The sequence below is a fragment of the Carcharodon carcharias genome, chromosome 1, assembly GCF_017639515.1.
Source record: "Carcharodon carcharias isolate sCarCar2 chromosome 1, sCarCar2.pri, whole genome shotgun sequence".
Lineage (NCBI taxonomy): Eukaryota > Metazoa > Chordata > Chondrichthyes > Lamniformes > Lamnidae > Carcharodon > Carcharodon carcharias.
This window is the reverse complement of record NC_054467.1, coordinates 37,968,202-38,112,380: the sequence shown is the minus strand read 5'-3', so window position 1 is coordinate 38,112,380 and position 144,179 is coordinate 37,968,202.

The following is a 144,179-nucleotide window of genomic DNA, read 5'->3' as shown; positions in this document are numbered from 1 at the left end:
CCATAGGCAGGGAGATATTCTTGAGAGTTTATTGACAATAGTAAAAGTTTGTACAATTGGTTAACACCCTTGGCTGCACTGCTGTGTGACTAATTCTTCTTGACTTCCCTAACCCTGATGCCACGTCTTGGTGCTCCCCGGACATCTACAGCGGAGGTGGAGGCAGCCTGCCCTGTCTGTGATAACCTTGGTGGGCCTCCTTTGGAAGGCCGAAACTTGGAGGGCCCCAGCCTGCTTTAGGGGCCTTGCCATATGGCAGTGGCACCCTCCTCGGTCTGTGAAGCTGGAGCTGCTGAAGTCACAGGAAGAGGGGAGTCGGATGGGCCTGACACTCCCAGAGACATCTGGATGGATGACCTCATGGTACGGACCTGCTGATCCTCCTCCCTATTGGTGCCTGAGGGCACCTAGCGAACTCCTTGAGGAAATGGGGTAGCTAGAGTGAGATTGAGCTGCCTGACACCCCACTGTTGGAGACCAACTATGGCATCAGCGATTGAGTTGAGCCCACACAGCAGAGCAGGACCAACGTCCTGGACTAAGGTCTCCGTGGTGGCCGATACTCTACCAGTGTTGACCTCGGTACATTGGCATGCCGGCACTATCACCTCAGAGTGAAGGTGGACAGACTCCTCCATCGTGCCATGCAATCTGAGTGCAGCGGACATCCCTTCCTGAAGTCCCAAGGTTGCCTTTGCAGCTCCAGCAACTGTGAAATGATCAAGTCCAGAGGCTTGTCATCTGACTTGGGCTCAGCAAATTTCTGGTCTCTAGCAATCCTTTGAGTGCTGGGGACCTGGGAAGGCCCTGGCACCACCTGCTGTGGATCAGACAGTGTGATGTGCTCATCTGATTGTGACCCCGAGGCTACCCTAAAGCTAGATCGAATCGAAGTGTATTTCTCTGCGCTGGTGGAGGGTGTAGGTGTGGGTCTTCAGGGAGGGTGCCTTAAGATTCTTCTTCAGAGGTTTCTTCAGGGCCTGATGGGAAGCCCTCGGTGATAGATTCTGTCAGCTGTTTCCCAGATGTGTCTGCGGTAGCAAGGAGAGATAATTAATGCATGGCAGTGGCCTGTGAAACAGGACACATCACTCATGGCATGGTCGTCTGATGGATGTTGCACTGCTGGACCATCACTTGGTACAGCACCCCTGATCTTACCGTCAGAACAGGCCTGGTCCAGATTGTCTCTGGCTAGGCATTCCTCCACCGGTCTGCAACCTCTCCCTGTTGTGAATCAGCTTGCCCTGCATGAATGGAGATGGGAAGAGTGTATCAGGATGCCTGCCAGGCCAGATGATAAGTATGCCTGGCATGTGTGGATAGTGAGTGGTCCCATGGATGGGATGAGGACAATAATGATGTATATGAGAGAGTGAATGGTGATGTCCCTTGAATCAACAGTGAGTGAGGGCCCTGTGGATGTGTGCTGGGTTTGTGAGATGAGAATGATGAGAAGAGTGACTTACCCTGGTGGAATGGAGGAGATCATTCATCCTCTTGCGTCACTCTGGGTGGCTGTCCTCTTTTGAAGGACGTTGTCACTGACTACCACTGCCACTGCCTCCCAAGCCTGGTTGGTCATGCTGCTGCCCATCCTGTGGCCAAAGCGGGGGTGGAGGACATCCCAGCAGGTCTCCACGGCATCCAAAAGCCATTCCAGTGACGCATCACTAAACCTGGGGGCTGCAGTCTTTTTCCCTTTTGTAGACATCTTCCCTGCAGCAGTCCTGGGCTGGAAGCACTGAGATGTGTGCGAGCGGCTGGACGCCCGGCTTGATGAAGCAGCAAGGTGATGGCAGGCGGCCGAATGAGAGCCCACCTCCCATGAAACTGACATGTTTCCCAGGAATGCATAAATAATAGGGTGGGTTTGGGATGATGAGGTATGATAAATCACCATTGCGGCTGGCGGGTAAAGTGTTGTTTTACCCACCTGACCTTTTTGCCCACTATCTCTGTGCTGGATTTTTAAACTGTAAGAGACAAGGGGCAGGAATTCCTCCTGTGGGGAATGGGGGATTGGTTTCTCCCACCAACCCAGCACATATCACAGCTCTATCACGTCATCAAATCCTGACATTCACAGTGAAACACATAAAGTCTTATATAGCTCATGCTCATTAGTTGTAATTTTATTTTCTATTTTCTAGGCACCAGCAGATTGAGGCCCAAGTCAGTCCTGCACCAACAGTCTGAGCCCCCAGACTTCATCTGAAGAGGAAGCTCTGGAAGAACCATCACAGCGCTCACATGCAGCCTCCTCCAGCTCAGTGACATGCATGTCGGTGGAGTACAGATGTAGATGAGGCTCAGGCTCACTTTCTGGGGAACATCTCATTGATACGTCCCTGCAGCAGTCGGAGGCAGGGGCAGCCCAGGTCTCTGGCACTCAGAGGGCTGTTGGAGACCAGCCACCCATTTGGTCATTACAACTAATGAGCATGAGCTATATAAGACTTTATATGTTTCACTGTGAATGTCAGGATTTGATGATGTGATAGAGCTGTGATATGTGCTGGGTTGGTGGGAGAAGCCAATCCCCCCTTCCCCACAGGAGCAATTCCTGCCCCTTATCTCTTACAGTTTAAAAATCCAGCACAGAGATAGTGGGCAAAAAGGTCCTATATGAGTCTCTGGGAGCAGTTGCCAACTCAATGCTGGAGATACAACAACAGGCATGGAACATCAGGCAGAGATTTGGCTGTCACTCAGCAGACTAGAGTGAATGATGGAGGAGCCCTTCACGTTCTGTCTGATGTTGTGGCTCTGAAATGCGAGCGCCTTGAGGTCACCATGGGGAAGGCTGGCGATCACCATGGAGACCTTGATCCAGTAGGTCTTTCTGGGTTTGTGCTTGGCCCTGCACTCCATGGCCACACACCCTGGTGGGCATCGACAGGATGGAGGCGACATGGGGCTGAGGCACCTTGACCCCCTCCAGGTGCACCATCTCCTGCAGGAGTCAGGGTGGGGCCCTCAGGAACCCACAGGGAGGATCAGCATCAGCCGGACACCTCAGGGCACTCCAAGGGTGTGTAGCAGCTCACAGCCCCCTCTGCCTATGACCCCATCCACTCCAGCTTCTCAGGCCGCCGAGGGCGCTTCTGTCCTTGAGCAGGTGACCCTTATCAGGCCGGGGCCCTCCAGGCCTTGGGCCACCAGAGGACATCTGCCAAGGTCATCGCAGACATCAGGGCGTAGCAGTCAGCAGGCTACCTCCACCTCTGCTGCAGATGTTGGGGCTGCACCCAGGCATAGCGCTAGAGTTAGGATAGTTAAGAAAAATTGATGTCACTTTTGGGTCATGAGTGTGTTAGACGTGTAAATAAATTACACTTTTGTTGATACATTGCTGGTTATGTGAATCTTCCTGTCAACTGAAGGCATTGTGATTTTGTACATTGGAATCCTCTTATGTCGAGGTTTAGCCTTCCTCCCACTCAGTGAGATTAACATTCCTATGATGGCAACCTCAGCTGAACTACTCTCCGCACTCCTTGTTCAAATCTTTATTTGAAGTGTGTGATGTAAGCATTTCTAGCCCTTCTTTCTCAAGGAACACCAATGAGCGAGGGCAGCTCATCAGAATTGATAATCTAGCAGCATTTGTGTCTCCTCAGTGGCAGAAGATAAGGCACGGGAGGAGGAGATCCCTAGGCATGTCCACATCTCAGTCGCAGCAGCGTTTGCATCATTAGATGGCAGCAAAGTCTTCAAGTCTTCTCTCACATTGCTCTTATTCCTAAAAGGGGTCTCAGTTCCCAGAGTAGCTCACTCACAGGGCCCCACGGACCAAAGCAAAGATCAAAGTGAAGCAAGTGTGAATGTGAGACTGGTTCTCGCTTCAAGTGGGTGGACATCCCCTGAGTTGAAAGAAAATGGCATTGAGGGCTAGGAGAGCTGTTCTGTCACTAACTTTACTCTTCCTGGAACCTGTCAGTGATTAACGTATCATGGGCACATCTCCCACGTCTTCCTTCCTCAATGCCGTGATCATGCTCATGCTGACCCTCAGCAGCCTCCTGAGGTTCCTGGACCTCTGGATCTTCATCCCCCGAAGAGCTGTCATCCTCCTCCAGATCATCCTCTGGCAGGGGGTCATCTCTTTGCATAGCCAGATTGTGTAGGGTGTAAAACACTGCGGTGATGCAGGAAACCCTGTCAGCAGTGTATTGTAGTGAGTCACCTGAGTGTTCAAACATCTGAAACCCATCTTCAGAAGCTGTATGGTCTGCCCTATAAGAGAGGCAGCGTTGTACCTCTCTTCAGAATGACTCTGAGGGGGACGCCCTGGTGTCATCAGCCAGCATTTCAGCGGGTAGCCCTTATCCCCAAGCAGCCATCCCTGCATAGGTAATGGCCCCTTGAAAATCTCAGGCACCTGAGAGTGACTCAGGATGGAGGAGTCATGGCAACTCCAAGGATACCATGCACAAACATGCACTATGCTTCCGCTGATCGCACACCAGTTGTACATTGATGGAATGGCAGGACTTGTGGTTTATAAACAGTAGGGGCTGCTGCCATGGAGCCCGTATAGCCACTATTGCACCCTGCACTCTTGGGAAGCCTAAAATGGCAGCAAATCCAATGAATCTCGCAGCTTGGCTATCTTTGTCCAGAGCAAACCTGATGTAATGATGGGCCTTCCTGTAAAGGGCATCTGTGGCTTCTCTTATGCATCGATGTGTTGCAGACTGAGATGCCACACAGGTGGCCTGATGATCCTTGAAAAGAGCCAGAGGCCAAGAAATTGAGTGCAGCAGTCACCTTCAAAGCCAGGAGCAGGAGATACCCTCCAACTTCACATGGCATCAGGTCTTCACGAAGAATTTGGCCTATGTGATGTACCAGACCTCTGGACAAGTGCAAACATACATGGCATTGCATCTCAATCATTTGTAAATAGGAGACTCTTGGACAAAAAACCCTAGGTCTGGCAAGCCACGCCCATTGTCTGGCTGAGTATCTCCTGCTCCTGGCTTTGAAGGTGACCGCTGCACTCAATTCCTTGGCCTCTAGTTCTTTTCATGGATCACCAAGCCACCTGTGTGGCATCTCAGTCTACAACACATCAATGCATAAGAGAGGCCACAGATGCTCTTTACAGGAAGGCCCATCATTACATCAGGTTTGCTCTGGACAAAGATAGCTAAGCTGCGAGATTCATTGGATTTGCTGCCATCTCAGGCTTCTGACACTCCTGTTCATGCTGTGGCTCCACTTGACCATGTCCCGCCTGATGGAGCTGTGCACAGAGTCGCCTCTCCCTCCTTCGCCTCCTCCATTGCATTAGGACCCTGACAAAGGCAGCATTGAGCCCTGAATCATAATATGTTTTTGCCTTCTCTCTGAAAGGAAAAAAGGGGCAAGAAAGTGAGGCTCAGAAGATGACACATTTGGAGACTCTAAAGGTCCATAGTTTTTCCTGCCATAGTTGCATGGTGGCTGATGCTGCCTTGTCCCTGAGACACTAGCACACACATTGAGGTAACCAAGATGGTATCGCAGATATGTAACATCTTGCGCCCTGAGTGGGATGCTAAAGTTTAATTGAGATGAGTGACCCAACCTAGCTCTCTGCTCCAATCTCTGATGTGGCATATTAATGACCAATCAGTTGCTCATGGTCAATGAGTGGATGCCCTTTGGCCCATTAGGAGTGTCACATCTGGTGAACATGTGGCAGGCCTTCATTGGTAGAATTCCATATATGATACAGCTGTGCCTCCTTCAATATTGCCTGCATTCCCAAATTCTACATTCCTATATGTTACTCTTGAGATGCAGTAACTGTGATGTTTGGCCAGTGAGTTCCGAGTAGCCCTTTAACAGTGCTAATGAAGCCTTTGGCTTTAATTGCAAGGAGGTCTTCCTCCTTTCTTTCTAAGCAGACACCTGTTCACTCCTGCAGCAACAAGAGGTTAGAGGGCGACCCCAGAAAGGCCCCCACAGTGTTCGCCCTTCCCTCTCACTGCCATTCCATTGCCTTCCCTCCTCTTTGCCCCCAACACATTTGCCCTTCCCTCTCACTGCCATTCCACCACCTTCCCTCCCTGTTGCCCCCATTATGTTCATCAACCTGACCCTCGCCTCACAGCCCACCCTGGCTGAAGTGCTAGTCTCTGAAAGTGGAGGCCTGCATGAGTACCACAGCACAGTGGTGTTCCTCGGGACAAGGAAAGCAGTGAGAAGGAGCAGTCCAATCCTTCAACCCCAACAGAGTGGTGTTCATCGTAACGGGACTAGCACAGCGCTATGGCGGGTATGTTCCACTCACCTCAAAGTTACCAGCGATCTGAGGTCTGACTTGTGCATGCCACCCCTTTTCAAATGGATTTGTGTCCGACATAATTTCCCGCTGGTGTGACGGAAGATTGGAAGGTGTGGCAAGATTTTGGCGAGCAGCTCTTTTAATGAGCTTTCATGACATGCTAATGATGCAATTGGCATTCACGCCACTAGTTGGATAACCGGCCCACTATGAGCACACTGTGGGGAGAATTGCGGCTATTTTTATGGTGGCGGATTTGTGACTTTTTGCCTGATGTTGGATTCGCTGCTCCACCCACCATGAAACCCGCCGCGAGTGGGATAGGAGAATTCTGGCCAAGGGAAAGAGAGAAGGGAGCTCCTGATAACTTCATTGGCAGCTTTTCTAGATTACTCTTCTTCTGTGTTTAGCAACCGTATTAAAGAGATTGCAAAATGGATACTTCAATCACATGACCTCTCACTCACCATAATGATTTCAGAAGGAGTTTGTTTATCTGATGTCTGAACCAACAGTTGCTTTTGTTCATTGGCTGGGATGTGTAGACTCTGTAATGTCCTAGCCATTAACTCCTGAATGAGTCATTATCCATCATGATGAGATAGGAAGATTTATCTCCAGAAAAGCAATGATCTAGCAGCCTCTCTGTATCTGCTGACGAGGTAGTCTTATAGAAATGTAAATGCTACGTACAGTACATTGAAGTTAACCCCCTTGATGTGGTTCTTTACATGCTCAGGTGTGAAGTTCCAGAGAAGGATGTTGTGGCATGCCTGTATTGCAATTCGCATTGGAACTTCCAGAAGCTGGTCAACTTGCAATACCAGATGTCAGGTGACTTGTGGTCACTATCTTTAGTCAGTGTCTTTTCTTGTCTTTAAAAAGTCCTTTTAAAACAACTCAGCATATGTTTGGTCAGTCAGTGAAACAACAGATTAATATCACTCATGTACAAGTCACATCATCGTGACAAAAGGAAACGTTCTTAGGCAATTCATGAAACTGAAGGCTGACAAATCCCTAAGACCTGATAGCCGACATTCTAGAGTTCTAAATGAGGTGGTGATAAAGTTGATGGATACACTGGTTGTGATCTTCCAAAATTCCCTAGTTTCTGAAATGGCCTATTTGGTTTGGAAGGTAGCAAATGTACATTCTCTTCAAGAGAGAAAGAAAATAGGGAAATGCAGGACAATTAATTTCATATCAATCTTTGGAAAAATGCTGTAATCCATTATTGAGGATCTGGCAACAGAGCACTTAGAAAATCATGATATGATCAGGTAGAGTCAACATGGTTTATTAGAGGCAAAGTAGTATTTGACAAATCTATTAAAAAATTTGAGGATAAACTAGTAGGGTAAATAAATGGGAACCAGTGGATGGAATATATTCAAACAAATCTCCAGAAAAAAAACGCTTTCTGTTTAAACAATTCAAAAATAATGGCTCTCCTTAATATGTTGACTTCTCCTGAGTGCAGAATGTGCCTGCCTCCAAGGCTGGTTTTCATAAGAGAAAGAAATGCAAATCAGATTCCTATTGAGATTTTCCAGGGAATTGCATCTGCATGAAAAGTAATATGATTTTAATGCATTAAGTATATGGTAATGAATTCCTGGCTTCTGAAGATAACCTTAAAAACTTGCTGGTTGTATGCACACTGCAAATTAAGCCTAGGACAGGATTTTTACCTCGTCGGGTAGGCGCGGTGGGTGGGTCTGGGAGCAGCCGCGAAGCCAAATGTCGCTTGCAATCGGGCCCCAACCGCGATTTCATGCTGGCTGGCCAATTAACGGCTTCAGAGCTGCCAGGGTGGGGGTGGGAAGGCACAGAGCTACCTCAGGGAGCTGAGATTTTTAACATTACAAATAAAGAATTGAAAAATAGGGAAAACATGTCCCCTCGTGTGACTCTGTCACATGAGTAGGGACATGTTAAAAATGAGTGTTAAAAGTTTTTTTTTTAAAAATCACTGGTCAAAACCTCATCCCGCCCGGGGACGAGCTTTCACAAAAAACTGCAGAGGCTGCTTGGCCTATTCACCTGCCCACCAACTGTTAGGGCAGGGAAAAGTTCAAATGAATTAATCAATTGACGGGCTTAACAGCACCCCCCCTTAATTGCCAGAGGGCACGCTGCCGACTTCAGCACGTGCCCGCTGACCAAAATATCGGGCGAGTGCACGATGACACTGGGATGCTCACCCGACGTCGTTGTGCTCGATTTCGCGCTCATGCGTGTCTGGCGTGTGCCCGCGTGCCAAGCTGAAAATCTGGCCCCAGTGTTCTCAGCCTCAATATTTGGCCCATTTGGGGTTGGGGCCACCAGGGTTTGGAATCAGAAATTTGGGGCATGATTTTCAGTGGTCGTGTGGGTATGGTGGGCGGGCCTGTGAGTGGGCGGGAAATGGTCCACCATCCATGATTGGCCCCCAACCGCGATTTCACGCTGGTTGGCCAATTAACGGCAAACCAGTGTGAAAGGCGCGCTGAGAAGGCTCAGCGCTGCCGGGGTGGGGGTGGGAGGAGGGCAAGCACAATAGCCTGCGCATGCGTGGGGGATTGCGCATGGCAAGCTCCCTGAAGGCAGGGAGCTGCCCCAGGGCACGGAGCAATTTTAAAATCAACAATAAAGATTTTTAAAATCTGAAAATAATGTCCCGGCATGGGACTCAAAATAACATCAGCAGAATAAAAATTCTGCCCAAAAATTCATATTTATTCTTTATTTAAATGTGGAAACCTCATCCCGCTCATGGATGAGGTTTACTAAAAAAACCAAAAGGTCGCCTGGCCAATTCGCCCATCTGCCAACCATAGGGTTTTGGGCGGCCAGTGAAAAATAGCTTTTAACTAATTGATTAATAGGCTTTAATAGGCTAGTTAATTATCGGCGGGCACGCTGCCAACTGTCATGTGCACCTGCCAACCGGAATATTGCACGAGTGCGTGATGACCTCGTGACGCTTGCCCACGTCATTGTGCACTATTTTACACCCGGTCGGGTCGGGCACACACCTGTCGATGGGATATTAAATCCTGCCCCTGGTGCTGTTATGGCCAGTTAATTTATATGGCCCTTACCTTAATGAAACTATCACTACTAATTCAGCATAATCCCCGAATGAATGGACTACCTGTTTATTTTTTCTATTTAATGAAGGGATGTGAACCAGCTGAGGTGCCTTTTTGAACTGCTGCAGTCCATGTGGTGTGGGAAAATGCACAGTGCTGTTGGGGAGGGTCGTTCCATGGCTTTGACCCAGTGATAGTGAAGGAACAGTGATATAATTCCAACTCAGGATGGCAAATGGCTTGGAGGGGAGCTTGCAAGTGGTGGTGTTCCCATGAGCCTGCCGCTCTTTTTCTACAAGGTAGTAGAAGTCATGGGCGTGGAAGGTGCTGTTGAAGGAGCCTTGGTGAATTGATACAGTGCATCTTGTAGTATAGACTGCTGCCACAATGCACTGGTGGTGGAAGGAGTGAATGTTTAAGGTGGTACAGAATGGGCTGCCAATCAAGCAGGCTGCTTTATGCTGTGATATAATGGCCATTGGGATAACAGGATGCAACAGAGATAGCAGGAAGGAGATCAGCAATTCAGTTGTCAATCATATTACAATTGTTTGACTGTAAAATGAGTAGCCTCGGTTGACAAAACAGATGTAATCTAATCACGGAGTATATAAACACAGGCAAGAAACTGTGCTGTACATCACCTTAGTTAATCAGTGATGCTTTTTTTAATGTAAGTGGTGACAGATGGAAGTTTTATTAAAGGGGGCAGAAGAAAAAGAATTCATTTAATCAAGTCAATGCAGCTTCAGTCAAAACTATGTTACACAGGTTACTGCTTCTGTTAGCCGCAGAGTGGTAGAATAAAGATTTAAGCTCCACCGATGCCTCTATGATAAATGTCTAGTCTAGATTCTAGTTGTGGATCAGACTGGGCACATGTGGAATGTTTCACTCGAGAGGACAGACAACATAAATTGCTTGGACACCTCATATCTGCCTGTCGTGTCACCACAATTTAAAAGGCGTCTCCTCAAAGTGGTCCGTGAGTTAAGAATGAGTCATACGGACACGAAACGTTAACTCTGTCTTTCTCTCCACAAATGCTGTCAGACCTGTTGAGTTTTTCCAGCAATTTTTGTTTTTGTTTCAGATTTCCAGCATCCGCAGTATGTTGCTTTTATCTAAGAATTTGAGTGTTTTTGTATGTAGCCCCCTTTTAACTTGTGAATGGTTCAATTTAAAAATAACCAGCAGCAAAGGTTTAGTCTTAAACAAAATAAAAGTTATTTTATTACAAAACTACTGCTGAAAGGTACTTAAGTAAAAGTAATAAAATTATTAACTAAAATAGGCTCAAAGATTAAAATGCAGGTGAAGGAAAATAGATACTTAAAGATGAGATTTCAATCCAGTCCCTGGGAGATATCGTTGCGGGCTCGTTGTTTGAATTCCTTCTTTCCGAAGTAAAGGGGTTGAAACTTGAGGTTTGTTTTGCAGCTGCGATGGCTTGTGAAGTTGAAGAGTCGGAGTTTCCCTTTGTAGGTGGACTTGGTATGTAGAACAGATGCTGGGAAAGAGTAAAGGCTCCATTCCTTACAGGAGACTGCAGGTACCGACACGCAAAGATTGCCTGTTTTTTTTCTGAGCAGACCAGGGATGATTCTCTGGCTGTCTTACTCTGCAACTCCCACTACCAGGGAACCTTGGCTCTCACATATAGTTTCTGGCTGTTTCAGTTGGGAGCTGTGTGCTGCTATTGTCTCTCACACTGCCATACAAAAAATGCTTCTTACAACCTCCTTTATACAATCCAAAAAAAAAGGCTTATCCCAAACTGTTGAATCATGCTTCCATATTAGGTATTGGGTTAGCCCCAGTTTGGGGGCACAGTCCCATCCATTGTCTTTTTAGTCAAGGTAATTAACCTTTTAAATGTCTCAGCCATTAACTTGAATGGTTCCCATTCTCCTAGGTTTGGGGAGATAGGAAAGAGCTATTCACATCTCCAGGGAAGCCATTGTCAATGAGTTTCTGTTTACCCTTGTGTTAATGCGCATTGAATTTCAAATGTCTTCGCATGCCTGGATATGTCTATTTACAATCCACTTGGAGTCTTCTAGAAGATTGATCACATCGTAGTTGTAAAAGGCCAGGCGACTTTGGCAGCCATCTTCAAGGCTTTTAGTGTTCATTTAAAAGGAAAATTAACATTTTTACAAAATCTATAACATCACAACTACACATTTGTGACAGTAGGCAAAGGCTGAGATTGAGTTGGCTGCTTCCCAACAAAACAGAAGTAAAGGCTGGTGGTACTTTGATTTTCTGACATTTGGGCTTTTACCCAACATCCTCTGCTCATGGCAAAAAAATGGGATCAGCTGCACAATTTCTATGTATGTCTGTAATTTTCCTACCACATTTTAATTGTTCAAAAACGTCACAAAATCAGACCTATGTGTCCAACTTCAAATGAATGATTTATTTGCAGTTTAAATTGCAGCCAGAGGACAGAGCAAAATACAGCAAGTAGAACGTGCAATATTTAAAAGTGAAGTCACAAACAGTCCACAAATGGTTAAAATATTTTCCACAACATATATTTTGCAATTTAATAAGCAACAGGACTTTTGGATGAAATGGAATTTAGATTTCTAGGCAGAATTGAAGACATGAGATAATTATCCTACACTGCAGACAGAACTGTCAATCACCCCGATCAAAGGCACAATAGTAGGGGATAATGCATATCACGCTAATAAGTAGTTATTCACACCTCATCCCGGCTGCACATTCTTACAAAAGCCCTGGGCATAAGTAATTTAATTAGTACCTAGAAGAAGATCTTATATTCTGACAAATTTTCAGATCAATCAACATCCTATCTGTTGGCCTCCATTTTTCTCCTAGCCACATTAACCCCTTTTTAGTGAACATTTACCACTTCATCTTTACTAATATTGAAATCCATCTGCAGCATTTTTGTAAAATCTACCAGATTATTAATATGCTCATTGTCCTCAGAATTATGCACTCTGCTTCTTATTTTATTATCATCTGCAAGTACGTATACCGGTGCCCACAGCCCTAATATTCAAATATTCATGTACATTAACAAAATTAGGAGCTAATTATTAATCTTGGGCATAGTGTACCATTAGGGTTTCCAACTCTCCAGAATCACCTTGAAGCATAAGGGTTTAAAGATGGATCCCCAGGACACTGTTGTGAGTAATCCAGGAGAAAAGTCATATGGGGCAATAAGAAATTGCGTCTTTTAAAAAAATTCTTGGAGCTCTTTAGTTATTGGTTATTAAAATTACCTGGGATGGAACAGTCAAAAATCAACCAATTGAGTAATGAAGAGTTTATTTGTTCTTGGTTTTGCATGGTGGTGCGCAACATGTATGGATCTGCTGAGCAACCAATGGCAGGAGTATGGAAGCAGAACAATTGGAGGCAGGAGGCCATGTGCTGACATCTCCTGGAATACATCTATCCAGAGTTTGTAAGCTTATCTACACTCATGCCCCTTATAATAAATAGTCCAGGGTTTTGTTTCGTGGGGGGCATGACTGCTTAAGGAAACACCTTTTTATCATGAGCACAGGAGAAAACCCAAACATGTCAATTTAAAAATTTGCTAAGAAACAATTTGAAACAATCATCATCGGATTGCTACTCCGCTCCTATTGTCCTATCTTATATACTCAAGTACCGCATTTCTCACCCGAACTTCCGACAGAGGCATGCTGAGAAATGTGTAGTGCTCCTGCTCCTGGAGTCCTTCAGTGTAGTGCAGGAGCACTGGGTGCAACAAAGTCACACCCTCTTTTTACTGCGCTTGCTGCCTTATTCTGGTAAATTTAAATGTCCCTTCATTTAAAAGCCGCTTTGACAAGCCAGGAGAGAAGGTAAGAGTGTAAGGTGAATGAGTGAGGTGGGAAGATGGTTTCAGGGTCAGGTAGTCAGGGGGGTACTCAGAGGGAGTCGGGTTGACAGCTGGTACTTGGGGGGGCTTAGTCTGTGGGTGTGGTGAGGTAGTTGGGGTGGGTGTTGGGGTAGTTGGGGGCTTGGGAAGTGTAATCGGGTGTTTGAGAGCGTAGTTGGGGGTGGGAGATGGTTGGGGTGTGTGGCGGGGGGTAGTCAAGGATTCTAACATTTCCTGGGTAAATATCCTTGTCAGTCGGAACCATCGGAAGTCTCCAACTTTAAATCGGAGTTTCGGAGGGTTCCAGAAGGAGGGTAACTGCCCAACAGAAGTTGAAACTTCCCAGGCAATTCCTGCGGAGTCCTTGGATGGAGATTTCTAAGGAGCCTCCCAGCACATCTTCTGGATTACCTCTAGGGTATGACCTCTGGAGGATGGAAGATCTGGACCAATGTATACAACAGCAACAAAAATCACTTTACCTCTTTATGGTGACAAAGATTTACTTTACGGAGGTCCAATGAAGTGATATATTTTAAGAGAATTTTTGTAGCACAGAACTATTTAAAAATGAGTTTTTATTAATCATCTTCCTGTTGAAAGAGAAAGACAGAACTTACATTTCTATTGCAATCTCAGCACATTCCAAGGTGCTTCACAGTGAATTAGTGCTTTGTTATAAAGTGTACTTGTCAATGTAATGACAGAAAATACAGCACAGAAGCAGGCCTTTCAGCCCACCAAGGCCCAACAGTCATACTCCAGCCAAGTATCCTTCCAATCTTCCTCATCTGCTAGGAAATTCCTCTATTCTCTTCTCACTCATTTGATTACCTAGCTTCCCTTGAATGCATCCATACTAATCACCTCAACTATTCGCTGTGGTAGCAAGAACCAAATTCTCACCACCCTCTGGGTAAAGAAGTTTTTTACAAGGTCGCTAATTAATTTCATGGTGATTACTTTGTTGATATCTTTAGCTTCAGTTTTAGCTTTAGTTTTGTGCTCCCTGGAAGTGAAAACACTCTCTTTGTGTTTATCAAAGACTTTCATAATTTTACAGATCAATTTTGATCACCGCCTCAGCCTTGTCTTTTTAAGAGGAAAGAGTCCCAGCCTGTGCATCCCTTCTCGATTGGGTCACCTCACAGTTCTGGTGTCTTCCTTGTAAATCTTTGTTGCACCATCTAGAGTGGCGACCAAAGGTGCACACAGTATTCCCAGGGCAGGAATTTTCGCTGAGCGGGCGGGTGCGCAGCCAACACGCTCGAGTGTAAAATGACGCGCGATGATGTTGGGCGAGCATCCTGACATCATCGCGCATTCACGTGATATATCGCTCGGCAGGCGCGTGCGGGAGTTGGAGCTGCACCCGCCATTAATTAACAGGCCAGTCAAGACCCTTGCCAACCCAACTGACAGCAATTTAATGTTGCCCGTGCAATTCTTGTTCATCGCAGGGGCAAAATGGGCAGGCGGGCAGGCCACAATTTGCTAACCCTCATCCACAGGCAGGAGAAGAAGGGTTAGCAGCATTGTTAATGTGAGTAGTGAGGAGATTTGGAGATAACTTGCGGCTGGTGGCTTATTGGTGCTTGTCAGCTTAATTTCTAATCAGAGCTTCATTCTTAGCATTTCCAGGCTTCATTCCTAGACTCATTGGTGTCTTCCAGGCCCCCTGACGATTCAGACCGTGTGGACCCTTCCACCTGTCAGATAGCCTTCCCTTACCCTGGTAATGGGGATTGGAGTCTCCGCTGGAGGCACCTCCTCTGAGGAAGAACATAGGGGCAAAAGGGAGAGGAGGCCGTGTGTCCCAATGCTGCTTCCAGGGGAGGACTTGTGGGAGGAGAAGTGCAAGCACAAAGGGCGCAGGACCAGCAGGAAGTCCAAGGCGAAAGGGCCACCGAAGACGCCACTATCCTGCTGCCAGGGTTTACAGGCGGTGATGCAGCTACCTCAATATTCCTGAGGTGCAATGCCAAAGGAGGCTCTGCCTTTCAAGGGAGAGCATGACCTCCATTTGTCAGCTAATTGGGCCTGAGATCAGCTCTGACTGTGTGGGTGGACACCCCATGCCAATAGCTCTGAAGGGCACAGTGGCCCTCGACCTCTACGCCTCCGGCTCTTTCCGGGGCTCAGTGGAGGATCTTTGTGGAATGTCCCAATCAGCTGTCCACAGCTGGGTCAAGCTGGTGACAGAAGCTCTGTTAAGGTGGGTATTGACTTTCCTTCATTTCCATATGGATGAGGCCAGCCAGGCTGAGCGAGCCAGAGGCTTTGCAGTGACTGTTGGGCTCCCCCTTGTCCAGGGTGCCATCGACTCCACACATGTGGCCATTAAGGCGCCAGCAGGTGGGTCTGGTGCCTTCGTCAACAGGAAGGGCTTTCACTCCATGAACATGCAGATAGTTTGTGACCACAGGATGCTGATTCTTCAAATCTGTGCAAGGTACCCTGGTAGCTCCCAAGATGTTTACGTCCTGAGGCACTCCCAGATGCCGAGGCTGTTCAGTGCTCCAGCCCGACTGGATAGATGGCTGCTGGATGACAAGGGCTATCCCTTGAAAAGGTGGCTCATGATGCCTCTCTGCCACCCAAGAACAGAGGTCACCGCAGTGCTCACACTCCAAAGGGACTCATCCACAACAGAGGCCATGGCATGCATACTCTCTTGGATCTCCACCAGACCCTCCCACACACCCCGCTGGATGTACAACATCTGCTGCCTAATGGCCGACTCCAGAGGCCCATCATTAGCCTTTGACTGAGCATTGTCCTGGTCCCCAGGAGTCTCCAAGTGGAGCAGTGGTACAACAGGAGCCATGTATCCACAAGGGTAGTGGTAGAGAGAACCATCAGTCTTCTCAAGATGCGCTTCCAATGCCTGGACCATTGAGTGGGCGCACTACAATACCCCCCAGAGTGGGTGTCACTGACAGTGGTTGCATGGTGTGCTCTCTATAACCTGGCACTGGCAAGAGGGGACCCACTGGAGGAAGAGGATCTTCATGCAATGCCACAGGCCACAGAGGACAAATCCAGTAGTGAGGCAGAAGAGGAGCACGGTGAGGAGAATGCTGAGGGTGTGGAGGCAAACCTCGGTATCCGCCAGGGAGGCAGGCTCACCAGGGACGCCTTGATCCAACGCTCCTTTAGCTGGACTGCCAAATAAAAAGTACCACCTTATGTCAGGGCTGCCGCCTCCATCCTGGATTGCAGAAATGACCCTTTCCTTGGCCCCCAAGATACATTCAGTGCCTGTGCAATAAATTTTCGAGCCACCTATGTCCAGCATTACATACTGGCCGACGCTGCACCTACAAAATGAATGAAGCATACTCAGGCCAGTATCACTAAAGCAAATGTAATTTTATTTTGGAACTCACATAGTCTTGAACGGAAAAAAACGGTGTTGGTATCACACCATTAAAAAAAAACAAAATGAGGGAACAAAAGATCGCCCGTGACCAGTCCCTCTTCTGCTTAATGTGCTTTAAACTTAAGTTTACTGGTGCTAAGTCGAGGTGCTTCCCCCTTGGCACTGGCATTGGAGACAGCCTGCTGACTCTGCTGTCCTGTTGGCCTTGATGACCTTGGCGGTCATCCTCTGGCCAGTGGAGTCCGTGCTGACCCTGCCTGGGCGGGAGCAGTCAGTGCCACGGCTGGCATCTCCCTACTCATTAAGTCTCATCAAATGCCACAGTCACTGAGAGAGGGACAGGGGAGCTGCTGCTGTCATCCAGAGCGCCCTGAGAGGAACCCACAGAGATGACCAGCAGCTCGTGCGCCAATGTGAGGTCGTCCTGAACCTCCCTGCTCACCATCGATGGATGTGCATCTAGCTGGGATACTGGTACCCCATCCATCTCACACACGGACACTGAGCAGCTGAGGTCAGTGCCTGTGTGAGGGTTTGCAGGTCCGAACGCATCCATAGAAACCCCTGATTCTGTCCCTGGAGCAGCTGCTCCATGAGAGTTGACACTCTCTCCATGGAAGATGCATTGTGGTCGGCCATGAAGGTCAATGCAGTGCTCATGCTCCAAAAGGGACTCATCCACAGTGGCGACCACAGCATGCATACCCTCTTGGATCTCTGCCAGATCCCCTTGCTGGAGGTCCAGCATTTGGTTCTTACTGCATGTCTCCAGAGGCTCAACATCAGCCTTCGACTGAGCATTATCCTGGTCTCCAGGTGTCCTCTAAGTGCCAGCGCCTTGGGCAGTCTCTGCCTCCACTTGCACATCTAGCAAGTGTGAAGTGCCCTCACCAATGTGCACCGAGATACTAGGCACTGAATTAATGCCCACCAAGGTGCCTGCTTCAGAAAGTGAGCATGACACAGCTGCTTGGGGAACATGGTGGTCCTTACAGCTCGGGGTAGCCCTTCAGGGTCCGGAGAGTGAATGCCCGCTGGAGAACCTAAAAGAGAGAAGAATGACGTGTCATTAGTTTAAGTCATCACACTGTCACTGTGTATGCCAGGCACCCTGGTGAGACAATGGGGAGCTGCATCATGGTGCCATCGTCTTTCAATAATCAATGGGGACTCTGGGTTTGAGGCTCATACCAATGAAGAGACTACACTAGAATGGTTGCACTAGCCAAAATTCTCACCTCAGTACACTGCACTCTTACCATCGTCTGACACCCCATTCTCATCTCGGCCAGCTGACTGATGTTCATGGCGCCTCTTGAGCTCCAAGGCGTCCTGCTCACACTGGGAGAGGATGAGGAGGTGTGGGGGTTCTCCATCAGTCTGCGACCTCTCAAAATTGTTATGGGATATCTTGTCCTGAAAGGATAGAGGAGCATTGATTAGTCCACTCTCTACCTGCAGCACCATTGCAGCCTGGCCAACACCAGCTGAGGAGCACCTTGCAGGGCAGACTGATGTTGAGGCCCTCGAGACGCAAGGCGCTCAGTCAAGGCAGCCAGGGCTCAGCCCCTTAGCCAGCTCCAGCGTGATTGACATTTGGCACTCGGAGTCTAACACCCCTGCGCTCCATGGTGGGGACGGCCAGCCCAAAACAATTCAACACACTGACCCACGCCAAACCCTTCCTGAGCACAGCAGGTCATTGAAGTGCTACTGGCACTGCCCAGGTGTGCCACATCATGTTGTGGCTGCTCACCTGGGCTGCCACCTCCTCCCATGCCCTCTTTGTGAGCTGTGGTGGCCTCCTCCTCCCATCTCTGGGGACAAGCCTGTCCATTTTGGCAGCCACCGCCTCCAGGAGGGCAGCAACGCACTTGTTGGAAATGCGGGGGGGAGGCCGAGTGCTGCCCCACTCGAGTCCATCCTTGCAACGGCAGACAGACATCCTTCCCTGGCAGCCTTTCTGGGGCTGCCTGAGCGGTTTTTAAACAGGCCGCCGGGTCACCATTGGACCTAGCGGCCGACAGGCCCCCGCTCCCGCTTGGCCCTTCCTGGCCAGTGACGAGCCTCGTTTCACGCTGGGCGAGCCTTAATTAGCTCGCAAGCATGAAATTGCGATTGGGCCCCAATCACGGTTGGAGGTCGGATTTCCGACCCCTGCCATCCGAGCCTGCCCTACGATGGCAAAACTCTACCCCAAGTGCGGCGTAAACAAGCGACGTAATTTTACAGCCCCTCCTGCCATCAGGATTCTCCGGTCCCGTCAACATCAATGGCTCACTTCATTTTCCGGCCTCTGACCCTAATTCAACGGAGATGTAAAGTTCTGCCCAAGGTAAAATAAAAATTTAGCATAACTTCTTTACTTCTACCCCTCAAGCAATAAACCTTATGTTCTGCTTGTATTATGGCCTCATTGACCTGCGTCACACCTTTTGGTGATTTGTGTATCTTCGCTCCCAAATTGCCTTGCTCATCTGCCCCATTAAGATTCTTAGGAGGTAATTTCAACCAAAGCCAGTGGGTGGAAAACACACAGAATCAGAAATTATACCGATTTTACATCCCACCCCAATATTACTCATTGGGGAATAAAATCTGGTGATTGTGACCAACATTGTACCCAACCCCATTAGTTTCCCAACAGGCAGGTTGTTTAAAGTTGACCCCATTGAGAGGGGTATAAAATGATGGGCCTCAATTTCATGCTTGGCATGTGCACCAAATCAGTGGAATCCACTCCGGAAGGGGATGTGCAATCCGACCCCAGCCATGGTCACGTTGCAAACGCATTTTCACGCTGGATGGTCAATTAAGGTCCACGCGATGTGAAACGCTCCCTCTCAATGGTAGGGAAGGACTGGGCGGAGGTGGGAACCTGTTGGGTGCCGAGTCCAGTGGCAACCTGGGGGGTGCTTTAAAACCAGCAGAGGCAGCTCACTGCAGGCTGCCAGGGGAGAATCTTTGGAGTCTGTCCGGGAAACCATTTCATTCAAACAATGGCCTCACCAGCGGCTGGAGATGTAAGTTTCTCAGACGAGTGCCTCATGGTCCTTGTGGAGGGGGCCGGTGTCAGGCAAGACACTCTAGTACCCAGGGATGGCAGGAGGAGGCCACTACTCCTGACCAAAAAAGCCTGGGAGTAGGTGGCAGCTGAGATCAGTGGCCACGACATTGTGAGACGCACGTGGGTGCATTGCTGCAAAAGGTTCAACGACCTGCTGCATTCGGCAAGAGTGAGTACCGAGTTGGCATGGATCAGTATGGAAAAGTGTTAAGGGCTGAACCATCCCCCCCAGAGGTCAGGGGTGTTAGGGTCTGAGTGCCATCTGTCACTGACACTGGAGCCGGCCAAGAGGCTGAGCCCTGGCTGCTTGGCCTGAGTGCCTTGCGGGTTGAGGGTCATGATTCAGATGTGCCTGTAAGGTGTCTGGGGGGCGGGGGGCGGGGATATTGGCCGGGCTGCAATGGGGCTGCAGGTAGAGAGTGGACAAATCAATGCTCCTTTGTCATTTCAGGAGGGGAAGCCACAACACCAACGAAAAAACTAAGGCAGGCGGAGGCCTCCCCAAACCTCCTCATTCTGACAAGGTGCAAGATAGATGTCTTGGAGCTGGTGTGTCGCTACCCACCTGGGTCAGCCAGTCGTGAAGAGGCAAGGGTCTCTGACGTAGGTAAGAGCGCAGTGCACAGAGGTGAGAGTATCGGATTGTGCATTCTTAGGTAGTCTCATCATTGATGGGAGCCTCAAACCTGGAATCCTCATTGATCATTGAAAGACGATGGCACCATGATGCAGATCTCCATTGTTTCACCAGTGTGTCTGGCATGCACAGTGACAGTGTGATGACTTAAACTAATGACATGTCATCGTTCTCCCATAGAATCCCCAGCTTGCCCACAAACACAGGACCCCGAAGAGCCACTCTTGATGCCAGAGGACCACTGGGCTTTAGATGCACCTGCATCACACCCCTCTTTGAACCAAGCGCCAGCGCAGATACCTGCACCTCAATGGGCATTAGGTCATCAGCTGGACTGTCGGTGCATAGCGGTGAGGGCACTTCACACTCACTTGAGGAGCAGGTGGAGGCAGAGTGTACCCAGGGCGCCGGCAGTCAGAGAATTGCTGGGGACCAGGACGATGCTGATTTGAAGTCAGATGATGAGCCTCTGCAGTCGTCCATTATGCATGTCCAGCAAGATGTGTGGGAGAATCTGGAAGAGATTCAAGAGGGTATGCGTGTCATGGTTTCTGTTGTGGAGGAGTCCATACAGAGCGTGAGCACTGTGTTGACCCTCATGGCTGAGCACACTGCCTCCTCCATTGAGAGAGTGGCAACTCTCATGGAGAGGCAGCTCCAGGGACAGAATCAGGGGTATCTGGGGTTGCGCTCAGTACTGTAAGCCCTCACACAGGCAGTTACCTCAGGAAGTCAGTATCAGTGTGGGAGATGGATGGGGCACCCAGTATTCCAGTTAGGTGCCCATTCATCAATGGTAAGCAGGGAGGTCTGGAGTGACCTCATGTTGGCGCATGAGTTGCTTGTTGTCTCTGCGAGCTCCTCTCAGGACGCTCTGGATGTCAGCTCCTCCGCCCTCTGCCAGTGACCGTGGCATTTGATGAGACTGTGTTGACTGGGGAGATGCCAGCCGTGGCACTGGCTGCTCCCTCCCAGGCAGGGTCAGCACAGGGTCCACTGGCCAGAGGACGACCGCCAAGGTCATTAAGGCCAACAAGACAGCAGAATCAGCAGGCTGCCTCCAATGCCGGTACCAGCGATGGGAGGGGAGGGGGGCACCAAGATATAACACTCACAAACGTAAGTTTAAGGCACCATGAGCACAAGAGGGACTGGTAACAGGTGATCTTTTATTCTGCCATGGTTTGTTGATATATTTCCTGGTGTGGCCATTAACACCACATATTCTTCTGTTCATTTGATGTGAGTGCTAACATGATATGAATCTTGCTTTTGTTTTAATGCCCTGAGTGTGCTTCACTTGTTTTGCTGGTGCAGGGTACACCAGTATCTAATGCTGGATGTGAGTGGCTCTAAACTTTATTACACAGGCACTGATTGGACTTTGGGTTCAAAGGAAAGGGTCATTTCAAACACCCGGGATGGAGGCGGCAGCCCTGGCATGAGGTGGAAGCAGATTTTTAGCGGCCTAGCTGAAGGAACATTGAATCCAGGAGTCCCTGGTGTCCCTGCCTCCCTGGAGGTTGTAGAGGGATGGCTCCATGCCCTTAGCTTTCTCCTCACTGGGCTCATCTTCTGACTCACCTCTTGATTCATCATCTGTGGCCTGAGGAGCTGCCTCAAGATCCTCTTCCCCCAGTGGGTCCTCTCTTGCCAGTGCCAGATTGTGGAGAGCGCAGCATGCAACAACTATCAGTGACACCCGCTCTGGGGGGTATTGTAGTGCTCCCCCTGAATGGTCCAGGCACTGGAAGCGCATCTTTAGAAGACCTATAGTCCTCTCCACCACCACCCTTGTGGAGGCATGACTCGTATTATAATGCTGCTCAGCCCCTGTTCTTGGGTGGCAGAGAGGCGTCATAAGCCACTTTTTTAATGGATAACCCCTTGTTACCCAGCAGCCACCCATCCAGTCGGGCTGGAGCACTGAAGAGCCTTGGCACCTGGGATTGTCTCAAGGTATAAGCATCATGGGAGCTGCCTGGGTACCTAGAACAGACTTGCAGAATCAGCATCCTGTGGTCACACGCTATCTGGATGTTCGTCGAGTGGAAGCCCTTCCTGTGACAAAGGCACCCAGCTGATCTGCTGGCGCCTTGATGACCACAGGCCACATGTGCGCAGTCGATTGCACCCTGGATGCGGGACAACCCAGCAATCGCTGCAAAGTCTCTGTTTCGCTCAGTTTGGCTGGCCTCATCCATATGGAAATGAATAAAGGTGAGTACCCACCTGAGCAGAGCTTCTGTCACCAGCTTGATGCAACTGTGGACAGCTGACTGGGGGACTCCACGCAGATCCCCCATTGAGTCCTGGAAAGAGCAGGAGGCATAGAAGTTGAGGGCCACTATGACATTTAGAGCCACTGGCATGGGGTGTCCAGCCACACAGTTGGAGGTGATCTCAGGCCCAATCATCTGACAAATGGAGGTCACGCTCTCCCTGTAGAGGCGGAGCCTCCTTTGGCATTTCATGTTTGGACATGTTGAGGCAGCTGCATTGCTGCCTGTAAACTCTGGCAGCAGGATAATGGTATCTTCTGTGGCCCCTTCTTCCTTGGACTTCCTGCTGGCCCAGCTCCCCTTGTGCCTGCGCCTCTCCTCTCAGAGGTCTCTCCCTAGAAGCTGCATAGGAACACCTGATCTCCTCTCCCTTCTTCCCCTCTCTTCCTCCACAAAGTCAAAAAACATTCGAGGGTCTTGGAGGCAGCAATGTGTCCTGAAATGAACCCTAGAAATAGTAAGGGTGGAATTTTCCCAGAATTGCACTAAGTGCAGTAGCAGGCAGATAAAATGGAGTCCAACCTGCTCACGAAAATGGTGGGTTTTCACGCCTCATTATTTATTTATTCCCTTGCAACACACCATTTCCATGACGGGCAGGCTCTCATTTGCCCACTCCCCATCACCCCGCTGTTGCATCACGCTGGCTGCCATCTTTAAAAGGCAGCCACCAGCAAAGGGCTCATCGCCACCAGCTCACCACCGCAGTCTGGGAGACATGGCCAGCAAAGGAAAGAAGACTGAAGCCATCTACTTCAAAGACGGGTCCCTTGAGTGGCTATTGGATGCCGTGGAGGCCCGCTGGGATGCGCTGTTCCCTTGCTTTGGCCGCAGAATGGGCAGCAGAGTCACCAAGATAAAAGCAAAATACTGCAGATGCTGGAAATCTGAAACAATAACAAAAATTGGTGGAAAAACTCAGCAGGCCTGACAGCATCAGCGGAGAGAATGACAGAGTTAATGTTTTGAGTCTGTATGACTCTTCAGAAAAGTTACCAACCCAGCTTGGGAGGTGGGGCAGCGGTGGTCAGCACAAATGCCCCGCAGAGGAGGACAGCCACCTAGTGCCGCAAAAGGATGAATGATCTCTTCCGCTCCAACAGGGCCTGAAGGTGGAAAGTCACCACCTGGGTGTGTAGCACCTGACTGCCCTCCCTAAGCGGGAGACTCAGAACCTCAGCAGTGACCCAGTGCAGTCTTTTGTCCCAGAAGAAGTCGATGAGCATTCTCTGGGCTTTTGTGACAAAGTCCGGGGGAGGGGTCAAAGTGACCAGCCGATACCACAACATGGCGGCAATCAGCTGGATTATGACCAGCTCTCGACCCCAGTAAGACAGCACTTGGAGCAGTCCTGTCCAGCGCCGCAGGTGAGTGGTGACTTTGGCCTCCAGCTCCTGCCAGTTCATCGACCAGGATTCCTCAGCAGGGCAGAGGTGGATTTCCAGGTAGAGGAGGCTGGTCCTGCTCCAGGTGAAAGGCCTGAGCTCCTCGGGTAGGGGATCTATCTGCCAATGACCGACCAGGAGTCCAGAACACTTGTCCCAGTTGATCCTGGCAGAGGACGTGGCAGAGTAGACCCCCTGGCACTCGCACATCCTCTGCAGGTTGGCCGGGTCGGTGAACATAAGGAGCACGTTATCAGTGTAAGCCGAGAGGACCACCCGGATGACCGGCCCACGCAGAACCAATCCCAACAACCTCCTCCGCAAGAGATGCAGGAAAGTCTCCACCCAAACGGAATACTATTGGCCGGACAGGGGGCAGCCCTGATGCACCCCTATCCCAAAGCAAAGGGGCACCGTCAGGGACCCGTTAACCTGCGGCAGTGTGCAGAAGTCAGGCCCGAGCGACTAAATGCATCCCGAACCCGAATGCTCGCAGAGTCCTGAATAAATATTGAAAAAATGTCGAACTCCTTCACCTGGTCAAGAGACAGGAAGGCACTTGACAGACCAGCCCCCTGGGAAAAGCGGATATTGTCCCAGACCAGATGGACGTTATCAAACATGGTGTGGCCTGGAATCATGTAGGACTGGTCAGGGTGGATCACGTGGTCCAGCACGGTGCCAAGGAGAGAAGACATTGCCTTGGTAAAGATCTTGTAATCCGTGCTGAGGAGGGAGACCGGGCACCAGTTCTTAAGGTGGCAGAGATCCCCCTTCTTAGACAGCAGGGCAATTACAGGCCTTCGCCACAAGAGGGGCACATGGGCCTGGGAGCACTCGTGTTCATGTCGCTGGGGCTGGATGATTTTTGTCCCCCCGAACCGGTGTCTTCAGGTGTCTGGAGTTCAGGGTGGGTTTGGGGGTTCTGGGGGGGCCGCCTCCGGGTGGAGGGTCTTCCTCCGTGCCTTCTTACGGTCTCTCCCCCAGCCTCGCCAGCAGCCGAGATGGTGGTGGCTGCGGGTGGCACCTCCCCTTGCGAGGGGGAAGATGGAGCGGTGGCGTGGGGAGAAGTGGCGGTGCCAGCCGCGGCCACCTGAATGGTATTGGCGGCCTTGGACGTGGGGCAGTCCTCCCGCCCCCTTGCAGGCACGGCAGCGCACGCCATCCGCTGACCATAAAATGCGGTAGGCAGCCCCCTCAAAGGCAACATCAAAACCCCCCTCGGTGCACTCCTCCCGGGCCAGGCGAACAAAAACCTGGCGCTGGACGGAGTACACGTGATGGAGGCTGGCCTCCTTCAGGCCGAGCAGCATCGTTGCCACCCCCGACCTCACCTCCCCCACATGACAGAGGTGGGCGAGGAGGAGCCCCTCGGGTACGAAGGGCAGGAAGTTTGATAATCTGAGCTTCTGGGCAGTGGCCCCCTGATGGTCCACAGCCAGGAATGTCCCGCCCACCCTGAGCCCCTTTTCGAGGGCGAGGTGCACCGCCTGCTCGGCCTTTAGAAAGAATACGGCCTTTCTGCACATTTTTGAGGCTGCGACTATGGCCGAGGGGCCGACAATTCCAGCCAGGGCCTTTACGTAGGCCTCGATGGTCATTGTGGGGTGGGTGTAGCACTTCGCCCCAAACTGACATGATGGCAATTTAAATGGTGACGGGGCCACAGGAGATGCAAGAGCCGAAGAGGCCACTGCCCCCGCAGAGGAGGCCTGGGTGGGTCCCGCCACCAGCGAAGATGGTGCCACCATTAGAGAGTGCTATACCCACCCCGATACAGGTAAAGCAGAAGAGTATGGAGCAAAGGGGAGTAGGAGTAGGGGAGACCGAGAGGGAGAGGGCGAGGGAGAGAGGGCAGATAGGCAAACGCCTCGATGTTTCCAGAAGTTGGGGGCAGTGGGATGGTGGGTGATGGTGTAGTCCGATCTTCTGCTGCAGGGGAGGGGTATTTCCCTGGGCAGCTAACACTGCCCAGGCACAGTTTAGGATCAGACCTGAAAGTCTTCGGACGCAGCTGGCTCCGGGCAGCACTAGCTAACCCAGGCAGGGCAAAGGAGGGTAGAGTGGGGCATAGGTTTCTTTTCCCCTTTTTTTCAGCCCTCCCTCCTGAGATCATCCTTCCTCCCCCTGCAAACAACCAAGCAGTGGAATCAGAGTCTTTACTTTCCTCCAGGCAACCAGCTCGGGCGCAGGAGCAATCCTCCCTCTCTGGCTGTAGTGGAGCCCTCTCCCCTCGGCTCTCTTCGAACTCCCACTCCCAGGCTCTTTAGGCTTTACTAGGCCTTACAAGGCCCCACACTGCAGTGGCAGGTTGTAACAGCAGAAGCAACAGCAGCCTCATTGGCAACTGTCTTCTTGCTGAGGACTAGAAGGAAATCCCACAGCAGGAGGAACAGCCACAGGAAATCCCACAGAAGCAGGAACAGCCACAGGAAATCTCACAGCAGCAGGAACAGCCACAGGAAATCTCACAGCAGCAGGAACAGCCACAGAGAATCCCACAGCAGCAGGAACAGCCACAGGGAATCCCACAGCAGCAGGAACAGCCACAGGGAATCCCACAGCAGCAGGAACAGCCACAGGAAAACAACAGCAGCAGGAACAGCCATTGGAAATCCCACAGCATCAGGAGCAGCCACAGGAAAACAGCAAAAACAGGAACAGCCACAGCCAACACCAAGCACAGCCACAGCAGCAGCACACAGATCAGCAGTAACAAGCTGCAGCTGAGACCATTCAGGAAGTACAGTCTGAGCACTGGTGTTAATCACTTGTATATAATGTTCACTCTCGTCAATAAACTCCTAAGAAGGTCTCCCTGCCTGTGGCTCCTTGTCCTGATGAGTAGTGTTCTTGCCACTCAGATGTGAGATCCTCCTGCACAAGATAAAAGGCAGGTGTCTCAGTCCAGCCTTCAGACCACAGTGATGGTCCAGCCTCACTCTCCCTGGACACATTACTGATGCCTGCACCTTGGCGGTACTGGTCATTGCTGCCAGAATGTAGTGGGCAGGCACCACAGTGTTCTCTCATACTCTCTGTGCGCTCTCAGCACATTTAAAGTGGGGCTGGCCCCCATCACACCAGTATCTGTAACCAGTGATGCTGTGCACCAGCTCCTGAAGGGCTGAGGTGCTGGAGACAGACACAGCTTCAGATACGTCTAAAGTTTCATGGCTGCATCTCTGAGATGGCCCTGATCATGGAGCACAAGCAAGCTGCCCTTGACCAGACAGGAGTCCGACATTCTCAGAGGTTATGTGAAGATTTATGGAGTGTCCTCACTGCATGTCGTCATCATCCTCCTGCGATCGAGCAACTATTAGGCCCTCCACTGCATCTCCATGACAGAAATATTCTCACAGAGGGTATTGCCGTTGCTATAAGCCAGACTGGAGTCAAACATTGACAAGTGCTATGGGGACACCTCTCTGCGTGTTGTCATCATCCTTCGCAAATCTGGCAGACATGAGGGCCTCCTGAGCACGCCTGCCTTGTCTAGCCAGTGCAAGAGCCTCATCCCAGTCATCATCACGACTGAGGACACTCTCACCCTCATCCCCATTGGCATCCTCCTCACCCAAGGAGACCTCCAGCTCCTCCCCAGCCAGCTCCTCTCCCTGTTGCAGTGCCAGGTTGTAAAGGGCGCAGCAGACGATGACGATATGTGCCACCCTCTGTGAACTATATTGCAGGGCTCCACCAGACCAGTCCAGGCACCTGAACCTCATCTTCAGCATCCCGATGGTCTGCTCCACCAAGTTGTGAGTTGCAGCATGAGTCTCATTATACCGTCGCTCTGCTGCATCAGCCAAGGCCTCTGCAGGTAGCCCCTGTCCCCGAGGAGCCATCCCTGCAGACTCTGTGGACCCTGGAAGACTGCAGGGATCTGCCATTGACTCAGGATGTAGGCGTCATGGACACTCCATGGAAACCATGCGCAGACCTGCAGGATGCACTGAGTGGAAGCCCTTGCAGTTGATGAAGTCCACTGAGTGTAGCAACAGAGACCTGAGTGCCACATGAGTGCAGTCAATCGCACCCTGCACCTGTGAGAATCCCGAGATCCGGGTGAATCCAATGGCCCTTGTATCCTGGCTGTCCCAGTTCTGGGCAAAATGCACAAAGTTGTGTGACATGGAGAAGATGGCATCTGTGACCTTATGGATGCATTTATGGGTGACAGATTGTGAAATTTCACATAGATCATCTGTGGAGCCCTGAAAGGAGCCACCAGCATAGAAATTGAGCGCCGCAGTCACTTTCACAGCCATTGGCAGTGGATGTCCTCCATGTTCCTTGGCACCAAGTCCTGCAGTAAGTGGCAGATGTGAGCCACAAGGGCCCTAGACATGCCCAGTCATCGGCAACACAGAGTCTCAGTCATCTGCAGGAATAGCAGGCAGCATCTGTATACCCTGAATGTCTCTAGGTGCTGACCAGCCAGGCTCCCTGTTGCTCCTGGGCAGCGTGTGCGGGAGCCCCTGCTGCCCCTTCTTCTTGAGGTTGATGCTCCTGCCTTTGTGCAGCCAGGAGCCTCAGTCGCTCTCTCCTCAGTCTACTACAGTCTCTGTAGGCCATCAGGCATACAGCTAGGTCACCAGGATCCTGCTGTGGTCCTCCTGTAGCATGAAAGAGAGAGAGAGAAAGAGACGTGGTTATCATGGCTGTACATAGCACCTTTTCTGGCCCTGTGTGACCACCCCTTAACACTTCCCAGAGAGTGCTGGTCACCCCTCTAATGGCCGGTGATGAGTGTGCGGCATGGCTGCCCTGTCAACCTGTGACATGGAGGGCACTGGTCCAAACTGGGATGCTGAGATTGCAAGGAGCTGTGAGCGCCTCCAGCAGTGGCTGTTACACGGCCAGCGTTGGCGAGAAGATTGTATAACGTGTGCAGTCCAACTGCTCCACGGTCCATTTAAGCAGTGACAGACTCGAAGTCTGTGCCGGGGGTTTGGGGGGTAATGGGGATAAGGTATGGAGCGCTTGATGGCCCTTTGGTGCCACCGTGTTGCTTGCATGATGGGGCAGGCTGGGAGCTCGATCCCAATCATATCACAGTGGCTGCGCCTAATCTGTCTCAGTTACAGAGGCATGGTCAGTTTATACAGGTGTCCCTAATGCATGGCCACTTCCCTCACTTACCCTAACCCCCAGCTCAATTGCCTGTGCACGGGATGCAACGCCAGGGCAGCACTTGACCTCCCCCCACCTCAGCAGTCACCTCTGAGGCTGGCCAGCACTTGCCCCTGCCCGCCGGTGCCCCGGAGGGTTGTGAACAACAGCCAAGCTGTGGAGAACACTGCTGCTCACTCACCTCATTACCCTCAAAGTGCAGGCCGCCAAGGGCATGTCACCTGTGTGCTGTTGTGAAACACGTCAGCGTGTTTCCCGCCAATGTGGACGGACGATACAGTGGGGTTCTGAAAGCCTGGTGGGATGGCCTTTTAATTATATGCTAATTTATTACAATTAGCTCCCCGCCGACTGATGCCAGGAAACGCGGCCTGCCTTCAGCGGGCTGAGCAGACGATCACGCCCCGCCTTCCGCCGTCGTGAAGTGGGTCCCACCATGTTTTCTGCACATGCCACCTATCACGCCTGCCGCCAGCAGGCTGGGAAAATCCCGTGCTAAGACTGAAGCTCGGAACAGAGATGACGCTGTCAAGTTCAAAAAAGCAACCAGCAGCAAACTCTCTCCTAAACTCCTCACTACTCACAATGGCAATGCTGCTGAGTCTTCTCATCGCACCCTTGGATGAGGTTTCGTTAAAAGTAGGATGAGTGCAAAACCAGACAGGCAACGTAAAATTGGGATGCTTTTTAATGGCCTTGAGCAGCCCTTTAATTGTTGGCGGGCGTGGCCCTGATGCCCACATGCACCCACCGACCTGAAGATTGCTTGTGTTTGGGATGACGTCGGGGACCCTCGCCTGCTGCCATCTTGTGCTACTTCATGTCCATTCGGGTCGGGCGTGTGCCCACCCATGTAACATAAAATTCTAGCCATTACTCCAACAGATACAGTGGAATTCCCACCTGGCAAGTTAGGTTAAAATTTCTCCCTTAGTTTCCGAGAATTTGTGACGTCCTTATTTTCTTTTTTTTAAATTAATTCCTGGGATGTGGCCTTCGCTGGCTGGGCCAGCATTTATTGCCCATCCCTAGTTGCCCTTGAGAAGGTGGTGGTGAGCTGCCTTGTTGAACTGCTGCAGTCCTTGTGGTGTAGGTACACCCACAGTGCTGTTAGGAAGGGAGTTCCAGGATTTTGACCCAGCGACAGTGAAGGAACGGCGATACATTTCCAAGTCAGAATAGTGAGCGACTTGGAGAGGAATCTCCACGTGGTGGTGTTCCCATATATCTGCTGTCCTTGTACTTCTAGATGGTAGTGGTCATGGGTTTGGAAGGTGCTGTCTAAGGAACGTCTCTTATCAAGGTATAATACCTCACGCTTATCTACACTGAAATTCATTTGGCAATGATATGCCTGTTCTATTAGTTTATTCATGTCTTCTTGTAACTTGTTGCAGTGCTCCTAAATGTTAACTATCCCTCCCCTATTTGATGCCATCCACTGTGTTTTTGATTCAAAAGTCTAATTCATTAATGTAATTTGTGAATACCAGTGATCCCAGCACTGATCCTTGTGGGACACCACTTCCTGCATTCTGCTCCTCTGAATAGTGACCCTTTGTCCCAACTCAATGCTTTCTGGTTTTCAGCCAGCTCGCCATCCATTCTGCTACTTGTCCCCTGACTCTGCATGCTCTGATCATAGTCATTGGCCTCTTGTGTGCTATGACATAAAAGGCCTTTGGAAATCTATATATATATATATTGCATACAACATAAGGAAACTACTGAAGTTGCCCTATAGCATGGTTTTCCAACAGACGGTAAAAGTAGGAGCAAAAGCTTGGCTGCTACTGTTTTGATTAGCTGAGGCACCTAAATCAAGATAACAAAACCACTTACTTATATGTAGCTTACCTTTCTAGATCTCTATCTGTTATCTACTGGGCAATGGAAAGGATGTGGAATTCAGATTCAGTAGCAACTTTCAGAAGAGAATTAGATATATACTTGAAAAGGAGAAAAAGTGTAGTAATAGGGAAGAGTAAGGGAATGGAACAAATTGAATAGCCTTCAAAGAGCTGGTGACACAAAGGCTCAGTGACCTTCTTCCATGCTTCACAATTCTAAAATTTTGTGAATTCTTAAAATGCTAAGTGGAATTGGTACAAAATAAATTCTGAGTCATTTAGGTTTATTTTGACACACTTCAGCTCCCTTTCTGTCAGAATTCATTAATTCCTAATAAATAAGAGAAAAGTTATTGGAAATGATTTGGATTGGGGACTTGTTTAGAGGCATTGGGATAAACCTTTGTCTTCACCGTAAAGACTGGGATTTGGTAGAATGGATTGCCTGTCTGTTCTGGAGCCTGTTGGAATGAAAATCAGATTGATTCTATTTTGGGGAGCAATCCACTTAACCAGATCACTGTTTACAGGGTGAAGACAAAAATTTACCCTATCATTTCTTTTACTTTCAACAAATGTTTTACTAAAGCACATTTTCCCAATTCGATCAGTTCTTGTTTATACAGTTAACTCGTCAATTACTATTCTGAGGAAAAAAAATATAGCAGCACTAAGAATTTTAGCAGCTATTGATGCAGACCTTGGAATCAAAAGGACAGAGAACAGACATTGCCAATTTAAGGTTTTTTTTAAGTCTTTCTTGGGATGTGAGCATCACTGGTAAGGCCTGCATTTGTTGGCCATCCCTAAATGCCCTCGAGTTGATTTGTTTCAGTGCCAATGATTTGGCAGAAGGTCAATATGGTTAGGAGGAAAATTAGGCAGGATTATTCAGTTCCAGGTACTTTATCGTTATGCCTGGACTCTTTCCAAGTTTTAACAGCCTTTAGTGAATAATGGTCCCAGTTGCTGGCAGTGTAAATTGAACTGAACTGTCTTTTTTTATATTTTAGAAGAATGTGCCAACAGAAAGAATCCGTGTAAGGGAGTTCATCCATCATTTTAAATGCTAACATAATGCATAACCCTGGGTCCTTGTCTTGCTCAATTAGATAATTTTCAACAGGGGTTACAGATTCTGAAACAGCAGTGGAAAGCAGCTCAAATAAATGAACATGCATTGTTTGATTTTTGGCTCCTTGCATAGCAATGGATTCATTTTATCGACTGTGGTTCACCCTTTTACAAGATTACAGAAGATGATGAATACAATGCTAGATCTAGGACATTAGTCGAGTGCCAAATAATACAATCCATTGTACTATGTCTTACATACATAACGTGAGTGGGAATGCCTAATGCTCTTAACACTATAATGTTCACATTTTAGTATGTATCTTCACTCTTAATTTCCAATCCTATAAAGTAGCCTTTTATCATTAATTTATTAATGGAGTATGTGTGTTGCTGACAAGGCCAACATTTATTGTCCTTATTGTCCATCCGTAATTGCCTTGGAAACGATTGTGGTGAGCCTGCACCTTCCTGAGCTGCTCCAATCTGGATGGTGAAGGAACTCCCTCAGTGCTGTTACGCAAGGAGTTCCAAGGTTTTGACCCAGTGACAGTAAAGTAACAATGGTATAGGTTCAAATCAAGACTTGGATGATTTGGAGAGGAACTTGGAGTTGGTGATGTTTCCATACTCCTGTTGCCCTCACTCTCCAGGTGGTAGAGATCACTGGTTTGGAAGGCCCTGTTGAAGAAGCCTTGGTGAGTTGCTCCAGTGGAATTTTGTAGATGGTACACACTGCAGCCGTTATGTACTGGTGGGAAGGGAATGAATACATTATAAATTGAGTTATATTTCTTCTTAAAGCCGCATTAGAATTACATTCAACCTGGATCAAGAAGACCTAAAGGAGACCTCCTATTTTTACTTTAAATCACTCGAGTTAATTAATACCCTAGCCCTGGGCAGTATAAAATTAAAATACAAGCAAAGGCATTGCGTATTTTTTTAAATCTAGAAACCCAGGGTAGAATTTAATCCATGGTCATCATTCCTGACAGCTGAACCGGAAGTGGGTGCTACTTCTGTTTTTGTGTCAGGAGCCAGCGCCCATCGAATTCATATGAAAATTTAAAGGGCTAGCAGCAGGCGTGTGAAACATATGCAAAGACATGATGGGAGTGAGTTTCCAATGGAGGACCCTACCATAAACGAACTGCCTGAACAGGCAGAGAGGCTCTGCATCAAGGCCAACTTTCTTGTCCACCTCATTTTTGTCAGAAATCTAAGCCATTTATTCTGTGCTTCCCTTCAACTCCCTCAGCCCCATCAAAACTTTTCCCCCTTTATTCCAAACCCTTTGTAATCTTTATTGTCCTGGGACATCCCCTCCCCCCACCCCAAGGCCCTTCACATCGTTTTGGAGATACCAGAGCATGGTTCAGCAATGCCTTCCTGAAGATTCTCCTCTAGGCTGCCTGGGAATGGCGGGAGGTCCTTTTCCCAAGCAATGACAACAGGAGACTCCCACTCCTCCTCTCCATCTGATCAACACAGCCTGCATGGAGATCACAGAGGAGTATAGCAACCATTGCGTCCACCGAAGGTCAATGCAGGAAAAAGGTCAATAATCTCATTCGACCTACCTAGCTAAGTGTCATGGTGCTTGAGATTGTCTCTCATGTGGGCATCAGGCTATGTTTTTGTGCGAGTGTGGAAGCTAGGCTAGGTGGGCGAATGCATGGTGAGCCTCAGGACCACATGGCTCTTGAAGCCAACGTGTGTGTGATCTGCAAAGGATTACAAAAGGAAACACATTAAGGTTTCACACAGCCTGTGAGTGCACTACAATTCCTTGTGCGGTCCTGAGCGCCCATTGTGGCAGAATCAGGTTGGATGCATTCTCACCCTGAGGCCTCACCAATCCAGCCTCACTGTCATTTGCGGCCATTGGCTTGAGTGAGCAACTGGATGCCTGTATGCGTGATGGGAATGTGTGCAGACAAGGGGGGTCAGTTGGCATTTATCAAGTCATTAAATCTCCACTTTCTCCTGCAGGATAAGCAGATATAACCTAAAGGAAAGATGGACAGAGGACTGCCCAATCTTAAGGTCCTTATCCCTGCTGAGGAAGAAGCCATCCAGTGGGGCCGATCCATAGCTGATGGCGAGGTTGGGTTATCAAGACCACAGAGTGAGAATGCATCCAATCTGATACTGCCATAATGGACACTCAGGACCACACGAGGAAGTGTGTTGTGCTCACAGACCCAGCGAAGCCTTCATGTATTTCTTTCTGATTTCCTTTACAGATCCCCACAATCCAGATCTCAAGCCTCAGGCACTCCATGAGACTGAGGACTCCACTTTTGGAAATATTGACACCAGTGACCTAGAGGATGCACTATCACCTGCCTCTGCCACACCCTATACCAACACAGGAACAGCCACCCGGGTCACGGCGGGGTTACATCTAGAATTGTCTCCACATTCTTGTGAGCACAGCACAGACACATCCTAGCAGCTGAGGGAGTCTGTGATAGCCGAGTTCCCAGGCAATCAGAGGACTGTTGAGGAACAGGTCCCTGCTGAGCCTCATGTTGATGATGGGCCTCTGGCTGTAGCCACAAGAAGCCTGCTGGAAATGCAGCAGAGGTTAAGAAAACATATGGCAGAGATGCCAGGGGTTATGTGCAACTTTTTGTGGACTATGATGGAGTCCATGTATGCCATGAGTTCTGGGATGTCTCAGCAAGTGACCTTCCTCCATGAAGAGTTGGTAATCACTGTGGGGAGCCAGGTCGAGCAAGCGATCCATATACACTCTGACCTGCATTCCGTACCTCTAGCCATTGGCTCCATTCAGCAGTGATCAGGAAGAGGGGACTGAAACATCTGGACCTCCCTCCAGGTGCCCTTTCTCCTCAGGGAGACAGGGAGGTGCCATTACACCTGGAGGAGGAGGAGCACCTGCCAGATGCCCCGGGACTTTCTTCTCAGGGTACTCCTAAGGTGAGCCACCTCTCTGGAGATCCCATGGCCCACCCTACAAGACCATTGACTATCCCTAGCTCAGAATTTGACCATCCCTCCCCCACTCTCTCTCTCTCTCCCCTCCCCCACTCTCTCTTTCTCTCCCCTCCTCCCTCTCTTTCTCTCCCCTCCTCCCTCTCTCTCTCCCCTCCTCCTCCCTCTCTCTCTCCCCTCCTCCTTCGCTCTCTCTCTCCCCTCCCCCACTCTCTCTTTCTCTCCCCTCCTCCCTCTCTTTCTCTCCCCTCCTCCCACTCTCTCTCCCCTCCTCCTCCCTCTCTCTCTCCCTCCTCCTTCGCTCTCTCTCTCCCCTCCTCCTTCGCTCTCTCTCTCCCCTCCCCCACTCTCTCTTTCTCTCCCCTCCTCCCTCTCTCTTTTTCTCCCCTCCCCCCTCTCTCTTTTTCTCCCCTCCCCTCTCTCTCTCTCTCCCCACCCCCCTCTCTCTCTCTTTCTTTCCCCTCCCCCCCTCTCTCTCTTTCTCTCCCCTCCCCCCTCTCTCTCTTTCTCTCCCCTCCCCCCCTCTCTCTTTCTCTCCCCTCCCCCCTCTCTCTTTCTCTCCCCTCCCCCCTCTCTCTCTTTTTCTTCCCTCCCCCCTCTCTCTCTCTTTCTCTCCCCTCCCCCCCCTCTCTCTTTCTCTCCCCTCACCCTCTCTCTCCCCTCCCCCATGCCCGAACTCCATCCCCCCATATACAAATGACTTGGATCTTGGAATACAGAGCAAAACTTCAAAATTTGCTGACGATACCAAACTTGGAGGAATGGCAAGATCTAGATAGGCTAGCAGAATGACCAGGCAAGTGGCAGATGGAATTTAATACAGAGAATTGTGAGGTGATACATTTGACAAAAGAGGTGGGGAGAGGCAATTTTGACTTAATGGCACAATTCTAAACTGTGTGCTGGGACAGAGGGATCTTTGAAGGTGGAAGGTCACATTAAGAGAGTGGTTAGCAAACCATATGGCATCCTGGGCTTCATAAATAGAGGCATTGAGTACAAAAGCAGGGAAGTTGTGCTGAACCTATTTAAGCTCTGGTTAGGCCCCAACTGAAGTATTGCATCCAGTTCTGGCCACCACACTTAAGGACAGATGTGAAGTCCTTGAGAGGGTGCAGAGGAGATTTACTAGAATGGTTCCAGGGATTTGGTTACAGGGTTAGTTTGGAAAGGCTCGGGTTGTTCTCCTTGGAGCAAAGGAGATTGAGGGGAGATATGATACAGGTGTGTATGATTATGACAGGTTTAGATAAGGTGGACAACAAAAATCTCTTCCCATGAGTTGATTGTACAAGAACTCAGGGACAGGGATTTAAGATTTTAGAGAAGAGATGCAGCGGGAATGTAGGAAGAATTTTTTTACACAGTGAGTGTAATGACCTTAAACTTGCTGCCCATGAGGGCGGTGGATGTGAAAACAATCAATGACTTCAAAAGGAAATTGGAAGGGTACTTGAAGGAAATAAATTTGCAAGGCTATGGCAACCGAGTGGTGGAGTGAGACTGACTGGATTCCAAGGGCTGGATGGCCTCTTTCTGTGCCATAAATGACTCTCGGATTTTATAATTCTATGACTGCAAACATTCCTCTACCAGCCATCACCCTGAGTTTGACTCACAGAACCCAACTTTTGACAGTACTGACCCTGCCCTTTAGTCTGTTTATTCAGTTTATTTTCACCCCCCAATAATCACACCCAAGACACCAGGCCCTTCCCACTGCATACTTCCACACCCCAACTCCACTCACTCTCGTCCCTTGAAGCCCTCGTTCACACTTCCATGCTCTGGCCCCACCCACTGTCCTCCCTCAGAGAACTCTTCCACATCTCCATGCCCCCATCTGAATTGCCCACCCCTTCATCCCTGACTGGACCTTGTCATTCCTGAGCCCCAATTCAAGCTACCATCATCCTGCTTCTGTCCCTTGTATTGTGGAGTTCATCAAAGACAAGCACTCACCTCAGACACAATTGCACAAAGCCAACTGCTGCACTTCACCTTTAACAGAACGTGAACCCGGTGCCACAAGGTTCCCTTGCGCCACTGACTTAATCCTGAAGTTGGACTTAACTTCAAAATGTTTTCAGATAATGAGTAATCATGACATGACAATATATTGCAAATAGGATCCTGCCACAGGACAGCGTGAGGCCCAGCCCCCCACTGCCACACCGCCGATTTAAATTTTTAGTATGAACCCGCCATAGTAAGTTTGAAATTTCAGCTCGCACATACTTAACTCACCCCACCCAGCACACTTCCTGGTCCTGGAGTCATGATTAAATTCAGTCTCAGCAGTCCAGTCACAGAAGTCATTTATACTAAACTAGTGTGACTAACTTACTTTATAACTCAGCCAAATTCAAGCTCAGGTAGATACTTTACACTTGCGACAACTATGTTCTATATGCTACATTTTTTTATCGTGGCTTCACCATGGCATCATTCACAGCGAGTCTGAGGATGTGGGAAGTGTGGATTCTCCTCTTCTGGGACTGTGACATTTCCCCTCAAACTTCTGCCTACTGCATCCTCGATCAATTTTCCTGTGTCACGGCTAATAAACATGTAGCATTCCCAGTGCAATGTTACAATATCGGGTATCTGGCATTCAATCTTAAATCTTGGGTCGCTAAAGTGTACATTGGTCCCATAGAAGCAGAGACAGGGGATGGAGAATGAGGAAATGGCGGAGACATTGAACAAATATTTTGTGTCTGTCTCCACAGTGGAAGACACAAGTTGCATTCCAGAAACAGAGGGTAACCTAGGGGCTAACAAGAGTGAGGAAATTAATGTAATTATTAGCAGCAGAGAAAATAATACTGGAGAAATTCAAGGGACTAAAATGCAACAAATCCCCATGACCTGATGGCCCTATATCCTAGGGTTCTAAAAGTGATAGCTGCAGAGATAATGGATGTGCTAGCTGCGATTTTCCAAAATTCCCTCGATTCTGGAAGGACCCCAGCAGATTGGAAGTTAGCAAATGGAGCACAGCTATTCAAGAAAGGAGGGAAGGAGAGAAAACAGGGAACTATAGGCCAGTTACCCTGAGATCGGTCATCAGCAAAGCATTGGAATCTTTTATTGTAGTCTTAACGATGCACTTAGCATAGTATGATTAGAACAAGTCATTGTTTTGCAAAAGGGAAAGTTTATTCAAGTTTTTGAAGGTGTAACAAGTAGGGTAGATCAAGAAAAACAAGTAGATGTGGTGTACTTGAATTTTGAAAAGGCATTTGATAAGGTGCCACACAAAAAGCTAATACACAAGATAAGGGCTCATGAACAATATATTAGCATGGATAGAGAATTGGTTAATCGACAGGAAGGGCATTTTCAAGTTGACTGCTCCGACTTGTGGAATGCTGCAAGGATCAGTACTGGGGCATCAGCCATTTATAATCTATATTAATGACCTAGATAAAGAGACAAAGAATAATGTACCTAAGCTTGCTGATGATATAAAGCTAGGTGGGAATGCAAGCTGTGAGAAGGGTGCAGACTGCAAAGAGACAGATTAAATGAGTGGGCAATAATTGGCCGATAGAGTATAATGTGAGGCAGTGTGTGGTTGTTCATTTTTGTTGTAAGAATTGAAAAGCAGAATATCTTTAAAAGGCGTGAAACTTGTAAATGTTGATATTCAGAGAGACTTGGGCGCACTGGTAAAAGAAACACAAAAAGTTAGCCTGCAGGTACAGCAAGCAGTTAGGAAAGCAAATTGCATGTTGGCCTTTATTGCAAGCGGATTGGGGTACAAGAAGGAAGAAGTCTTGTCACAATTGGCTTTGGTGAGACTACACCTGGAATACTGTGTGCAATTTTGTTTCCATATTCAGAAGGATACACTTGCATTGGAAGCAGTACAGTGAAAGTTCATCAGATTGGTCCCTTGGTTGAAAGGGCTGTCTTATGTTGAGAGGCTGTAAATTGGGTCTATATTCTTTGGAGTTTCAATGAGTAAGTGGTGAACTTATTGAAACATTCAAGATTATGAAGGGCTTGACGGGGTAGACACTGAAGCGTTGTTTCCCTTGGCTGGGGAATCCAGAACAAAGGGGGCACCGTTTTAGGATTACAGGCCAATCATTTAGGCTGAGGAGAAATTTCCTCACTCAGAAGGTTGTTAATCTTTTGAAATCTCTACCCTAAGCGTTGTGGATGTGCCACCATTGAATATATTTAAGACTGAGATAGATTTTTGGTGTCTCAGGGAAGCAAGTGATATGGGTAGTGTGCAGGAAAGTGGAGTTGAAGCCCAGGATCAGCCATGACCATGTTGAATGGCGGAGCAGGCTTGATGGGACATATGGTCTACTCCCGCTCCTACTCCTCATGTTCTTATGTTCTTAAAGGGACAGAAGCATATCAAAGTACAGAAGCAAGATCCCACTAAAAGCCTTAGCCAAACAGTTAAGACTCTGGGCTGGCTAGAAGGTGAGAAGACTGATACAAAACCCTGTTTCTCATTGGGAGGAGTCTGAGCCATTCCAACAGCTTCCTGGGACCTACTGCCAGCTTCCACATGACAACCTACAGTCGTGATCATAATGTGAAACAAGAAGGAAAATTTTCAGGGAACCCAATCTCCCTTCTTCAACATTTGCATGCAGCAAGTGGCGAAGGTGTGTGTAATGTTGACCATGGGGGTGCAAGATGAGGGAAACCCCAGTCAGAGCAGTGAGGTGGTGGCAGGCTTCATAAGCTGAAACCTCTGACATTTTCTGCCACCCAGGATCATGGGGAATTCCTTCAAGTTTTAAAAAGGGAACCTTGTGTAAAAGTAATTAAAATGCCAATGCAAGTTGTTTTCTCCAATGTATAAAAAAACCAATGTTTTGGTAAGTCATTGATCCCTTTCAGACAGGAGAGGGACAGGCAAACTGCACTGATTTCTTATTACCACATGTCTGTCAGCAGAAGGTGTCTTGAATTGTGTTTCTGAGTTTGAATGAAGGTGTTTTTAGATATGCAGTAGCGTGTTTTCTCAATCCTTTGTTTTTGTGATCCAATTTACTAATAATCCACATCAATTGAGTTAGGGTTAACTCAGACATTTAAGTTTAGCTCATATTCAAAAACCCAGGGAAGGAGTGTCTGCAACATCCCACTCCAAACACACACACTCACACACAGCAAAGGGAATGTAGATAAAAAGGAGCTTTACAGTACAAGAATCCCAGAAATGAATATTAGTTCACATGATTTCCAGACTCCCAAGTCATAGTCCAATGAGGAATTCTTTCATGTAAGAGTTTGAGTTCAGCTGGCTGAGCCAGAGTTGTCGCATTCACTTTTCAGTTGCTACTGACCACAAGATGAAGTAGATACACAGCAACTGGGTCGGTTCTGGGAAATCTTGCAGCAGAGACAGGTTACAAGGTACAGGCTGTTGTTCTGCCTGGAGGAGTCTGTTCTCGGTGGTTGCCCAGCTGGATGTTACAGCAGACTGACTCATTCTCAGTTCTCAAATGCATATAGGGATTTCAAAAATGGTCACCAGAGTCATGTGACCTTCCTTCTCCACAATGACTTCAAAGGGGATGTTTATCCAGTGACTGGAATTGTCTTTGATTTCAGGACTGATAACGTTTGAAGAGCTACCATCTATGTTGAGGGTCTGGTGTTTGGAAAGTCGTTGTCTAGGTAGACCCATTGACTCCACTAGGTAAGCTTATCAGGTGCAAATTACATCCCTTTTGAACTGGGCCTTGTCAGTCCTGGGTGTGATATGAGTCTGTTAGCAGCTCTGCAGGTATAATGAGTTCTGATGTGCAAATCTCCTGGCCTCCTTCTGATTACAAGGGGTCTTTACAATGAGGTGAGTGATTCCAGAAGCAGAGCAAAAAATTATTTTGTTCTTGAAACTCCTGGTGATGGTTCTCAAAGGGTCAACCCTGTGGTCAGGTGTCTTGTAGCTGTCATCTTTTGGTTTGGCAAAAAGTCAATTTTTAAAAAATATCAATAAGGATAAAGTTTTGAACATATGGTGTTGGAATTCTTCTTATGTTGTCGGAACCCAACACTATCTATGAATAGAGGAAAATAAAATACAGGCACAGAGACGCAAAGAAGCAGTCAGGTTTTTAAAAGAGGATTTTTTTTCTGTTCATGGGATGTGGGCGTCACTGGTTAGGCCAGCATTTATTGGCCTATCCCTAATTGCCCTTGTTCAGAGCGCATATAAGAGTTAACCACATTGCTGCGTGTCTGGACTCACATGTAGGCCAGGCCAGGTAAGGACAGCAGATTTCCTTCCCTAAAGGGCATTAGTGAACCAGATGGGTTTTTACAACAACCAGCCATGGATGTAATAAAGGCACTCACCAAAATGAAGAGATTAGAAAGAGGTTAAGTAAAATGTATGGAATGTGAGGAGGTGTGTGTTCTTCTTAATTTTGCCTTATTATGTAAAGATAAATTGTACTGTTTGAATTAAGAGAGTCCAACTACAACTGTTATTCTGTTTTTCAACTTTAATTATTAATAGCTTATTGATTCACATTGAGCCTCATCTCAACAAGTGTTTACATGGACTGCATTCAAGAAGATTTAAGAAGCTCATTTGTGAAGGAGGCAAAAATTTAGTTCGGATAACAAGTGAGTGCTATTATTCAGCCCATTGTTTATGCAATTTCACAGGCAGATAAAAGGCATATTAAGCCAACTTCCATAAAAGCAAAACATTCAGACACATCAGGGTGTGACTCATATCATTGAATCCAAGGAGGTATCTGCGACAGACCTGAATTTGAAGCAATTCTCCTAGTAAAAACCACAATTGTTTCAAATTTCTGTTAAGTCAATGCAAAGAGCAGTTCACAGTTTCTGAGCGCATCTCATGAATCTGTTCTCAAGCTCTTCAGTGGCCAAATTCACCACTCCCACAGCTTACCACCTCTCTTGCATCAGTGTGATCTTCAGCTAATGTCACAGGAAATTCACCAGCTGGATTTTAATATTATTGTTGACAACTCAAACATGCAAATGACATTCCATTTATTTTGTAAGCTTATTCGCTTATCTTTTCTGAACTATGGTGGAACGAAATAAGGGCAAGATCTATCGGCATTTAAATATTTTCTTCTGTCAGCTTCAAATTCGCAACAATTTGAATGTGCAGCTGCAGACTGAACAACGTATCATATTTTCAGTCTACTCAGAAATGTGATATCCAGATGTCAGCTATAGCAACCAGACAACAGTTAAAATACAGAAATGGCCAAAACAGTCAATCTAATATGTGTTCCTAAGACAACTGCACAAAATTATGTTGTGTACTAGACCATTAAAAAACAAGAAAACACTTTATTTGGAGTCAGCTCTGTTAATGCATTTGATTTTATTAATCGTTTAATTGTAATTTACTGTAATTCTGTTTGATAAATGATTTTGTAAGAAACACTGACCAAGCCTGGCTCTTTGCCTGTGGCATTGTTGTATGCATTCCTGACTGAAGACCATTTCAACTTGGATAAAATTTCATATCTTTCTACGGTCAGGCTCGAAATTCCCATGTGTGCTATTAACCCCATAGTAATTCGCAGTTTCACAGCTTTTTCACTTCTGCCCTAATCAGAACCATTTCCTTGTAAGATTAAGGGAGACTCAATGGGAGTAATTTTATATTCACAGTGAAGACAGCCTGGGAGGCAGCAGGAGTGGCAAAGTAGTGGTGGTGGATGGTGTCAGGAAGGAAGCCTGATGTGCTCATTCTAGCGGATATTTCTAGAGGCAGCCAAGCTGGTGGTTGGAGGCCATGTTTAAGGATGGTGGGAAGGTAATCAACCCTGTTGAACAGGCAACTAACAGCAATTATACCATCGCTTTACTATTTTGCATGAGATATGTCATGCCCAGTAAAGCGTGTCATATTCATAACTTTAAACTTGGACTGCATTCAATATACACATTTCTGGAACCATCTTTCCTTTTAAAAAGGACATCAAAAGGCTGCTAAGATGGCCGCCAAGGATCAGATGACTTTGCAATTTCTGCACAGACTCAGAATGATCTCAGGTCTCTGGGAGGTTCCTGATTGAATGGCCATGGGTAGAGTGCCCCTTTGAATGGACATACCAATATGAAAACTATCTATGGAATTCATACCTATGGACTTATCCAAAACTCAAAATGAACAGACTTCCAGACCAACTCTGTCCATGCTCAGTACTTAAAAGAGAGCTGCAGAAATCAGTTAATCATGAGTAGGTATGAATGACTGTCATTCATTTCTCATTGTGTGGCTATGGCTTCAAACTTAAACTCATTCTAGGTGGACAAGAGAAGTATTGGTCATATGATTGAAACTGTCTTCAGATGCTAACACCTTTACTCCAAGCACAGGGGGAAATCAGGTCAGTCTGGAAACCATCAGGAAAAGAGGGACCAGCCTCTAGCCAACAGAACAGAACCCTGCATAACAACAGTCAACTCAGGCAGTGCATGAGAGACTAATTTGTTTTTGCCTGCAAAGATTCATCTCTACAGAAACTTGGCCACAACCTCATCTGGAAATCCAAAGATTTCCAATTTTCATTCATCTCCAAAGAAACAGAGGAGAGAACCCATCCAGGCTTGCACCATGTACACCTTAAAGGACTTAATCTGAACATGATTTGCTTCTTGTACTCTGCTAATATTCTAGCTTCATGCATTGTTCGCTAGAATCCACCTTTACTTGTGTGTGTTTGCCTTCATGAAAGAGTGAGTGTTTTTTGCTGTGTTTACATTTTGGGGTGTTGTGTTAATTAACATTATCTTTTCTTCTGATTTAAACATGCCCGAAAGATTGCTTCTTATCTATGATGAAATGTCACAACACCAAAAAGGTAAAACACTCCCTCTAAACACACATCATGTTGTGGACACCCAAAAAATGAGGAAAAAGAGGAAAAGTTATTCCACCATCACTCTTCCTGTCCGTAACAGGTGCATGAGATCAATGGACTTTCAGAGGCTCACCAGCTGTAAGGAGCTGAAATCTCAGCCAAAGGTCAGTCTTGGCTGCAGTCAACAGCCATTGAGAGAGGTAATTTGACAGCGTAGGAAGGGAGATCATGAGTAAACAGCGGAAGTAGCAGTTTGGAGGCTAGCCAAACTTGGTGAGCTTTGGGCAGGCATTCTGGTTGAATTTCCTTTCTGACTTGGCTCTTGCGTGTGTACAGAGTAATGGTGTGGGGGGTCTTGAGAACTGAATGTAGCAACTTGCAAGGTCACTCATTCGCTCAGACTTTTGAGACCTCTAGTGAGGAGGTGCATCAGGGGGAGAGAGTTGCAGTCACAGGGAGCAGGGCTGCAACATCCAGAGGGGCATCAGGATCATGAGGCTATACTAAAGCATAGATGAGGAGGGCACAGAGGAGCACACAACCAACCTCTTGTGTGCAGATGTTGCTGCCCACCAAAGAGAGTTTACTGTCAGGCTCTGCTTCCTGCAAATGTCAGAGCAACAGTGTCACTGAAGACTATGTCTCTCCAAGGAGGCAGTCACTGAGCTGTGTGCCATGCTGGAAGAACTAAGCCCAACAGCATCCATTGCCTGTGGCAGTGAAGATCACCGCAGCACTGAATTTATTTGCCTCAGGATCATTCCAGGGATCTTCTAGAGAAACCTGTGAAATCTCCCAGTCTGTGGCTCTTCACTGCATCAAGATGGTCATCAATGGTAAGTTAGCCATAGTCCACAAAGGATCATAGGCATCTGTCTTCATTAGAGAGACACAATTGGTTGCAAATAGCTTCAGGGGCACCACTCTGTACACAAGGCACAGAGGCATCCTCCATGAACTATGATAGCCAGTATGGGGATTGAGCCCACTTTGTTGGTATCGTTCTTCATCACACTCTAGCCATCTAGCCAACTGAGCTAACTGACCCCCAAGATGGCCACCAATGCAATGTCTAAGGGGGCCAGTCAGTAGGTGCATTTTTGTACCAATCCAGAAAGTCAAGCCGAGAGAACTCTAGGATTTGAGGTCATTACTGGATAGCCAGGATCAGGGCATCATTGACCTCATCCATGTGGCCATCAAGATTCCCACAGAACAGACATCTGCTTCTATCAGCAGGAAGTGGTTCCATTCGTTTAGTGTACAACTGGTGTACAACCACCACAAACCATCAGTCAAGTGTGTGTAAGATATCTAGGAAGCTGCCAAGACCCCTATGTAGCAAGGAAGTCACTACATACTAAAGTGCTCAACATTTTCAGGCCCTTTGTGTACCTTCAAGGATGGAAGATGGGTGACAAGAGCTACCCATTGAAGACATGGTTCCTTATATTTGTGGAGAACCTCAAGACAGATGCAGATACAACAGCTCAATGGGACAACTTGAGCAACCATTGAGCAGGCCACAAGCCTGAAGATGTAGTTCAAATGCCTTGTTAAATCTCATGGAGCTATTCAATATGCCTCAGCAAGAGCCTTACATATCATTGTGATGTGCGGTGCTTTGCACAACCTGGCACTATAGAGGGGAGAATCTCTGAACAATAAGGACATCCTGGAATGCAATGCCTCCTCTGAGGATGACGACCTGGAGGGGACCGATGACCAGGTGGATTATGATGAAGATCCTGAGATGCAATGAGATATGCTCCAGGGAATGTCATGACTGGCTAATACAAGCAAACTTCTCATGAGCTTTTCTGATACACTTATGCAAGAAAATAAATCTTCAACCTTCTATAGCCCTGTTGCTCTTTCCTAGCATGCCCTTACCAGCTCACTAGACACCGCAGCACATTAGGCCATGGAATGGGAATTGCACTGACCTCATATGGTCTCGTCTTTCCATCACATCCTTTGGAAGAACCACTGAATTTTTAATAGCTCAGGGGTGGATGCATGATGTTGCAATATCTGCTTCATGGTTCATGTGTATTAGAATATACCTTTTAATTTTAAAATATAACTTGTAATTTTAAGAATTAAAGTACAATTAAAGTACATTTGGAGTCTATTACACTTAAAAGGTTGGGGCCATGTTGACTTGAGAAGTTAGAAACTGAAATGATAGAGCTATAAACCAGCACTTTGGCTTCCTTAGCAAAAAAATTGGAGATATGAATCCAAAACTTCTGATCAAAGATAGAACCCTTGGGGGGGATTTTCCGGCCCTGCCCACTGCTGGGATTGTCCAGTCCCACCGAAAGTCGGTGGACCTTTGCCTGGGCCACCCAATCGACGACAGTGGGTCCCCCCCACGACGGGGCTGGAAAATCTCAGCCCTTGTGTTTGGTTCTGTTCAGACAGAAAACTACCCACTTACCTTCATCTGTCAAAAAGGCTCCAACTTCCGATGGAGGATCCTACAGAACTCCCAGCACAGGAATACTCACAGAGAGCAGCAGAGAGAATCTGCGCAGAAGCCATGCCCCCTTTTTACTGCACTAGTTGCCGTATTCTTCTAAGTGTTTAGAGGTCCCCTAGATTCTCAATGTGAGTGAATGGATGAGTGAGTGGGTGAGCGTATAAGTGGGTAGGTGGGTGAGGTAAATGGGTAACAAAAACAAAGATACTTGGAAAAACTCAGCAGGTCTGGCAGCATCTGTGGAGAGGGACATAGTTAATGTTTTGAGTCCGAATGACCCTTCAACAGAACTAAGTAAAAATAGAAGAGAGGTGAAATATAAGCTGGTTTAAGGGGGGTGGTGCAAGTAGAGCTGGATAGAGGGCCAGTGATAGGTGGAGATAACCAAAAGATGTCACAGACAAAAGGACAAAGAGGTGTTGAAGGCGGTGAAACTATCTAAGGAATCTGCTAACTAAGGGTAGAAAGCAGGACAAGCAAGGCACAGATAGCCCTAGTGGGGGTGGGGTGGGGTGAAAGAATCGAAAAAGGCTAAAAGGTAGAGATAAAACAATGGATGGAAATACAAAATAATGGAAATAGGTGGGAAAAGAAAAATTTATATAAATTATTGGAAAAAAAGGGGGGGATTGGAAAGGGGTTGGGGATGGAGGAGAGAATTCATAATCTAAAACTGTTGACCTCAGTATTCAGTCCGGAAGGCTGTAAAGTGCCTAGTCAGAAGATGAGGTGCTGTTCCTCCAGTTTGCGTTGAGCTTCACTGGAACAATGCAGCAAGCCAAGGATGGACATGTGGGCATGACAGCAGGGTGGAGTGTTGAAATGGCCAGCGACAGGGAGGTCTGGGTCATGCTTGCGGACAGACTGAAGGTGTTCTGCAAAGCGGTCACCCAGTCTGCGTTTGGTCTCTCCAATGTAGAGGAAACCGCATTGGGAGCAACAAATGCAGTAGACTAAATTGAGGTAAGTGCAAGTGAAATGCTGCTTCACTTGAAAGGAGTCTTTGGGCCCTTGGATGGTGAGGAGAGGGGAAGTAAAGGGGCAGGTGTTGCACCTTCTGCGGTTGCATGGGAAGGTGCCGTGGGAGGGGGTTGAGGTGTAGGGAATGATGGAGGAGTGGACCAGGATGTCCCAGAGGGAATGATCCCTGCAGAATGCCACCAAGGGGGGGTGAAGGGAAGATGTGTTTGGTGGTGGCATCATGCTGGAGTTGGTGGAAATGGCGGAGGATGATCCTTTGAATGCGGAGGCTGGTGGGGTGATAAGTGAGGACAAGGGGGACCCTAAAATGTTTCTGGGAGGAAGAGGAAGTTGTGAGGACGGATGCGCAGGAGATGGGCCGGACACGGTTGAGGGCCCTGTCAACCACCGTGGGTGGAAAACCTCAGTTAAGGAAGAAGGAAGACATGTCAGAGGAACTGATTTTGAAAGTGGCATCATCAGAACAGATGTGACAGAGGCGAAGGAACTGAGAGAATGGGATGGAGTCCTTACAGGAAGTGGAGTATGAGGAGCTGTAGTTGAGGTAGCTGTGGGAGCTGGAAGGCTTGTAATGGATATTGGTGGACTCCCATAGTTGATCTCCGCAATCTTTGCAAGAAGCGCATTCCACGGAAATATTTTTGTTTAGGGACTTAGAACTAAATTAGTTTAAAGGCATTCAGTAAACCCTGAAAGGTTGTAAAATCAGATCAAAGAAGAAAAGGCAAAGGAGAGGCGATTAATCTGGAGGTTAGTTTGAGGACAGCACAGAGTAGGCCATGTCATTATGGAGATGGGTGGAGCTAAGGAAGGTTCACTGGTTTCAAATTATCTGGGTGTTTGCTGGGAGAGTTATTTGCAGTTTGCACCTGAGGCAGGCACACGCCCCACCCAATCGGGCATAAAATCGTGCGAGATGACGTCAGGTGTGCGTCCCGACCTCATTGCACACTCGCGCGATATTTCACTAGGCAGGCGTGTGCTAAAGTTGGAAGAGTGCCCGCTGACAATTAAGGAGGCACTTAACCCCAACGGCGCAATTGTCTGTGAATTTTCATGGCCCGTCCAACTTTATGGTTAGCGGATGGGCGAAACGGCCAGGTGGCCTTTACATTTTTCATGAATCCTAATCCAAGGGTGGGATGAAATCTTCGTTAGGAAACAAAATAAACAATAAATATCTGGGACAGCATTTTTATGAGGTATGCTTTCAAGTTCTTGATTGTGATGCATGGGCATTTTTTTTGCAGCTTTTTAAACCTTTATTTCATCATTTGAATGTTTGCAGTTCCCTGATGCAGCTGTCTGCCTTCAGGGAGCTCTCTCACAGTGCATTCAGCATATCCATAAACATATGCGATTATTTGGGCTTTAGTGGGATGAGGTAGGCATCTCCCAGGAAGTCATTTTTAAAGGTGGGCAGGTCATCATACCAGATCTTTTGCAACCAGATATTCTTCAACAACTTCATCACTCACAGATGGGTATAGATCAGATGAGTAGACTCGCAAGAGAGACAATTTACTGGGTGAGTATGAACAATGATATTCAAGTCATTGTTAAGAGGTGCGAGACATGTCAAGGGGATATGCCAGGTCAGCGCAAAGAACCACTGATTCCATATGAAGTTCCTATCCATCCTTGGTCCAAGGTTTTTTGCATCCATGGCACTGACTTCATCGTCATTGTCGACTACTTTATCAAGCACCCCATTGTTCAACAATTGCGCAATATGTCAAGCATAACTGTCACACACATTCAACGTGCTGTTTTCAGTTCAGTTGGTGTGCTTAGAGCGATCATTATAGATAACAGTGTGCAATGTATTTGGAAGCCATTTCAGAATATGTGCGCGAAGTGGAATGTCATCCACACTACTTCTTCTCCTCATTACCCTAGATCTATTGGCTTAACTGAACTGATGATTCGCACAGCGAAACCCCTAATTCTCAAATGTAGACAGACGAAGCAAAATCTGCACATTACAATGATACGTCTGAGACAGACACCTCTAAGTGTAATTATTCCATCACCACCAGAGCTCATATTTGGCTGACAAATACATACCCAATTTACCCACTCTTACCCATTCTACTCAGTCAGAAACTAGAGAGGAACTTCTAAAACTGCAAGATAAGATGGCCAACATGCACGATAAAAATGCAGGTACAAAATTGCCAAGCTTACAGTTGGGACAACCAATTCACATCCAGGATCCCACTGAAGGAACATGACAATCAACCGAGGTGACAAGATTTGTTCAGAACCAAGGTCCTATGAAGTCATTACGCACAAAGGCACCATGGTGAGGCACAACCGAGGACAAATCAGGTCCATTCCAGCTCCCCAATCATCGTGCAATCACTAATTACATTGAGAACTAGATCCCAGATACAACCAGGAACAACATTCAAGAATGACAATCCCACAGATTGCAGTGAGCAACTAAAGAAACCTCCAGACAAGGTTACTGTTATAATTTCTGGGTGTGCCATCAGATGACATCTATGCTTTATAGACTCATAGATTCACTAGTCCTATGCACTTATGTAATGGTAACTAAACATGGACATGTATTGTAAATAGTTACATTTCTTTGGAAGAGGCAAAGTATTTTCAAAAAGAAAGGGGGACGTTGTAATATGCCTTAAAGGGATCATAGCATGACATCACTAGAAAGGCAATGTGTCATGCGATCCAGTTTTAGTTTCATTTTTGCTTTTAAAGAGACCACACAGCTTTGCTGCTTCTGTCTCCAAGCTTTATACCTTTCTATATATGCTCCCATGTGCCTAGTCTCAATAAATTGACCCACAATGTGTTTACCCAATCCCTTATGAATGATTGGTGCTTCATGTTATAAAAATAGGGCAGCTGCCTTTTAAACATGGCACCATCCTTGCCTGACTTGGCAGTTCCTCCCTCACATGCCTCTTAACTGTTTGGCTCACATGTTTGCCAGATAATTAATTGGACAGTCCCAACAATATTGTTTTCTCACTTTCGTGTGGCCAAGCTCTCACTTTAAGTCCCGATGTTGGGATTTTGTTGCTATCAGTAAAATCCCATGCAACACTTTCAATTACTGGCATAATTTACCATTGAAGCATGAATAAGGTTTAATATTCAATATTTTTATTTCTCTTTTTCACAATATGGCTGAAAATGTCAATAAATAGGCCGTAACTTCCAATGGAGTGTCAATTGACTCAGATTGCTACTCCACCCGAAAGTTCTTACCTGAAAATCTAGCCAATCCTATCTCAGGTCAGGCTGGGTCTGGTCAGGCCTTGTTGTAGGGAGAGAGGTGGCCCCATCGCATTGAGTTCGGTTGGCTCGGGCCTGGGAGGTGTCCAGTCATGGCAGGTCGTGTCAGGCCTCAGGGGGTGGGGGTGGGCTATCTGGTCAGGTCAGGCCTTTGTCGCTTGTGAGAGAGGTCAGGTTGGGTTGGAGGCAGGCCAGGCTGGGGGCAGGCCTTTGGGTTGGAATCGTGGGGGGATCTGTTCGGGTTGGGTCTGGTTGGGCCTTTGGGTGGTGGGGCAGTTCGGGTTGGGCTGGGTTTTGTGCGGGTTTGGGTCAGGCCATACCTCGTTGGGGAGGGGGGTTGGTTTGGGTTGGGCTGGGCCTTGGAGGCGTCGGGTCGGGCCAGGCTTTGGGGAGGAGGGGTTGGGAGGGGTGGGTCAGGCTGAGCCTTGGGGGTGGAGATCGGGTTGGGTCGGGCCTTGAGGGGGTTGGTCAGGTTGGGTTGGGCCTGTGGAAGGTTAGTCGGTGTTTGGCACAAATACCATGGAGGGGGTGTAGTGATAGTGGGGGAGACCCATGGGGGGAGGTTGAGGGAGTCCCATGGTTTTGGAGGGGGGAGTCCCATGGAAGGGTAGTGGGAGAGTCACAAGGGGGTTGGAGTCCTGTTGAGGGCAGGTGGGGGAATCCTGTCGGGGGGGAGGTGTCCTGAGTGGGGCGTCCCTCAGTGGGGGGATGGGGGACGGTGCGGCTGGGGGAAGCCCCATGGTGGCAGAGTAGTGGGGGAGCGGGGGAAGTCCCCTGGGGTTTTAGGGGTGTGAGGGGAGCCTGTGGCAGGCCGGGGATGGAAGAGGGTGGGGGGTTGGGGGAGCGGTATGGGTCTGTACAGTAGTTACCCAGAAGCTAGAAGTGGTTTTAATTTTTCTAACCTTTTCTGGGTAACTTGATTAAGCACAGTTGGAACCATCCAAAGTTTGCCTTTTAAGTTGCAATTTTTGGCTGGTTCCCATTGAAGGGCAATTACCTATGTGAATTTGCACTTCCCAGGCAAGTGCCTTGCAATCCTTACCTGGGAACCTCCGGAGTGGGGGTTCCCCAGAGCATCTTTGGGGCACCCCCCAGAAGTGATGCCCTGGAGCTCTGAAGTTGGTGGCCCAACATCTTGAGAAATCATAAACTGGCAATCGTCAATTTCTGTTATACACAGTTACAATGCAGCTTCCGTTTACAATGTTGCAAAGTGCAACTTTGTTTATGATAGTTTAAAAATTAAGTTGCAAGTTTTGATTACATGACATTGATAATGGTGTGAGAATCAAACAACTAATGTATGCTTGAAAAGGGAAACCATATTGGAAAACTGCAATAACTAAATGGTTAACATCAGCCAATGAAGTACTTATACACCTTCCACTGAAGTATATCTAATTTCCCACATTTGTTCAGCTCAATGGCATCTGGCATCCAAAGATATACATATTTTTGCATAAATACATACTTAAAGACTACCTTTAGCAGTAATATAACAATCATTCAATTTCATACCTTGTTAATTATGACTTTATTTAATCAAAAATGAACAGTACCTCTTGATTTTCAACCAAACCTTTGTACATTCATCTCGATGTATGTCACATAACACTGCACAAAGTTGTCCATGCTTGAAAGCAGCGAGAGAACTTCATGTGTGCATTACGCATATGGACAAAATTAATACAGCCCCATGTTCAATGATGTCATATTCAAGTGGAAACTAAGTGCAGGAAATATCAACAGAAGCACCAGGAAAAATGTGATAGTCCTAACAGAGTGACATCTGACCTAAACTGAGTTACAAGGTTACAAAAGAAGAAAAGAGGTTCAGATAACATCTCCTTTAATGGCAAATTTCAAGTGACTGTTTTACTGGAACTTTCATATTTTTAGGGCAGATTCCGGAAGATAATTTTTGAATATTTGTCCTCCTGAAGGAAGAACGATGGGATAAACATTTGAATAAAACACGCTTACCATTATACAGTAAATATATAATTAATTATGCAGTTAGTAATGTAGAAAACAAAAAATAGAGCTGTTGCTGATGAATATGCTGCGTGCAGGTCACTAAGCAGTAAATAGCACAATTCTGTGGCAGCTTGTATTGTGAAGCAGAGGTGGCAAATACACTTTTTATGGCAAGTCCAGGTACACATCCTGTGGTGGATAAGCATGTCAAGGGTTATTGCATGTGCATTTATTGCCTCTCTCGCTCATCTTAATAATGCTGCACATTTGGATTCCCCCACCCCACCCCCCTCCACCCAAATGAATACCCCTCTTTTGTAGGATGCTGCTACCAAAATAAGAAGCAGCAAAGCAAAAATCCTGTAAGCCTGCTCATCAACCATGGCCAAGAAATTAGGTCATGTACAACCAGTTTATTGATCAAAAATGAGTGCTGAATGAATGCACACACTCATTTCATGTCAGGTATGAACCATACACCATAGTGGTTAGGGCACCCAATGTGCCTTCCTGAAACCCATTGTAAATCAGGGGCCTAACCTCTATTTTTTCTTACTCTTTCAAGGAATGTGGGTGTCACTGCCAAAGCCAGCATTTGCTGTCTATCCCTTTGAAAGGGTGGTTATCATTGACCAGAAACTGAACTGGACTAACCATATAAATACTGTGGCTGCAAAGGCAGGTCAGAGGCTAAGAATCCTGTGACGAGTAACTCACCTTCTGACTCCCCAAAGCCTGTCCACCATTTACAAGGCACAAGTCAGGAGTGTAATGGAATACTCCCAGCTTGCCTGAATGAATGCAGCTCCCACAGCAGTCAAGAAGCTTGATATCATCCAGGACAAAGCAGCCCGATGGTTGGCATCACATCCACAAACACTCCCTCCAGCACCCACCCTCCCTCCACCACCGATGCACAGTAGTAGCAGTGTGTACCATCTACAAGGTGCACTGCAGAAATTCACCTTTGACAGCATCTTCCAAACCCATGACCACTACCATCCAGAAGGACAAGGGCAGCAGATAGATGGGAGCACCACTACCTGGAAGTTTCCCTCCAAGTCACTCACCATCCTGACTTGGAAATATATCGCCTTTCCTTCACTGTCACTGGATCAAAATCCTGGAACTCCCTTCCTAACAGCACTGTGGGTGTACCTGCACCACATGGACTGCAGCGGTTCAAGAAGGCAGCTCACCACCACTTTCTCAAGGGCAACTAGGGATGGGCCATTAATGCTGGCCCAGCCAGCAAAGCCCACATCCTGTGAATGAATAAAAGAAGAAAACATGGTGGTGAGCTGCCTTCTTAAACCGCTGCAGTCCATGTGGTGTAGGTACACCCACAGTGCTGTTAAGGAGGGAGTTTCAGGATTATGACCCAGTGATAGTAAAGGAACAGCGATGTATTTCCAAGTCAGGATGGTATGTGGTTTTGATGGGAACTTGCAGGTGGTTATGTTGTCAGAGATTAATCACACCGAGGCATCATTTCTTCGTAGAAACCCCATTTATTACTTATGCACAAGGGAGAACAATACAGTGAGAGTTATTGTACCGTCTCAAAGCAGAATACACAAAGTATACTTAAAAGTATTTTACAACCAATCAGTAAATTTTGTACATCTCAATCCACATATTTACATAAATTTACTGACCAATCCATGTTCCAGTAAATTTCCATTCCTACACCACAGGTGCAGTTGTTTATAATTGGACTATCACAACTTTGATTACATTCGGCCCAAGAGAGAGACACATGGAATGTCTCAAGGCCCATCCTGCTATAGTGGTCAGACAAGATGCTATTGTTCTTCAAGGTTGCAGTGTTTTTCTCTTAGGCTCAAGCGTTTAATTCAATTGCTCCATTAACCCTTTCAATACTGAGTGAGCCCACCCTATAGTTATCTTTAGGCCACCACAGTGTTCCCATCTATCTGCTGTTCTTGTCCTTCTAAATGGTAGAGATTGGGGGTTTGGAAGGTGCTGTCAAAGGAGCCTTGGTGAGTTACTGCAGCGCATCTTGTATATAGTACACAATCTGCTGTCTGCCGCTGTGCATTGGTGATGGAAGGAACAAATGTTTATGTTGGTGAATGGAGGTTGCCAACCAAGTGGGCTGCTTTGTCCTCAATGGTGTGGAACCACTTGCCTATTTATAGAGCCATAGTCATCCAGGCAAGTGGAAAGTATTCCATCACACTCCTGACTTGTATTTTGTAGATGATGGATAGGTTTCAGGGAGTCAAGAGGTGAGTTACTTGTCCCAGAATTTCCAGCCTCTGACCTGTCATTGTAGCCACAGTATTTATATGGCTGGCCCAGTTCAGCTTCTGGTCAATGGTAACCCCCAGGATGTTGATTTTGGGGGATTCAGCAATGGTAATGCCATTGAATGTCAAAGGGAGATTCTCTCTTGCTGAAGAAGTGTGGGATAATAAGCAACCTTCTTTATTTTAAAACTCATGATTTAAAGTTTACTGTTGGAAATATTTAAATTGGAACAATCACTCTGAGGCTAAGAAGATACAAATGCCTCACATGTTGCGATTTAGTGATGGTAATGTCATTGAACATCAAAGGAGAGATCGTTAGATTTTCTCTTGCTGGAAATAGCCATTGCCTAGCACTTGTGTGGTGCAAAGGCCACTGCGTTACATATGCCAAACGTCATAGTTCATATGTTTTAGAGATTTTTTTAGTTTTAGAAATTGAATTTTAAATGTAAGTTCAATGGGAAAAGTCCTGGTAAACATCTAGACACTGGCAAACCACACAGCCTTAAGATACTACAACCCAAAAGGTAACATGTATTTACTGGACAAGGTCAGACTGAAAGGACGAGAGTCATAAAATGGCAGGTGGTCGTACTTAGCTAAGGAAGTGGAGAAATGGCGCCGAATTTTATGCTGATCAGGTGGGTGCGCACCCGATCCAGTCAGACGCAAAATTGCGTGAGATGATGTTGGGCGAGTGTATCGACATCTTCCCGCACTCACGCGATATTTCAGTTGGTGGGTGTGCGCAAAAGTCGGAAGCGTGCCCGTCAACAATTAAGAGGCCAATTAAGGTTATTAAAGGTGCAATAGTCTTCGATTTTTCGTGGTCCATCCAATCTTATGGTTGGTGGGCGGGTGAATCGGCCAGGTGGAGTTTGCGTTTTTCATGAAACCTCATCCAAGGGCGGGATGAAGTTTCCGTTATAGAATGAAAGATAAAGAAAAATCTCCAGTCAGCATTTTTATCATGTTCAAGTGACTGATTGTGATACCTGGACATTTTTTTCCTGATTTTAAAAACTTTATTTAAAGCTTTTCAGGTCTTTAGCTCCCTGAGGCAGCTCTCTGCTTTCAGGGAGCTTTCTGTCAGCAATTACCCATGCCCCAGCTGAAGTCAGTGCCTGCCCTCCTCCCGCCCTCACCCCAGCAGTGCTGAGCTTCTCAGTGTGCTTCACGATGGCTAGCTGTTAACTGGCCAGCCAGCATCAAATCGCGGTCAGGGGCCGATCACGGTCAGTGGCCCATTCCCCGGCCGATCCTGGACTCACCAACTGTGCTCACCTGCCGACCCAAAGATTCTGCCCATGGAGTCTGCAGTTATTCCAGTAAAAGAGATAAATTATTCATGTAGACTCCCAGAATTAAGGAAAACTTTGGAATTGAAAGGTGGTCAATTTACATTTCTACCTGGGAACAGGCCATGTGTGCTGCATTGCAGATGGGTGGAGCTTAGTGTGATTCTTTGTTTTGAGTTTATCTCTGTGAATTCATTTAGTGCATAGCCAGCAGCTAAGCAGCTAAGAGACTATGTCCGCTTTGCGGCTTATGTATCTTCTAGCTCCTTGGAAGTTGAGACATAAATCCCAGATATACACCTGAAGTAGAGGAAATGCTACATCTATTATCCATGATACAAGCTATGGGTGGGAGCTGGTATTCAGTATAAGACAAAGTTGGAAAGAGGAAAAGAACTAAAAGATTTGTTTAGCTGAAAGCTAAAGGATGAAATCTACAGTAATTCCCTCAATAAAAGGCAATTAACCTTGCGTTATGATGTGGCAGATGATGTGTGCCAGGCAGATCAAATCCACAAGGCAAACTTGATCACGTGAACAAAGAACAAAGAAAACTAAAGCACAGGAACAGGCTCTTCGGCCCTCCAAGCCTGCGCCGGTCATATTGTCCATCAACTGAAACATTTTGCACTTCCGGGGTCCGTATCCCTCTATTCCCATCCTATTCATGTATTGTCAAGCTGCCTCTTAAACACCACTATTGTATCTGCTTCCACCACCTCCTCTGGCAATGAATTCCAGACACTCAACACCCTCTATGTAAAAAACTTACCCCGCACATTTCCTCCATAGTTTTCTCCTCTCACCTTAAATCTATGTCCCCTGGTAATTGACTCTTCCACCCTGGGAAAAATCTTCAGACTATCTACTCTGTCCATGCCACTCATAATTTTGTAAACTTCTGTCAAGTTGCCCCTCAATCTCCGTCACTCTAGTGAGAACAATCCGAGTTTCTCCAACCTCTCCTCATAGCTAATAACCTCTAGACCAGGCAGCATCCTGGTAAACCTCCTCTGCACCCTCTCCAATGCCTCCATATCCCCCTGGTAATGTGATGACCAGAATTGCACGCAATATTCCAAGTGTGGCCTAACCAAGGTTCTATACAGCTGCAGCATGACTTCCCAGCTTTTATACGCAATACCCCTGCCGATGAAGGCAAGCATGCCGTATGCCTTCCTGACTACCTTATCCACCTGCGTTGCTACTTTCAGTGACCTGTGGACCTGTACACCCAGATCCCTCTGCCTGTTGATGCACTTAAGGGTTCTGCCATTTGTTGTGTAATTCCTGCCTGTATTAGACCTTCCAAAATGCATTTCATTGCATTTGTCCAGATTAAACTCCATCTGCCATTTCTCCGCCCAAGTCTCCAACCAATCTATATCCCGTTGTATCCTTTGACAATCCTCTTCACAATCTGCAATTCCTCCAATCTTGGTGTTGTTTGCAAACTTACTAATTAGCCCAGTTACATTTTCCTCCAAATCATTTGTGTATACCACAAACAGCAAAGGTCCCAGCACTGATCCCTGTGGAACTCCACAAGTCACAGCTCTCCATTCAGAAAAGCACCCTTCCACTGCTACCCTCTGTCTTCTCTGACCAAGAAAATTCTGTATCCATCCTGCCAGCTCACCTCTGATCCTGTGAGACTTTACCTTCTGTACCAGTCTGCCATGAGAGACCTTGTCAAAGGCCTTAATGAAATCCATGTATATAACATCTACTGCCCTTCCATCATCGATCATCGTTGTCACTTCCTCGAAAAACTCGATCAAGTTAATGAGACACGATCTCCCCTTCACAAAACCATGCTGCCTCGCACTAATACGCCCATTTGCTTCCAAATGGTAGTAAATCCTGTCACGAACAATCTTCTCCAATAATTTCCCTACCACTGATGTAAAGCTCACTGGCCTAATTTCCTGGATTATCCCTGCTACCCTTCTTAAACAATGGAACAACATTGGCCATTCTCCAGTCCTCTGGGACCTCACCCGTAGCCAGTGAGGATACAAAGATTTCTGTCAAGGCCCCAGCAATCTCCTCCCTTGCCTCCCTCAGTAGATCCCATCTGGCCCTGGGGACTTATCCACCTTAATATTCTTCAAGATGCCTAACACCTCCTCTTTTTTGATCTCAACATGATCCAGGCTATCTACACACTCTTCCCTAGACAAGTCGACTGCTAAGTCCTTCTCTTTGGTGAATACCGGTGAGAAGTATTCATTCAGTATCTCTCCCATTTCTTCTGGCTCCACATGCAGATTCCCACCTCTGTCCCTAAGTGGGCCCACCTTTTCCCTGGCTACCATCTTGCCCTTTACATATGTATAAAAGGCCTGGGATTTTTCTTAATCCTGGTTGCCAGTGACTTTTCATGACCCCTTTTAGCCCTCCTGATTCCTTGCTTAAGTTTCTTCCTACTTTCTTTGTATTCTCCACGGGCTTCATCTGTTCCCAGCCTTCTAGCCCTTACAAATGCTGCCCTTTTCTTTTTGACTAATCTCACAATATCCTTCGTTATCCAAGGTTCCTGAAACTTGCCATGCTTATCCTTCATATCTTATCATTCGTAGTCACATATTTTTTGCAATTTGCATTTTATTTTGAGATGCATGTCCTAAATTCAGAAATAATAAGATGGCCATGACTGCAGAGGTTATTAGAAAACTAACTTAAATACTTATTAACAAAAGAAAAGATTTCAAGCACATACATTGGCCTACAAATTACTACCAAAATAATCCTAAAACCCCTAATTAATCTGGCTCCCAGTTACACCTCCTTAAAGGCAAAAGTAGAAACAAATAGATTTGAACAGACCCAGGCAAAGCAATACGATACCCTGACAGTGATATTCAAAAGTGAGTTTTCTCCACTTTGGTTCCTGTAGACAGCAACTTGATACATAGATGTTGGAGGCTTTTCACACCTGTTGGGCCTTAGAATGCTTTCTCTTCTGACACATAGCCTCATCTCCTTCGTAAATGTTTCTCCCTTTTTAATGCAAATTCCATTGTTCCGGTATGTCTTTGGAACTTTACCTTTCTCATAAAATAAACCTTTTTAGAGTGTTCATATTATCAGCAACCTTTGGGCAAAATAAACACACTGTTTGGCTTAGCTTCTCCTAGCTAGGTATAACATCTTACCATCTATTTGAAATTCAAACTACCTTAGTTTATCTAAAAATGCAAATTTTCCTTATGCCTCAAATTCCAAAAGTTCAGCCATGTTTATCTATTTAGCATTTCAAACCTTTTTTGAAGCATCAAAGCCTCCAGTCCAGCTGTCTCCATTTCAATTAAATCGCCCCCACATACACATACATACAGAGAAACTATCCAAACTCCACTATTAATCTACCTTTGCAATAAATCACAATAATAATACGAAAATTATTATTTTTTCATGACACCTTGTGCAGATGGAGTTCTGGAAGTAATCAGTCTGGTGGCAGTTTGAAACCATAGCAGAGGGCTATTGGAAACCGAGGGTGTTTTCTGATGATTTAAACCACTGAGCAAGAGTCGCAGGAAGGCCCATGCTGGAATGGTGGAATCCAGACTCGTGAGGTTGATAAAGAAATTGGAGGGTTGCTCAGCCAAAAGATAATGGAAGGACCCTCGTGAAATCTTGTGACTTGGCGAATAGCTGGAACACTGAAGAGTAATCAGTGTGAATTCCGGAGAGCAGTGACATACTTCTGAGTTGCTCCCAGGAAAAGTGAATCAACCGTAAAGATTTTGTAAGGTAAGGGAAAGGGCAAGTAAAAATTAGAATTGAGTTTATAGCATGTCTTTATAAGCTATAGTGTTATGTTAATAGAACTTACTTTGATTAATTCTTTTACATATGCAATAAAGTTTGTTGTTGTTAAAAAAACTTGAAATCTTGTAGCATAGTGCTGTTGGTTAATTGCTGGATTTCTCCACAACCATCTTACTTTGTTAACATTAACGGTTCTTAACAGGGTTGTAACACTTGCCACTTAGTAGCTCAAACCTGAATGTTGTCCAGGTTCATATGGGCATGGACTGCTTCAGTACCTGAGGAGTTGCAAATGGTGCTGAACATTGTGCAATCATCAGCAAACATTCCCCACTTCTAACCTTATGATGGTGGGAAGGCCATTGATGAAGCTGTTGAAGATGGTTGGGCCTAAGACATTACTCTGAGGAACTCCTGCAATGATGTCTTGGGACTGAGATGATTGACCTCCAACAGCCACAACCACCTTCCTTTGTGCTAGGTATGACTCTAAACAGTGGAGAGTTTTCCCTCTGATTCCCATTTACTTCAGTCTTGCTAGTATTCCTTGGTGCCACACTCGGTCAAATACTGCCTTGACCTCAATGAAAGTCATGCTCACCTCACCTCTGGAATTCAGCTTTTTTGTCCATGCATGGACCACAGCTGTAATGAGTGGCCCTGGCAGAACACAAACTGAGCATCAGTGAGCAGGTTATTGCTGTAAAGTGCTGCTTAATAGCTCCATTGACAACCCCTTCCATCACTTTGCTGATGATCGAGTGGAGGCTGATGGGGCGGTGATTGGTCGGATTGGACTTGTCCTGCTTTTTATGGACAAGACATACCCGATTTTCCAAATTGTCAGGTAGATGCCAGAGCTGTATTTCAGGCCTACCAACAGTCAGTTCCCATTGACAGCACCATATTGTGCATGCCATAGTCAGTTTCCTCAGGCAAAAAGCAGCCAAACCAATGGTCTTCAAAGGGACCACTGGAAGTTGACAGCAAAAATGTTTGCAAACGTTTGTTTACTGATCTGAAAGGTGCCAGGGGGAATAAGATCATTCATCCTGGATAAACAGTGGGCCGCTGCTCATTTTCTTCCTGATTTTCTGACCCCACCTCATGCTCACAATGGACCCAGTGCCAGAGACTTATGGCCAAAGCTCACCTTCTACAGGATGACTTCCTGGGATGTGAGTGCATCTCCTGCATGCTTTTTGCATCCTGTTGATGCAAGAAGACCAATATTTTGGCACGGCATTTCATGGCGACCATCAAGTTAATCCTTTTCTAGGCCCATAACTCATGCATTAAGCAAAATGTAGCAAATGCTACAAGAAAATGCAATAACTTTTAAAAACCTATTTCTTCCCTTTAAGACAATGTAAAATGTGGCACACAACTTCTGCAACAGAATTTTAATATTTAGGCGAGGCTGAATACACCAGTAGTATGGCCTCATTTACAATTTGCTCCTTCTTGTATAGTTGGGCAAATGAGATTGGTTGTTATATTTTCTGACCCACACTCATTGCATCTGCTTTGGTGGGAACTCAGAAAACTTACCCTCATGTGTAATGACATTGTATTCAACCAGAAGGTGATGACATGCTGCAGTAGAATTTCCACAGATGGTGTCACCATCAGATGTCTGGTCCAAGTGGCCATTCTTATGTGAACCTAGGCCGCTGGATAAGACATCCCTATTAAGTTCAATCCTGCTGTCACTTTACATCCACATACAAACACATAATTGTAGGGATCGCTGGATAAGCATTATGAGGAGGATCTCTGACTAACTTCTTTCACCTCTGTAGTCCAGTGATACAGAAAGCAAATGTATCCCCCACTGGACTGGTCTGAGGGCTCTCCGTTTCTTCCTCGAACAGAGGCCCGAACAATCCCCATCCACCACTACTCTCCTCTGTCTGGCTGAACTTGTTCTCTCACTGAACAATTTCTCCTTAAACTCGTTTCACTTCCTCCAAATAAAAGGTGTGGCTATGGGTACCCGTATGGACCCTAGTTATGCCTGTCTCTTTATGGGGTATGTGGAATATTCCTTGCTCTAGTCCTGCTCAGGCCCCCTCCCACAACTCTTTCTCCGGTACATCGATGACTGCTTCGGTGCCGCTTCATGCTCTCGTCTAGACTTGGAAAAATTTATTAATTTTGCTTCCAATTTCCACCCTACCATCATTTTCACATGGTCCATCTCTTTCACTTCCCTTCCCTTCCTTGACCTCTCAATTTCTGGTGATAGACTGTCCACCAAATTCATTACAAGCCTATCGACTCCCCCAGATACCTCGACTACAGCTCCTCACACTGCGCTTCCTGTAAGGACTCCATTCCATTCTCTCAGTTCCTTCGCCTCTGTCGCATCTGTTCTGATGATGCCACTTTCAAAAACAGTTCCTCTGACATGTTTTCCTTCTTCCTTAAGTGAGGTTTTCCACCCACGGTGGTTGACAGGGCCCTCAACTGTGTCCGGCCCATCTCCCGCACATCCACCCTCACACCTTCCTCTCCCTCCCAGAACCATGATAGGGTCCCCCTTGTCCTCACTTATCACCCTACCAGCCTCCGCATTCAAAGGATCACCTTCCGCCATTTCCGCCAACTCCAGCATGATGCCACCTCCAAACACATCTTCCATTCACCGCCCCCCCCAGTGGCATTCCACAGGGATCGTTCCCTCCGGGGCACCCTGGTCCACTCCTCCATCACCCCCTACACCTCAACCCCCTCCCACGTCACCTTCCCATGCAACCGCAGAAGGCGCAACGCCTGCCCCTTTACTTCTCCCCTCCTCACCGTCCAAGGGCCCAAAGACTCATTTCAAGTGAAGCAGTGCTTCACTTACACTTCTCTCAATTTAGTCTCCTGCATTCACTGCTCCCAATGCGGTCTCCTCTACATTGGAGAGACCAAAAGCAGAATGGGTGACCGCTTTGAGGAACACCTTCGGTCTGTCCGCAATCATGACCCAGACCTCCCTGTCACTTGCCATTTCAACACTCCACCCTGCTGTCATGCCCACATGTCCATCCTTGGCCTGCTGCAATGTTCCAGTGAAGCTCAACGTAAACTGGAGGAACAGCACCTCACCTTCCGACTAGGCACTTTACAGCCTTACAGACTTAATATTGAGTTCAGCAACTTTAGATTATGAACTCTCTCCTCCATCTCCACCCCCTTTCTGACCCCCCTTTTTCCAATAATTTATAATTTTTTATATTTTTTTTTAATATATATTTTTCTTTTCCCACCTATTTCCATTATTTTAAATGCATTTCCATCCATTGTTTTATCTCTAACTTTTAGACTATTTCGATCCCTTCCCCCCACCCTACCCCCACTAAGGCTATCTGTCACTTGCTTGTCCTGCTTTCTACCCTTGATGTCATCATTAGCACATTCCTCAGCTAATATAACCACCGTCAACACCCCTTTGTCCTTTTGTCTATGACATCTTTGACAATCTCTTCTTTGCTTCCACCTATCACTGGCCCTCTATCCAGCTCTACCTGTCCCAACCCCCATCAACCAGCTTAAATTCCACCTCATTTCTATATTTCTTAGTTCTGATGAAGAGTTATACGGACTCAAAACGTTAACTGCATTCCTCTCCACAGATGCTGTCAGACGTGCTGAGTTTTTCCCAGTATTTTTGTTTTTGTAACATCCATATTGCTGCCTTCATTGCGATCAGTTAAAAGAATACCAACTATTTAAATTAAGGTATATATATATATATATATATATATATATATAAATATATATATCAGAATTTTCTACCATGCCACTGAACTTTGATCTTGTCATTCCAGTTTGGATTTTCCTGGACTATAGGTGATTTTTCATTGTGCTTTGTGTGCTCAGCTTCGATGAATTAAATAAGATTAATCTGGGGTTGCCACCAGCTGCCATTAGGAACAGGCACATCAGCACCACACTAAGGGCACGATATTGCATTGGAACTGCATTACATGACAAAAGGGCTTTGAGTGTTACTTTCCTTATATTGTGTTAACAAGGTATTCAATTCTGCATTCGAGCAATCATTTAAATACAGCTGTATTGGCCACATAATGACTTACTCATGTAGTGTCAAGCAAGGTTTTACCTCAGTTACACAACATAGAACAATGTTTACTTCCTTTGTTCCTTGTTCTCCCTCATATAGTTCAAGAAATAGCTATAGTTTTTGCTAGGTCAATGTAACAGCACACCCGAGTGGTCGACTTCCATCGTTCTTATCTCCATTGAGAATGGAATCACAAGTTGGCAGCTTTCACCCAAATTAACGTTTATTCACTTTTGCTTCCTTGCCCTCCCACTGCTGAAAGTGAGAGATAATTCCCCACATTGTGTTTTCCCTCATTTTCCTGCTGGCACTCATACAGAAACGATTCTTTCTCACATTAAGTCTAATTCACACATGTTTGTGTTTTGTTGCAATTGCAGCCACAAATTAACTTTCCATTGTTTTTAATTTTGTTGCATAATGCAGTCCCTATTTTCCACAGCCTGGGACTCCTCATTCACTAAAATGCATCTGCACAGTAATATGTAAATTAAAGCTAATTACGTGACTTGGCTGATTATTCCCCATTCACATTGTTGGCGAACCATTCAATGAAGGCTGGAATTTGAGCCCCTCTGTTGGAAACAGACATGTAACATAAAGGAGCATTAAACTCTAGACTAACTCCCAAGAGTAAAATGTCCCAAATGCACAGGATGAATATGGCACCAGGAAAGTACACAAATGTCTGGGAGAAATGCAGGTAATTTTTATAATGGCTACAAAGGTAGTATGCGGGCTGGCTGAAATCCATCTCACAATAGACCTACAAGCCTTTCAGAGTGCAGACAGACTCCATTCTGTGTGATCACACCACCTTCTTTCCAACTGACTGCCGTAGTCTGAGAAAGTTCACAGAAAATTGAACTCATAGTATACCCCCGTGTTCTCCAAGTTAACTGGGAATGGAGCACAGAATTGCTGGAAAACACCAAACTGGGACCCCACAGGCATGAGAATTGACGCAGTTCTGAGATGAAATATATTTTACTTTGTTTTTCAACAGTGATTGTTACAAATACTGCTGTAGATGTTAGTAATACAATGGTGATAATAATACTAATAATACTGGACTTATTTCTCCAGCTTTGGGTGCACAATGGGCACATTTATTGATACTGCAGATGAGATCCAGTCCAAGTTAATAGTTTGAAAACACAACAATGAATGCAGTAGAAACCTTGTATAACAAGTGAATCTGAACTATATTGAAAGATCTGGGGGCTTTTTTTGAGTTAATTATTTATTTAAGATGGAATCTATACCACATGCAGGGTGAAATTCTTTGTAACAACATTTTTTTTCTACCTATTAAGTTTATAAGTCTCATCTACAGTTTGGTCAATCAATTTTTGTCTCTATTTGCTAAAGGCTTAAGGCCCAGATTTTCATGCTTCCCTCCGTGTCAGAATAGAGATAGGCTGAAGAAAAAAATGGTGGCTAAGACGCAGAAGTCCCGGCCCCATTGCCAGCTTTGCGTATATTCATCAGCCTGGGAATGGGGGCAGGGCATGATTCGCAAAAGTGTTTGGAGCGAAAATGGGAGATCCTTAATTTTTAAACTGTATCCCCTAATTCTAGACTCCCCCACAAGGGGAAATATCCTCTCAGCATCCATCTGTCAAGCTCCCCCAGGATCTTATATGTTTAATAAGTTCACCTCTCATTTTTCTAATCTCCAGTGGATACATGTTCAACCTGTTCAAACTTTCCTCATAAGATAAGCTCTTCACCCCAGAAGTCAATCGAGTCAACATTGTCTGAACTGCTTCTAATGCAATTCTATCCTTTCTTAAGTAAGGAGACCAAAACTGTGCACAGTACTCTAGATGTGATCTCACTAAGGTCTGGTACAGCTGTAGCAACACTTCTCTACTCTTATACTCCATTTCCCTTGCAATAAACCCCAACATTCCATTTGCCTTCCTAATCACTTGCTGTGCCACAATGGAGAGATCGGTGGATTGAATGATTTTGGGTTTTGAAGATATTGAGAATCGAGAACGAGAGGGCACAGGCTTAAAATAATTGGCAAAAGGAGCAAAAGTGACATGAGAAAAACTTTTTTCACGCAGTCTTAGTGTGCAGTGCCCGAGAGTGTGATGGAGGCAGTTTCAATCGAAGCTTTCAAAAGGGAATTAGGCTGTTATCTGAAAAGGAAGAGTGTTCAGGGTTATGGAGAGAAAGTGGGAGAATGGCATGAAGTGAATTGCTCATTTGGAGAGCCGGTGCAAACAGGATGGACGGGAAGGCTTTCTTCTATGCTGTAACAATTCTATAATTCTGTGAAGTTGGGGGAGTCATTACTTGTAGTGGATACATTTTTCAGACCCCATCCTGACTGTGCACTGACAGACTTCGGAAGCATAGCTTTGGGAAGGAGCCATGAATGATGTTCGATGGCAGATTGAAGATGGGGAGACTTTAAAAAATTATTAATAGCTTGGAATAATTTTGTATAAAGTCACCCGGTCATCACTGTTCGAAGTAATGGCCTTATAGTCAGCAGGGAGAAAGAGGGAGGGAGTGGTGCTGGGTTAACTCAGATCCTGCAACAATGTCTGGCAGCGAAGTGGATACCAGGCAGTCCTGTGAGACTATCAGGAAGTTGTATCTCTCTGAAGGAGAGCTCTAGTTATAATCCGTCACACATCCAAGCCATTGAGGCTGACCAGTGGCAGGTGCGTGTTGCAAGAGCAAGGGTTCCCAAGCAGCAGGAGCCTCAAGAGGGACCAAGAAGGAGTGCATACTATTACCCTGAGTATAGGGTGTATGATGTTAGGTGCAGCTATCTGGGCATGTCAGAGTGCTAGTGTTGGAAAAGGCTGAGAATGTCCAGACAAGCACTCACAGCAATCTGTACCATCATGCAGGAAGAACTGACACCTTGAACCTACAGTTGACAGACCCTGCAGGGAGCAGTCAAGGTTACAGTAACCCTAAGTATTCTTGTGACTAGCTCATTCCAGGGGTCAATTGCAGACACATACAGCATTTCACAAGTGGAAACCACTACTGCATAACCACAATTATGGATGTCCAGTTTGCGAGGGTGGCGGACTTCATCACCTTTCCCAAAGACACAGACTCCCAGGTGCAGAGGGCAACGGGCTTCACCACGACAGCCGGCTTTTCCCAGGTGCAAGGAGTAATCAGTTGTACACAAGGCCATCAGGGCACTCATCTTCAGGCCTGAGAAATTCATAAATTGGCACAAATTCTATCAATGCGGTGTGCGACCACAGGAAGAGATTCTTGCACATGTGCACTCAATTTCCAGGTAGTTGTCATGATGCCTTCAACCTGCGGGAGTCATGCCTACCTCAGTAATTTCACCCCATTCCCCAGATGTGTGGCTAGCTACATGACAACGAGGGCTACCCTTTAAGGAGGTGGCTTCTCACTCCCCTGAGAACCCCACAGGATGAGACCCAATGGCATTATAATATGAGCCATATTCAGACACAGACCATCAGCGAACAGGCAGTTGGGCTATTGAAGATGTGCTTTCAGTGCCTGGACTGCTCTGGAAGCACCCTGTAATATTCACCTGCCAGGGTCTCCAGGATAGTTGGCTGCCTGCTGCATCCTGTGCAATATGGTGCATAAAAGGGGCGTGCACCTTTAGGGTGCAGATACCGAGGAAGGGCCTATGTTGGAGGAGGAGGAGGAGGAAAAATAAAAGGTCAAAGAAATGCCAGTGGAATCAGAGGATGAGCCATCAAAAGTGGAGGGTGGTGAGGGAAGAATTGGCGGATGCCATGAAAGATACCATTGAGTGTGTCTTGTATTATGTGCAGAATCTCACAATGTTCATGTATGCACTCCAGGTGCTGTCACAGGTGGCTCTCTATGTGGTTGGCCAATCTCTCATGGGTCAAGCTCATGCTCAAGTCAAGCCCCCAAATGGGTCCCTGCATGCCGAGCCCCCATGACAGGGGTGAGTTAATCTGTGCCATCGACCTCTCCACTCACAGAGCATGAGCTTGCATTGCCTCAGTGAACTCCGCCTGATGTCCACACATCTGCTGTTCCTGTTCCAAGGGTGATGGTGTGTTATAGTGTGTTATTGTGGCAACATGCACTTTTTACATGCATGTTGTAGTTGGAGCTTCGGATAGAGATGTTAGAGACTCCAACATTCTTTCCATCACATGGCTAACCAGGAATCTCTCCCACTTTTACTGTCTGCCATTGGCATGTGTTGGGGGGATTTACAGGTGGATAATCAACCTATTTGGCCACATCATGAATTCGCCTACCTTGGCCATCAAATCTTGATGTGAGACTTGAACCTGGAGCTTCTGGCTCAAGTACAGAGATGCTACCTATTGCACCACAAGGCCCCCTAAATGCTGTTCCAAGTACTGAGCCCCAAGTAGTGATGCCTCAGGCCCTTCCTCAGTGTGTGCCGGAGCATCATTGTGACTGTTCTCCCTCCTCTAAGTGGAGCTGTTGACAAGTGCCTCTGACACCTGCTCCTGCACTTTGGTGATGTGTTCATCACCCAGTAACCCCGATCCTAATCTCGATCGAGAACCCACCAATGTGCTCATACCTGTGGTGGGTGAAGTGGGTGTTGTGTGGAGGTTTAACTTTCCCATGTGACCTGAGATAGTTGATATATTGTTATCCTAGGAACCATTTATTTACACTAGTTAAAAGGCTTAATAGTAACTGCATGGTTTCTAAGACACAAACTGTTCTGTGTCTTGCTGTCTTGGATCTCTTGATCTCACCTTGAGCGTTCTCAGTCGGGGTTGCTGGAGAATGCCCAGTTTCTGTTACTTGACCATCGTTTCTGGGGGTGTTTGCAGTAGAGTCTGTGTTGGCAGTCTCATCATGGTAATACAGGAAGGATTGTTGCCTTCCAGCATCTACGGGTATCAGGGCCTTTCTATTCCTTTGTAGAACCTTAAGTGGTGTGTTGATAAGGTATGACTGTGGCTGCTGAGTTTAGTGTGTGACTGTACCTTGCACCTGACCATCTCTGATCCAGACCTTTCTCTCTGGCTCTAATGTGGGCAGTGCTCTTGCTCTAGGTCAGCAATTATACCAGTTGGACTGCTTCTCTTTGTATGTTTATGCGTGGCACTTTACTTGGTCATGGTCCTGTGAAGTGATATTGGATCTGAGTGGATGATGGAGTGAAGGAAGTTGGGTTTTTAGCCTTCTACCCATCAGTTACTTGGCTGTTGAAAAGACATTTGTTAATGGTGTCGCCCTGTGGATATAATTGAGGTTCATTGATGGTGGACAGACATAGGATGAATTTCTCCACCCGATTGGCCCTGCCTAGAAATTGTCATATGTCAGAAACATGCTTGGGATGTTGAAATTCTTTAATTGTCTTGGTCTTTTGGGTATCTACCGTTATCCCTTTTGGTGGATAATGTGACCTAAAAAACTGATGGTGGTCTTCCCAAATTCACACTTATATATTCAAGGTGAGGCCTGCTTGTTCAAGCTCTTTTAAAACCTCCTGGGCTCTAGGGTCATGTCCTTCTCCATCATAGCACTGTGGATGAGCAAATCACCCCTGTGGCAAATAATGCCCTTTTTGCCTTCAAGGATGTGGGACATAGTGCATTGAAAGATTTCTGGTGCAGAGGATATACCAAAGCAAAGTTGATTGACACAACAGCGACCAAAGGGTGTGATAAATGTAATCAACAATCTTGATTCTTGGGTCGGGGTGGATCTGTCAAAACCCACTGCTGGCATCCAGTTTCGTATAAAGGACACTTTTAGGCAACTCTACCAGACAGTCATCAGAGGACATCAGGTGCATCTCTCGTTGGACAACTTGATTAGCTGCATCCAGTCAACACAGAGCCTGTTTTCGCCTTTAGGTTTAGGGGCCATCACTAGACCTGAGCACCACTTTGTAGGCACTGTAACAGGAGAGGTAACTCCTTAATGCAGCAGCCTATCAATTTCCTCTGACTTTTCCGATCAGTTGGTGTGACTCCTTCCTCGGGGAAAATAAACAAATGGATTTCGCATGTGGCAGTTGAGTGATGTGATACTCACTTTTAAGCTTTCCCAATCCCCAGAACAACCTAGGAAATTTATTGCTAAGTAGGGCTCCACTGTTGCTGTGTTACCACATTGAACCTTTGTACAAGACTAAGGTCTGAACACCCTGTACTACCGAATAGAGAAAGCTGTTGATTCTGTAGGGCATAGAGAGCTGCATTAATTTCTTTATCATTATATTTAAGGATTGTAGTCATCTGGCCCTTCACTTTGAAGTCTGTTGCTCTTGGCCGCTTTAGCTTCATATTTGACTGCTGGATCTCCTCCAAATTATTAAACCAGTCCAATTTATGTAATAAGACTATGGCCACAGCCCCTGTGTCCAGTTTAAAATTTGTCCTATTACCTTTGACATCCAACTCTACAAACCAGAACTGCTTATAGGGATCATTTATTTGCCCAAGGAAATCTTCATCCTGAATGTCCCTATTTCCCATTAGCTGTATTTCAGAATGATGGAAAGCTGTTCTCTCCCTCTTCCTTTCAATTATGCTTTAGATCTGCAGAATCGTTTAAAATATCTGGTCTTGTCACAGTGAAAGCATTGGGCTCCCACTGCTGGCCGTTTTCTGTGGCAGTGATGCTTTTTGGCGCCACATCCAAAAATTTTAAAAATAGGTGGAAGGGTTCCTCTCACCCCTCTGGTAGTGTTGGCAGGCTTTCTCGCAGGCCTTTCAGTGGGCGGGGTTCCAGACTTTGGGCCTACACACTGGATCAATCCCTCTTGAACCTTGATGTCTCTTCATGAGTTACGCCCTATTTTGCTGTCGCAAGTCCGCCTGCTTTGCAATCTGTTCAGTCTTCTCTAAGTCACATCCTCTTTGGATTGCAAAAGATCAGACAACACTTTGTCAAGCATGTTGGCTACGATACATTCGCAAATCAACTTGTGCTTTAGGGCTCCATAATTGCAAGTACTAGCAAACCAATATAAATTGTTAATAGAGGTATCAATGAATTCACCTGGTGACAGCTTCTGGTGGCTGTTGCTCTTTCTATAACTAGATTTTTCTTAGGGCTGCAGTATTTATCAAAAGCCCCCAAAACTTCATCATAAAATGCCAAGGCCTTCTCAATGCCTTGTCGTGCCAAGATATCATCAGTTATGGCCTCAACTGCATATAAACGGGTACAGACCTGGTGTTTCTGAGTTTCCCCTTCAAACCCAAAGTTGTTCTGTACCTTTTGAACTGTCTCTTCCAGAGCTCCTTGCTGCGGACCCTTGACATGGTGGAAAGACTGTGGAAGGGGTAGTGGTTGTTCAGCAGCTGTCAAAATCATGTGTGTCTCACTGTCCCCTCACTGCGTTACTTTTCAGTTTTGTTCTTTGGCATTGCAAAAACAATCTGCTCCAAGATCTTAACTTATGGGCTACCAATCTATGGCCTCAGTTTCTTCAGCCGTGGCCTCCAGCACTGCCACCATATTTTGTGTAGGTTTAACTTAGCCTAAAAGTGACTCAAGATCATTGGTATATAGTTTTTCTGGAAACTATTTATTTAGGCTATTTATAAGACTTCATGGTAAGTATATGGTTTCTATGGCACAGGCTGTTTTGTATCTTGTTCTCTGGGAGGCTCTTGGTCACCTGACTCCTGATGTCACGCTTCCATCATTAATAACATCATGGTCTCATTAACATAACCATTAACCCATAACTCTACATTGGACTCATCTGATGTGACACTGTACCCATGGACATCTCTTCCCCCTTCTGATGCTGAATGGGATGACATGGCACATGGGCATTGGTGCACGTTACTGGGACCTATGTGAGACAAAAGAGGTGGTAATGAGATTTATCCTTCAACACCCTATTGGCTATACAATCATGGCACCATCCACACCACCCATTGCTCAGCATGCAGTGATACAACCCTTGGGTCAAGGCCATAGCATCCAGCGCTATGTGCCAGACTCTTCTACTGGCCCCCAATCCACTTCCTCCCTTTGTTACAGTAACACTGACAGATCCCTCCCCCTCCTCCAGCTCTTAAGGTCATCGCCTCCATCAATGAAAACATGCTGTTGTACGATTCATCCATTGCCAACAGCATCTGAAATGGGAATCATTCCATCTCCAATGCTCTGATGACAGGGCACAGGCGCAATCTCCATGGGCCTCTCCTTCATTGCCAGTATGGGCCTCAGCTGTGGTGCCCTCAGCCCCACCCCAGTCTGGGCCATCTCCATAGCATTACACACCCTCTTTTCCTGCCGGCAGAAGAAAAAAAGATGTGGAGGCGCTATACTTCTGCAAGGATATAAGCTGCTCATCACTGTGGCTTGAACTGACAGTGGTCATACATGTTTTAAAACATGAGGGGTCTCCCTTCCAATTGTTTGGTGCCCACCTGGTTACAGGGCAGGCATGCACCATGTGTGGTGCACCTACACTAACATGCCGCTTAGAGACTGTTAATGGCCATCCCTGGTCAATAGCAAGTCCCATATACCTTACCAAACCTCAGAAGGCTATGGAAGCACTCGCAGAACTATATCCTGGTGCACCTGTGTTCAACCAAGGCACTCACAATCATTACGATCTCCAGGCATGCTACTTTTGTTATGGTTAGGGAGAGTTTTCTGTCCGCAGGGTAGAGCATGTCTCTCTTGCTGCTGTCATGCCCAGTGAAGGCATGTCATATTCTTAACTTTTAAGATACAAACTTTATACAGTGTGGACTTCAAAATGCAACTTTTCCTCTTTTTAAATGAACAATGTGTTGTGCAAAACTGACCTGGCTCATGAATTCAAAAAATGACTCACAGTCTAACAGAGACAAAAGGGGACATCCCAGATGAAAAGGTGTCAACTACACAGTTCCTGAGACCATCAGAAGACACTCCTGAATTGAATGGGTCCTTGTTTGAAACAAAGAAGGTGATTTACCCCTCTCAGGATGAATGTCTTAAACAATAAATCAGGGTGTGGCTCAGGAACCTAAGCCCATCACCATATTGAGTAAAGGGACCACAGAGTGAGGAGTCACATGGTGAGACTGCCATGGTTGTCCTTTTTAATATTTACTTGCAGAAAGCGAGACAGTATCTCAGTATCTTTACAGTGCAGAAGGAAGCCATTTGGCCCATCGAGCCTGTACTGGCTCTCTGAAAGAGAATGCCACCTCGTCCCATTTTCCTGCCTTACCCTGTAACCTGACACATTCTTTCTTTTCAGGTAGCAATCCAATTCCTTTTTGAATACTTCGATTGAACCTGCCTCCACCACCCTTTCAGGGAGTTTGTTCCAGATTCCAACCATCCTCTGGGTGAAAAAAAATTTCCTCACCTCACATTTACTCTTTTCACCAATTATTTTGAATCTGTGCCCTTTAGATCTTGATGTTCTCTTGAATGGGAATAGTTCTCACTATTTACCCTGTCCCTACCCCTTAGGATCTTGAATACCTTTATCAAGTCCCCTCTCAGTCTTCTTTTCTCCAAGGAAAACAGTCCCAACCTCTCCAATCTATTCACATAGCTACAGTTCTTTATTCCTGGAATCATTCTTGTGAATCTCCTCTGTACTCTCTTCAATGCCTTCACATCCTTCGTTAAGTATGGTGCCCAAAACTGGACACAATACTCCAGGTGAGGCCTAACTAGTGACTTCTAGAAGTTCAACCTGAACTCCTTACTCTTGTGTTCAATACCCCTATTAATAAATGGCTTTTTCATCAGGCCTGCAATGCATGGTTTCCAGAAAAACACAATCATGTAAATTATGAACTGTTCCTTTTGTTTTAAGAGTGCACCATTCTTTTCAACTGTACTTTCCTTGAGTGTGTTTGTGTGTGTGCTTGTGTGAGTGGATGCTGTAGCATTAGATTTCGGGGCAAGTGCTTTATTAACTGCTCTCTGAACATGCCCTGCCATCTTCAATGCCTATGTATGTATACACCGAGGTCCCTCTATTCCTGTACCTCCTTTAGAGGCTCTCCCTTTATTTTATACTTTCTCACCATGTCTTTCCTGCCAAAACATAACATCTCACACTTCTCTGCATTGAACTTCACCTTCCACTTGTCTGCCCAATCCACCAACATGTCTATGTCCTTTTAAAGTTCAAGACTATCCCCATCACAGTTGACAACATTTCCAATCTTCATATCATCTGCAAATTTTCAAATTATGCCATGCACATCAGACGGGGCACAAAGGGCAATAACATCTATGCCTTAAGAACTAGAGGCCGTAACATCGTAAGGTCTCCAAGCCTGTTCTTTTTGGGTGCACCAATATAGCAAACTGACCTCCTGGTACCAAGACTATAAGCAACTAGCTTTGTGATCTGCAGAAAGTCCATCTCTTCGAGGGAATCCTGAAAACAACTGTGGCATGAGACTTTGGCTATTGAATTCACCCAAATGCCCTTCAGGAGTGAAGACACCTTTTCCTCAGGCCTGCAATGCATGGTTTCCAGAAAAACACTACCATGTGAATTATGAATTGTTCCTTTTGTTTTAAAAGTGCACTATTCTCTTCAACTGTACTTTCCTTGAGTTTGTTTGTGTGCGTGCTTGTGTGAGTAGATGCTGTAGCATTAGATTTTGGGGCGAGTACTTAAATAAACAATCATCTTTCTTTATTTAAACCCACAAAAAAGCTTGCTGCTGGTTATTCAAATTGGCCACATAATTAACAGTTAAAAAACACACGCACATCTTCTTCTCTGAAATTCATTGAATAAGGGTAGCATGGAAAAGGGACAAGGATTTCAGCAGTTCCCTCTCACCTTGTCGCTAAAAACAATTGCTGACTGCAGCAGGAGCTCCAGGTAAGTTTAAAGGTCCAGCCACTGTGACAATTCAGGGAGAAGGTAAGTGTGTAAAGTAAGTGGGCAGGAGTGGTCAGCAGAGGTAGTCTGGAGAACTGTGTGGTCAGGGGGTGGTCAGGGAGGGTGGTTGGCTGGTCAGTGGTGGGGGGGGTGATCAGTGGGGGGTGGTCAGTGAGGGTGGTTAGGAGTTGGGGTGTAGTTGGGAGAGCAGCTGGGTTGGAGGAGGGGTGATGGGGTACCTGGAAGATCAGGAAGGCTGTCAGGGAGTCAGGAGGGCAGTCATGGGGATGGGGGGGTGCAGTTGTTCTGGCCCAGCCAGCGAAGCCCACATCCCGAGAATGAATAAAAATAAAAAAGTTGGGGGTTCCGTGCAAGGTCTAGTAGGGTTGGGCATTCGGGAGGTCCAGCTGGGCAGTACTATAGTTACCCAGGAGTTAGAAGTGGTTTTAATTCTTCTAACTTTTCCTGGGTAACTATTCCTGTAAGAGAGTCGGAACAATTAGAAGTCTGATTTTAAATCAGAGTTTCTTACGGTTCCCAGTGCAGGGTAATCGCCCACCTGAAGTATGAACTTCTCGGGAAATTGCCATGCAATGCTTATCTGGGAACGTCTGGGGTGTCCCCAGCACATCTTTAGGGTACCCCCACATCCCAACCCCGGCTATGCTGCCCTAGATATCAGAAGTTACAGGTCAGTGTCCATTAAGAAAAAAAAAATTCATATGGACAGAAAACTGGACACAAGTGGACCTTAACATAATAGATTATTGTCAACATTCTGGCAGATCAGCTAGTATCTTTCGGACAAAAATGCTGTTGCATGTTTAATTTGTCATCTACATCTTGACCAAATTTTTATATTCAACATTGCCCATCAAATGTTTAAATAATTGTGGTTTCTCCTTTCTAATCGATTATTTCTTCATACACTGATCACATTACACAATTTTTAGATTCATCCTAGGGATGTTAGCATTGCTGGCAAGAGCAGCACTTATTGCCCATCCTTGATTATCCCTGAGGAGATGCTGGTGAGTCACCTCCTTGAACCGCTGCCGTCCATGTGGTGCAGGTACACCAATAGTGCTGTTAGCTCTTAGGCCAGATTGGATTTGTTCTTTTTTGTTTGTGGAAGGATATTGCTGAGTAATTTTGTACATTGTCAGGTAGATGCCAGAGTTGTAAGTGTACTGGAACAGCTTGGCTAGGGGCGTGGCTGTTTCTGGAGCACCAAATGTTTTTCTCAACATCAGTTTATCCCTAAAAACATTTAACCAAGAACAATAACTTGCATTTATATAGCACCTACAACATAATGAGACATCCCAAGGTGCTTCATAGGAGCTTTACAAAACAATGTATGACACCAAACCACTTCAGGGGCAGAATTTTTCACTCGGTGTGCGGGTGTGCGCATGACACGCTCAAATGTAAATAGCGCGCGATGACGTCGGGTGAACGGCCTGACAGCATTGTGCACTCGCGCAATATTTCAGTCAGCGAGCATGCGCTAAACTTGGAAGCATGTCCGCTGACAATTAAGAGGGCTATTAAGCCCATTAATAGCACAATTAACTGGGGTTTTTCACTGCTCGTCCAATGTTACGGTTGGCGGGCAGGCAAATTGACCAGGCGGTCCTTGCATTTTTCAGGAAATCTCATCCAAGGGTGGGATGAGGTTTTCGTCATTAAATAAAATAAAAATCTATGCATAGAAATTTTATAATGCCTATGCTCAGGTGACTTCTTGTGTTGCGTGCACATTTTTACCGGATTTTAAAAATCTTTATTTGATACTTTTGAAGTCTTCAGCTCCCTGAGGCAGCCCTTTGCCTTCAGGGAGCTTTCTGTGAGCGCTCCCCTGCACCCGCGCTGACTTCAGTGCTCGCTCTCCTCCTGCCCCCAACCCAGGCAGCGCTGATCATATCAGCACGCGCTTCACGCTGGCTGGCCAACGTGAAATCACGGTCGGGGGCTGATTGCGTGCAGCGGGCCGTTTCCCGGCTGCTCCCAGGCCTGATGACTGCTGAACTCAAAATTTTGGCCTACAAGATAGCTATTATGACAGTTCTTCACAGATACCACAATGCACTATTAATAAAATTGATCGCATAATAAGCACTCAGGAAATGATTCTAACAACATTATTCCCTTCCTCTCCCGCACACAGCACAATGCATCCCAGTGATCTGCACGCTAAGCGATTGACCACCTTCCTTCCATACCTTGCTACGATGCACATGCCCCACGCATGAGCCACTTCCCCAAAAATGAGCAAAGGAATCCATTTCTTTCTTCATGCGTAAGTGTAAGGTAACCACCAATAGGGAATGGCAATATCATTCCCAGCCAACATTCTGGACTCTTGAAATAAGAACAGGAAATACTGGAAACACTCAACAGATGAGGCAGCATCTGTGGAGAGATAAATAAAGTGAAAGGCCAGGATCTTTAGGTCAGTGAGCGGGTGGTGGGGCCTGCTCGCAGACATGTAAAATGATGTGGGATGATGTCGGGCAGAACACACTTGTCATTTCAATTTTCAGATTGGTGGGGGCACAGCCGAATCAGCTGTGTGCCCACTGACCTGTAAACGGCCTATTGAGGCCATTTAAAAAGTAATTGACACAATCAATGGACCCGCCCATCCAACCCTGGCGGGCTTCAGAAAATGCATGAAACCTCATCCACGGGCGGGATGAAGTTTCATGAGGGTTTTTAAGAATTTAATAAATGTTTGATTTAAAGCGATAGACATGTCCCAACTCATGTGACAGTGCCACATGAGGGGACATGTCAGGGAAATTTCGTCTGTACACTTTTACCATTTTTAAATTTGACGCCGATCTCCCTGAGGCAGCACTTAGCCTCAGGAAGATCAGAGTATGAAGCGCACTCTCGGCTGAGAGAATCTCCCCCAACCTGCACATAGCGCTTCCTGGCAGACGTCACGTTGGGCGGGCCTTAATTGACCCACCCACATAAAATGGCAGCATGCCTGCCCGCATCTGCTCCTGCACTTCCCTCCCCAATGGAGGGAAAATTATTCTCAATATTTCAATTCAATGACCTTTCTTGGTTCTTGAATATCTATTATCTTTTATTTGCATCTATTTTGAAACAGTTTTACTGGTAAACGCACACTTAAAATTTAGAATGATATGCTGATATCTTAAATACAACTATAAATTACACCATTATTGGCTAAAATTTGTACTCAGCTGAAATGCAGGTATATAGTATGTTCACACAAGATGTGCAGTGGCTTTATTATATGTGTGTGCCTGCAAATGAGGGGCTTTACTTGAGGGTAAGGATTTCTCAATCTTCAGGCAGCGTTAATTCTACCTTTCACAATTCACGTTAAGGGAAGTTTTATACAGAAGTGAGTTCTTAAAGAGCTAGAGACCATTTCTGGAAAGTTAGCATAAAATTTATGATTGGCAATATTTAATGGTTGAAGTAATACGAACTGAAAGGATAGCTGCCAACAAAGCTGGACTGAAACCATGCCATTATGCCTCTACAGGCTCCAGGTCAGCACAATGTCAGTCACAGCGCTATGTCATCTTCATATGGAAACCAGTAGTAGTCCAAGTCACTACCCCTTGCAACATATAAACCTCCGTTTCTTTCCAAGCTAAATAGGGTTCATTTGCAATGTTTTCAGTTTGCTGCCCAAAGATGCATCAAACGCGTGTTTAATTCATTTCTTTTCAATGAGTGGAATGCAGAAGGATGTCAGGAATAGTTTAATAATTAAACACAAACTTAATGAAATTATTTAATTGAATATATGAATATATGAAAATGATGGACAGGAAAAGACCCTCTGGTCCAACCAGTCTGTCCGACACATTTGTGATGCCATGTGAATGGTATCTGAAAAATACTCTGAAAAACTTGTCATTCTCTGGACTACCTGCAAACTGAACACCAAAAGCAGCAGGCAGTTGACAGAGCTGAGCAGTCCCACAGCCAATGGATCAGAGCATACCTCCATAACTCTACCACACTAAGATAAGAATATTGACAAACAATCAGGAAACACACAGGAGGAATATGCTCCATGGCTATTCCCATCCCCAGCCATGTTGCAGCCCAGCACGTGTGTACAAGAGACAAGGCAGAAGTTTTGCAAGACCCTTTGTGTAAAAGTGGCAAGTGGACAATATGATTCAGTCCCCTCCCAAGGCCCCCAACATTATAGATACCAATGCCAGCCATTTTGGTTTATTCCAAAGGACATTGAGAAGTGGCTGAGGGCACAGGACTCACCAAAGGCCATAAGCCCTGATAACATCCCAGCCATAAGTGTTGAACACTTGGCCACCGCAGTTAGCTGCTCCTGTAGCATAACTGTTCCAGTTCACGTGGCAGTGGCATCTACCCAACAATATGAAGGATTGGCGAGATATGTTCAATCCAGCACAAGCCTCACTGAAGAATGAAGGAACCTTAAAATTCAACCCCACACAGCTCCCGTCATACTGGTGCCACAGTTACATAATTAGAAAATCATTCCATTTATTGCCTTCAGATATCTAGGCATTGGCCCTGGCCTGGAAGCCCTGCCTTTGGTTTGCCTGACTCCCACTATTCATTAAGTCTGTGTGCCTCTTCTTCCACTGTGTACTGGCATCCACATTTAAGCAGCTTGAAGCTTGAAGCTTTTAAGCAGCTTGAAGATATGGAACCTTACAGCTTAGGGAGTCCCTGGTTTCAGTCCCACCCTTTTGCATCAATTGTTCAAGACAGAGGCTCCTGTCTCAAATAAGGCCAGAGGAAGTCCATAAAGGAATCAGGAACCCAGCAGTATGTAGTTATTCCAGTGGACTCTCACTAGAATCACAACAGAATAATAATAGCAGCAAAGAATATATTAAAATTCAGAGTAAGTAAAGATCATTTGAACTATCCAGCCAACTTTAACCAGAATCCATTTAAGACCATAAGACCATAAGACATAGGAGCAGAAATTAGGCCATTCGGCCCATTGAGTCTGCACAGCCATTCAATCATGGCTGATAAGTTTCTCAACCCCATTCTCCCACCTTCTCCCCATAACCTTTGATCCCCTTACCAATCAAGAACCTATCTATCTTGATCTTAAATACACTCAATGACCTGGCGTCCACCGCCCTCTGTGGCAATGAATTCCATAGATTCACCTCTCTCTGGCTAAAGAAGTTTCTCCTCATCTGTGTTCTAAAAGGGCTTCCCTTTACTCTGAGGCTGTGCCCTCGGGTCCTAGTCTCTCCTACTAATGGAAACATCTTCCCCACGTCCACTCTATCCAGGCCTTTCAGTATTCTGTAAGTTTCAATCAGATCCCCCCTCATCCTTCTAAACTCCATCGAGTGTAGACCCAGAGTCCTCAAATTTTCCTCATATGTTAAGCCTTTCATTCCTGGGATTGTTCTCGTGAACCTCCTCTGGACCCTCTCCAGGGCCAGCACATCCTTCCTGAGATACGGGGCCCAAAATTGCTCACAATATTCTAAATGTGGTCTGACCAGAGCCTTATAAAGCCTCAGTAGCACATCCCTGCTTTTATATTCTAGTTCTCTCGAAATAAATGCCAACATTGAATTTGCCTTCCTAACTATCGCGTCAACCTGCAAGTTAACCTTAAGAGAATCCTGGTCTAGGACTCCCAAGTCCCTTTGCACTCCAGATTTCTGAATTCTCTCCCTATTTAGAAAATAGTCTATGCCTCTATTCTTCCTACCAAAGTGAATGACCTCACACTTCCCCACGTTGTATTCCATCTGCCACTTCTTTGCCCATTCTCCTAACCTGTCCAAATCCATCTGCAGTCTCCCCATCTCCTCAATATTACCTGCCCCTCCACATATCTTTGTATCATCTGCAAACTTAGCCAGGATGCCCTCAGTTCCTTCATCTAGATCATTAATGTATAAAGTGAAAAGTTATGGTCCCAACACTGACCCCTGCGGAACTTCACTAGTCACCGGCCATCATCCTGGGAAGGACCCCCTTATCCCCACTCTCTGCCTCCTGCCAGACAGCCAATCTTCTATCCATGCTGGTACCTTGCCTCTAACATCATGGGCTCTTATCTTACTGAGCAGCCTCCTGTGCGGCACCTTGTCAAAGGCCTTCTGGAAGTCCAAGTAGATAATATCCATTGGCTCTCCTTTGTCTAACCTACTCGTTACCTCCTCAAAGAATTCTAACAGATTTGTCAGGCATGACCTCCCCTTGATGAAATCATGCTGACTGCCCTATTTCACCCTGCACTTCCAAGTATTCTGAAATCTCATCCTTAATAATGGACTCTAAAATCTTACCAACGACCGAGGTCAGGCTAATTGGCCTGTAATTTCCCATCTTTTGCCTCACTCCCTTCTTAAACAGGAGGGTTACATTAGCAATTTTCCAGTCCTCTGGGGCCCTCCCTGACTCCAGTGATTCCTGGAAGATCATCACTAACGCCTCCACTATCTCTTCAGCTATCTCCTTCAGAACTCTGGGGTGTAATCCATCTGGTCCAGGTGATTTATCCACCTTCAGACCTTTCAGTTTTCCTAGCACCTTCTCCTTGGTAATGGCCACCATACTCACCTCTGCCCCCCGACTCTCTTGAACTTTGGGGATGTTACTCGTGTCTTCCACCGTGAAGACTGACGCAAAGTACCTATTTAGTTCCTCCACCATTTCTTTGTTCCCCACTACTACTTCTCCAGCATCATTTTCCAGCGGCCCATTATCCACTTTTGCCTCTCTCTTACCCTTTATATATCTAAAAAAGCTCTTGCAATCTTCTTTTATATTACTGGCTAGTTTACCCTCATATTTAATCTTCTCCCTCTTATTTCTTTTTTAGTTGTCCTCTGTTGGTCTTGGTAGGCTTCCCAATACCCTGGTTTCCCACTGCTCTTCACCGCATCGTATGCTTTCTCTTTGGCTTTTATGCTGTCCCTGACTTCCCTTGTCAGCCATGGTTGCCTCATCCTCCCTTTAGTATGCTTCTTCTTCCTAGGGATGAATTTTTGCTGTGTCTCCCAAATTACTCCCAGAAACTCCTGCCATTGTTGTTCCACTGTCTTTCCTGCTAGGCTCATCTCCCAGTCAATTCTGGCCAACTCCTCCCTCATGCCTCTGTGGTTGCCTTTATTCAACTGTAATACCGTTACATCTGATTCCAGGTTTTTCCTCTCAAATTGCAGGGTAAATTCTATCATATTATGGTCACTTCCTCCTAAGGTTTCCTTCACCTTAAGCTCCCTTATCAAATCTGCCTCATTACACATCACTAACTCTAGAATTGCCTGTTCCCTAGTGGGCTTGACCTTGATTTTGCAATTGATGCTATTTAATTAACCTGTATGAAATAAATGGGTTAGCACCTGTGTTTAATAGGAGCGATAAGAAAGCTGGACTGGTAAGTTACCCCTGTGTCATCCCTGAGGGGAAAATGTTAAACCGTTCCTGTAATAATTCTAGAATACTCAAATAGTGATCCAACTCCCTTTAAAGCTGTCAGTGGTCCTGAATCAATTATCTTCTCTGATAGACTGTTCCAGATATCATTACTCTGCAGAAAATAACTTTACAATGTGCAATTGCTTCCTAACCATGCTTGTTATCCAAGTGAAATAGCTCACATACTTCAACTTTATCTATGCTTTTCACAGCTTTCAAGGCCTGAGCTTGCGCAGAAGATTCACTGCAAGCAATCGAAAGGAAGCTGGATGTCAGCTGGAAGCCTAAGGTGGATGTCATTGCATACAAATGGTAGATGAGATGCTGGGTGATGTCCATCATGGTCATTGTGGCCTCATGGAACTTGTTTTGATTGATTGCCTTCAAGTCAGAGAAGAATTCTTCTGAATTAGAGAGCCTGATCTTAATCTGAAGACGGTATCTATGTGAGAGGGTAAAATTTTTAAAAATTTAAAAATTCTTTTATGGGATGTGAGCATTGCTGGCTAGGCCCGCATTTGTTGCCCATCCTTAATTGCCCTTGAGAAGGTGGTGAGCCACCTTCTTGAGCCGCTGCAGTCCATCTGATGTAGATACATCTGCAGCGCTGTTAGGAAAGGAGTTCCAGGATTTTGATCCAGCAACAGTAAAGGAGTGGAATGGAAATATAGTTCCAAGTCAGGATGGTGTGTGACTTGGAGGGAAACTTGACGGTTGTGACATTCCCATCTGTCTGCTATCTTTATCAACTTAGTTGGTCGAGGTCATGGGTTTGGAAGATGCTGTTGAAGGAGATTTGGTGAGTTGCAGCTGTGCATCTTGTACATGGTACATACTGCCACTTTGCACCTGTGGTGGAGGGAGTAAATGTTTAAGGTGATGGATGAGGTGCTGATCAAGCCGAATGTTTAGTCCTAGATGATGTTAAGCTCCTTGAGTGTTGTTGAAGCCCCACTCTTCCAGGCAAATGGAACTTCCAGGCAAGTTCACACTCTGAACTTGTGCCTTGTAGATGATGGACAGGCTTTGCGGAGGTGAGTTACTTGCCCCAGTTCCTGACCTGCTGTTTGAGCCACAGTATTTATGTGGCTGGTCCTGTTTGGTTTCTGATCAATGATAACCCCCAGGCTATTGATGGTGGGGTATTCAAGGGGTGATGGTTATATTCTCTCTTGATGGACATGAGCATTGCCTGGCACTTGTGTGGGGCAAATGTTACTTGCCACTTATCAGCCCAAGCCTGACTGTTGTCCAGGTCTTGCTGCATATGGACACAGACTGCTTCAGCATCTGAAGAGTCATGAATGGTGTTGAACATTGTGCAAGGATCAACAAACACCCTCACTTCTGACATTATGAGGGAGGGAAGGTCATTGATGAAGTAGCTGAAGATGGTTAAGCCTAGATACTATTCTGAGGAGCTCCTGCAGTGATTTCCTGGGGCTGAGATGATTGACCTCCAACTATCACAATCATCTTCCTTTATGTTTGTAATTCTCCAATCACTGGAGAGTTGTTTCCCTGATTCTCATGGGTGAAATCCAGAAGTCAACACAACGGGTCGAACATACAAAATCAATTCAAGTGAACCAATTAATTTTGACTTCCGGATTTCACATTTCTAAGCTACACAGCAGATGTGGTTACACACCTGCATGATGTGATCTCAACTCAAAGGGATAGTGCATGCATGGAAACTGGGATGTTCAGGATCAATGGTGGGCATAGAGAAAGGCCAGAACCCAGATTTAACAATTGCCTCATGGAATTACTGCTGGGCAATCAGGTGGCAGGTGAAGGAGGAGGAGGGACATACTTTTCCCTGCAAATGGGATTAGAAAAAACTGTCGTTTTCATTGAGAATGTGTGGCTGGAGGAGCTGTGGAGGTGACCAGCACAAGCATTGTGCCCAGGTCATAGATGCCATGTCAGAATTGGTTTAATGGCCTCAGGTTAAAAAATGTGAATATATTTGGAGCTTCAAGTGCATCCTATGGTTTAAGTCCAGGTGCCCTTTCACTCTGTCATGCTAAGTGACACCAACTTAACTTTTAGCAGCACCTGGCTTTCCCTTTCTATGCATTTCATCACATCCCCATTTATCCATCTGCTGTTGACACTCACTGCAATGCATGTATGTCGTGGCCATCCTCATTGAATGCATTGCATACCTTATCACCGCACACTCACAGGTCTGTTTTCTCTCTCCTTGTAGAAGAGAGGAGTGCAAAATGCAAGAGAGAGAGAGAACTGGAGGTGGCCCACCATAAAAAAGTACAGTTCACAGGGGAAGATGGTCTGGAGATAAGCAGATGGACATGGAGAGACAAGGAGCTCACAGACAGCTGGTGGCAGAAAGACAAATATCCCTGGCACATATATGATGACTTCATTCCATCCATGAACGAACATTAAGAAGATTGGGTACGGTAATTGTCAGGATTCTAATTTTGCCTAGCTAAATCATTTCCCTTTCTTTCATCTTCCAGGGTCTTCATGCAGACAGCATGAAGGGCAGCTATCTGAACAGCCTGCTTCTACCTCTGCTGAAGCTAAATTGGATGCATCTCTTAGAAACCAAAGGAAGTGTATGTTGAAGAAATTGTAATTCACCAAGGTTATCCACATGGGGGTCTGACAAAATATTATGTTGTTCCCTTATTTTGTGTTCATATCAAGCCTCACCTCAGCCTTCTTTTCTCCAGAGAAAAAAGCTTGATGGCTTGAGCCTTTCTTCATAACAGCCTAAGAGGGAGTGAAATCATTCTGCTCACTAATTCATCTAACTTTTTTTAAGTATGGTGGTCAGAATCCAGAATTAACATCTACATTGATCTGTACATTTTCAGAGCAACCTGGACTGACTTGCACTCCATGGCCTCCAAATTCACTGTTATAACTGAATTGTCTTATTGATATCTACTTCACACTGACCAGATGCCTTCAGGATATGATCGGTGATCATCCCTAAATCATATTTCCTTTAAGTTTCTACCAGTGAAGGGCCGTTCTTAATTAATTTCACTCTGGTTTGGCCAACCTTTCCCTATAGCTTTTCAGGTGCGGTATCATGTGATTTATTGTGATTGATTTGCTTGATCCACACTCTACTAGCCTCTCTCAAAATAGAATATTTTCACGTTCTTCTTACATGCTTGTTACCTGCCCTTGTAGTAGTGAAATATTTTTGTTTCATAGTTGGTTATTGTGACATTTTTGGTGCAACTGCCTCAGAGAAACATTTGGGTCTGACAATGTGGTTAAGAAGAATGATTTAAGCACACATTAAAAATATTGATAAATGGCTGTTGCAGCCTTGTTTAATGAAACATCGATTGGTGTTAATTCACCTCCTTCACATTGGCTGCCTCATATACACTTCCCAGCTACAAATATATAAAAAAAATCAATAGCAATAGACATGGAAAAAAACCCAAAGGATGTTTAATTTCATTGTAATTCTCCTTAGCTGATTTGTTTTTTGAAAGGGGCCACTGATAATGAGACCGTTTAAATAGTTGAGCAGTGTTATTTATCAATGGAGCTTTATGCAGATATAATACATTTGTGTACAGCTGGAGCTACCGATGAATGTACAATCCGTCTATTGAAAATAAAATGACCAGGCCAATACTTGACTCTCGTCTCTTTAATCCTAATTATTTTGCTTTAAGATAGATGATTATTTTTATAATTACTATTTGCTGTTTCCAGCACTTTTACTAAAAAAGAAATAAAATTTTGCTGGGAATGTTCCAAATCCCATCAGGGGAGAAGGTTTTTTTTCACAAAGATAATAAAATTTTGCTGATATTCATCCATATTTTGTGAATGAATGGACTGATAAACCTGAAACCAATGTATGCTAAAGAGAATAACAGATGTTTCAAAGAAAGTCACTTTTAACTGGCAGCTCATTGCCCCAGGGTACTCAAAGGTCAGCAGAGCCTTGCCATAACTTTCCCTTTGACACAAAGACAAACACATGAGCATATCAATGTGAAAGAGGTCCATTTAGTCTCCTTGGCCCGAATCTGATACATGACTCAACTTTATTATCATGAGCCTCTTTGTAAGATAACATTTATTGAAAGCAACAAATGTCTAGAAATGTATCTGTTCGTGTAAAATGACTAAGAAAAATAAATTTTAAAATGGAATCCAAAGCCAGGAGCATAAACCTCAGAAGGGAGGTGCAATGATAGATTGTGCAAAGGGATTAGAAAGCACTTGCATGTTAGGATAATAGGCCCATTTACAACACAGCTGTCAAGACCAGCTAATACCCAGAGCCCTCATGCATCTTAGCAATGAATTAAAGAAGCATAAACAATTAGTTAGACAGTTATGTTGAAATAGAACTAGAAATAATACTATAAGGAGAACTAGGTGGACTTGACTGATGTTTCCTCAGCACTACTGTATAAGTGACCTGTTCTTGGCAGCAGTTGTAGGATTTCACGTATTGCACTGTGGTTTACATTTACACAGCAGCTTTCACAGCATCAGAATATGTCAAAGCACTTGACAGCCGATGAACTATTTTTTTTGAAATACTCATTATTTTGCAGCAACCAAGGAGGAGATGGTGGCACAGTGGTACTGTCACTGGACCATTAATCCAGGGGCCCAGACCAATGCTCTGGGGATGTTGTAAAGGTTGTTTGGTATCTCACTGAGAGATCTGGAGGCTTGTATGGTTGAAAATACACTGTTTATTGGTAACCCATTACTATGTATCTATCCAAGGTATTGCCATGCATGGGTACTGTCTCCATGCTGCCTTCTTCCAGACTTGACTCCTCTACACTCTACATTATACTGTGGGTGGTACTGTTCTCCAGTCCCACATTAACCCTTACTCTGCCAAATACCCTTATCCTACACCTCCCCTCAATTCCTTACCCAAATACATTTAAAATACAATCTTTACTTTACTTGGTACACCTTCTCCCCACACTGCACCACCATCCCCCATCTCCCCACCCCAAAGTCTCTGCCTTCATAAATGCAGATGGTCTGGAAACTTGATAATTCTTCCAGATCTGGATCTACCACGTTTGGGGGAATGGTGGTCTCAATTGCTTTGGGTTGACTTTGTCAGTTTGGCATTGAAATTGTCATGCTCTGTGTTTCAGGTAGTTGGTTAACTCCATTTGATTCACTTTTTTGCACTCCTTTGAGTTGCGTTTCTCTGTATCAGCAACCAGTCTGCTTTGTACAGCTACCATGGCTTTGTCATGTTCCTTCTGAAGGGAATGTTCACTCCGTTCATTCCTAGAGTGGACTCGGATTTTCTTTTTCCGTGAGGCCTGCCACGTTCTTCCTGGAATTTGACATTTCAAAAACGGAACCTTCATTTTCACTTGTTTCACAATTTCGTTTTTCAACAACTCAATGGTTCTCAGTACATTTGAGGCATCCTGTGCTTTTTCTTCTAGTTCCTTGAGCTTCAGCATCAGATTTACATTTTCCGATCTTATTTCTGTCTCTTCTTCCTGTCTGCAACAAAGCTTTGCCTTGTCCTTCATTTTAGTTTCATTGTTGGCCAGGTCTATCTCTGGCGAAGTCTTAATTTGTTTCAGTTCTGTAATTTTGCTACTCATGGATTTATTGTTCGCTCACAGCTTGGAAAGTTCTACAGCTGTTCCTTTCACGCAAGCATATGAACATACGAATTAGGTGTAGGAGTAGGCTACTTGGCCCCTCGAGCCTGGTTCACTATTTAATAAGATCATGGCTGATCTGATTTCTCCACATTCCTTTCCACATCCCTATAATCTTTCAATGCCTCCTCTTTTCCATTCAGCTGATCCTTCAGCTCTTCAGTTTCTTTCTTGTACCGCTTGGCTTCCTCCTGGAACATTAGACATTGCTGAGTCTTCTGTGCCAACTATTCCTTCAGTTTGTTCAGGATTGCATTAAATTAATTTTGGTTTTTTTCCTAATTTTCCAGAGGTACAAATTTCGACCTGAGAGATCCCCATAGCATATGAAGGACTTTCAGTTGGTTTTCCTTTTTTTTTGCAAAACTCAATTGCTTCATCTTGAGTTCTCTTGTAGTCCAACAAAGACTCCTCAAGTTTCTTTTGCTGTTCTCCCATTCTGCTGTACAGGACAGTCTGCATTTGATCTTGAAAGACCATCAGCTGGGCTTTCAACTGCTTATTTTCTTGTTGACCTCGTGTTAACTCACTCTGTGCTTCAGTGTATTGTTTGTGGCTACTGATAGAACTAACACTGCTTTTGCTGAAGTAATATTCAATACCTTTTTTTAGTTCCTTATGTTTTGCCAGGGATACATATTGATTCTTCAAAGACACTTTCAAGGCAGTGACTTTTTTGTGTACCTGTTCTACCTGCTGTTGTGCTTGGCTGTACTCCTGGTTGAGTTCTATTGACACAGGTTTGATACGAACATTTTCCTGTGGAAAAGCTTCATTTTCTTTTTGCAGGTTTTGTTGCCTTTGGGTTATCTCAGAAAGCTTTCCTTCATTCACAGCCAGCTGTTCTCTTTGCACTGCTACCTGCTGTTGCTGTTTGGGTAATGTATCAGCATTTTCAAAACGCTCTATCTTTAAGCCTTTTGGCTGCTTCTCGGCCGCTTCTTTCTTCTGCATTAAACTTTTTGACTTGTGCGCTTCATTGTACTGACATGATCTGCAATCATCTTGTGATTTGCTTGAGTATTATCTTCCTTGGTCTGGGGTCTCCTGTCTTCTTTGGCCTGGGGTCTTCTGTCTCCCTCACTCAGGAGTCTTTTGTCTCCCATGGTATTTTATTGCTGGTGTTCTGGACCTTCATTTAAGCTCTGTGCGCTCCACAACTTGGAGAATAAAATATTTGTCAAAGGCTTTTAACATTTCACCAAATGTCGTTGAGGATTCATCTATAGCTTGTTTTAGGATTACTTGGTCACCAAATATACCAAACAAAATGTATTAACTTGCACTTGTTCTGATGTCTTACTTAATCTGATGTACCCCTGTAAGTTAAAAAAAATTATTCTCCAAGACACCCAATTTTGGGTCTGGTTTACCCCTTTCCTTAGTTAAAATGGGTCTGGTGGTTGTAATTTTCTCTCCATGGCCATTTCTAATATGTTTTGTTTTTGTAGTTACTGCTTTAAATATGGTTGCCCTTTCAAGAATTCCTATGCAGGAACCATATTTTTCTCTCTTTAAGATGGCTCCACAGTTGCTGGGTTTTTTTCTCGCTCCTGATCTTTCCATGCTTCATCGAGTTTGGCAGGCCCTCACTATGATTATGGGACATTCTTTCTCTGGTTCAATTTTATGAGCTGCGCAGGAAATCTTTAAAATAATATTTTTGGCGTCTCTATTTGGTTTTTAAATTGGAGAATAGCACTAGATTTCTGAACTCTATCGGCAATTTTTGTTTTCATTTTTTTTTTCTGCAATTCAGCTCGACCACCTCGTGTTTTGGTGTTGGCTGCAGACCCCCTCACTGCAGCTCCGGATGTGCTGATCCTGACTGCCACCAATTTTAAAAGGTGAGTTCATCTTTTTTACTGTACTTTTTGTTCATCCTTCTTGTGATTTAGCCAGGTGTACAGACTCTGTCATTACTCAGGTTCTTCTTTTCATCTACACAGTGGATTCCTTTTAACAATGGATTCTATTTTTTTAACCAAACTTTTCCCCCACCATTTAAAAAAAAATTGCTCATCCCATTTTTTACAATCAAGCCAGATTCCTTAATTCTGCCTTTTTTGATCAGGTCTGGTAATGGACCTTGATGTGTTTTGGTGGAGCCCTTCAGCCTTCACATCTGTGATGGAGCTTTCTATTTGGGCAATCAACTGTGTCTTCAATTTAGGTGTATTTCTCTCAGGTCAGGCTACAGTGTCTTTAGTTTATCATACCTTGGGATTCCAGTGTCCTTTTCCAGTAGCTTTGAGGTTCTGGGTTCATTCATTTAGCTGCCACCAAGTTTCAAATGTTGGTTGGTGTTTCACAGAGAGATCTGGAGGCTTGTATGGTTGAACATAAACCGTTAATTGTTACCCCATAACTATGTACGTTTCTTTTATTCATTTATGGGATGTGGGCATAATTGACTAGGCCAGCATTTATTGCTCATAGCTAATTGCCCTTGAGAAGGTGGTGGTGAGCTGCCCCCTTGAACCACTGCAGTCTCTGTGGTGTAAGGAGTTCCAGGATTTTGACCCAGTGATAGTGAATGAACAGCGATATATTTCCAAGTCAAGATGGTGAGTGTCTTGGAGGGGAACTTCCAGGTGATGGTGTTCCCATGTATCTGCTGCCTTTGTCCTTCTAGATGGTAGTAGTTGTGGGTTTGGAAGGTGCTGCCTTAGGAACCTTGGTGAGTTTCTACTGTGCATCGTGTAGATGGTACACACTGCAGCCGCTGTTCATTGTTAGTGGATGGAGTAAATATTTGTGAAAGGGGTGCCAATCAAGGGGCTTCTTTGTCCTGGATGGTGTCAAGCTTCTTGAGTGTTATTGGAGCTACGCTCATCCAGGCAAGTGGACAGTATTTCATCACACTTCTGGCTTGTGTCTTGTAGGTGAGTTACTCACCGAAGGATTCCTAGCCTCTGGCCTGCTCTTGTAGCCACAGTGTTTATGTGGCTAGTCCAGTTCAGTTTCTGGTCAATGGTAATGCTCAGGATGTTGACAATGGGGGGTTCAGCGATGATAATGCCATTGAATATCAAGGGGCGATCATAGGATTCACTCTTGTTGGAGATAGTCGTTGCCTGGCACTTGTGTGGCACAAATGTTACTTGTCACTTGTCAGCCCAAGCCTGGACATTGTCATGCATGAGTGTTGTCTCCACTCCCCTTCCAGAATCTATTCCTCTACAGTCTACTATCATGTGAATCTCTATATCATACTTTGGATGGTACTGTTCTCTAGTCTCACATTAACCCTGTAAATCAGGAAATGGAAGAAAGGAACTCGGAAAAATTACAATCATCAGGGAAATGGTATTGAACAAATTGTTGGGGCTGTGGGCTGACAAATCCCTAGGTCCAGGTGGACTTCACCCCAAGGTCTTGAAAGAAGTGGCTAGTGAGATAGTTGATGCATTTGTTTTAATTTTCAAAAATTCCCTAGATTCGAGGAAGGTTCCATTAGATTGAAAAATAGCAAATAAAAAGGGAAGGAGACAGAATGCAGAAAACTACAGACCAGTTAGCCTAACATCTGTCATAGGAAAAATGCTAGAATCTATTACTAAAGACATAATAGCAGGGCACCTAGAAAAAATCAAGGCAATCAAGCAGAGTCAACATGGTTTTGAAAGGGAAATCATGTTTAGCCAGTTTACTGGAGTTCTTTGAAGGAGTCACACATGTATTGTGGATAAAGGGGAACTGCTGGACGTACTATCATTAGATTTCCAGAAGGCATTTGATAAAGTGTCACATCAAAGGTTATTACAGAAAATAAAAGCTCATGGTGTAGAGAGTAACATATTGGCATGGATAGAAGATTGGCTAGCTAACAGGGAAAAGAGAGTTGGCATAAATAGATCTTTATCAGGTTGGCAGGATGTGACGAGTGGTGTGCCACAGGAATTAGTTCTGGGGCCTCAACGTTTTACAATTTATATAAATGACTTGGATGAAGGGACCGAAGGAATGGTTGCTAAATTTGCTGAATACATAAAGATAGGTAGGAAAGTAAATTATGAAGAGGGCATAAGGAGGCTACAATGTGACATAGATAGGTTAAATGAGTGAGCAAAGATCTGGCAAATGGAGTATAATGTGGGAAAATGTGAAAATGTTCATTATGGCATGAAGAATAAAAAAGAAGCTTACTAGCTAAATAGTGAGAGATTGTAAAGCTCTGAGGTGCAGAGGGATCTGGGTGCCCTAGTGCATGAATCACAAAAGGCTAGTATGCAGGTACAGTAAGTAATTAGGAAACCTAACAGAATGTTATAATTTGTTGTGAGGGTAATTGATTACAAAAGTAGGGAGGTTATGCTTCAGTTGTACAGGGCCCTAGTGAAACCACATCTGGCAGAATTTCCCCCCCACCATTAGGGGGGAAGTTGATTGGCTGGCGCGTGCGGGCACGCTTCCGATTGGTGCCCCCGATCAGAGGCATGGCGCCATTTTACATGGGCGGGCCTTAGCGTGATGTCCGCAGGGAAGAACTATGTGCTCCCTGTGCGGGCAGAGGGGGAATCCCAAAATCGAGAGTGAGCTCTTTCACACATGCGCACAAAAGAGCATACTCATCCCCCTGAGGCTAAGTGCAGCCTCAGGGCAATCGGCTCTACTTTCAACAATATATAAAAAAAAAATTCCCTTACATTTCCCCTCATATGACAATGTCACATGAGTTGGGACATGTTCATAATTCATAACAAATTTATTAAAATTTTAAAAACCCTACATGAAACCTCATCCCACTAGTGGATGAGGTTTCATGTTTTTTCTAGTTGCCGCCAGGGCTCCTGGCCTGCCCTTAAGGTTGGACGGGCAGGTCCTATAATTGCTTAATTGATCCTGTCAATGGCCTCAATTTGCCATTGACAGGTCAGCAGGCGCACAGCTGATTTTGCTGCGCCCCCGCCTTCCTGAAAACTTAAATGGGGCAGGGTGACGTTGAGAGTTCAACCTGACATCATCCCGCCTCATTTTGCGTGTCGTCAAGAGGGCCCCGCCCCCGCTCGCCGACGGTAAAATCCTGCCCCTGGAGTATTGTGTACAATACTGGTCTCCTTACTTAACGAATTATGTAAATGTATTAGAAGCAGTTCAGAGAAGGTTTAATGGACTAATACCAGGAATGATCTTTTGAGGAAAGGTTGTACCGGTTCGGCTTGTATCCACTCAAATTTAGTAGAGTAAGAGGCGACTTGATTGAAACCTTTAAGATCATGAGGGTGGATGACAGGGTGGATGTAGAGAGGATGTTTCCTCTTGTGGGAGAATCTTGAACTAGGGGTTTACTGTTTAAAAATAAAGGGTCACTCATTTAAGACAAAGATGAGGAGAAATTTTTTCTCTGAGGCTCCTGAGTCTTTGGTGGTGGAAGCAGAGTTTGAATATTTTTAAGGCAGAGCTAGATAGATTCTTGATTAACAAGTGGGTGAAAGATTATTGGGGGTAGGCGGGAATGTGGGGTTGAGATTACAATTAGAATAGCCATGGTCTTTTTGAATGGTGGAGCAGGCTTGAGGGGCCTACCCCTACTCCTAATTCATATGTTCATATGTACGTGTACAGCTAGCCACTCAGTCCAAGGGCAATTAGGCATGGGCAACAAATGCTGACCTTGCCATTGACACCCACGTCCTGTGAACAAATAAAGAAAAAAATTGGCGTTGCCAGAGTTTTATTAGATAATGTTGAATTATGGCAGAGGATGGTTTATTCATCATTTTAAGCAACAACCCCAGGGAGATTTGTCATGGGATTCTGAAAGCAGTCCTTTCGTCTTTTAGATCTGCTGGTAGAAAAGGGCTGCTGTGTTTATATTGTGTTTCATCATCAAAGACAGTAGACACTAAAGATATTGAGCTGTATATATTTCATGTAGCAGGAGCTCCTACACTTGTCATTACGTACAGATTTGTTTATAATTTGTTGTTGTGACAGCACCAGTTGACAAAATGGTAACCATAATAGCAACAATCACTTATATTTATAAAGCACCTTTAATGTAATGAAACAAGGTGTTTCACAGGACCATTATAAAACACAATATGACACCAAGCCACAATAGGAGATATAATAATTCCTCAATTAATGTTGGCTTGGTCAACACTGTTAAAAGCAGGAACATATCCTTTTATCATCATGACATTCACCATAACGTCATTTACTACAGAGTTCCTGTTCTGTGGCTTGTACATCCCAGGCTGAATGTCTGAGGCTTACCTTGACGAATAAGCAGATGGCAACCTCAGTTCCTATGGTTTTCACTTTTCTATTCTCCTTGCTTTCTCCTGGTCAAGGTGCAGCCAGCGGACACTGCTATTGCCCTCCGCAGCTTGCAAAGCCTTCTCACCTGTCGTTGTCCTGGATAAGATCCGACACTCCATTCCTATGTCACTGATGTCTGATGCCCTGGGTCTGGCATTTGGGACAACCTTTTCCCCTTTGCTGCCAATGTCGATGTACCATCACCAGGAATTCCCTCAGCTGCTCCCTTCCGACATTCCCGCTCTCATCTCACCTGGTCTCACTATTGAAGACTCTGATGTCCACCACCAGCACTGGGAACTGGAAAAGTTCTGATGAAGAGTCATACGGACTCAAAACGTTAACTGTATTCCTCTCCATAGATGCTGTCAGACCTGCTGAGTTTTTCCAGCTATTTTTGTTTTTGTTGTCTGGGAACTCCTTCAGCTGCTCCAACGCTGAAGCCATTTTGAGTCGTTCGATGGAGCCAGGCCATTCCAAAACCAGGCGGCTGAGTGAACAACCTCCACAACCACCACTGATGAGTATAATCTTATTTCCATTTATTTACATCTACATTTCTTTTATATTTATAAATTTCTTTTATTTAAAATTTATTTCATTTAGGAATGTTCAGTATTTCAACATATAATGTTAAAATGTTTTTGCTTCTGACGAGAAATGTCCAAAAGAACCTCACTACAATTTTTACGTTAGTTAGAATGGAAGAATCTGATTTGCTGAACATTGTTTCATTTGAAGTCGCACTTTTCAGGAATGTAATTAGAATGTTAAGTGATGAATCCTTCTAGTAAGTCAGATGACTAACAGCTTTGACAATGAGGGGAGGTTTTAAGGAGTGTCTTAAAGGTGGAAAGCGAGGTAGAGAGGCAGAATGGTGTAGAGAGGTTATTGCAGAGCTCGGGACCAAAGCAACTGAATGTGTGGTCACCACCTCCAGGGACTTCAACAGTGATAGCAGGTGGGAGGAGAGCTGGGGGTTAAGGGGGGCAGCTGAAGTAGATTCCAATGGTGGAGCAATTAAAATTAGGGATGCACAGAAGACCAAAATTAGAGGAGCACAGATTTCTCAGAGGGTTGTGAGGCTGGAGGAGATTACAGAGATAGTTTGAGATTAATTAACAGAAAAATTAGCTATAAGTCAAACTATTTGGCTTATGTATAAATAGTCAATACAACCAGCCCAGTATCCACTCTCCAAGTTTACCAATGAACATCTGCATGAACTTATACTTTTTGCACTCTTTGAAGTTGCTCTATAAATTCACCACAGCACAGTTCCCTTGTTTCCAAAGCGTGACAGACCAATTAGTTACTAGATGGAGGGGTATTTTAATCTACACCAGAAGCTTTTGCAAAATTTGAGCAGGTGAACTTTCATATTTTCCTAGCATTTTCTGTACAGCCAAGTGTTTGTGAAATACTATGATTTTTCTAGCTTCAGAACAAGATTGCTTTCTACTGAGCTGGCAGAGGTGATTAATGTCAGCAATTTATAATTTAAAAACCAGGCCCAAGTGTGAAAGTCACCCTGCCTGAATGAAGATTTATTAGTCATTGAGGCATTAGCTGGGACAGGGTATAAAATGGATCATGAAGCTCTTTAATTTATGTTCTGTAAATTTTTCAATCTTCCATCTATTCCTACTTTTGATTCAGTTATTTCTGCAAAGCACTTTCTCCTAGTGCTGGAATCCTCACTCAACAACCTTCCCCTGAACTAACCATGCCAGGGACTATTCCTTTTCATCCAGGGGGTATTAGGTCTGCTGACCTGATTTCTGCTCCTGTCCAGCCAACCCTCAGACCCACTGCACTTTGAGTGCAATCACTTGTTATCAAATGTCATAGGGCAGAATTGTCCCAGATTTGCACTAAGCGCGGTAGTGGGTAGGTAAAATGACTAGTTTTCATGCCGTGTCGTCCCAATCCCACTGCATTCCCAGGAAATACACCATTTCCATTACGGGTGGGCTCTCATTCGCCTGCCATGCCATTACCTCGCTGCTTCATCACTCCAGGCACCACATTTAAAGTACAGCCACGCTCAGTGCTTTCGGCCCAGTATTGCAGCAAAAAAGACATGGCCCTGAAAGGCAAGAAGACTGCAGTCCTCAACTGCCTCTTGGACACCATGGAGGCCTGCTGTGATGTCCTGTACCCCAGCTCTGGCCACAGGATGGGCAGCTACATTACCGCTCCAGCCAGGTTGGTGGTGGCAGTGGTGGTCAGTGCCAATGCTGCACAGTTGAGGTTGGCCATCCAATACAGATAGAGGATGAATGATCTCATCTGTGCCTCCAGGGTAAGGCAACTACCTCATCACTCTAACCTCACACATTCAAGCCCATCACACATTCACTGGCATCTCACTCACTGCCAGCTCAAGGGACATCATCACTCTCTATCACACACAGCCTCACATTTCCAACTGGCCTCATTTCCTCTGGAGGCTGCCTCCTCAGCCCTCACCATTTTTAGGCCACTTGCACAGATCAACACGTGTCCCCCACACACATCCTAGGTTACATCCCTTCCCCAGTACAGCTCTCGCCCTGCAGCCTCTTCCCTTGCCTGAGGCAACATGTCCCGCTTTCCCAAGCAAGCCCTAGCCCTGCAGCCATTGAAAATCCACCCACATATGGCTGATCTGGAAGGTAGAGACCTACTTGTGAGACCCCCTAAGAGCGATGTGGTGCTGTCTGTGAAGCCTGGCGCTGATGACAGCGAGCGCTGACAAAGCAAAGCAGGTAAACAAACCTTGAAGTCCTGATTGAAGTCCAGCCTGCCAGGTGCATGTTGCTTATGTGCTGTTGTGAAACACATCAGAGTGTTTTCCTGCCGATGTGGGTGGACGATCCAGTGGCAGGGGATGAGTCAGGCTGGCTGGCCTTATAATGATATGTCGATGTGTTACAAGAGGTTGCTGGGTGGGAAATGTGTCCCACCATCAGCGGTCTGAGCGGACAATCACAAACTGGTTTCATGCCGTTGTGAAACCAGTTGCATTATATTGTCCTTTCATGCCACCGAACATGCCCAACACTGGCGGGCACAGAAAATCCCAGCCATAGGCCCATTTTTAGGGCTGTTGAGTTGTAAGTATCAATGCCAACCTAGAAAAGTAACAAAAGCCAACTAGCAGCTACAAAACAGCTGACAAATCAAGAGTGCCCCTAACATAAGAAAGTAAGCAGTTATGCCACATTTATATTGTAGGTACACAGAGAATTTAGTCACTTCCATTGGACATAAAAAAAACTATAAAAGCTTAAAGAAGAAATCTGAAAATGAGTATTGCAGAAGAAAGGGACATGTCAAAGCTGTTTGCCTTGCACTCATCAGGACACTATGCATGAATGTCAATGTAAGGGAAAAACAGCAATTTGTACTGTATGAGAAGAGAGTGCTGATTAGTTGGCAAGTGGATTCTGATTAGTCAAGAAGTTGTCATGGAGAATGCACCAGTTGATGGTGACTGACAGTTAACTGCCAAGCATTGTTTAAATTTAAACAAGGCAGCCTGATACTGATTGGTTAAGGCATTGCCCTGAAATATGAATCAGTGAATGGCTGTCATCTGAAAATGTAAGGCGCAGAATAGGTGACACAATTCAGGGGGTGGGAGGGGAGGGGTCTATAAGCTTGTTTCCTTGAAAATATTTCACATTATTACATTGAAAATAACGAAATCAGAATGACTTAAACACTTTGGTACTTCACAGGTTCTTCATGCTCCTCCCAAAGCTAATGACTGGAATTGTGATTGCAGATTGTCGGTATACGTAGATTTTCAGCTTGGTGGGCATGTGCGATCAGCGGGCCTGGGGTCGGCCAGGGTATGGACCACCGACCGCAATTGGCCCTGAACGCAATTTCATGCTGGCTGGCTAATTAACAGCCAGCCAGTGTGAAGCACGGGCTGAAAAGCTCAGCGCTGCCAAAGTGGGGGCGAGAAGAGGGAGGGCAATGGCTCTGGTTGTCATAAGAGTTCCCATTCATACAGTGACCACAAACCCAACCATTAGCAGTGGGAATGGTACAAAGAAGAGGGGGATATTTTCTGATAAAACACTTTGGGTAGAAGAAATGGGATAGGAGAGCAGACAATTAAGGCCTAGCTGGCTTGTAACAGCCAGCACTATTGTGTTGGTTCGGCCTCCAAAATTCTGGCAGAAATAGTGACCAAATTTTTAGGGATTGTTAGCTGTTTCTGAAGATATTGATCAGATTTTGGGGTAGTTTTCTATTTTGACAAGTCTGACATGAACTCAGGGGGCGGAATTTAATCCCCCTCTGCTCCCCTCCCCCTGGAGGCAAGTTTTGAGATGGGATGGGGCATTTAATCGGGTGGGAGAGTGATAGATTGGAGAAGCTAGAGCTGCTTTCCTTGGAGAAAAAAGGCTGAGAGGCGATTCCATTGAGGTCAAAATCATGAGGAATCGGGACAAAGTAGAGAGGGAGAAACTACTCCCACTCATGAAAGGATAAGAACAAGAGGGCAAAGAGTTGAAGTAATTGGTAAAGAAACAAAAATGACATGAGGAAAAGCTTTTTAATGCAGCAAGGGGTTAAGGTCTGGAATGTAGTGCCTGAGTGTGTGGTGGGAGCTAGGCTCAATCGAAGCATTCAAAAGGGGATTAAACTGTTATCTGAAAAGGAAGAATGTGTAGGGTTACTGGGAGAACGTGGGAACATGGCACTAAGTGAATTGCTAATTTGGAGAGCTGGTGCAGACACAACGGGCTGAAAGGCCTCCACCTGCACTGTAATATTTGTGTGATTTTGGGTGGGGACCAGGCCACCTTCCCACCTCTGATCCGTTTAAGTTTGGGGCAGAAAGGCTCATCGATGGCCTTTCCACCCCAATGCCAATTGAATCCCTTAAGTAGGCAAATAATGCCCACTTAAGGGCCTCATCCCACGCCCACTGGTATTGAACCAGCAGTGGGTGAGGCAATCACTGCATAGGTAGCCCAAAGAGCAAACCCTGTCAACCTGGCAGGTGGCAGAGGGCAAGGGCCCTTGTTGCCGACTCCCTCACTTACTAGCCTCCCACTTCCTGCTCCTGGTGGTGCTGCCTGGAAAGGATACCTGCCAGCCTCTGATTTGCAGGCTGCTCTCAGGTGGCGGGATTACCATCCTTGGGATCCTTACTCCCAGGAAAGGCTCACCGCTGGCCGTTTAATACGGTGAGCCTTTCCCAAAGGAGGCGATGCGGGGCTCTTGCCAGCCCTCCAGCAGGCGAGAGACCTTCATTGCTGAGTTTAAATATCAGTCAGTGAATCTGTTATTTATATTTATGTATCCAAAATGCCTATGAAACCCAAAGTGCTCGCTCATAATTTCATCTAATTTAATTCTCCGAAATTTTTTTGCCAATTTTATGCCCACATACCAAGTTATGGTATTCTCCTATTTCCTGGAAAACAATATAATGGGAGATCCATAGGCAAATTAAGGTTTCTCCTGCAAAGGTTTTTCTCTGAACCCTCATAAGCAATCAGAACTACTGGTTGTTGCCCAGAAATAATTTATGCTAACCATCACATACCATCAGCACTTCATTTTCCAGAAAAACATCTAATGCCTTCTTACAATGAGTGTAGGAGTGAATTTCCATTACTTCCTCCATAATTATTTTAGAAAGATTGATTGCATCCTGGGAAAATTGCATCTTCCAGGCACCATACCGTGTGCTTATTCAGTCTGCCCAGGTGGTCCCTGGTCTGCCCTACCTCAGCAACTCAAATGTACTTCCCACGTTGTTTATATCTTCAATAATCTAAAATACCTGAATCCAATTCCAAATCTCTGACTTTGCAGCATTTATAATCTAAGCACATCAAGTTTATCCTTGTAACTAACCAGTCTCAGTACAGATATGATTCCTGCTGCTCTTTTCTGCATTATTTGCTCACCAAAATTTATACGAATTATTTCAAATCACTCTTGAAGATCAATACTAGAGCAACAATTGATTAGGCTTGTATTCCCCTGAGAGTGGAAGATTTTTTAAATTCATTTAAGGGGGTGTGGGCTTCACTGGCTAGGCCAGCATTTATTGCCCATCACTAACTGCCATTGAGAAAGTGGTAGTGAGCTGTCTTCTTGAACCGCTGCAGCCTATGTGGTGTAGGTACACCCACAGTGCGGTTAGGAAGGGAATTCCAGGATTTTGACCCAGTGACAGTGAAGAAATGGTGATATATTTCCAAGTCAGGATGGTGAGTGACTTGGAGGGGAACTTACAGGTGGTGGTGTTCCCACCTATCTGCTGCCCTTGTCCTTCCAGATGGTAGTGGTCATGGGTTTGGAAGGTGTTGTCTAAGGAGCCTTGGTGAATTCTTGCAGTGCACCTTGTAGTTGGTAAACACTGCTGCTACTGTGCGTTGGTGGTGGAAGGAGTGAATGTTTGTGGATGTGGTGCCAATCAAACGGATTGCTTTGTCCTAGATGGTGTCAAGCTTCTTGAGTGTGGTTGGAGCTGCACTCATCCAGGCAAGTGGGGAGTATTCCATCACACTCCTGATTTGTGCCTTGTAGATGGTGGACAGGTTTTGGGGAGTCAGGAGGTGAGTTACTCACCACAGGATTCCTAGCCTCTGACCTGCTCTTGTAGCCACAGTATTCATATGGCTAGTCCAGTTCAGTTTCTGGTCAATGGTAATGTCCAGGATGTTGGTAAAGGGGGATTCAGTAATGAACGTCAAGTGATGATGGTTAGATTCTCTCTTGTTGGAGATGGTCATTGCTTGGCAGCTGTGTGGCACAAATGTTACTTGCCACTTGTCAGTCCAAGCCTGGATATTGTCCAGGTCTTGCTGTATTTGGACATGGACTGCTTCAGCATCTGAGGAATCGCGGATGGTGCTGAACATTGTGCAATCATCAGAGAACATCCACACTGCTGACCTTATGATGGAAAAGAAGTCATTGATGAAGAAGCTGAAGATAGATGGACTGAGGACACTACCCTGAGGAACTCCTGCAGTGAAGTTCTGGACCTGAGATGACTCATCTCCAACAACTACTCCCTTCTTCCTTTGTGCTAGGTATGACACCAACCTGTGAAGGTTATTCCCCCAATTCCCATTGACTCCAGTTTTGCTGGGGCTCCTTGATGCCACACTCAGTCAAATGCTGCCTTGATGTCAAGGGCAGTCACTCTCACCTCACCTCAGGAGTTCAGCTCTTTTGTCCATATTTGAACCAAGGCTGTAATGAGGTCAGGAGCTGAGTGGCCTTGATGGAACACAAACTGAGCATCAGTGAACAGGTTATTGCTAAGCAAGTGCCGCTTAATAGCATTTTTGATGACCCCTTCCATTACTTTACTGATGATTGAGAGCAGGCTGATGGGGCTAGGTTGGATTTGTCCTACTTTTTGTGCACAGGACATATCTGGGCAATTTTCCACATAGCCGGCTAGATGCCAGTGTTGTAGCTGTACTGGAACAGCTTGGCTAGGGGCGTGGCAAGTTCTGGAGCACAAGTTTTCAGTACTTTTGCTGGAATATTGTCAGGACCTTTGGCCTCTGCAGTATCCAGTGCCTTCAGCTGTTTCTTGATATCAGATGGAGTGAATCGAATTGGCTGAAGACTGGCATCTGTGATGCTGGGGACCTCCGGAGGAGGCCGAAATGGATCATCCATTTGGCACTTCTAGCTGAAGATTGTAGCAAATGCTTCTGTCTTATCTTTTGCACTGATGTGCTGGGCTTCTCCATCATTGAGGATGGGGATATTTGTGGACCTTCCTCCTCCAGTGTGTTGTTTAATTGTCCACCACCATTCACGACTGGATGTGGCAGGACTGCAGAGCTTAGATTTGATCCGTTGGTTTTGGGATTGCTTAGCTCTGTCTATCACTTATGCTGTTTGGCATGCAATTAGTCCTGTGTTATAGTTTCACCAGGTTGATGTCTCATTTTTAGGTATGCTTGGTGTTGCTCCTGGCATGCCCTCCTGCACTCTTCATTAAACCAGGGTTGATCCCCTGGCTTCATGGTGATGGTAGAGTGGGGGATATGCCGGGCCATGAGATCACATATTGCGTTCGAGTACGACCCTGCTGCTGCTGGTGGCCCACAGAGCCTCATGGATGCCCAGTTGCTACATCTGTTCAAAATCTACCCCATTTAGCACAGTGGCAGTGCCACACAACACGATGGAGGGTATTCTCAATGTGAAGGCAAGACTTGTCTCCACAACGACTGTGTAGTTGTCACTCCTACTGATACTGTCATGGCAGATGCATCTGTGGCAAGTAGTTTGATGAGACTGAGGTCAAGTATGTTTTTCCCTCTTGTTGGTCTAGTAGCTATGTTCTTTAGGACTCACCCAGCTCAGTCGGACATTGAAGTCCCCCACCCAGAGTATATTCTGTTCCCTTGCCACCCTCAGTGATTCCTCCAAGTGGTGTTCAACATGGAGGAGCACCGATTCATCAGCTGAAGGATGGTGGTATGTGGTGATCAGCAGGAGGTTTCCTTATTCATGTTTAACCTGATGCCATGAGACTTCTAATTGAGTGGCTGGATTATGCGCTGATGTTTGACTGCCTGCACCCCAGCATAAATGTCGGCTCACCCCACTATAATTTTTCAGGGGACAGCCTTTTAATTACTATGAGGTGGGACTTCAGTCCGTCTCCTGGAGGACATCCTGTATCATAGAGCTGCCAGTGCCACCAGGAGTGGTGAACACTGCTAGTATTGCAGGAGGGCTGGGAGGAAGAGCAATTATGGATGTACTGAAGCCAGGTAAGTTCAGTATCTCACCATGTCCATGTTGGACAGCCCCAGTGACAGTGGTGAGGGGCATGTTGGACAGGTGGGGTGGGGTGAATGTAGGGAGGCAAAACTGTTGTGGGGGGGGAGGTGTGTTCTGATTGGCACAGGAGGCCTGGGAAGGGAAACCTCTCCCACTTTCACTGGCCTGCAACCTACAGTGTCAAACCTGTCTGACTGCACATTGGGCATAGGCTTCTCCTGCTGCCTGTTAAATTGGAGCAATGGCAGGATGAGGCCCTGGGGTGGGAATTAATTGTCCACTTTAGGGCCTCAACTGAGCCATAGAAAGAAAGCCCACCTGCCCCTCTCCCATCACACATAAAATCGTGACTGACCAGGACTGATGGGTAGGTGACAGGTACGCTGACAATGGCACGGCCCTCTAATTAACGGGTCCACTAGCTTTCCTGTCCACAGATGGCCTATAAAATTCAACCTGAGGAGTTTCATATGATTCAAGGATGTGATACGGTAAATGGAGAGCAATTATTTTATTTGGAGGTGAGTCCAGAACACTCGGGTATAATTTTAACATTAGACCTGGGCTGTTTAGTGTTGATATCAGAAAATGTTTCTTCCCAAAAAGGATAGTGAAAATCTGGAACTCTGTACTCGAAAAGCTGTTGAGACTCAATCAATTGAAAATTCCAAAAATGAGATTGATGCATTTTTGTTAGACAAAGGATATGGAATCAAGGAAGGTGAGTGGAGTTCCAATGCAGAGCATCGAATGTCTGAACATGCTCAAAGGATTAAATAGCCAACTCCTGTGCATCAATAACATATACTGACAGAGGATTGTTTCAGAGGCTTGCAAAATCATGGTCCGAGCCTGAAAAACACTTGAGTTGGGCAAATTTGGCAAATAGATAAATGACAACCAATACAAGAACTTGAATTCAGAGCTGTTCAAATCACACTTCCCAACATTTAAACCATCCAGATACAATTTTTTTCTAATATTACGGTGCCTGTTTGCTGTGACTTTGACATTTGGTGTTATGCTGATGTGATGTCATTTGATGTGATGCTGCAATAAGGACTAACCTGAGATCAATCAGCTGTGGTGTGCCTTGCACAACAGGCCGAAGCCAGAGATATGAAACAAACAAAGGTTGTTCATGTGGTGCTGATTTGAAGCTTTATCATTCATGTCAGCAATCAATGCACTCGTTGACAACAATGTACAAGCATTGACATATGGAAGGAATGCTGGGAATGATCCATGGGGATAACTTTAGTACAAAAACAGAATTACCTGGAAAAACTCAGCAGGTCTGGCAGCATCGGCGGAGAAGAAAAGACTTGACGTTTCGAGTCCTCATGACCCTTCGACAGAACTTGATAACTTTGGTGTTGTCTATTGCTCTTCTTTCTAGAGTTACAGTAACAGCTAACTTAAAAAATAGCAACAGAGATTACTGTCATTGGCTATCCATGGGCTGTGTTTAAAGATTCCCCATTTCTATGTTGTTATGACCTTGAATCATAGTTTCCTCCTGCTGCATCTACTATCAGTGTCCTTGTTATGGGTGAGACAGTGGCAGGTGTCTCACCTCAGCAAAACATGCTAGGAGCATGACGTTGCTTGTGGCCCTGTGTTTTAAACTTTTGTGCTGGCAGTTATTCCCAGGGACATCAGTCCTTGCTCACTTTCCTGAGAGAAATCTTGCAGAGGCATTAATTTGGAACAACTCTGAGCTCATAGCCTGATTAAGGCTTGTGTAATTCTTCTTGGTGAATGTTAGAGGCGGACTGCTTTTATATGTCTTTGGCATAATTTTTTTTTTGTTTTGTATGCTCAAAGCAATGATGCAGCTTGTATCAGGATATTTCGCTGCAGCACAAAAATCTCACTATGTTACCTATTTGTCAAGGATCTCCCTGTCCATGGTGACAGGTTCTTTTTAAAATGCAAGACACTGCAGAAGCTAGAAATCTGAAATAAAAACAAAAACCAGCAGTTCCAGCATTTCCTACCTTTATTTTATTTTTTAAAAGATTGCACTATAATCTTAGTAGTTTATGAGCAGAATGTATTCATGAAATTTATTTACAGAATTAAGCACCTATACGAAATATTAGTGGTTCATATTTAATAAAGCAAACACATCATGATTATCTTCGCAACACATAATAAATAAGTTTTTTTTAGAAAATATATTCTAGTGTACTAATGATTAGATGATGGCCTAGTGGTAAAATCACTGGACTAATAATCCAGCAGCCCAGGCTCATGCCCTGGGGGCACAGATTCAATTCTGATCATGGCAGTTGGCGGAATTCAATATTGATTGATTGAGAAAAAAACTGCAAATGATATGGTGGTATGAACCAAAACTGACTGTAAAAAAAATCCATCTGGCTCACTAATGCCCTTTCAGGAAGGGAATCTGCTGTTTTAACCTTGTCTGGCCTACTTGCTACTTTAGAACTGACTACTAACTGCCCTCTGAAATGGCCTGGCAAACTAGTCAGTTGTACCAAACCCCTACAGAAAAGTCAAAAAGGAACAAAAGCCGGATGGACCATTTGTCATAACTCCCTTCCCAACATCACTGTGGATTTACCTGCACCAGATGATTTTCTCAAGGGCAGTTAGGGATGGGCAACAAATGTTGGTCTTGCCAGCGATGCCCACATCCCGTGATTTTTTTTTAAAAATGGCTCAACTACAAGAACTTACACTTATGATGACCTTTCACATCATCAGGACATCCAAAATGCTTCACAATCAACAGATTTGTAATCACTGTTATTTGTAGGTAAATGCAGCTGTGAATGTGTGTACTGCATGGTCCCATGAACAATAAAATGACATTAATGGCATTAATGATAAGTTAATCTGTTTTGGTGTCATGGGCTGAAGGAGGAATGTCTAAGAGGACAATATCCTGCTCTTTGCCAAATAGTGCCATATAATCATTTACATCCACCTGAATAAGCAGATGTAGCTTTGATTTTTAACAGTGCAGTGCTCCTTCAGTATTGCATTGGAGCATGTGCTTGACTGAGTCTTAAACTCGTATCCTTCATGCTCAGAGGCAAGCTTCTATCGACAATTCAGGAATCCTCTTCAAAAGCATCTCTTCCAGCCCCTCAAGTTCCAGGAGACCCCAAGCTATTGGTGATTACCCAGGTTCTCAATGTCCTGCTGCCAGCATTCCCTGCCATCGGATGTCAGGAACCTTATTGTAATGCAATCAGCATATCATTATAAGGCCAGCCTGCTGGAATCATACCCCACCTGCTGGATCGTCCGCCCACGCCGGTGGGATAACACGCTGGTGCAGAACATGTCTTGACAACTGTGAGGCGCAGAAGTCGAGGCTTTCCACCAGGGCCTCCCTTACATTGCAGATGTCCAAGGAACAGAAGATGCTGGAGCCAGACAGTAATGGCACACTGGAGGGATGTCCATAGCATGCTGGGTGGACGTGGCTCTGCTGTGAAACAACTTATGTAAGTTGGAAAGTCACCGTTGGTGCTCACAACGCATGACAGTCAAGGGGGCAGGAGAGGAAGGTCTAGGATTGACTGGGACAGGAAGAGGTGTCGGGGGGTGGTGAGGTTCAGGGGGGTGAGAATGAAAGTGTCGGGTGGGTGAAGTTGTGGGGGAATGAAGGTGTTGGGAGGGGGGAAATTAAGGTGTCAATGGACAGGTTGGGAGGTGGGGAGGGAGTACGAGAGGAGGAGGGGATAATGGGGAAGAAGATTGCAACTTGGGAGGTAGATATAAAGGGTGGGGTGTGGAAGGTGTAAGGGAAGGATTTCAGAGTGGGAAGGAATGCAGAGAGGGGAAGGAGTGTGGAGAGGGGAGGGAGTAAAGCTGGAGGAAAAAGTAGGGTGTCTGAGGAAATCAGGAAGAGGGAGGGACTAAGCGGGGGTGGGGAAGGGCAAGTCCAGGTGGGGCGGGAGGACTAAGGGTAGGGGGTAGGGGAGGGGTTCCGGGGGGAAGACATTCCGGGGGGGGGGGGGTAAAAGATCCAGAGATGGGAAGGAGTTCCAGAGGGGGGAAAGGGGTCCAGAGGGGAGAAGGTGTTCCGGGGCGGGGGGGGGAGGGCGGGGGGTGGTGGGGGGGGTGGTAAGGGGTTCAGAGCGGGGTAGGGGTTCCGGGGTGGGGGTAGGGGGGGATAGTCAGGTGATTGTGAAAGGGGTGAGGTCTGATGGGTCTATGCTTTCTGGGGAGTGAACTGAAGGTGGGTGTGGTATGAGGGAATGGTGCGAATGAGAGAGGGCAGAGTGAGGCGGTGGGGTGGGGGGGTGAGGGTTCAACAGTAATGGTGGAAGGGATGGCAAGGGTGGATGTTGGAGACTCAGAGGCAGACACAGACCCTGGGGGTGGGAAGGAGGAGGTCAGGGAGGTGAATGTGGTTGAGTGTGGGATTTTCAAGAAGGGAGGGAATGTACACTTTCACCAGGACATCCCCAAAGGAGAAGGGTTGTGGCTGGTAGGTCACAGAGGGGAGGTGAAAGATAATCCCAGGGAGCTCAACTGTGATCGGGGTAAGGAAAAAGGTGACTAGGGATGGTAAAGGAGGAAAGATCAAAAGTAAAACTGAATTAGCATCATGTTGTCCAAATCGAAAGTGAAACGAGAGTCGTGGTGGGCGAGATCAGGTGCTGCATGAGAGTGTGATCAGTGGGTGGGCGGAGATGCAGGTCAACTCAGATGGACAACTGGCGGCATTGACAATTCTCAGGACATTGAGACAAGTGTGACACGGGAAGGATCCACATGTGTGGGAAAGTGCTTGCATGAGGCCCCAAAAGGCCCCACCACACACGTACTTCACCCTCCAGAATCACTCATGTGTCAGCTGCTCCCTCTGCAGTGACAGACGACGAGGTTAAGGGGCTTACAGGCAAAGGGGACTCGGAGAGAATGGACAATCTCTGAGGTTCCTAAGTGGATGACCCAGGGGTCTCCAGCTGTCATTCCTCCTCCCTTCAGTTCCTGAGGGCACCAGCCTGACTCCTTGAGGGGAAGGACCACCTGGAGGGTCCTCGAGGTGCCCTGTTTCCCTCTCGCGTTGCCACTGCAGGAACTAACACATGGTTCCTGCGATGGAGTGGAGGTCTGCATCTCAGCATTCTGTTGGACCAGGGTCTTCATGGCATCCACAATCCTCCCCATGAGGCATCCATGTGCGCACATGTGGGCACCACTTCATCAGACAGCAGGTGGTCACATTCCCTCGACTCGTGACCCACGCTATTGAGGGCTTCCAACAGCTCTGCGTTCTCACGCCTTCTGCTGACTCTTCAGGATGAGTTGGAAGGCTTAACCCAGAGATGCATCACCTGTCTTGGACTTCACAGGTGCCTCTTCCGCAGCGGTCCTCCAAGTGCAGGGGGCTCAGCTGAACCTGCCTTCTCCTCCTATGAATGCGTGTCCATGCTGTGACCAGCAGATTGCTAACCCGAGCCTGCTCTAGATCCAGGTCCCGCCTAGGCGTGTGTCTCTGCGCTGGTTGAGGGTGTGGGTAAGTGCTGTGATGGGTCTTCCAGACTGCTTATTTCCAGCTCTTCAATGGAGGTGTCTTCTTGGCTGGAGGTGAGGGCATGGATGGAGCTGAGGGACTGGCGGGCTGAGGGTGTAAGTCGCTTGGCAGAGCTCCCTGTGAACCAAAGTAGAGATAATTAGTTCATGACAGCAGAGTCAAAAGCAGGAGAGAGAGCACTCAGTTGCATTGAGAGAGGGATGATGTGGTGCAGGGTCCTCAGGTGGGTAAAAGCAAAATACTGCTGATGCTGGAAATCTAGAACAGAAACAAAAATACCTGGGAAAACTCAGCAGGTCTGACAACATCTGCAGAGAGGAATACAGTTAACATTTTGAATCCTCAGGTGGGTGTTCGCCGCTGACCTCACAGTTGCTGCAAGCATGGTCCACGTCCGCACCAATCAGCATAATGGCGTGCTTCTCAAAGTGAGTGAGGGGTCTAATGTGGGCCACTCCACCCCCAGCCTGGGACCTTTTCCTGTTGATGGAAGCAGGCTTCTCCCACATGGAAACAGATGAAGAGAGTGTGAGCAGGACACATGGCACTGCATGGAATATTTGTGTGGTGAACGGAGCCAAGGACAGGATGATGGCATGAGCTCCAGAGAATATGAGCCTGATAGAGATGTGAGGGCGTGTGTGAGAATTAGTGGTGTTTTCCTTTGATGTGTGAGATCCCTGTGGATGTGTGATGGGTTGTGAGTGTGAGAGTTGAAAGTGATGAGAAGAGTGAGTTACCCCGGCGGAACAGATGAGACCATTCACCCTGTAACAACACTAGGTGGCTGTCCTCTTTTGAAGGGCAATGGCACTGTTCACCTCTGCCACCACCTCCCATGTTGGATTGGTGATGCCGCTGCTCTTCCTGTGGCCAGAGTGGAGGTAGAGGACATCATGGTGGGCCTCCACTGTGTTGAAAAGGTGCTCGAGGGATACATCACTAAACCTGGGGGCTGCAGTCTTTTTGCCTTCGGAGCCATCCTATCCTCCATGCAGCAGTTGTGGGTTGGAAGCACTGAGAGGTGAACTTGTGGCTGCACTTTAAATGTGGCGCCCAGCGTGATGAAGTGGCAAGGTGATGGTGGTGCGGGCGAATGAGAGCCCACCTGCCAAGGAAACAGTGTGTTTTCCAGGAATGCAGAATTAATGCAGCGGGGTTGGGACAATACAACGTGAAAAGTCGCATTGTGGCTGGTTGGTAAGCCGTTGTTTTACCCGTCCGCTAGAATACAGCATAAATCTTGGACGATTCTGCCCAGAATCTTGCTGCTTAATAGCCCTTTTTGTGCTCTCCACCACTACCTTCATCCTATTGTCAAGCTTGAGTACATCATGAACTTTCAGACAATGCTTTTAAAATTTTGGACACAAATAGTTTATTACAATGGCCACTGCAATTCACATGACCTTTGGCACTTTGGGCTTCAGACAGTCCTGAGTCTCAAGCAAAAGGTTAATTAAGTCTGGATATTCACAGCCAGCCAGAAAATTCACACATCTCTTTGCTTAAGGCTGGACTATCAACAATAGAACAATAGTCTTCCAGCCAGGGATCCCATTGATCCTCCATTATATTATGATGGTTTCTCATCCAAACCTAGACAGGATGAATTTCAAAGTGGCAAATGACAACACAGGATGTGTAATCAAACCCCACCTTGCTTTGGACAAAGTATTTTGAACTTGTGCAAGTCACATGATGAGCCCAGCCATGTTTTTGTCTGCTTTTAAAACAGCAAAAGCTGCTTGCAGGAAAAGAGTTCCATCCAAGTCCATCAGAAAAGCCATCAAACCAGCTGCAAGTCAAATATGCAGCCAAGGTAGTAAACAGCAATACCTTTAAATTGGGAGAAGGACTCTCCCTAGTCTGTTCCAACCTCAAGTTCACCTAAGAACCAACCTCTGGGAAATTCAACTACAAGGATTCTTGCAGATTACTAAGAACACCCTGCCTAAAAGACCTTCACTTCAACTAAAAGCATCAACTCATCTAAGAAATTACTGCCTGTCATAAAATGGAGACTGAGGCAATTATATTCTGTAATGATATTTTTTTCTTCACCTGTATCTACAATTTGTGCAATTCATAATTTGTGTGAAAGTCGAGTGAGTGAGATGTTGCACCTTAAAACTCTGGGGCAAGGTATTTTTTATTCTTTCGTGGGATGTGGGCATCACTGGCTAGACCAGCATTTATTTCCCAACCCTAATTGCTCTTGAGAAGATGGTAATGAGTCATCTTCTTGAACAACTGCAGTCTTTGTGGTGTAGGTAAAACCACAGTGCTGTTAGGGAGGGAATTCCAGGATTTTGACCAGGAACTTGGAAGGTGGTGTTGAAGGAGCCTTGGTGAGTTGCTGCAGTATATCTTGTAGATGGTACACGCTGCTGCCACTGTGTGTAGGTGGTGGACGGAGTGAATGTTGAAGGTGGTGGAGGGGGTACCACATCAACAATCTGTCTTGTCCTGGATGGTTTCGAGCTTCTTGAGTGTTGTTGAGTCTGCACATATCTAGGCAAGTGAGGGTATTCCTTCGCACTCTTGACTTGTGTTTTGCAGATTGTAGACAGGCTTTGGAGTCAGGGGGTGAGTTACTCGCCGCAGAATTCACAGCCTCTGATCTGCTTTCATAGCCACAGTATTTGTATGACTGGTCCAGTTCAGTTTCTGGTCAATGATAACCCCCAGGATGTTGATGCTGGGGGGATTCAGCAATGGTAATACCATTGAATGTCAAAGGGAGATGGTTGGATTCTCTCTTGTTGAAGAAGTTTGGAATAATAAATAACTTTCTTTATTTTAAACTCACAATAAAAGCTTGCTGCTGGAATTATTTCAATGGAAACATTCACACTGAGAGTAAGAAAATACACACACCTCACATACAAAACACACAGGTAATGGCAGTAATAACCACAAAGGGGAGAATTTTCTCCCCGTTGGGTGGGCCAGTTGGGAACGGGCGAGGGCGGTTGCAGAGTTGATCGCCGCCCACGTTCGGTTGCATGCTGCTGTTTTACATGGGCGAGCCAGTTAAGGCCCACCCAGCATAATGCATGCCCCCAGTAGCGCTCAGCACTACCTGTGCTGGCAGGGGGAGGAGGGAGGGTCGGGGCCAAATGTGATTAATTTCATGCCTCCCATTCATTTCCTACCCAAATGATCAACCATATCCGTTAAAGATCTTAATGCCATAGTGGCTTGAACAGAGTTAGTGGAAGACTACTGTTCCTTATTTGGAAAACTTTGAGATGCTCATGGCCAATGTCATCGAGTCTATGAGGGATCAGTACAGATTGCTGTACTGTAGCTGCTAACTGGCAGTGCTGCATGTGCACAAAAGAGCGCAGAAATCTCCTGCCTCAGGGAGATTAATTTCAGAATGAGAATTTTTAATAAACAAGGTAAAAAAATAATTTACACATGTCCCCTCATGTGACAGTGTCACATGAGCTGGGACATGTTTATGAAATGTATAAAAAAATTTATTAATTTAATAAACCTTTCCTGAAACCTCATCCCACCCGTGGATTAGGTTTCATGAAAAATGCGAAGGCTGCCTGGGCCTCTTCGCTCTGTCAAATTGGTTAATTGTTTTATTAATGGCCTTAATAGGCCTTTGACAATTCGGCAGGTGCACAGCTGACTCTGGTGCGCGCCCGCCAAATGAAAGTTTGGAATGACGCGCGGTGATGTCGGGGCACACGCCCAAACAGAAGATTCTGCCCATAAATTCTGTTTGTGACACTATATTTAGCAACATTCAAACCATTCAAATAACTTCTATGTCCATGGCATTCTGACAATGCAGACTCAGAATCTGCTATTAAAATATACCACAGACCAAATGTGATAAAGGTGATTAATTTCATGCCTCCCATTCATTTCCTACCCAAATGATCAACCATTTCCATTAAAGAAGGTTTCCATCTTTACTGCCATAGTGGCCTGAACAGAGTTAGTGGAAGACTACTGTTCCTTATTTGGAAAACATTGAGATGCTCGTGGCCAATGTCATTGAGTCTGTGAGGGATCAGCTACAGATTGCTGTACTGTAGCTGCTAACTGGCAGTGCTGCACAGCTGTCTTGCTGGCACCATGGAGGATAGTGGTTGGGTAAAGAGAATATGCAAATGTGCTGACATCCTGAAAGAAGCCAACACATAAAGCCCCTATCGTACCACTGCCTCTAACTTGGAGTTGAAGCTCAACACTTCAATTGATCTAACGAAGAACAGATTGTAGAAAACCAATCCTGTCAAAACCTTTGATCCACTAATCTCTTCCTCTGTGTAGCTCAGAATCTGTTTGGAAGTCATTTGATCTTCCAACAAAGCTGCAAAGTGTGCTAGAATAGTCTCCGGCTGTGAAAAGCTGGTTGCAATGTCCTTTGATGTGAGCCCACCATACAAAGTAGACTACAGAGTGCTGACACCACGTGAGATAGCATTACAAAGATTGAAAACAAAAACAGAATTACCTGGAAAAACTCAGCAGGTCTGGCAGCATCGGCGGAGAAGAAAAGAGTTGACGTTTCGAGTCCTCATGACCCTTCGACAGAACTTGCGTTCGAGTCCAAGAAAGAGTTGAAATATAAGCTGGTTTAAGGTGTGTGTGTGGGGGGCGGAGAGATAGAGAGACAAAGAGGTGGAGGGGGGCGGTTTGGGGGGTTGGGGGACTCGAACGCAAGTTCTGTCGAAGGGTCATGAGGACTCGAAATGTCAACTCTTTTCTTCTCCGCCGATGCTGCCAGACCTGCTGAGTTTTTCCAGGTAATTCTGTTTTTGTTTCGGATTTCCAGCATCCGCAGTTTTTTTGTTTTTATCTCTGTGTTACAAAGATTGAATGTGGATCCTTGCACACTCTCAGATACAATGTTGAAACTTGTTACAATAACAGCAAAAATTACAAAAAATAAAATGAAATCTTTCTATTTTGATTTTCTTTGTCCCCAAATTCCTCAGTCTTTTTAAAACTGGTTGTTACATGAGCTGAATTATCTTGGTACATCCTGAGTCTTGCAGTTCCACAGAAGCAGAGTGAAAATTACATCTCATGTGAACAATTTGTTTTCTCTCTTTTACATACAAAAAAATTGTCCTCTGCAGTTGAAGACCTGGAGTACCCAAGCTGAGCTGGAGTTTCCAGTTCTTGTCCAAGGACGAAAAATTCACCTGTCCCTTCTTTGGGTGTAGGGCTTCTGATTCATGACCTGTCTGCACGAAATTCTGCTGACAGTCAGCAGCACTCAGACTTCAACCTCATACCTCATTGCCATGAATGTAGCATAACGCTGGCAGGTACCTCGCTCCTGGATTCCTCTTTACATGAATGGATGCCTCTGTGCTCATCAGGGGACCAATCAGTGTTGTGCTAATAATGTGTAATAACAGACAGCCAGCTCTTCTTAAAGGCAGAATGGCCCTCTTAAAGGGGAGCCACACTGAGTGATGTTGCTGGAATGTAAGAATGGAAAATGGTAAAACAGGGTAAAGAGAGGATTTCAGATGGATGGATACAGCACTGGAGACATTAATAGTGGAGCTGAGTAGGAGGCAAAACACCAGAGTTCCACAAAAGCCCAGGCGACCCTCAGAAAGGAGAGAGAGCAGTTGTCAGGAATCTAAACCCATGTGTTAGAATCATATCTCTCAAGATTGAATTTTTCTTTTACAAAATGGAATGACTTGGCATTAAGTGTACATTTGGATGTAAACCTGGGATCTTTTTAAAAAGAAGGTCATAAGTTCATCTTTGAACTGTCAACAAGCAGGTGTCTTCCAATAAACCACCTTTTGTTTAATTTGTTCATGGGATGTGGGTGTTGCTGGCCAGGCCAGCATTTATTGCCCTTGTTCAGAGGGCATTGAAGAGTCAACCACATTGTTGTGGGTCTGGAGTCACATGGAGGCCAGACCAGGTAATGATGGCAGATTTCCTTCCCTAGAGGACATTAGTCAACTAGATGGGTTTTTACAATGGTTATCATTAGACTTTTAATTCCAAATTTTTATTGGATTCAAATTTCACCATCTGCATTGGTGAGATTCAAATGCAGGTCCCAAGAACATTACCCTAGGTCTCTGGTCTACTAGCCCAGTGACAATATCACTATGCCACCACCTCCCCAATATGTCCTGTGTGGTATTTGAGAAGGAGTTGTTTGTTTGTTTTGTAAGTACTTTAATTAATGAAAAGCTGGAAGACAAAAAGGCAATTGCATGGCAGAGGGAAACTTTAAGTTTGAAGCTGTGGTTTTGCTTTCAGTCTTGTTTGGGAACAAGCTGAGGAAGGAAGGCTACCCTAGCTGGCTCCTTCTATCTGCCTTGCCTAACATTGTGTGTGGCTATCAACCTGTAGCCAAAGAACTCTTATCTGAGTGTAATTAAGTCTGCATTTGGACCTGCAAAGCTGAGACCAGTTGGTGAGAACTTCCAGACATCCATTGGGACCAGCAACCCACCTTCACACGAGGGAACCGAGGGAACTCCAAGTCAACAGAGTCGAGACCCTACAGACTTTATCCTTTAGTTTATAGTGCCCACCTTCCAAAGCCCATCTCTGCAGAGTGAGAGACTCTATCTGTTTGTCTTTTGTTTTTCTGTGTGTGTGTCTGTATGTGTGCTGGGGGAATTCTTTAGGAAATAGATAGTTATACTACTGATTACAATTTTGCATTAACCAGTTCTTGTAACTTGTTCAAAATGTGTTTTGATTTATAATAAATTAATCATTCTGAGTTTTTTGAAAGATGCCTGGTCAGAATCTCTTTTCTTTTGGGTACTATAAGTATAGGTACACAATTGACCATTTCAGTGAGAAAATTAAACATTTAAATTAATGGTGTGGCCTGCGGAGTAGTTGAGCTTGATCATTCGCACTGTCCTCCCAACCAGGTCGTGACATATGTTTTTATAATGATTCGCCATCCTCATTTGAAAGTATCTCGCCATTGGCCTGGCCAGTGATGCCCACATCCCATGAATGAATAAAAAAAAATAAAGGCACCAATCACTCATAAGGTATTGAGTAAATACTTTGTGGCTTCAGTTATTAAGACTAGGCAAAGAAGAACAGTTAAACATGGACATAAAGCTTGAAGACATCAGAGCTGTAACATGTTCTGCACACAGGCAAAAGTGAAACTGAGACTGGATCACATGACACACTTCCCTTCTAGCAGTGGCATGCTGCTATCCCTTAAAGACATATTACAATGTCCCCCTTTCTTTTTAACATTACTTTCCCCTCTTCTAAAGAAGTATAACTATTTACAATACCTGTTCATGTTCAGTTGTTATTACATGAGTGTATAGAACTGATGAATCTGAGTAGAGGTAATCTGCTGGTACATCCAGATCTTGTATGGGTAACTTGCCTGGATGAGTGCAGCTCCAGCAACACTCAAGAAGCTCAACATCATCCAGGACAAAGCAGCCCCGCTTGATTGGCATCCCATCCACAATCATTCACTTCTTTCACATATGACGCACAGTGGTAGAAGTGTGTACTATCTACAACGTGCACTGCAGGAACTTACCAAAGGTCCTTAGACATCACCTTCCAAACCCATGACCACTACCATCTAGAAGGACAAGGACAGCAGAAACATGGAAATACCACCACCTGGAAGTTCCCTTCCAAGGCACTCACCATTCTGATTTGGAAATATATCTCCATTCCTTTACTGTCGCTGGGTCAAAATCCTGGAACTCCCTCCCTAACAGCATTGTGGGTGCACCTACACCACATGGACTGCAGCGGTTCAAGAAAGCAGTTCACCACCACCTTCTCAAGGGCATTTAGGGATGGGCAATAAATGCTGGCCTAGCCAGTGATGCCCACATCCCATAAATGAATTAAAAAAAAACCTTGTATGGAGGTTTCTTTAATGCCTCACAGTGATCTGTGGGATTTGATCAATCTGTCAGTCTTGGATGTTGTTTCTGGTTGCATTTGGGATCTTGTCCTAGATGCAATAGAGCTGTACAATGGTTGAGGAGCTGGAAAGGATCTGATTTGCCCTCAGTTACACCTCACTGTTGCACCTTTATGTGTAATAATTTCCTAGGAACTTGCTTGTCACCTTGGCTGATTGCCACGTATCTTTTATGGGATCCTGGATGATAACTTGTTGTCTCAACTATAAACTTGGCAATTCTGTACCTGCATTTTTATCGTACACGTTGGTCATCTTCTCTTGCAGCTTTAAAAGTTTCTCTCTAGTTTCTGAGACAGTAGAGTGGGTAAGGGTAGGTAAATTAGTATGCACCAGTCTGCCAAACATGAGTTCTGCTGCAGATAGAAAGTTGCACTTAGAGGTGTCACTCTCAGATGTAATATTGCAATGTGTAGACCTTGCTTGGTCTGTCTATATTTGAGAATTAAGGATTTAATTGACGGCACTTGCGTTGCACAATATGTACCAGGTCAATTGACAGACTTGCATTCTCCTGTACGTATAATGTTGCAATTCGCTTGAAACCTCCAACTTCGTCAAAACATTCTGGATATTTCAATGCGAGGTTGTGAACTGAAGTGACAGGAGTAGTTTCTGAGGTTGTCCTGCAAAATGAGGTCTCACTGATTCCATGGCCAGGATTTCCCGGTCGGCGAGGGGGTAAGGGTGGGGGGTCCCACCTGCCAACGTGTAGAATGACGCGGGATGACGTCAGGTGGAACTCCCAATGTCATCCGGCATCATTTCAATTTTCAGGTCGGTGGGGGCTCAACCAAATCAGCTGTGAGCCCGCCGACCTGTCAACGGCCAATTGAGGCCATTGACTAAGTCATTAATGTAATAGTGGACCTGCTCGTCCAACCTTAAGGTGGGTGGGCAGGCCAGGAACCCTGGAGGGCTTCGGAAAAAGCATGAAACCTCATCCATGGGCTGGATGAGGTTTCGTGTAGGTTTTTAAAAATTTAATAAAAGTGTAACTAAAAGTGATGGACATGTCCCAACTCAGTGACAGTGTCATATGAGGGGACATGTCAGGGAAATTTTTTTTTTCTGCTTTTAACATTTTTTAATGTGGAGCTGATCTCCCCGAGGCAGCACTTCATGAAAGAGCGCACTCTCGGCTGAGGGAAATCCCCCCGGCCGGCACAGGGAGCGCATACTACTTCCTTGCGGCCGTCACGCTGGGCGGGCCTTAATTGGCTCGCCCACTTAAAATGGTGGCGCTGATCGAAGGCGCGCTTCCATACACCCGCTCCTGAACTTCCTCCCCCCAAAGGGGGGAAAATTCTGCCCCATGGATTGTTAATAGTGTGAGGTTACTTCATGCCAGTGGACCTATGATCACCTGGCCTTTAGTCTCCATGATGTAGATCTTCTGTGACACCCAGGGGGAATGATTGTACTTGCACTCCAGGACTATGGATCCTGCACATGGAATAAGTTTTATGCTGAATTTTGGCAGTAGTAGGTTTCAACATGGCCTTCCATGTCTGTGGATACATATCTTTTAGAATCCATGGAGGTAGTACGTTTGCACTTGCCCCCGTGTCAACCTTGACCAATGACGAGTGGTTGCCAACTTTCTTAGGTCTGATAATCTGAATCTTGGCAAGAGCATTGGATGGTATGACAGCACACGTTTTCCATGAGACTGACGATGTGAAATATGTGTTCACCGCTTTACGTCTTGTCATGCACATCGTCATGATTTTCTGGTTTGTCAATCACCTCATGCATATGTTTCTGAAGGGATACAGGATAATCATTCTTATTGCTTGAAGGTACCTGTTGTGTACAGTATATTTGTAGCTGCATCAACTTTTGCCTCTAGTGCACTGTCTCTGCCAATGGCCCTTTCTGCCACTTGCCTTGCAGAATTTGTGAAAAGCTAGGCATTTCCTTGGTGCTTGCAGAAGACCACACATGTCTTGTTAGGTTTTGGTGTTCTTGTAGGTGCATCATAATTGGGGTGGTACTTGGGACCTGTATGATTCATCAACCTGCAAAGATTGCTTCATACTTTCATCCACCCTTGAGTAGGTCTTCAATGCTGCACATTTTGGGCTTGTCTAGCAAGTCTCTCTGAAATGCTCCCATGGGTGTGGATGCAATCATCAAGTCAACAATTCTGTCTACTGGCTCAGCATTTGAAAAATCACAGTACGTGCCCTTTTCTCAGCATCTGCTGACGAAGTGGTCTATGGATTCTGTAGGCTGTTATCAAAATGACATGAATTCTAGGCGATGAATATGGAACTTTAACCTGATTCTGATCTCGTCTTTCAATGTAGCCCATTTTTTGGGGGATCCTTTAGCTCTTCTGCTGTTAATCCTGATGAGTTAAGCCTATGTAGACCTTCATTTCCAATTGCAAGGTGATTTCTTTTGGCTTGGTTATCTGATTCAGGCACACCTGAATCAAGAAACCCATAGCTCTGTACATTGTTTAAACACTTTGAATTTAGATAATAGGTCAGCTACATCCCAATTCAAACTGAGGAATTTTCTGGGCATTCTGACAATATCCCTTTGACCTTCCTCCTTGTTTAATTCAATTTACTGTTCAGCAACTCCCAAAGCCACCTGTTATAATCACAATCTACTCTAGCTCAATTTTTATGATGGCTTTATTTGTTTTCTTTGTTTAACTCCCTCACTTGCTATCACCCTGGTCACTCACCTTTCCCAATGGAGCTAACCCGGTTCTGGTCTTCTTAGTGCACTGTCCCACTCATGGAGCTGACAGGCTATGCACTGCAATCTCACCACAGGGGTTCCATTCACTTACTAGCTCTTTATTTGAGCATGATCTCTGCACTGTGTCTTCAAAGCCTTTCTGTGCAGGCACTACACTGCGATTTCAACACTCTTCAATGCTGCAAATACTTTGTGGTCTGACCGAAATGTCAAAGCTCCTCTCATGCCATGTAACACGATCTAAGCTTTTTACCATCTCATACCTCTATTAATCTTGCTCCACACTGTTTGACCACCGCTGACCACTGTGTTTTTATAATGATATAAAGGCACCAATCTCTCATAAGGGATTGGATAAACATGTTGTGGGTTCATTTATTGAGACTAGGCACCTGAGAACAGATGTACATGGGTATAAAACTTGAAAGAATCAGAGCAGTGCTGTGTTCTGCTCACAGGCAAAAGTGAAACTGAGATTGGATCACATGGCACAATTCCCTTCTTGTGATAGCATGCTGCTATCCCTTAAATACATATTACAACAGACCCAAGGACCTGACTGCAGTACCACAAGAAAACAACAGGCTTCATGAGATTTGTCAAGGTCAGCGAATGGAGCTTCATATGACATCTCCAACACCACATCACCAACCTCTCACAATTCTCAATGCACCATTCAACTATGACTCACCCAGCAGGACTCCCTAGCACTCAGGACTTATGTCTAACATTCAAATAATCCACCTGACCTTGAGTTTCAATTTTCCCTTTTATCCAGTATGAAACATGGAGACAGGCAGTCTGGAAACTCACTAACTTTTCAGTGTTGGCCTATCCTTAAACAATAAGATGTGTGGATTCCACAAATGGCTGTGAGGTACCCTCACCTATGTCCATTTTTAATAAGGTATTCAATAGAGACTGGTGCCATCTGTAGTCCAAATGCCAAAAGTCATATGATTTGTGCCAGCCACCTTAACAGCTTCGATGTGCCCAATTTTTAAAAGTAATGACTGAAAGTTCATAACATGACATTCCTGTACTGGGCATAACATTTTGGAGTGTCCAAAAGATAACATAGAAGGATAGAATCACTGAATCTTACATCACAGAGACTATTCAACATATTGTGTTTGTGTCAGGTTTTTGAAAGAACTATGCAATTAGTCCCACTCCCCACTCATAGCTCAGATCCCTGTATGGGTTAGATCTTGGAGCTATGTTCTCCTGGTGTGGGTCATACTCGCATCATGGATCAAGCAGTTAGAAAGGATTTGGGGCAATAGTGGACCCTGGATTTATCAAGAAATGAGGCAGGTTGCAGCCCTTTCCAATATTTGAAGCAGAGTTTCATGGGTCTCTGAATTTCATTATTTCATAATTTTATTGCTATTCCACAATGAGATGTTGTTTTTTTGATTTCCATCTGTAAAGTTCCCATGTCTAACCTTTCCTGGGGAGGGAAGGGATTATTGTGTTTTTAAGATCCCATGTAAAAACAGTATATAGAAGCAAACACGCCACAGTGGGTGCTGGAAAAAGTATTCTTGTGTTACAGGGGGATCCATGAATTTTTTTACAACACAGGTGGGGGTCCTCAGAAGCAAAAAAAGTTGAGAACCTGTGCTGAGATGGTACTGACGCATGCAAATCAGGAATTTCCCAGATTAAGTCTGGTATAGACCGTTCTTTTTATTAATTTGTGGGATTTGAGCAACTCTGGGCCAATATTTATTGCTTGGAAAGGTGGTGGTGTGTTACTTTCTTGAATCACTACAGTTCATGTTTTTTTAATTAATTAGACATGGACATCACTGGCTAGGCCAGCAGTTATTGCCCATCCCTAATTGCCCCTGTTCAGAGGGCATTTAAGAGCCACATTGCTGTGGGTCTGTGTGAGTCACACGTAGGCCAGCAGATTTCCTTCTCTAAGGGACATTAGTGAATCAGATGGGTTTTTACAACAATCAACAATGGTTTCGTGGCCACCAGTAGACTTTTAATTCCAGACTTTTTTTTATTATTGAATTAGAATTTTGCCATCTGCTATAGTGGGACTCAAACCCCAGTCCCCAAAGCATTACCCAGGGTCTCTGGAATATGAATTAATTGCAATACCACTATGCCACCACTTCCCCACCATGTGGTGTCGATGCTGCCAAAGGGTTGTTAAGGAGGGAGTTAGGATTTTGGTAGTGTTGTTCCCATACATCTGCTGCCTTTATTCTTCTAGATGATAGAGGCCATAGAGTAAAAACCTATCACTGTCGCAACGGTATCAGAATGATGGCCAGTTGGGATATCCATTTAGTCTGCCCTGAATCCCTGAACAGAATATCATTCTGTCATCTCTGCCACAGAGAAGGCAATTCACCAGCCATTCGCAGTAAGATAGCTTTGAGGCAGATCCAGACTGTAATTTTAATTTTCATCTCTGCCAATCATTGCTGGTGCAGACAGCCTGAATGTCTGTGACCTTTTCCCAGGGTGACAGCAGGAACATTATACAGCTGTAAATAAAACTTCTGTGACAAAGTACAGCTGCGGGGAGAGATGGCATAAATTGAACGGGAAAAAGCAATTTAATGAGCCATAGCTGCTGATTTACCTGTGTGAAAACCGAATGATGAGGGTTTATGCAGGTTTGGGTGCAGGTTAAAAGGCACAAGAGCCTTTAATGTTGTTAAGCCTAATTTGAATCTAATTGGACTTATTGCTGTGCCAAGAAGTACAGTGTTTGCCATTCCAGATTTGTAGCATCAGTAGAAAGAATTCAGGCCTGGAACTGTTGATTACAATGTTGTCATACATTTTAATTTAAGGACGGGATTATACGCTTCATCGCTGGCAAGTTTGAAAACAGGGGGCTACATAAAATCCAACGGATGCCATTCCCGCCACGAACCTGCCTATCCCTGCTTCCATCCCAATTAATTGGGGCATGGGGGAGTCGTTAGGTGACATTCCCAATCTAATCCAGGTGAGGTCTTTAGATGGCCACTTAAAGACCACTTAACAAACTCATCGCTCTACTGCGGGTATTTACCACTATGGACGGAGGCCCACATCATGTTTGAGGCCTAGAGTCAGGCAAGGGTGTGGGGGTATCCTGTGCTGGCCCTCTGGGCCCATCGGAGATAACTCTGAAGTTCATGCACCCCTTTAACCCTTATCCCTAGCATCCCAAATCTGCCCACCCCCCATTCCCACCTCCCTCACAGGGGCTGCCAACCTGGCCCCCGTTAGGCCCTGGACTTACCTGGGCTCCTCAGCGTACTGGAACTGCCTGTAGTCTCAGCAGTGGCCATTGCTCTTGGTGGCACTGCTGAGATGAAAGAGCTGCCGGCCATCTAACTAACTAGCAGCTCTCCAAGGTGGGAATTCCTCCCAAGAGAGGGGTGGAAGTCCCGCCTCCAAACACTTAACGCTGTAATGGCTGCAAGTCCGCCATCAGGAATGGGTGAGGCCTCCCCTTTGACTTTTTAGCTGGGAGGATGGAAACCGTGGCATCCGAATCTAGGCCTAGGAGTTTTTAGAATTTCAACCCTGTCATTTTTTCCTTGAAGGTCTTAATAGGAAAAAGACCTGGAGCTGGAAATTCCTTGGAGCTGTTCTAACACAGCCAATTTCATCTCACACCTATTCTGGCAGCAGCCCTATTAATGAGGTTTCTGCTGTATTGCCAATATAACACCAACAGCAGTGCAGTTGGGGGAGTATTTGAGATAGAACACAGATTTTTTTATTCATTCATTGCAGCTATATGCCGCTGATTAGATTAGCATTCATTGGTCTTGCCTAAAAGTCCTTGAGCAGGTTCTGTGGGAGTCTATGTGAAAAAGACACTCCCACAGTGCCATTGGATAGATGAAGGAACAATGATATATTGGTGAGTTGCATCTTGTAAATGGCACGCACTGCAGCCACGTTGCACTGGTGGTGGATGGGGTGCCAATCAAGCTTTACCCTAGATGGTATTGAGCTTCTTGAGTGTTGCCATTGTTGCGCTTATCCAGGAAGATTGGAGGTATTCCATCAAACGTCTGACTTATGCCTTTTAGCTGGTGGAAAGGCTCTGAGGAGTCAATTGATGAGTCACTTGCTGCAGAATACCCAGCCTCTGACTTTGTAGTCAAAGTATTTATTTGGCTGGTCCAGTTAAGTTTCTGGTCACTGGTGAACCCCAGGGTGTTGGTGATGGGGGAATCATGTCAAGGGGCGCTGGTTAGGTTCTTTCTTGTTGCAGATGGTCATTTCCTGGCACCTGGCATGTGGCATGAATATTACTTGCCACTTGTTAGTCCAAGCCAGTAGATCTTGCTAGGCGGACACAGACTTCTTCATTATGCGAATGGTGCTGAATATTGGGCAATCATCAGCACATATCTTCATTTCTGATCTAATGCGGACACTGCCCTGAGGAAATACCTGCAGAAAAATCATGGAGCTGAGATGATTGGCCTCCACCAATCATAATCATCATCCTTTGATGATGTATGACTCCAGTCAAGAATGCTACTTCAATGTTTATTGATGTTAATTTTACTAGCAGTTTGGTGCTAGACTCAGTCAAATACTGCCTTGATGTCAGAGGTAATCACTACACCTCACCTCTAGAATTCAGCTCTTTAGTCTATGTTTGAACCAACTCTGTAATGAGGTCTGGAGATGAATGGCCCGAGTTGAACCCAAACCTAGCATTGGTGAGCAGTTTATTGGTGATTAAGTGCTTCTGGATAGCACTGTCAGCAACACCTTCCACTACCTTTGCTGATGATAGAGTGGATTGATGGGTTGATATTTGGCCAGATTGGATTTGCTCTGCTTTTTATGGACAGGGCAAATCTGGGCAATTTTCTACTTTGTCAGATAGATGCCAGTTTAGTAACTGTACTGGAACAGTCTGGTCTGGCTAGTTCTGGAGCACAAATCTTCAGCCATACAACTACCATGTCTTTGGGGCCCATAGCCATTGTTGTAACAATCACTTCTTGATATCATGTGGAGTGAATCAAATTTGGTTGAAGACTGTGTCTTTTGCACTAATGAGCTGGGCTCTGCCCTTTTTAAATGGAGATGCTCATGGAGCTTCCTTCTTCTGTTGTTTAATTGACCACCGCCATTCATGACTGAATGTGGCAGCACAACAGAGCTTTGAAACAATCCTTTTGTTGTAGAATTGCTTAGCTCTTTCTGTATAATGCTGTTTCCACTGTTGAACATATATGTAGTCCCACATTGTAGCTTCACCAGGTTGGCACCTCATTTTCAGCTTTGCCTGGTACTGCTCCTGGCATTCTCTTCTACCCTTCTCATTGAACCAGGTTGGTCGCCCAGTGGTATGATAGAGTGAGGGATATGCCAGCCAATGAGGTTATAGATTGTGGTGAAATATAATTCATTAAGTTGCTGTTGTTTGCCTGTGACACCTCATTAATACCTAGTTTTGGGCTGCTACATCTTATTTGACTCAATCCCATTTAGCACTTTGGTAATACCACAAGGACACTGTAGAAGGTTCCTCCATGTGAAGAGGGACTTGGGCTCCATACGATTTTCTGTTGTCAGTCCGACCAATCGACCAATGCCCCCATGGACAGATGCTTCCAAGACAAGCAGGGTGAGCATGAGGTTAAGGAGGATATCCTCTCATGTTGGTTCTCTCACCACCTGGCACAAATCCAGTCTGGCAGCTATGTTCTTCAGGGCTCAGTCAGTAGTGGCCTGAATGATAGACATTGAACCTGATGACTGGATGAATGCCAAGTAGTCTGTCCTTATTTTATGCTCTTGTACTTGCTTTGGTTGTTATGCTAATCTTTTCTGATCCTTTAAGTTCTGCAGCTGGGGTCTGGAATAGTTGTGGGCAGGCCTTTCTGCCCCCAGGTGGACTGACAGTCTGCCACTCTGCCCCTAAGGATGGATTGGAGGGCAGCTGATGTGCCATTGCAGGTGCCAGTAGTCAGCCCTGGCCATGTAATTATCCTGTCTCTGAGATTTGGGGCTGGGGCAGGTGAGGACCTTGTTCACTGTCTGCCTCTCAAGTGAACATAAAAAATCCCATGGCACTATTTTGGAGAAGAACATGGGCGTTTTCCAGGAGTACAAACAGAAAATGCTGGAAATACTCAGCTGGTCTGGCAGCATCTGCAGAGAGAGAAACAGAGTTAATAGATGGAATTTAATGTGGACATTGGGTGCCTCACCCACAGGCTGGAGAGCCGGTGAGAGCCTTGTGTGACCTCTTTTTGAGAAGGCCTGCTGCATTAAGTGCCAATAAGGGGAACTGCAGGACTTCTACAGGATCAAGGACTGCGGCGGGGAGGGTGGGAAGTAGGTGAGGGAGTCCAGCCTGACAATAGCTGCCAGCCAATGAAAGGCTGGCAACTGTCAATGCAGGCAGCACCACGGGGGAGTTGGTGGTTGCTGCTGGTAATACACATACCTGAGGAACTGGATCACTGAGAGAACCAGGCCACAGATGAGTGATGGCAGGAGGGGAATCTTGGGCGACAATGGAGAGAAGGGTCATCAGCAAGGACGGAGGGGGGTTGGGGTTGGGGTGGGGTGGGGGATGGGGTGGCGGTGGTGGCTCTTTGTGGGCCCCACCCTTCCTGATGCTGGGTCCCTCGATCTTCTACTGATTGGGTGAATACCAGTGGTCGAATACCAGTGGCAGGAGGCTGAGGCCCTTAAGTGAATCCACAAGTGTGACCCCAACTTCTGGTAGCCTACCTATTTAATTCTCCACCTTGCTCTCATGCGGACGTTCTGTCCTTAGCCCACCGCATTGTTCCAGTGAAGTTCATTGTAAACTTGAGGAGCAGCACCTCATCTTTCAATTGCAGCCTTCTGGCCTCAACGTTGAGTTCAACAATTTCAGAACCTAATCTTTACCCCCAGCCCTATACACCCACGCACCCCCCACCATTCTATTTCCTTTTCTTTGCATTTCAGCTTATTTTTGATTTCGGACAGCAGCACACCTGTTCTAGGCACATCTTTTGTTTCTTTGTTTTTTTTTCTTTCCCCATCACCATTCCCTTTGGCCTCCCAACACTAGCTCTTCTGTCAGCCAATCTCTCCTGTCTTCCAGTCTATCATAGACCTTTTTGTCCTTTCCCTGCACATCCCTTACTCAAAACCTATTATGCTTATAACTTTTCCCAGTTCTGATGTTCAACCTGAAACGTTAATTCTGCTTCTCTCTTCACCAATGCTGCCATACTTCCTGGGCATTTTTAACATTTTCTGTTTTTATTTCAGATTTCCAGCATCCATCGCTTTCTGCTTTCTGCTTTCTGCTTAGTGTTTTCCAGGAGTCCTGGCTAATAGTTATCCCTCAACCAATGTCACAAAAACAAATTAACTGGCCATTATCCCATTGAAGTTTGTAGGAGCATCCGATCTGATAAATGACTTCTGCATTTTTCTATATTACAACAGTGACCACATCTCAAAAGCAATTAATTGGCTGTAATTTATGGAAGTCCAGAGGCCATAAAAGTTACTATGTAAATCCAAGTTCTTTCTTTTAATATTTAGGAGTTTGCATTCATTGGGAAAATGCAATCTATCAAAACTAATCTTATTCTGTCTCTCCTGTCTATTAACCTCAGTGTATGTTCCAGGTCTACAGCTGTCTTCATTGCTCTGAAGCAATCCAACTGGAAAAGAGAGATTAAGTCAGCAGTGCCATTTGGGATTCCAATTGTATATTCAGATTTCATGGAAAAGGTTTTGGAAAATTCTTCCAGGATGAAGGAAAACAGAAAGTCGTACAGCATGTTTGGCAAGAGATAATGTCCCACATATGTAATGCAATCCATCATGATTCAGTTGTGTTATATTATTGTTTGGTGTTACATACTTAGAATGAGGAAAGGTCATCAGGCCCATGAACATTTGTTTGTTTTCTGCTTGACATATTGCCATGTAGTTAGTCTTTCCGTACCCACTACCTTCTGATGAGAGAGGCAAAGAAACACAGAATTCCAGCCAATGCAGGAGTCATCTGTCAAAAATACGTCTCCAACCCCTCAGAGGCAATTAAGCAAGGCCAAAGTGGCTCCAAATCATGAACACTATAAGTATTATATTTAACTGGAAGTTGTCATTTGTTCTTAAATTGAATGGGCGATTGTGTTAAATTGACTAACATAATGTGATGCAGGTGGCTCCTATTTCTTTGGAAGAAATTGTGTCCATCAGTGGATGGAGGCTCATGCTGATTATATCTGATGTTGTTCCAAGATAGCAAATATAATTCATTGAGCTGGATGTGCCAAGGTCTGTTTTAGGCCAAAAGCTATGGGATGGAAAATGAGTGAAATTGAAGGGTCATTCAGGACAGCTGTAGAGAATGATTTTAAACAAACACTGAACTCAGGAATATTTGGTAATTTGTTTCTTAAATAGCAGGTAATGTCTACAAATGTGACCATATGTGGTGGACTAAACTTAACCTGCTTTAAAGGAGGCACTTTTGCATCACTATTGCATTTAAGGACTCCTTTAGTGGAAATCTCATTGTTGATTCTGCTTTATACTTGAGGTAACCTGCTGGGGAAGAATGTTGAGTTATCTTAATCATGCTATCAATAATAACAACAGCAGAATTAGGTACAGCATGAATTGAACATAATAACTGATCCGTTCTGTTGTTGCTCCCAGTAATGTGTACTACTTGGACACAGTGAATCAGTCTTGTTGAAGAACTCTTTGTTAAGCTTACTGAACTATGTGCATATTTACAGTAGAGGGTACAGGTATGGAATGGACCTAACCAGTGTTTTATACAGTTCCAGCGTAACCTCCCTGCTCTTGTATTCAATGCCTCGGCTAATAAAGGCAAGTACCCCATATGCCATCTTAACTATCTTATGTACCTGCCCTGCTACCTTCAGCTCCCTCTGATGTTCAGTACTTTCCAGGGTCCTATCATTCATAGGATAATCCCTTGCCTTGTTAGCCCTCCCCAAGTGCATTACCTCACACTTTTCTGGGCTGAATTCCATTTCCTGCTGCTCTGCCCACCTGACCAGTCCATTGATATCCTCCCGCGGTTACGGCTAGCCTCCTCATTATTTACCATCCTACCAATTTTCATGTCATCCGTGAACTTCTTGATGATACCCCCTACATTTAAGTCCAAGTCATTTATGTACAACACAACAGCAAGGGCACTAGCACCATGCCCTGCGGAACTCCCACTGGAAACAGACTTCCAGTCACAGAAACATCCCTCTACCACGATCCTCTGCCTCTCAGCCAATTTTGGATCCAACGTGCCACTTTGCCTTGGATCCCATGGGCTCTTACTTTCTTGACCAGTCTGCCATGAGGGACCTTATCAAAAGCCTTGCTAAAGTCCATGAAGGCCACATCAAATGCATTACCCTCAACAGTCCTGGTTATCTCCTCAAAAACTTCGATCAAATTTGTCAAACACGACCTTCCCTTAACAATCCATGCTGACTATCCCTGATTAATCCATGCCCCTCCAAATGCAGATATATTCTGTCCCTCGGAATTCATTCTAGTAACTTCCCCATCACTGAGGTTAGACTGACTGGCCTATAATTTCCTGCTCTATCCCTTCCTCCTTTTTTTTTAATAATGGGACAATGTTAGCAGTCCTCCGGTCCTCTGGCACCTCACCTGTGGTCAGAGAGGATTTGAAAATTACTGCAGGGCCCCTGATAACTCTTCCCTTGCCTTCCTCAACAGCCTGGGATGCATCTCATCCAGGCCTGTTGATTTATCCAGTTTAAGACTGCTAAACCCGCTAGTACCTCCTATCTCTTAGTTAATTTTCACTAGTATTTCACAGTCCTCCACCCTGATGTCTATACTTGCGTCATCCTTTTCCATTGTGAAGACCAATAGAAAGTATTCATTGAGGATTGTACACACATCTTCCATATCCCCACACAGATTACTTCTATGGTCCCTAATTGGTCCTACTCTTTCCCTAGTTATTCTTTTGCTCTTTATATATTTTCCTTTATTCTACCCACCAATGCTTTCTCTTGCACTCTCTTAGCATTCCAAATTTCCTTTTTAAGTTCCCCCTGCACTTCTTATACTCCTCAAGGGACTCTGCCATATTGAGCCCTTGGTAAACGCCATGAGCTTCTCTTTATTCTTAATCCTAACCTTTATGCCTCTTGACATCCAGGGTTGTCCGGACTTGGTCCCCCACTTTGTCTTTACAGGAACACATTTGCCCTATATTCTCGCTATTACCTCCTTGAACGCCTCACACAGCTCTGACACAGTTTTATCTGCAAGTAACTGCTCCCTGTCCACTTGGGCCAAGTCATATCTCACCTTAGTAAAATTAGTCTTTCCTCAGTTTAGAACTTTTATTCTGGCCCAACCTTATCCTTTTCCATAACTATCCTAAATCTAACTGAGTTATTGTCACTATCTCCAAAATGCTCCCCTAATGATACCTGCCCAGGCTCATTTCTGAATATTAGGTCCAGAGCTGCCCCCTCCCCTGTTGGGCTTTCTACGTACTGACTAAAAAAGTTCCCCTGGATACAACTTAAGTATTTTCCTCCCTCCCTACCTTGCACACTCAAACTGTCCGAGGTAATATTTGGGTAGTTAACTTCCTTTACTATTACTGCCTTATTATTCTTACATTTCTCTGAAATTTAATTACATATTTGACTGTTTGGGGGGGCCAATAGTACACACCCAACAGTGTGTTTTTCCTTTTTGTGTTTTTTACTTCTACCCATATGGCCTCATTTGATGGTCCTTCTAAGATATCATCCCTCCTTACTGCTATAATTGATTCCTTGATTAATATTGCAACACCACTTCCTCTTCTATCTCCCTCTCTATCTCATCTGACTACCTATAACTAGGAATGTTGAGCTGCCAATCCTGCCCTTTTAGCCAAGTCTCGGTCATAGCTATAATATCATACTCCCATGTGCCTATCTATGCCCTCAGCTCATCTGTCTTATTCCTCAGGCTCTTTGCATTAAAATATATTCCATTTAGCCTTGCTAAATCACTTCTTTTTTATCTAGCCTATGTTTCCTCTGCCTTCCAGACTCACTTACTAGCATTTTAATTTCACCTCAGCTTCTCACCTCTCTGAACTACTTTCCAGGATCCCATCCTCCTGCCAATTTAGTTTAAATCTGCCCCAACAGCATTAGCAAACCTCCCCGCGAGGATGTTGGTCCCATTCCTGTTCAGATGTAACCTGTCCAACTCGTACAGGTCCCATCTCCCCCAGAAATGGTCTCAATGCCCCAGGGATCTAAAGCCCTCCCTTCTGCATCATCTCTCCAGCCATGCATTCATCTGCTTTATCCTTCTGTTGCTATAATCACTAATGCGTGGCACCAGGAGTAATCCGGAGATTACTACCTTTGAAGTCCTACTTTTCAATTTCCTACCTAGCTCCCTAAAGTCTGCTTGCAGGACCTCGTTCCTCTTTCTTCCTATGTCATTGGCCCCGACATGGACTATGACTTTTGGCTGTTCACCAACCCCCTTCAGAATGCCCTGCTGCCATTCCGTAACATCCTTGACCCTGGCACCCTTAAGGCAACATACCATCCTGGAGTCACGTCAATAGCTGCAGAAGTGCCTGCCTATTCCCTTCACTAATGAATCCCCTATCACTATTGCCCTTCCACACTTCTTCCTTCCTCACTGAGCAGCTGGGCCACCCACAGTACCATGGCCTTGGCTCTGCTTGGCCTCCACAGAGAAAACGTCACTCTCACTGTTTTACAAGGCCGAGAAATGGGTTGCAAGCGAGATGCACATAAGGGGATTCCCTCACTACCTGGTTCCCTTCTTCTGTCTTGTGGTCACCCATTCCCTTTCTGCTTACACTTCCTTAAGCTGTGGGGTGACCACATCCTGAAACGTGCTATCCGTGAACCTCTCAGCCTTGTGAGTGCACCGTAGTGCCCCCAGCTGCTACTCAAGCTCCAAAACCCGGAGCTCGAGTTGCTCCAGTCAGAGGCACCTCCTACATACATGATCATCCAGACCGCCAGGAGTGTCTAGGATTTCCCACATAAAGCAGGATGTGCATATCACAGGACTGAGCTCCCCGACATATCTTAACTAAATAGGATATGGACCCTTGCATTTATTTTAAGCTTACTCCTACTTGAGCCGCACTGTTTTAGCCTCTCTTTCCCAAAGTCTGACTGTTTTAACCTTTCTGTCCTGAGGTCTCATTGTTATAACCTCTCCATCCCAAAGTCTTGCAGTTTTAATCTCTCTCCTGGAGTCTAAACATTTTAACCTCCCTCTCCCAAAGTTAAACTGAAGCCCCCAAAGCTCTCTGCATCCTTTTCAAACTGAAGTCTCCCCTGCTCTCCGTGTCATTTCTAAACTGAGGTCCCCACTGCTCACCATGCCCTTTTCAAACTGAAGTCCCTGCCGCTGTCTGTGCCCTTGTTAAACTGAAGTCCCTCCCGCTCTCTGCAGCCTTTTTAAACTGAAGTCTCTCCCATTTCTGTGCCCTTTTCAACTAGAATTCCCCGCCACTCTCCACGCCCTTTTCAAACTGAAGTTTCTCCCATCTCTGCACCCTTTTCAAACAGAATTCCCCACCGCTCTCCATGCTCTTTTCAAACTGAAGCCCCCACCACTCTCTGCACCCTTATCAAACTGAAATCCCTCCACTCTCTGCGCCCTTTTCAAACTGAAGTCTCTCTGCTCTCTGCGCCTTTTTCAAACTGTAGCAACAGTTTAAAGGGATTTTTTTTCTACAAATAGTATTTAAATTTTATTTATTTCCAACTGAGGAATAATGGCAGACATAATTGATGCAGGCATCAAAACTGTTTTGGATGGTATTATTAAAGTCCTGCTATAGAAAGTGTGATAGGAGTAAATGGCACCTTCCTCATGGGGAAAGAAGTATGTCGTGCTTGAAACTTGAGTATAACATTCAAAGAAGTTAGCAACAAAAAAGAAAATATTTGACATAATCTGAAAATAAAGTGGGGCCAACCCACAATAAACAACCAAAACAAATTTTTAAAAATCCTTTCAAACAAAAAAACTCAACTCAAAATATGCCAACCATACTTCAAATTCTGAGTTGTATTTAGTCCAGGTATAAGAACATAAGACCATAAAGAAGAGCATGAGTAGACCATATAGTCCTTGAGCCTGCTCCATTGTACAATACATTTATAGTTGATCGTCTGCCTCAACTCCACTTTCCCTCTTGCCTCCAATATCCCTTGATTCCATGAGAGCTAAAATCTGTCTCAGCTTTAAATATACTCAACGATGGAGCATCTACAACACTCTACAGTAGGTAATTCTAAATGATTGACCCCTTGTCCTGAGACTGTGCTGTTGTGTTTAGATTCCGCAGCCAGGTTCAACAACCTCTCAGCATCTATACTGTTAAACCCCTTCAGAATCTTGTACTTTTCAATCGGAACAACTCTCATTCTTCTAAACTCTTGAAAATAAATACTCAATTTGCTCAGCCTCTCTTCATAGTTCAACCCTCTCAGTTCAGGAACCAATCTAATGAATCTTCGCTGTACCACCTCAAAAGCAAGTATAACCTTCCTTGAATAGAGAAACATAAACTGCACATAATATTCCAGGTGTGGTCTCACCCAAGCACTGCACTACTGTAGCAAGATTTCATTATCCTTGTACTCCTCTTGAAATAAAGGTCAACAAACCATTTGCCTTGCTAATTGTTTGCCGCACATGCATACTAACCTTTTGTGTTCCTTATGTGAGCATATCCAAGTCTCTCTGAAATTCAACATTTAAAAGTTTCGTACCTTTTAAAAAATATGCTGCTTTTCTGGTCTTACTACCAAACCTCACGCTTCCTCACATTATTCCACCTGCAACCTTGTTGCCCACTCATCTAATCAATCATTATCTCTTGGCAACCGTGTTGTGTTGTCCTCACAGCTTAGGCTCCCACCTAGCTTTCTATCATCAGCAAACTTGAATACATTACTCTCAGTCTCTTCACCTAAGTCATTAATATAGATTGTAAATAGCTGAGGCCCCAGCTCTGATCCTTGCAGCATTCCACTAGACACAGTCTGCCAACTTGAAAATGCCCCATTTATCCCTACTCCCTGCTTCTCTTCCATTCCTCCATCCATGGCAATATATTACCTACAATGCCTTAAGCTCCTGGCTTGGCTAAGAACGTTTTACATAGCACCTTATTGAATGCCTTTTGGAAATCCAAATACACTACATGTACTAATTCCCCATTATGTATCCTGCTAGCTATATCCTACAATGGTCTAATAAATTTCTCAAATATTATTTCCCTTCCCTAAAACCCTGGGTAGAATCGTCCCAGATTTGCACCAAGTGTGGTAACCAGCAGGAAAAAGAACTTTTTACCATCGTATCGTGCCAGTCCTGCCTCATTAATCATGCATTCCTGGGAAACACGCCGTTTCACTGGTGGGCAGCCTTCAATTCACCCGCCACACCGTCACCTTGCTGCTTCCTTACGCCGGGCGCCATATTAAAAGTGCAGCCGCACACACACCTCTTAGTATTTCCAACCCAGGACTGCTGCAGGGAAGATGTAGCACCAAAAGGCAAGCAGTCTGCAGCCCTTCGATTCAGTGACATGTCCCTGGAACACCTTTTGGATGCCGTGATGCCCTCTACCCTTCTCTGGGTGAAGGCCAGCAAGCAAGGTGACAAATCCAGCATGAGAGGTGATGGCAGCAGTGGTCAGCGCCAACACCCTGCAAAAGAGGACAGCCATCCAGCCAAAAGAAGATGAACGGTCTCATCTGTTCCACCAGGATAATTCACTCTTCTCGTCACTCTCAACTCACAAACTCATCACACACCCACAGGGATCTCACACCTCAAGGGACATCACAACTAACTCTTGCACATACCCTCACATCTCCATCAGGCTCATATCCTCTCGAGCTCGCGTCCTCGTCCCGCCCATGGCTCTGCTCACCACACAAACATTCCACGCAGTGCCAATTGTCCTGCTCACACTCTCTCCATCTGTTTTCATGTAGGAGAAGCTGGCTCACAACAGCAGGGAGAGGACCCAGACTCGTGGTAGGATGTCTCACATTAGGGCTCTCACTTACTTTGAGGAGTGTGCCATCGCACTGACTGGTGAGGATGTGGACCGTGCCTGTGGTGAGGTCAGCGGTGAACACCCACATGAGGATCCTGTACCACATCATTCCTCTGTCAATGCAAATGTGAGTGCTCTCTCACCATGTCCTGCTTTCCTCTACTTTGGTTTAAGGGAGTTCTGCCAAGCGACTGACACCCTCAGCCAGCCAGTTCCTCAGCTCATTCCAGGTCCTCACCTCCAACCAAGTGGGCGCCTCCTCCATTGAAGAGCTGGAAATAAGCAGCCTGGAAGATCCATCACAGTACTTACCCACACCGTCCACCAGCGCAGAGACACATAGCTCAGTGGGACCTAGATTTAGAGCAGGTTCAGGTTCATAATCTGCTGGTCACTGCATGGACATGTGTCCGCAACAGGCAGAGGCAGGTTCAGCTGAGCTCCTTGACATTCGGTGGGCTGCTGGGGAAGAGGCACCTGTGAGGTCCGAGTCAAATGACAAGCCTCTGGATTCGGCCTTCCAACTCATCCTGGAGAATCAGCAGAAGGCGGGGGAATATAATGCAGAGCAGTTGGAAGCTCTCAACAGAGTGGCACACGGGTCAGAGGAGTGGGTCCACCTGCTCTCTGATGAAGTGGTGCCCACATGTGCGCATATGGAGGTTTCCATGGGAAGGATGGTGGATGCCATAAACATCCTGGTCCAGCAGAACGTTGAGATGCATGCTCCATCGAGGTAAGCATGGGAGACTTCCTGCAGCGGGAACGTGAGTGGGAAACAGGGCACCTGAATGTCCGTCCAGGTGGTCCTTCCGCTCAAGGAGTCAGGCCAGGGCTCTCAGGCACCCGAAGGGAAGAGGGGTGGTAGCGGGCACCCCTGGGTCATCAACTCAGGAATCTCAGAGGCTGTCCTCTCCCTCCAAGTCCCCTTTGCCTGTGACCCCCTCAACCTCATCCTCTGTCACCACAAAGGGAGCAACTGGTCCACAGGTGGACAGCCAAAGAAAGCTGGGGGTCTCAAGGCCCCGGCTCTCCAGAGGATCCACGCTGAAGTCATCAGAGGCAACAGGGCCAACCATTGCACAGCCTGTAGCCACCCTTCCTGTGGATGTCAGGGCAGCACCTAGAAGTGTTATGCCTAGGAAAGTTAAGAATTTCTGACCACAAGTGGTTGCACGGGTGAACACCTTTTGTCACTTTCTAAGCTGAAAATATATTCCCTTTCACTGAATAATATGTAATTGTGGCTTGCGGCTTCATTGACAGGCTTTTCGAGTCCTCCTAGTGCACCGCCCCCCACTAGACCATGAGGGATTCTGGAAGGGGAAGCGTGTGTTTGGCAGGACCCTTTGAGGACTTGTGCAAGTACTCTCCATGCACACGGAGCCTTCCTTCATCACACTCATCTCACTGTCATGAACATTTTCAATGCTGCCTGCTGGGGAGTTCTCTTTCAGTTGTCCATCAGAACTGCCCACATCTCCACCCACCCACTGATCACATTCCCACGCAGCACCTGTTCCAGCCCAACACGGGGCTCCTTTCACTTTTGGTTTTAGAAGCATGGTGCGTGTAACATTTGTCTTTAGCTTCCCTGTCCTTTCCCCTCCCCTAGCCACCCAAGTCCTTTCCCCCATCACTGTCAACCCCCCGGCATCACCTTCCACCACTGCACCATCACCTACTAGGCAGAACCTGCATGTTCCCTACCCTCCTGAGAATCGCATCCCCATCCACAATGACCTCCCTGACCTCTTCCTTCCCACCCCGTGCCTGCCCCTGAGTTCCCATCAATAACCTTCATCGTCTCTTCTACTGATAGCATTGCACCCACACTCTCCACCCTACTGGCTTACTCTGCCCTCTCTCATTCTCACCATTGCCTCCTACCATGCCCACCCTCAGTTCACTCTCCAGGAGGCAACCATCGACTCCGCAGACCCCTCCCTTGCACATTCACTTGAACAGTCCACCCATTTACTCTTTAGTCTCCCTGGACACCTTCCTTTCCCCTTACTCTTTCCTCCTTCCTCCCTTTTTACTCCTTCTTCCCTCCAGAATCCTCCACCTCTCAGAACTTCTTCCTCCCTCCAAAGTCTTTCCCCCTCAGAACTCCTTCCTCCCTCCAAAGTCCTGCCCCCCCTCTGGTCCTTCCTCCACCCGAAGACCTTCCCCTCTCTGAACTCCTTCTCCCCTCCAAACTTCTTCCCTTACATATTCCTCCCCCCTTACACCTACTTCCCCAGTTGCCATATTCCCTCCTGTCACACTCTCCTCCCCGTACTCCCTCACTGCCTCCAACCTTACTCCTCTGACACCTTTGCTCCCCCCTCCCAACTTCACCCCGCCTGACACACCTTCCCAGTCAGACCTAGACATTCCTCTCCCGCCCTCCTCCCACTTCCGACCATATTGTCCTCTCACGCCCAACACAGGACATGGAAAATTCCGCCCTCTGTCTTGAAAGGCTATTGGCAGGATTTTTCGCTTGGCATGCAGGTGCACACCCAACATAAAATAGGCCTATTAAGGCCTATTAATATATTCTTTAACATGGATTTTTCACTGCCCATCCAACGTTACAGTTGGCGTGTGGGGGAATTGGCCAGGCAGCCTTTGGATTTTTGAGGAAACCTCTTCCAAGGGCAGGACGAGGTTTCCGATACTAATTAAAAAAAATGTTTGGCCAGAATCTTTATAATCTATACGTTTAGCTGAGTGAGTGCGATGTGTGGATGTTTCTTTTCACAAGTTAAAACCTTTATTTCATGGTTTCAAATTCTTCAGATCCCTGAAGCAGATCTCTGCTTTCAGGGAGCTTTCACTGCGCACTCCCCTGTGCCCACACTGACTTCAGCGCTTGTCCTCCTCCCGCCCTACCCCGGCAGCACTGAGACTCTCAGCGCACGTTTCACTCTGGCTGGCTGTTAATTGGCAGCAACCTCAAAATTCAGCCCTATGGTTTTTTTTTAAGTGCATTGTTAAGACCTTCTTAATGATAGATTCCAATCTTTTCCGGACAGCTGATGACAGGCGCACCGGCCTTTAGTTCCCTGTTTCTCTCTCTCTCCTTTCTTGAATTTACATTTGATCTTATTGAATGGTAGAGCAGGTTCGAGTGGCCAAATGGTTTACGTCTGCTCCTATTTCTCATGTTCTCAAACCCTTAGAGAAGAAATCTGTATTTTCTAAATCAAATGCTGTTAAATTTGCTTTTGTAAATTTTTTTTATTCTTACAGGATATTTTAATGCATTTTAGCTTTAAATTCATAAGGTTCAATCACTGAAGTGCTCAGCATGTTAAACCATTACATGTATAATCTTGATTTAAATATCTATTTTTTCAAAACCTAGATGTAACATTCTACTTATGAAATATACATATCTATTTAATTTAAAATTCACATCGAATCAATTATTAATCTATAATCTTTTTATGTGTTTCTTTGATAGTTCTTGGGTTATTAAATAACAACTTTGCATGTTCAGAATGAATAATGGATACCCAATTGATTAAAATTTAGCACAGTGAATGTTGACCAGTTTAAAACATTCCAAAGCAATTTCAGTTTTCTGTATGAAAAGCATGTCAAGCGCAGGGTAAATTTGGTGCAATTATCCTAGAATAGAGAAATTAAAGTGAGTTTCTTCTCATTTTAAGCATCGCCATATTAGATTTTACTCTCCGTTGCCCTAATACTGGGTAGGGTGGAAGCCGACATTCCACCCAATCCCCTAGTTTACTGCCCAGTGAATTAAATGGAGCAGCATACTACTCATCTCCCACTTTGCACCATGATCCAATAATTCAGACACATTTTGGCCAACATGTGAGACTCTTGCTGCAGGCAAACCATGGCCTTATTAAAGTGCAAAAGTCATGTTATTTAGACACCGATAAGATGAAACTTGCAGTCATGTGTGCAGTGCCCAGTACCTGCCAGAGTGCACACTTGATCTGTTGTAGAAAGGGGCTGAGAAGGTAAGTTCATTTTTTATAATTGCCTTACTGATATCCTGATGGTTCTGTGGCCCCTGCAGTTATTAGCTAAAGAACTCAATCCCCAGCAATTTGAGATGGTTTAGTGAGAAACAGATCATTGGTAACATCCTGAGGCTCTGCAGGAAAAAGGAGATGGTCAATCATGGCAGTTGGTTCCCTGGGAAGACTGTCAAAGTCATTTTGCAGAATGGTTCATCACCAGAACTTTCAACCAAGCATCAAGACGTAGCTTGGCTGGTGGTGAAAAAGGCATTTCCCATCAGATCCATCCTACACCCGGAGTCTTACTCCCTCCACACGTTGCCCTAGAGGTGTCTGCGGTGGGGAAGAAACTGTTGTCCACCTCCTTCTGGACTGTGCCTTTGCAAAGAAGGTCTAGAGAGAGATAAAGTGGTTTTTGTCAATGTTCATCCCAAGCAGCTCTGTGATGCAGGACTCTGTACTCTCCAGGCTGTTCACAGGGATGCACAGCAAGGTAAATATCAACTGCAGCTGGAGGACCATCAACTTGGTGAAAGCTCTTTGATCTGCCTGGAACTTGCTGGTCTTCCAATGAGCTGTCCTTGACCAAGTGTTCAGGCTGGCACGTTCCAAGATCCAGGACTACATGCTGAGGCATGCACTATAGCTTCATGCAGCCACCCCAGAGGCACTATGCGGAAAGGTTGCTGTCAAAGGCCTTTCTGCTATAGGACACCGAGGAGCCAGAAACTGTGTAGAATCCCTCTGCTGTATGCCTGATGAGGAATGTATATTGTAAATATCAAGAGTATTGAAACTGTATTTAGGCAGCTCAAGTGGAACATGCTGTATGGAGCTAAGTTGAATTTTACTGGAGTTTCTGTAATTTTAAAGTCAAAATGTTTTGTAATGTACTTTTATAACTTATATGAATAAAGCATATTTTTGGAAAGAAAAGACAGATTAACATGGAAATTCCACTCTACCACAGTTCAGATTACACATTGGTGCCAAGCAGATGTTCATCTTATAATTATTACCGTATTTATTTACATTATTGTATGACACCAAAGTATTTGGTAAATTCTTTAAGTGTAATAAAAATATGCATTTCGAGGAAAACTGAGAATGGGTCAATTCTCTTCTCAAGGGTAACTCCTGAAAAGTATGAAATGGTTGATCTTTTTGTTTTGAAAACAAAGTCCTGGTGACTGGAAAGTTGAATTCAATAGGTGTTGTAGGGTGGCCGAGTTGCACTATTAATGACAGAGTTGATCTGCAGACACTTCTTGAGTGGAAACTTTAAGTTTATTTACAATGTAATCAGCAGCAACTACATGTGTGCTTTCATCTCCAACTCTATCTCTACATTAACTATTGAGGTAGCCCGAGTTACTCTCCTATTGGTTACTACAGATCATGTGATCTTCCTTAACAAATATTATTCTTAAAGGTACATTACACACTAAATAAAACCATAATTACTACATTCCTCCACCTTTAACTCTGCTATACATATTATATTTAAAAGTACATATTTTTCAAGACAACACAATATTTACACTGAGTAAGGAATTTACAAGTCCAGTCTTTCAGGTGGTTTCCTGGTACATGTGGAACGTCGCAGCTCCACATCTTCAGATTTTGTCAGGAACCTCCTTTTCCAGAGTTGCCAGAACATCAGGTGCTTTGGTGGGCACTTGCAGTTCTATATCTGCAACTCTTACAATAACATCAGTCTTGTCAGTCCTGGGTTGAGTAACCTCAACAGGAAATGCAGACCCAGTTATGATCACTGGTGGGACCATATTTTGGTGATTTGTCTCTCTTCCTTAAATGGTCCACATGTTTACAGATGATCTGGCCTTCCATATCCAGGTGGTAAGATGGAGGTCCAGTCACTGCACTTACTTCACCTGGTAACCATCATGGTCCTTCCCCGAAGTTCTTCAAGTATACCGGTTCTCCCGTAGTAAATTTCCACTCACGACTATGCCAATCATGTTTAGTTTTCTGGCTTCCCCAACTCCTTTCCACCTATGCCTCTAAATTCGGCATTTGGGTCGGGCATGTGCTCAGCCGATGAGGGGATATTTCTGCCCACAGATTGGATTGTAGAGAATTAAATGATATATAACATCCTACAATTTGTTTGAAATTTAGATCAGAAATGTTTAAGTGGATGACAACCTTCCTGTCACATCAAAATGTTACCAAATTAGCCTAACGTAATCAACTCTATATGTCGTACTGAAATGTTCCATCATCAAATATTTTTCTAACTCTCTAACTTGTTCCTTCAAAATAAATTTTCTAGGCCTACGTTAAACTTAATGTCTATTTTATATAATTTATTTGAGATAGCATTATGAACAATAAACCACAATGTGCAAAGAATGTTGCTTCCATTAAGTTCACATTAGCCGTGATACCATATCAAGAGCAACTTTATCAGTCACTTTGAAGGCTAGACCATCATAACATAGACTCTGCCGACACAATGTGCTTTAATGTCATCCATTGCTTTACAATCTGACCTGTACCAATACTTGCTCTGTCTGGAAACCTCTCTCTATTCATGCTATGGAGAAAGACTTTAAAGCCTGTCAGCAACTTGTTTTTTTATGTACATGGGACTTGCATATGTCACAGAAACAGCAAGATGACAGTTCAATTATACTTAAAAATGAGGAGCAAAGTAGTCACATGTTTAGAAATCTGAATCATTCTTGTGAATAAATGTCTTTTTTTGTGTTTCTTTTTTAGATTTTCTTTGAGTTATTCCATTAAGACATACTGCTTCCGTCCATGGAAGGAGAGTACAATTTAATCTAAGATACTTCAGTACATCGCCAAAAAAAGTTCCAGAGTGCTTTTGAAGAGGCCCTAGTGCAGATTATATCCAATGCTATTTTAGTTAGAAAATGCTGCATTGGATAGAGCTTGAGGGACCTAATTGGAAGTAACTAAAAGATAACTAGTTATTTTATAGAATAATCTGTCTGTACCAGTGGAGTCACATCCGTTGCAATGAATAATCCAATGAGTAGAATGCAGCCCTTACAGTGAATGTGTGTATTTCATAAATCATATGATTTCTTGTGAGGCAGTTTATCTAATAATAAATTAAAACTCGTTCATGCATATAGGACAGTATATTCTTTCCAATTAGCAACATATCACAGGAATAACAGTTTGAGTTTTCATTTCTCGATTAATGCAGGAAAATAATTGAGGATTTGTAGGGAATATATGATAGAAAATGTACAGATGAAATCAAATATTGGCTCTTCACCTCTGAAATTTGGATTTAGATCTTGTCCAACCTGATAAGATGAAAGTTTCTTTTGTCTACTGAGTGCAAGAATCTTTATGATAGGAAGTGAACCTCAAACTATTAAATCGTCAATTGGTAAGGCCAATTACCATAGACTTGAACCTAAATTGGCATCTAATAGTTAGTAAACAGCACCTCACTCCAAAACAAGGAGATAGCTGCTGTGCATTGTCCAAGAGGCACCACCCAATGTATAGATGCTGAGGTCAGTCCCTAAGGATGTGCGACAACTAACGGTTCTCATTTGTGATATCATCAAAGAAGCTTTGTGTTCATGGCAGGCATCAAAGGAATGCATGGCAGCTTCTTTGAAATCTGGAGCACCTGCCACCTCAGAAGCAGCCCAGGGTCAGTCAGTGACTTTTGGTGTCATTTTGGCCTAGCTCATTGGGACTGGAAACCCACAGGACTGGGTGGAAGCTTTTACAACGCACCTAATATTGCTCTCCACATTGGGAAGTAAAATTGTCTGGAATATAAAACCAGCATTGTACCCAATCCGATGGGTTTCCCAGCTGGTGTGTTAGGTTAAAATTGCTATCTTTGCCTCCACTGGCGCACAGACTGTTGGGTGCAAATTGAACAACACCTTTCATGCAAACTTTCCAGCCCTTTAGGCTAGCATATAGACAGTTACTTCTTAGGATTACAGGATCTGAGAGCTACCATTATACTAATTAGCCCACTACCAGTGAACAAACAGATCTCAAACTTAATGTGATGGCTGGAGATTCCAGCCTTCCTCCTCAGGGGATCACACTTATATCACATGGGTAAAAGCACTAAGCTGCAGCAGCTCTCTCCATGAATAAGATGCCAAGAGAGGAAGACCTCTTCAGTCCATTGGACCACAGGAATAGGCAATCCTCTCTCATTATACTGGCTTTTGGATTACACCTAGGGGAAGGAGTAAAAGCAGGACACATTTAGATACCCAGGGGATGCACTGTGTAAGCAGTGAGCGTCATGGCTTTTATTGACTTATCAGCAATTTATAATAATACACTTATTTCATGATCAGTCATTAATGCAGGCAATAGTCTTATGGAAAATGGGGCACTTATACTATATTCAGCTATTCATTCATCTTATTTGGGCTTGTATGCTCCTACAGAACTAATGAGTTCTGATCTGATGATGTAGGATGACTGGTTTGAAGGGTTTGTTATTTATGTAAAGAGGAGGGATAAGATCTAAAGACAATGGTACAATTTGGAAGTTGTTAAACAGTTCAGAACTCTTCATTGATAAATCGAATTCTGATACTTGCAAACATCAATAAGACATCTCCAGAAAATAGTCGTTCTGCTGCTCTTCTCCATAAAGTCTAACAGAAGAATTCTGCACTTAGATCTTCATAAGATCCCTGTAAATTATTTTGGTGTGGGAGTAATAACTTATTGGGCATTACCTCCTCATATACTTCTTCACTCTTCTATATCCTTTATTGATGCTTCTCGTTTTCCTCTATTAAAATGCAAACAAAGGAATGTCCACTGGGATTCCTATAACTGGTCTTTAGATCCTTTCATCGTGAGTATGGGAAAAATATATCCCAGTGGTCTCATATTCCCTTAGACCTTCTGAACCTAATCCTGCTCAATCAATCAGTTACAAAGATAGATTAGAGAACCTGGCGCCTCTCATTGGAGAAGACAGAAATTTGATAGAGATTTTCAAAATCGTGAGGGGTCTGGACAAAGTAAATAAGGAGAAACTGTTCCCATTAACAGAACATTCAAGAACCAGAGGGCACTGATTTAAAGCAAATGGCAAAAGAACCAAAGGCGGCATGAGGAAAAATGTTTTTACACAGCGAGTGGTTTCGATCTGAATTGCATTTGGAGACAGATTCAATTGTGGCTTTCAAAAGGTCATTATCTGAAGTAAAAAAAAAATGCAATGTTACTGGGAAAAGATGAGGGAGTGGAGCTAGCTGATTTGCTCTTGCAGAGAGCTGACATGAACGTGACAACTTCTTTAGTGCTGTAACCACTCTATGACTCTATCTAGGTGTAAGTCATAAAAATGTTTAAGAAACAGTTTCTCTTGAAAGCTTTTTTCAGATTTAGTCTTCAAACGTTGGCAGAATTAATTGGTGCTGATGATAGGTTTGTCTCTTTTAACTTGTAATTGATAACCTTTGATGCAATAGGATTTGGGGACCCTGAAACTTTCCTACAATTTTTAATAGATTTTGATGAAATTACCGGAGTGCCGAAGAACACACAAGTAGGCCTCAGATTACAATGAAAACTACAACACTGTCATTACAAGCTGGAAACCCAGCAGAAATGGCTCCCACCCCATAGTCCAATTACAAATATGCCAGTGTGGTGTGTTACAGTTCACTCAGGGGGCAGAATTTTCCCATCAGCGATTTAGGGGTGAGGCCCACTCGCTGACAGGAAAATGACGTGGGATGACGTCAGGAGGAACCCCCGAAATCATCCTGGTCCATTTAAATATTGAGCAAGGCAGGCAGACAGTGAAATCAGCTGTCTGCCCACCGAACTGTCAATGGCCAATTAAGGCCATTGACAGGTTAATTAAGCTTGTGAAATGCCCTGCCCGTCCAACCGTCAGCTTAACGGGCAGGCCAGGAGCCCCAGCAGGCTTCTGAAAATACATGA